The sequence below is a fragment of the Perognathus longimembris genome, chromosome 28 (assembly GCF_023159225.1).
Source record: "Perognathus longimembris pacificus isolate PPM17 chromosome 28, ASM2315922v1, whole genome shotgun sequence".
Taxonomy (NCBI): Eukaryota; Metazoa; Chordata; class Mammalia; order Rodentia; family Heteromyidae; genus Perognathus; species Perognathus longimembris.
The window spans coordinates 105032792-105153873 of NC_063188.1; the positions used below are offsets into that span (position 1 = coordinate 105032792).

Sequence of the window (121082 nt, forward strand, 5' to 3'; positions counted from 1 at the left end):
GTTTGTTTTTCGGTAACATAGCCAAAAGCCCACTGGAAACACAAAGAGGTATTTTATGAAATGGTTGGTTGCATGTAGCTTCTGTGTCAGAACTCTGGTTGATAGAACAGACCAGGTGTGCACAGAATGCTTTAAAAGAATTATCTTGAAGTAGTTGTACAAAGGAGTTGCCATCCAACAAAGCGGTTTATGAATACAATGTGTCATGATCAATGCAGAATGCTCTTGACAGGCTGAAAGCAGGAGTCGTATGCACCCCTCTTCTCTGGATATATTTGATTATCTCCAACCACAAAGACATTAGTGGCTTTTGTAAGTTAGCAACATTTAACTGTGAAAGTCTGCTTTAGTAATTGTTTGTTTCACATGATGGCTGGTTGTCCAGGTAACAAATGGACACAGTCACTTTCTGAAAGGATAAACATCTGTGAAAATTTATCATTAGTTCAGAGAGCTTTGCAAATCTATCTCTTTTCTCCTATCACATAAAGGCATATTTTTCAGGTAGCTATTATTATGAAATAAACTACCACCTATTTTTGTTTACTTAGCATTTTGTAGATTAGGAAGCCAGGAAGGGCAAGGTTGGGTGTTCAGGTTTTATCCATATGATATCAGTCAGGATAACTGGGAATGGTGGATTCATTTCTAAGATGATTCCTGTACAAGGTGTCATTTGTTTGCATACTGTGTCTTTCAGGGCCTTTCCTTCAAGCGACAAGGTCTTCCAGTATGGAGATCTCAGGGGCCTCATTCTTCTAACAGGGCAGGAAGTAGACACTGTCTGGCTATTTTCGAGCCACATTCAGAAATGACAGTGTCACTTCCATCATACCACATTGGTCAATGTAGCCATAAGCTCTGCCTACACTCAAGAGAGAGAAGTAAACTTCACTGTTGATGGCGTGTCAAGGTCACATAACAGAACAACATTTGTGAGATGGGAGATATTGTTCAGGCTATCATAGGAAAACAGAATCTTCAAAGGCTGATAAGCAGTGATCAGGAAAAACAACACACAGGTAATTGATAGATTAACAATCTCCCCTAGACTTAAGGGGACTGTTGCTAAAGAGTTCCCAGAAAATGTCAGAGGCAGAAGAGCAGAATAGGCATAAGCCAGGTCAAAGAGAAGGAAAGAAAGTTCCAGAGTCACACAGCAAATCAACAAGCAGGAACACATATTGAAAAACATGGGGCTGGGGATATGGCCTAGTGGCAAGAGTGCCTGCCTCGGATACACGAGGCCCTGGGTTCGATTCCCCAGCACCACATATTACAGAAAACGGCCAGAAGCGGCGCTGTGGCTCAAGTGGCAGAGTGCTAGCCTTGAGCGAGAAGAAGCCAGGGACAGTGCTCAGGCCCTGAGTCCAAGGCCCAGGACTGGCCAAAAAAAAAAAAAACAAAAAACCTAAAAGATGTTTGCATGATGAGATATGTGTGTGTGTGCGCGTGCGTGTGTATGTGTGTGTGTGTGTATGTGTGTATCCTGTACAAGTATGTTAAAGGTGAGGCCAGTTCAAAGCTGTCACAGAAATTTCTACTGAGGCTAGCAAAACAGTTACCGAGCCAGGTACTGGCGGTTTATTCTGGCAATCCTAGCTACTCAGGAGGTTGAGATCTAAGAATTGTGGTTCAAAGCCAGCCTGGGCAGGAAAGTCCATGAGATTAACCACTCCCAAACCGGAAGTAGATCTGTGGCTCAAAGTGGTAGAATGCTAGCCTTAAGCACGTAAGCTCAGGGATACTGCCCAGGACCTGAGTTCAAGCCCCAATGACTGACAAAACAAAATGAGACCAAAAAAATTACTGAAGGTTTGAGGTAATTGTCATTCCATTTGACTACAACTTAATGGATTGATCAGTGGCAAGCCTGAAGGCAGGAAGAATGGTGTATTGAGAGACATTAGGAATCTGATTCACAGGCTTTTGAAGTGAGAATGAAAAGGAAGCCCCTTATTTTGTAGTGAGTATAGAGCATTTAGAAGGGCTACATTCGAAGTACCAGGTTGACTGTTCATACTTCTGTTTTGCTCGGAGCCAGCTGCAAAAGTAATTATCACAGGAAGAAGCAGCAGTATTTATTATTCTATGGCACTTTTAATATCTACTTTTTAATACTTTTTAATATCTACTTTTAATATTACTGAATAAAAAAATCAAAAGAGTAATTTGGGGATAAATGACCATTAGAAATTTAAAATGAAATGAGTCATATTTCTTCATCTATCATTAAAGGTTTATTGAAATAAAGCCACACCCTCTTACTTAAGTGCTGTCTATGGATGCTTTCTTGTTAAAACTGGAGCTATATCCATGGAAAACCTAAATAGCTAGCAAAGTAGCAAGTATTTACTCTCTGCAAGACATGGGGGTGTTCACGTCTGTAATCCTAGTTACTCAGGAGCCTAAGATCTAAACACTGAGGTTTGAAGCCAGCTTGGGTCAAAAAAAAAACCCCGTGAGACTCTTATCTCAAACTAACCAGCAAAAAAAGCCAAAAGTGGGGCTGGGAATATGGCCTAGTGGCAAGAACACTTGTCTTGTATACATAAAACCCTGGGTTCAATTCCCCAGCACCACATATATAGAAAATGGCCAGAAGTGGCGCTGTGGCTCAAGTGGTAGAGTGCTAGCCTTGAGCAAAAAGAAGCCAGGGACAGTGCTCAGGCCCTGAGTCCAAGCCCCTGGACTGGCAAAAAAAAAAAAAAAAGAAAAAGCCAGACGTGGAGCTGGGGCTCAAGTGGTAAAGTGCCCACTTTGAGTGGAAAATGTCAAGGGACAAGGCCCTGAGTTCAAGCCCTAGTACTAACATAAAAAGAAGGGGGAAGAGTATTTATTATTTGATCCTTCAGAGACACTGTTGGCCTGCTTTGCTTTAAAGGCACACTTTTCTTTCCTTTCTTTAGACAAAATGCCTTCTAGTGTTTGTAAAGCAGGAACTATAGCTATGGCTGCCACTCTGATTACTAGTTCTAACAATGAATCAGATAGCCTCATTCTCTGGGAGGAAATACTCCAATATCTTCTCACTGTCTTATATGGCAACAAAATGCGAGCTCTTCACCGGTTTTCTCTCCACGGAGTGTGCCTTGGCTTCAGACAGGAACAAGGATGGCCTGGCTCTTGGCTCCCACTCCTTGGCCCATTCTGACTGGGAAGCAGCAGGGAACTTGTTTGTTTTTTTCATGTAAGAAACCATTGTGTAGCGCCTAGGCTTGGGGAGGCTCCTTTAATTCTCACTGCAACCCTAGGAGGTTGGGATTCTTTTCATCACCATCTTCATTTCACCAGCTAGGACTAAGGAGACACCCAGAGCCCGAGTCACCTGCCCAAAGTCTCTCTCGCCAAGTGGTGTTTCGAATCCTCGCAGCCAGGATCCAGGGGGATGAGTGATCAAATTCCCGCACAGGGCAGGTCACTAATGCAGTAGCAATGTGGACCGCGGCGCCAATCAGCACCGGCCGGGAGAACAGCGCGCCCCCAAGCGGCCGGGGCGCGCATCACTTCCGCGCGGTCAGGCCAGAGGTGCAAAGACCCAAAGGCGGCAGAGCCGGTGCAGGAGAGGCCGAGGGCCCAGCAAGAGAATCCACGCGGCTGTGAGGGTAAATAAAGGGGGGTGTCGCTCCCGCCCAATCCCCTCTGCACCCCTAGAGACTCCTGCCTCTCAGGGGCCTCCGTAGTGAAGCGCTGAGTCACGGTGAGAAGCCCGCACCTTCTTACCCCTCCCTTCCCGGCGCCGCGTGCGGCTCCCTGCGTCCCAGCCGCGGCCGAGGCTCTTGAGAGTGTGGGGACGGGGTGCGGTGGGGGTGCCGGGGAGCTGTTTGCACGATCGTGTCTTCCCCAGCCTGCTCGAGACTCCTCGGGGAGATGAGCAGGGTGGTTTGATTACTACTGAGTGTTTGGTGAACGTGCTCCATGGCTGGTTTTCTTTCTGCCAAGCACTGAGAGCTGCACCTTCTCCGTGGTTCCTAGGCAGAGAATTTAATTGTGGGGAGTCGAGAAGGACTCCGAGCTGGGGCATCAAACGCCTTTCCAGTTGCTTGCCTGTGGATGATGCCAGGCCTGGACTGTTTTGCATTGATTAAGCCTGTTTTCCGTGCCTTCCATCTCAATGCCAATAGCTAGTTGTTGATGATCTGCCAGAGAGAGGGCATTTGGGGATCAGACTTGAGTGACTGCAGGGTTTTGCTGGGTGTGGCCCATCTGATTCACAGCAGTGACATTTTCCTAGCACTCTCTGCACCCCTTGAGGGAGGAACTTATTCCATCCTGCAGATGGGAAAACGGAGGCACAAAGAATCCCAGGTCTAGCAGCTGGTATGTGGTAAAGCTGTTATACAAACATAGGGTATCTGGCTCCAGAATCTGCTTCTTGCTAGTGCACTTTTCTTGGGGTTAGGAGGAATCTTGGAAGGATTGGTTCTATTCTATTTGATAAAGCGAATTAGGGTGTTAGGAGTACTGTCTGCAGACACCCTAAATGGATAAGAGGTTGATTAGATCTGCTCTGTGATAGTATATTGGTTAAAACTTAGATCCTTTCAAAGATGAATCATTTTTTGAATAATAAACAACATAGCGTGTTGTTCCCGAAACATGGAGTGTGTTGTCAAGGGCAGTTTGTGCAAAGCTTAGCAGCCTTGTGCTTTATTTTATTTTATTTTGTCAGTTGTGGGGCTTGAACTCAGGACCTGGATGCTATCCCTCAGCTCTTTTGCTCAAGGTTAGCGCTCTGCCACTTTGAGTCACGGCTCCACTTCCAGTTTTCTGGTGTTTTATTGGAGATAAGAGTCTCACAGACTTTCCTGCCCAGGCTGGTTTCGAACCACAATCCTCAGATCTCAGCCCCCTGTGTAGCTAGGATTACAGGTGTGAGCCACCAGTGCCCAGCAGAGCCTTGTGCTTTTAAAAGGCTTCATGACACGATTCAAAGATTTCTTACCTTAAACACTGATCCTGAACTTCAGAGATGGATGGATCGTGGAATTCCATGGTCCTTGAAGACTCTGTTGAATGCCAACATGTCACAACCTCTAGATTTTTCTCTCTGCTCCCACAGTACCCACAGCCCATAACTCTCCCCTCCCATCTGTCACTCTACCTCATGGATAGCACTGGCAGATTCTGTGGTGTGGGGGAGATTAAAAGAAGTCATTGAGGTATAGAAGTTAATGTGCTTGTTAAGAGACTCTTAGTAAGTATCCAAGTGGATAAGGTCACTGTAGGTTTAGATGAGATAATTCTTAGTAATTACTGAGGTTCTTCTGGGCACCTAGTGAGTATTTAGGAACAGTCACTACCATTACTGTTGTTCTAAATCACCTAATCCGGGCCCTCTACATAGTAAGTGCTCACTAAACTACAGGTGTTACTCTTGTAGGTAAGTCTAATGTGGATCTCTTTATTTTGTAGTGCTTGGATATTTTTTTCCCCTTATGGCTTCTTTTGCCCTCCATCTTCTACAGCTCAACAGCAGAACCTTCTCGACTGTGGCATGGGGTCCTCCAAGAAGGTCACGCTGTCAGTGCTCAGTCGGGAACAGTCAGAAGGGGTTGGAGCACGGGTTCGCAGAAGCATTGGCCGACCCGAGGTATGCTGGTTGGGTGACTGTTCCCTTCCTTCCCCATCCAAGTGAACGGAGGGTGTGAAGTGTGATTTGGAGATGAAAAGGCCCAAAGGGTCATGAGCTTCCCTGTGTGGTACAAACTCTTAAGCTTCAAAATCAAGGGCTGGGGATATAGCCTAGTGGCAAGAGTGCCTGCCTCGGATACACGAGGTCCTAGGTTCGATTCCCCAGCACCACATATACAGAAAACGGCCAGAAGCGGTGCTGTGGCTCAAGTGGCAGAGTGCTAGCCTTGAGCGGGAAGAAGCCAGGGACAGTGCTCAGGCCCTGAGTCCAAGGCCCAGGACTGGCCAAAAAAAAAAAAAAAAATCAAGACCTTCCCTCCACATGGATAACCCTTAAATGATTGTTTGATTGAAACTTTGTTCTCCAACTACCATCTCTGCCCCATTGTATTCCCAGCTTCAGACTTGGTTACCTACCACCTAGAAGTGAGGCCATGGGGATTTGTCTTTCTGTGCTTGTCTTAGTTCACTGAGCACAATGTTGACTGGCCATTGAGACAGGAAAACTGTCAGCGCAATTCTATCAGTTCCATGAAGCTGCCCTCAATCTGTGCCTTTGCCACTTTTCTCTCAACATTAACTTCCTGAGTACTCATATTAAAAATTTTGTTTTGATTTTTTTATTAATGATTTGAATTTCAACTTATAGAAATAGTAACCATTTGACTTTGAACTGTGATCCTCAGATCTCAGCCTCCTGTGTAGCTAGGATTACAGGCATGAGCCACCAGGTCCCAGGCTTGAAAATTATATTTTTATAAATAAAAGCAATAACAATTTATACAATAAGATAGTTTCCATCACTAATGAAGAAAATTGATAGAATTAGAGCAAGAGTTTACTATGTCAAAGAAATGAATTGGGATGAAGGTACACTGTACTTCTTTAGGATTGTGTATTTACAAAGCACCACGCATCCGATTTTCCTTCTAAAATAGCTTTACTGGGCCCTTAAGTATCATTGAAATTTCTTTTTGGAGGTTATGAGAATTTTTGAAAAATTGAAACTATTTTCTCCCTATTAGAGTTTGCAATCTCCTCATTGAAAGATCTCCATCTGTAGTTTAGCTTCTGAAAGGAAAAAGGTTAACTAATGATGGGATTGGTCCTTCAGGAACTCTGGATATCTTGATGAGTATTTCAGAGAAGGAAGTGAGGGGCATGTCTGTCATTGAAGACCCACAAGGAAGGTCATTGTCATAGTCAACATTGTGCTTCACAGTTCTCATAGGCTTTCCTGAGTTCAGTTAAATTCATCACATTGAAGTTAGCTGGGTTACATGGAAACTTTATCACAACCAAAGTGGCTTGTATCTGCAAGCTCTCTGCTTCACTCACAAAAGTTTTGAGAACCAAAATAATACAGTGTGCCAAAGGAAACATGTTGAATGAGTTTATTCAGTGTCTTTCAAGGCGGCAGATGGAGGTGGTGTCATATTTTACCAAACTCCATTTTCAATTAGAGCAATGGAAATAATTCTGAGACCCTAAAGACACCTGGCAGCAGGCCATTCTTGTATGTTGAGGGTAGCTAATTCTTTTTTTTTTTTTTTTGGCCAGTCCTGGGCCTTGGACTCAGGGCCTGAGCACCATCCCTGGCTTCTTCCCGCTCAAGGCTAGCACTCTGCCACTTGAGTCACAGCGCCCCTTCTGGCCGTTTTCCATATATGTGGTGCTGGAGAATGGAACCGAGAGCTTCATGTGTTGGAGGCAAGCACTCTTGCCACTAGGCCATATTCCCAGCCCAGCTAATTCCTTAATGAGTCTATGGGTCAGGAGCACATCTGAAAAGGATTTTTTAAAAATTTATTCCCCTGTGAACCTCTTTGATCAAACCTACCAATTCATTAGTAAAATAATTGCTTAATGCATAAAGTAAATTGCATAAGCTTGCCAAAGAAAACATTTATACTTCAATAGTGTAAAAAATTGTAAAACAATTTTTTTTTTTTTGGCCAGTCCTGGGCCTTGGACTCAGGGCCTGAGCACTGTCCCTGGCTTCTTCCCGCTCAAGGCTAGCACTCTGCCACTTGAGCCACAGCGCCACTTCTGGCCGTTTTCTGTATATGTGGTGCTGGGGAATCGAACCTAGGGCCTCGTGTATCCGAGGCAGGCACTCTTGCCACTAGGCTATATCCCTAGCCCTGTAAAACAATTTTGTTGCCTAGTAATTTTCCAGTTACCAACAAGATGTAGGGGCAGTTTTTTTTTTTTTTTTTTTTTTTTTTTTTTTTTTTTTGTTTTTTTTTTTTTGCCAGTCCTGGGCTTGAACTCAAGGCCTGAGCACTGCCCCTGGCTTCTTTTTGCTCAAGGCTAGCACTCTACCTCTTGAGCCACAGCGCCACTTCTGGCCATTTTCTATATATGTGGTGCTGGGGAATCGAACCCAGGGCCTCATGTATGGGAGGCAAGCACTCTTGCCACTAGGCCATATTCCCAGCCCAGGGGGGGGGGGGGGGGCAGTTTTAATAATGCCCTAATTTCAAGAACATGAGGCGTATGAACAGTATCTCACAACTGCTAGATGATATGAAATAGTTTTGTTTTCTATTGGTTTCAGAGTCACCACATTTATTGTAGTTGATTTGTAGTTTTTAAAAGCATTAAAATTCAATCTGGACATGGTAGTTATAGTTACACAACAATGTGAATGTACTTAATGTCAGCAAACTATATACTTAAGTGATTTAAATGCTCAATTTTATTGCATTTATATTTTACAATTAAAGGAATCCAGGAAAAAATAGAGTAGGAACAATTCTTTCCTTTTCTTTTTTTCTTTTTTTTTTTTTTTGTTGGTTGTGGGGCTTGGACTCGGGACCTGGGTGCTGTCCCTGAGCAACTTTGTGCTCCAGGCTAGCACTCTACCACTTGAACCACAGCACCACTTCTGGCACCATTATTTTTTTAATCCATATATACAGCATCCTTGAATTCTATCCCAGTCCCAGATAAGAGTTCCTGTTTGAGAATCTATATTTAAGAAATCCCCCAAATTTGTTCATTTGGATCTCTTGTGTCCTAGGTATGTTTTCCCCCTAAGGAAATAGCAACTGATGTGAGTAATTTCTAAGCTCACCAGCCTGGTTTAATAACAACTTACTCATGACAACAACTAATATGTTTCCGTATAATGGTACATTCTAGGTCATTAGTATTGCATAGAATAAGAAATTTTGTATCCTGATTATTTTATTCAACATAGTAGCATAAGGACTTCTCATGTCATTACAAATTATGCACTCACATCATTTTAACAGCTATGCAATATTCCATTGTAGAACCCTAATGTTATTCTCTTACTCATAACCCTTGATTCCTTGACTAATCTTGGTCTTCACTAATTTAGTCTCTGTATATGGTGCTCCCTGATACGAAAGTCTCAGTTAAGATATTGAGTGAAGGTAGAGAGGCTGAGTTATAGCTCAAGAACATTCAAGGCGATGTATAGATCTCAATCTGGGATCCATCCTGCTAATTTCCTTCTACTTTCTCCTTGCTACCTTCAGGCCCCAGTAAATCGACAGGCCAAAGAAGCCTAGTCTGGAACTGTTGGAATCTTAAGGGCCTCTCTCTTCTTCTGCTGCCATATTGTGATGTAGGCTGGCCTACTAGGATGGTACCACAGGCATGATTACCCCCTGTGTTAGTTATGATTCAGTTCAACTATGTGTAATAGAGAGCATCATCCAAAACCAGTGGATACTATACATAAATGTATGTTTCTCTTTGTGTGAAGCCCCATTAGGCAGTCAAGTGGGAACTTGAAGGCTTCCCTCTTATGAGAGACCTGAGCTCATTTTATTTGAGGTCCAAGACAGCAAGTTAGAATAGTAGTAACCATTTTCCTTCTGGCACAGAAAGGAAGAAGAAGAGAAAAGTAAAAAGACAAACACCAGCTAGCCATCCTCCTTTTATAAGGTATTTCTTTTTTTTTTTTTTGGCCAATCCTGGGCCTTGGACTCAGGGCCTGAGCACTGTCCCTGGCTTCCTTTTGCTCAAGGCTAGCACTCTGCCACTTGAGCCACAGCGCCACTTCTGGCCATTTTCTGTATATGTGGTGCTGGGGAATCGAACCCAGGGCCTCATGTATACGAGGCAAGCTCTCTTGCCACTAGGCCATATCCCCAGCCCCTAGAAGGTATTTCTTTAAACGTCCCACCCTGTAATTTCCCCATTGTAGAAATTCACTCATATGACTCCACCTAGCTGCATGAAAGGCTAAGGAATCTAACAACAGTGCCAGTCTGTAGGGTATCTTCTATGTACACTGGATTACTCTAAGTTCAATAGACCATCATTTGAAAAGTTGAGTGTTAGTTTTGTCTTTAAGGAACTGCTATTCCTGTCAGGTACTTCCATTGTGTCCTGACTTAAATGAAATGCCAAGATCTATTGGGATGCCACAGAGCTTACTGATAGGGGCTACAGGGTCATTTACTTTCATGTATAGTGAGAGAAGACAGAGATGTTAGAGACAGATGTTCTATCTCTAGCTATCTATGGGGTAAAAGAGATTTTAAATACATCATTACATCAAAGTTTTTTCAGTATTTTTGAGGGTATTCCATCTGTAGTAACACCTTCCCTGACCCTACCCTATTCTATGTGAAAGATTGTTTTCCTCCAGAGCATTTATGATCACATTGCAGTAACTGATTTTTTCAGCTTCTTCCCACTTGTTATCCCTAGTCTCATTATGATACAGATTGATTTTGTTCATACCTGACTATGTCTTAGATGATTATAAATCATTTGTCCACTCTGCACTTCTCATAAAAGATCAACTTTCTGAAATAGTCAATCTGTGTATGTGTGTGTATGTCTGTGTGTGTGTGTATGTATGTGCATGCGTGTGTGTTATAAGGGGTTCTCCTTGAAAGCAATTCTTTTTGGTGTTTGTCTTGAAGCTTGAACTCAGGGCCCCTGGGTGCTGTCCCTGAGCTTTTGAGCTCAAGTATAGCCACCACAAAGATTCACTCCTGACTCTTTGGTGGTTAATTGGACATAAGAATCTCACAGATGTTTTTGCCCAGGTTGGCTTTGAATCATAAGCCTTAGATCTCAGCCTCCTGAGAAGCTAGGATTACAGATGTGAGCTACTGGTGCCCAGTCTGAGAGCAATTTTTATTGCAAAAGATTTCTTATTGGCTATGGAGCCCTCAGTGACTTTTCCTAGCTCTGGTTATGTAGGTAGCCACTGGTAACAGGACTTTCAAAAAGGCATGTCTGATTTGTTGAATTTTATTATTTCAGTTAAAAAACCTGGATCCATTTTTACTGTTTGATGAATTTAAAGGTGGGAGACCAGGTGGATTTCCTGATCACCCACATCGAGGTTTTGAAACAGTAAGTATAATGATTTCATTGTGAAAGTGTTTGTTCTAACACTTGCTTCTTACTTCTAATAGGAAATGCAGTTTTGAAAGCTTTGACTAATTAACATTAGTTTATAAATTTCTAACTAAAACCTGTCTGCTGTCTATTTTATATGAAATTTGCTCAAATTAAAATTTAACTGTTTTCCATATTCCTTATACTTATACCCTTGGAAACACTCTAATTTGAGCAATTAAAAGAGCAAGACCTGGCTTTAAAAAATAATTTATGATGAAGCTAATTTATCAGAGAGAAAAGAAATTAAAGTATGATTAAATAATTTCATACAGTTTGTATGCAAGAATGTTTAGAAATAGTTAACCCTACATACAATGATATGAACCCCCTAAAACATGCTTAAGAATTTGAAATGTATATATGCCAAGTTCTAATACATTATAAAATTAAGGGGCCAAAATATAGCATAACCTAAAAATTGGGATTTTAAGTACATACTTATGTATTTACAAGTTTAATCACAAAATTGGGAGATTCTGTTGGGCACTGATTTTTCTTTTCAGTAGACAGAGGATTACAAAGGCGTAATGTAATATTGTGACACTTCCAATAGTTTCTACTTTTCACATCTGGATTCTGGGAAAGCTCACTGACAGTTACTTCCTGATACAAATTGAGCCATTTGCTCCATAAGAACAGCTTTGTATTCTTAGTAAACAAACCAGGACTTGTTAAAGGTTGAGAGTGTTTGTAAAGCCAATTTGAGAATGAGTAAGTATTTACTCAAAGTTTGAAAGGTGCCAGCATTGGTGTAGGATGAGATTTTATATGGCAGGGTGTTGTTTTGTGTTGGGGACTATTGATGAAAGGCAGAAGGAACTAGAGAAGTATGAGGCCTGTCCCATCATGTAGTTTAGTTAAAGAGATGAAAGATACACAGGAAAGGAGTTAATTACCACAATGTAAAGGCAGACTGAACCAAGAAGTTTCTAGAAACAGGTCATCTTTCTTCTTCATTTAGCTATTTCCCTTCCAGTCCTCTTGCCTGCTTATAATTGGAGATACTGTGTCTTACAGCACTACGGGAGAAATGCTTCTCATAAGTGTACCTTCTGTGGATTTATACTCAGTTCTTACCCTCTTCCCAGAACACTTCTTTCCATAGCTCCAGTTGCTATCTTACTTATCCTTTAAGATAGCATTATCTCCATCCACTTTTCCAAACAATCGCCAGAGGATACTTTTGTTTCTTCATTTGGTTCCCCTAATGTTATATTTTTATTCAATCTCATATGCTTAGTACCTTTGTGTTGACCTTGATCATCTGTCTCGCATTAGACTTCAGAATTGCCTCAACATCCCCCCTCACTGCACTCAAGAAGACTGTAAATTGCTTCATCTAAGATCATCCCACTCTTCTCCATGCTCTCCATGTGTGGCTACCAAGCTGGCTGGAAGTAATTGGATAATAGAAATTTTTTCTTGTTAAGGTCAATGAGGATATTAAATAAAAGGAATGTTGATACATCCTGCTTTCACTTCTGTTTTGGAAAGTGCTGTCTAGGGGGAGTCTTTTATAAAGTTTTGGGGTCTCAACTTTAAATAACCCTGTGAAGTTCAGTTGCAGAATTTTGATATCTGACCATTTCTTTTATTTCTTTGTTTATTTTTCTGTCTGGCATGGGGCTTGAACTCTGGGCCTAAGTGCCATCCCTTAGCTTCTTTTGCTCAAGGCTAGCATTCTACCACTTGAGCCACAACGTCACTTCCAGCTATTTCTGTGATTAGTTGGACATAAGAGTCTCATTAACTTTCCTGCCCAGGCTGGCTTCGAACCACAATCCTCAAATCTCAGCCTCCTGAGGAGCTAGAATTATAGGTATCAGCCACCAGCACCCAGCTGGCCATTTCTTTTTGATGAGGAATTTTCCAGAAAACTGTTGCTGTAATTACAGTTGGTCCTCATTATGTATGGAATCTGTGTTCAGGAATTTACTTGCTCAGAAAATTTATTGGCATTCCTCAAATCAATGTTGGTGGAGCTTGTGTGGTAACTCATGGACATGAACAGAGTGATGAAAGTTTTGAATTGCCCAATATACATGTTCTCAGCAGAAGCTGAATGAAGTGAGGCTCTGCTTTCTTGCTTCAGTTATTATAATGTAAGCAAGTGTCATTTTCACAGTCTTAGTGCCGTGTTTCATACATGAATGTGTTTTTTTGGGGGTGTTAATTTCACTATTGTAAATGGCTCCCAAGCATAGTACAGCAGTTCTACTTAGTATTGATTGCTTAGTCCCAAAGGGGTGTTAATGTGCCTTTTCTCACAGAGAAAATATGTATGTTAGCCTTCAGGGGTGGATTGTACTGCTGCTGGTTAAGAGTTCAGTGGTATTTAATTAATAGTATATTGTTTTCTTTTTTTTAATCTTTAAGTAGTTGTACAAAGGGGTTTAAATTCAGTATGTCACTTTATAAGTACAATGCACATGGATCAATATCACCCCTTACATCATTTTCCCATATTATAAGATGTCTTTAAACAGAAAACAGAGTTATATATTGGCAGATTGACAAAACTATGATGACCAGAGGCTTCAAGGAGCCAAATCTTAAATTTCCTCTAGAATCAATGGTTCACTATTTGGTAATTTAGTCATCATAGCAATTTTATAGATGACAAATGCCTCAAGTTACAAGAAATAACAGTTTTCGCCAGGAGTACATGTAAGCCAAGACTCAATTCTCTCTCCTTTTTTCAGTTCTTTTTTAATATACACTTTAAAACTCTTCAATTTAGAACCAAGCCCACTTGTAAATTTTCAACGTGTTGACTAGTATCAAGAGCAAAATTAGTAGGACCATGCTAGTTTACTATCCAGGAATAGCTATTATGCTTAATGTCTTTTCTTCTAGCACTTTTTCTGGTACCATGCTATATGTATTTTGCACCTTTTTAAACCTAATTATTATATGGTTAGCATTTCTCCAATGTTGTTCAAATAGCTAATTTTTAATGGTGTTATTAAAGCATTTGCTGTGGTGATTGTATCAATTGACATCACAATGATGTATACAGGTACCCGCTTTCCTTCAACATCATCAGTATTTATGTGACATTAAATCATTGCCCTTTACAAGTGAAAAATAAAACTATTATAGTTTTAGTTTATTTCTCTTATATGATCAAGGGTGTGTGTGTGTGTGTGTGTGTGTGTGTGTGTGTGTGTGTGTGTGCACCTGTCAACATCACTGTGAAATTACAGCATGGAGATTTTCCAGGTTTTAGCACCAACATCCCTATATCCCTGGGAATCCCTGAGTCCTGACCAGCCAAAATGGCTTACCAAAGAACTCTTAGTGTTAAACCATCCTGTCTGTGTCACAGGGACAACTCATGATGGTCTTGTCCAGTATGTTCTTAGTTAATTTGAGAAGGAAGCTTTCAAGTTTTCTCTACAAGCCTCAGCAGGTCGTTTAATTTTCGTCAGCAGAACAAAAATGATGTTGTTTCTAAGGGTGTGCCAGTCAGAAAAGCCACACTCACAATTACTGGTTGGCAGCCAGCAACATTTGCAGGCACTGCCTGAACAATATCCTGGACAGGAAGGGAATGGCCCTAGTGATTCACACCTCAAATGTTTGATCCAATTCAGACCTCCCATCTCCTACCCAGCCTGTTGTTTCTAGCTTCCTGTGCACCAAGGCTAGGGCACAGCTGAAACAAATAGTTTGATTAAATTCAGCGCCTATTTTTTTTCTTTTCCTTTTAAAAAATACTTTCATTATCTTTCAGTAGTTGTACAAAAGGGTTTCAATTCAACATGTCAGCTTGTGAGTACAATGCATCTTGATCAAGGTCACCCCTTCCATCATTCACTCCCATTTCTCCCAACCCCACCCGTCCCCTCAATTTACCTCATTCCATTTTCACATATATGCATTGAATATTATGACTGGATTTTCCCACCCTTCCTCTGCATCCCTCTACCCCCTTCCTTTGACCTCTCCCTTCCCTCCCCCAACCCCTCAAGTTCCCAGCTTCCTGGTATTCATTTTGTTAGACTGTAAAAATTAATTGCTCACCATTGGAATTCCTCCTACATATATCATACATTTGTTAATAAGTTTGTGTACATATTCATATGACCTTGTATATGTTTATATATATTTATTTACAAATTAGTTCAAACTTCTATGTATGAGAGAAAATAGGTGCCCTTTGTCTCTCTGGGACTTAAAAACCTCTCTGAACATAGTTTTCTCAGGTCTGTATATTTCTTTGCAAATGAGATAATATCATTCTTCCCAATACATGAGTGAAATTCCAATGTATGTATGTACAGATATATGTTATATGTATATATACATTAGATAAATTATATACACACACATATACTCAGCACATTTTCTTGATCCATTTGTCTATAGAAGGACATCTGGGCTATCTCCATAACTTGACTATGATGAATATCAACATTCATTCTTTTCAAGGCAGGTTCTCATGACATGTCCTAAACTGGATCCCAACTCCCCAGCGTCCTGAGTGCTAGAATTACCAGCAAGTATGACAGGCACGTGCCACTGTGCCTATCTTAATACCTATTTTTGGACAGAACACAGGGATGCTAACACCCTACATAGTGCTGTAGCACCTCCCCATCACCCCCAAACAAAATCAAAACCTGGTCTATGTCAAGGAATAGGTTACATGAGGAGAAATACAAGTTGGATTGAAATATTCTTTGAAATTAGTGCAAATTAAATGTCAACAATTTTTACCATCTATCTTAGCCACACTGTATTACAATTACAACCAATGATTCATGGTTAGAGACTATACTCCTTGAGTTCTTAGGTAGGACAGTCTGGAGAGAGGGAGATATAATGAAGAACAGAAGGCATATTATTTCATGCTATTTTATGTTATTTTGAGTGAAACAGAAGCTGTTTCAGGGATATCTAGTCAAAAGACTTAAAACAAAAGGCCTAATGATGGCTGAACACTATTCTATTACACACACACACACACACACACACACGCACACATCACATTTATTTTATCTGTTCTGTATAATGAAGCTATTGTAGATAGTGTTGTACCAAACTTGGAAGTTAAGGTATCTTTTCAGTATACCAATTTCATTTCCTTATATTGTGACTTGATCATTATACAATGTGTATGTCTTAAGTAGCCCATTGGACTCTGCAAGAACATGTAGTTATTATGTGTCAATTAAGAATAAAGCGAAAGAAAGCATGAAAGGCCTGACTATGTAGGAGTAAGCTTGAAGAACCTTTTTATATAATAATAAATAGTTTGTGAGGAACTTTTATATGCCTACATTACCTCCAAGCCTTACAACAACATTGAAAAATTAGGAATCGTTTTCTCCATTTTACTTGGGGGAAAACTAAGGGTCACAGAAATGACAATTTGTCACGTTCATAAAGCAGGAGTTGACAGGTCCATCTTATCTGTAGCCACGAGTTTTCTTTCTCTACTTGTAATCATTTCTCGATATAGTCACACATTCACATGAGTAACAGGGTTTTATTATTTTGGAAAGAGTATGCTCAAGTTGCACAGATCGCAAAACTATGAGCACCTCATATTCCTTCTGCTCAGTTGCTGTGGGTCTTGATGCTCTTGTGGGGTCAGGGATCCTAATTTTCCTACCCATAAGTGCTAAGCAGTGCTTCCTCTTATGTATAGTGAGGAAGTGGATGGGGCTGGTTGTACCTGGATATTTAAAGATAATCTGTGTGTGTGTGTGTGTGTGTGTGTGTGTGTGTGTGTGTGTGTGTGACTGCTGGGGCGTGAGCTCAGGGACTTGGCATAGCCCCTTTGCTCTTTTTGCTCAAGTTTGGCATTCTATACTTAAACAATGACTCCATTTTCAGCTTTTTGTTGGTGATTAGAGTTAATTGGCTAAGAGTTTACTGGACTCCCTCTGCCTGGGCTGGTTTTGAACAGTGATCCTCAAATCTCAGCCTCCGAAGTAGCTAAGATTACAGGTGAGAGCCACTAATGCCCATTTTATGACAATCCGTTTACTTCTTAAAGCCACAAGGTAGTCATTCATGACCTCATAACGTGAATCATAATTATAATACATCCATATAAAGGTATCATCTATCAATTCAAGGATTAAATTAAATGAAATTTTAACAAAATGTCTAAACAAAATGGAAATGAACCCACATCCCTCATACCTATTCCTCTGGAAGAGCTAAGTGATCCCTAAACCTCCTGCAGACCGTGTGCACAAAAAAGACAATTCAGATGTGTCCCTTGACAACTTTTAAGTGGAGCGTGAAATGAGCAGAATAACTTCCCTGTAAGCTACAAGGTAGCTGATCTCTTGATGATTAGATCACAAACTACTCCACTGGCACTCCATAAGCACAGATACTGTGCAAATTCTATAAAAAGTTTACTTACCAGTAGATCTAGTCACATGACATATGCCTGGTTTGATGAGGCCTGATTACAGAAAAAACTGAGCATACAACCTTTGGGTCAGCAGAGGGCTCTCTTAAGCAACAATCATTCTACCGACCTACTTTCTTCACTGAGTGTGGACAACAGTACTGTTCCAAAAGGTTGAATTCAGATCTGGGAAATACCAGCCATTGGAAGGTACACAGGTGTTTGTAATTCAGCCTGTCTGAGTATTCAGGCCCATGAATACAATTGTCACTGAACCTGTGTGTGTATGCCAGAAATTTTGATCATAATGAAAGGGAACTGCATAAATTTCAGAGACTTTTGGAAATTGGAACAACATGAAAATATGAAAGGAAAGTAAGTCCATTGTTCTTTTTATTGTAGGTAGATGTTATTATATAGAACTCTTCAGTATTTATACCAAAGAAGGACCTCCATGAGCACCTCATTTGAGGAGCCTGTAGCTTGAGGTCTCCTCAGTGGACCTATTTCTTTCACTCAGAAATTATGAGGTCTCTTTCGAGCTTTGTATAAAGCAACGCTAGAGTCTTTATTTGTGTAAGAGAGCCAATCCATCCAACGCTATAGACATTGGCCAACTCTTTTGGTTGTCTGTGTGAAACCCTTGTAACCCCTGTCAGATTTCTCTCTGAGACAACCTTTGTGCTCCGTGTGGCGTCAACATTTGTGAGGCAACATTTGTGAAGGTAAAAAGGGTTTTTTGTTGGTTGGTTTATTTTTGCGGGCCCTGGGCCTTGAAATCAGGGCCTGGACGCTCTCCCTGAGCCTCTGTGCTCAAAGCTAGCACTCTACCACTTGAGCCACAGTGTCACTTCTTCTTTTTTTTTTGGCCAGTCCTAGGCCTTTGAACTCAGGGCCTGAGCACTGTCCCTGGCTTCTTTTTGCTCAAGGCTAGCACTCTGCCACTTGAGCCACAGTGCCACTTCTGGCCATTTCCTATATATGTGGTGCTGGAGATTTGAACCCAGGGCTTCATGTATACAAGGCAAGCACTTTTGCCACTAGGCCATATTCCCAGCTTCTTCTTCTTCTTCTTCTTCTTCTTCTTCTTCTTCTTCTTCTTCTTCTTCTTCTTCTTCTTCTTCTTCTTCTTCTTCTTCTCTCTCTCCTCCTCCTCCTCCTCCTCCTCCTCCTCCTCCTCCTCCTCCTCCTCCTCCTCCTCCTCCTCCTCCTCCTCCTCCTCCTCCTCCTCCTCCTCCTCCTCCTCCTCCTCCTCCTCCTCCTCCTCCTCCTCCTCCTCCTCCTCCTCCTCCTCCTTCCCCTTCCCCTTCCCCTTCCCCTTCCCCTTCTCCTTCTTTTGTAAGTAGTTTATTTGAGATAAGTTTCATGGACTTTTCCTGCCTGGCATGACTTTGAACTGTGATCCTCAGATCTCAGCCTCCTGAGTAGCTAGGATTAGAGGTGTGAACCATTGGCACCTGGCTGCAAATAGTTTTATCCTCAGAGACAGAAAATGTTGATTTAGGTCCTTGCTCTGCTACTATTAAGAATGTGGTTTTAATCATACCAAACTATAATGTTGCTATCAGTAATAGAATCCCATATGCTCAAGATCAGATGCTTTGTAAATGCTGACAGGTTACGCAAATAGAAGGTGTATTTTGTTCATTCATTCATTCATTCATTCAACAAATCTTCAGTGCCACTTGTGTGCTGGTCACCTGAGCTAGAAATCGCATGCCTTCAGAACTTGTATATGATCTTAGATAAGATAGTAAATAAATGAGCAATAAAATACTTGTATGATTTAGTGTGCTATGTTGAAAAAGCTAGAAAGAAGAAACCACAGTAGGAAGATGGAAAATAATGCATTTGGACGTGCCCATTGACTGAAAACCTGACCGGTGTACCTTTGTTGTTGTTGTTGTTGTTGTTTTAAGCTACCTTATGGTACTTGTGAAGGTGCGTATGTGGGGTTAGGATCGAATGATTTAATTTAGTGGAGTGATTTTCAGGTTTCGGAGTGGTTTCTCAAGTCATTAAAATGTTTTGGTAAAATAGCGGGTCCTTGAGGACCCGTTACAGCTTCCATTATGCAATATGTTCCTTTCTGGCATTGCTCATCATCTATGACCTCAACTCATGTTTCTGTTTTGTTTTCCTATTTTTTTCTACTCTGCTACCAATAGGAAAACAAGGTCACCATTTTAGGAAATTAAAGGAAAGGAAAACACAGTTCCCCCTATAAGAGAAATGTTTTTCTTTAAAGAATAAATCTTATTACCAAGCATTGCATGAGGTCTTCCATACTCTTCTCTCTGAAGACCTAGATTGAAAGAAAACACCACACTATATTTTCTCTTGTGTTGTTATTTTTCAAAAGTAATTTATAGTTCCTTGAGGTACACCCATCCTAAACTTCACATAGCAAATGACACTTTTCTTTCATCACTGCTGTGAATTTATGTCTTTTTCCCTCCAAACAAAAGTACACATGGAAATATGAACTGACAAGCAAAAATATTTGGTAAAGACTGATAGAAAGGGCAAGAAGGAAGCAGAACCAAGAAGCACATTGAAGTGTCTTGAGAAAACACCTGGTTCTGATTACAAATTTCTTAATTAGATACACAAAACTCTTGAGTTTAAACATAACACTCACAATTCATCAACCACCCATGGCAATTCTCCAGGTGTTTGAGATTATGCAATGTCCTAAAAAATCATCTGGATTGTGTCAGCGCTCAGAAGTACTTACTGCTTTGGGTGTTGTTTTTCTTAAAGCTCTTGTACAGACATTAATTCATACGTAAGCTCTCAGTCTAGCACTTATAGCCCTTAGTAAAAATATGAATAAAATAAACGATTATAATAAATGTCAGTGGTTCCCTTCAGTACTGAGACTTCTGCTTTGATTAGTAAAAGGTAGGAATTATATACTCAGTACAACTTCATTGACCAGACTTCTCGAATTCAGATTTTGTATTGTTTAGGATGGGAGAAATGATGTTTACTTTTCTATTACTAGGGGAAAAAAGGAGGTCCACACTGGGAAAATAGAGGAAAGGGAGGTTGTTCTCTTGATCTGTGAGAACAGTTTGAAATTTCTCTCTAAACATCAGATTTGAAAGAAAACTTTCACTTGGTTTCCACTTAATTTTTTTATTTAAATGAGGCATGCTTGCCACTTGGTATTTCTTAAGTTGCCTGATGTATTTTTGATGACTAGTAACTTGAAAGTCCTTAGACTTGGATAACTGAAAATATTCAGGGATGGAAATGCATATAATTTGGAATGGACTCCTTTGAAAACCCAAAGGGGAACTTCAGTCCAGACAGAATGGAAATTGCTTTCCTTTCATAATTATTTTAATTAAAAATGCATGTGTAGCAAGAACAGGAAAGCAATTCTAGAAACTGCTCATTAGACTGTGGCTTTTAAAAAAAATTGGAAACTTTCTATTGCCCCTTTAAAATTTTAAGCTTTGTATTGGATCCTACGTGCTTTATTTCTGTTCTGACCATGACTACCTTCAATGAAATTACTTATTTCTTACTATCTTTCTCATGATATTATAAGCTTTATGAAGAAAATTACTATCTCTGTCTTCTCCACTTTTTTTTAATTTGTAATCACCCAATGTGGTACTTAGGACATTGTAGAACCATGATAAATTTGTTGAGCAAATTTATAAGATGATGTTGTTGATGCAACTCTTTTCTAATTATTTTAAATTATTATAATAGGGTTTATACCTTTGAATTGATTGTCCTATGTTTATTTTCCCCAAACACTAATGCATAGAAAAAATGATTTAAAAGTCACATTGCCATTTAATTAGTTATAAAATTGTAGTATGGAGGTCAGATCTGGCCAGCGCCATCATTGGCCACATGGTGAGTTGTACTGTCTGGCATCTTGTCTTGATGGGTGTGCCTAAATTCCTAGAGGACACTTGACCTATAGGTTACTGAACCTGTCAGTCAAGTGCTTGGGACTGGGAGCTTCCTATGATCAGCCCTCTGATCTGATCCTATGTAGGATCAAGCCAGCTCAGGCACCATTATGCCAGGCCACGTGTCTCTATCTTCGAGTCTTGTGTCCTGTCTCCTGTCTCATCTCTGGTCACCATGGTGTCCTAAGTCAGCTCTCCATACTGGCTGCCTGCAGACTGCCAATACTCTAATAAAGACTCCAAGATTCGATCCTTCAAAATGTGGCTTCTCAGATAATTTACTATATAACAAGATGACGTTTTGAATTTTCACATAAAAACTAGCCTTACTCCCCCATCCTCAATACTAGGGGTTGAATTCAGGACCTTGTGCTTGCTAAACAAGCACTCTACCATCTGAGTCACTTCACTAGCCTTTTTGTGTTGTTTTTGAGATAAGTGTTGCTTTAATCCTGGGCTAGCCTGAACTACAGTCTTTGTATTTGTGCTTTTCTGTGTTGCTGGGATAACAGGCACACGCTGCTGCATCTGACTATTAGTTGAAATGGAGTCTCACAATATCTTCTTGCTCAGATTGGCCTTTAACCAAGATTCTCTAATCTCTGCCTCCCGAGTAGCCTGAATTAGAGGCTTGGGTCACCATACTTGGCTAATTCTATTTTTTATACTTCAGGATAAAGCAAAAGCAGGTTACAATCTGCTGTGGACATATTTGAAGGATTCTTCTATAGAAGAGAAAATGATTATAGGTGCAAAATAGTGTCTAATATAGATGCTAAAAACTTCTTTTACATCCGGAACATACTTTTTTTCCTTTCTTTTTTAATTAAAAATATTATTGTAGAGGTGATAAACAGAGGAGTTACTGTTACATAAATCAGGTAATTAGCACACCCAATTTCCCTCTATCTGTTTCCCCCCCAAGTTGTATAGCTCATTTCCAACATCGTATCTAGTGAATAAGGACTGCTAATTGGTTCATCCTTTGTCCCACCGTTTTTGTCTTCCCCTTCCCAAATCAGATAAACTTACATACAAGACAAAGGGTACAGAAATCTTACTCTTTTCATGGTTTAGAGAGTTGTGATTTAGGGAATTTGAAGAAGTTGTTAGTTTAGGAAGCCAATAAAAAATCATTGTATATTCTTTTTAAATAATTACTGATTTAAACTGACTTTGAACCTTGATCCTCAGATCTCAGACTCCTGAGTAGCTAGGACTACAGCCATGAGCCTCCAGCACCCAGCTACAGTGGGGTTTTGATTTACATTTCTCTGAGATTAGTGAAGTTGAGCATTTATAACTGTAACCATTGGTCATTTGTTTGCCTTTTTTTGGAAAAATGTCTATTTTTGTCTTCTATTTAAAAAAAATTTTTTTTGAGGAAGCAGGAGAGCTTTATTTTTCTACAAGTTTGGAAGTGTTCACAACAAATTTAGGTGCTGTTGGAGGAATGGAGAAGTAAGAGTTTAGGTTGAGGGTAGGAAATTGATGGCAGTTGTTCCTGAAGCGGAGGGGCTATGAGATACAGGTAGAGGATTGGCCTAGGTCAGGAATCAAAACACCTGTGAATAGAAAACTGGAGGAAGGGTGCAGATGCAGTTATTCTTTGGAAGTGACTGACAGGAAGTTGAGGGATTGCTACCAATGCATTCTCTGAATCATTTGTTAAGTCTACACAGGCTCAAGAGCTGTGTGGAGGTGGGTGCTTAGGATTTGTGTAGCAATGTTCCATTTGGACACCAGAAAACTGGAATTAGACCTTACAAATGATACCTGTGGAGATGCAGTCAAAGCTCTGTCCCAGGTGAGTATGGCAAAAGCAAATCACTGGACTGATTTCAACTTGGTTGGGAATCTACGTTTGTGAATGGAGGTTTAGTAAGGCTATTGGCATGGAATTGGTTGTACAAATATGCTATGGAGTCAGAAAAGCGCTGGAACCCATGTTTTCTTGGAACTTGTATTTTCCTGAGACTCTTTTCTTCTCCTTCTCACAACTTGAAATGAGAAAAAAATATTGTCACAAACCATGATAAGGGGTAATACTCAAATTCTAAGAAATATATGCAAATCAATGGCTTAAAAACCCTACATAGTCTGAGTGTATGGACAAAGGGCCAACTTTTTCTTCTGTTTGTTTTTTAAAGGTATCCTACCTTCTGGAAGGGGGGAGTATGGCCCACGAAGACTTCTGTGGGCACGTTGGTAAAATGAACCCAGGAGACCTACAGGTATGGCTATGGACAGCAAAACGCTGATGAGTTAGTAGTGTGTGTGTGTGTGTGTGTGTGTGTGTGTGTGTGTGTGTCCATCCATTTCTAGTGCATTCACCCTTTTCCCCCTTTCTGTATTCTTTCTTTGACTTCTCCCTTTCTATGGAGGTTTCTACTCAGCCTAGAAAATGGTTCAGGCTACTTGTGCTCCTCGTTCTTGCTTTCCATGACATTTCAATCATTTCTTAGCTCCCACCTATTTTTTCCTATGTTTCTTATATTTCTTTTTTTAAAATTTTTGTTGTCAAACTGATGTACAGAGAGGTTACAGTTTCATACGTTAGGCATTGGATACATTTCTTGTACTGTGTGTTACCTCCTCCCTCATTCCCCCCTCTCCCCTCCCCCTTTCCCTTTCCCCCTGTTTCTTATATTTCTTAAAACAATGCTCACAAATGACTGTTGTACCTCCCTTTTTCTCCTATTTTTTTCCTCCTACTCACTGAAATCATAGCTAGTCTCTCAGTACCCTTCCTTTCCTTCTTTTTTGGTCCTGGTCCTGGGGCTTGAACTCAAGTCCTGGGCACTGACTCTGGTGCTGTCCCACCTTGGTGCTTTACCACTTGGGTCACAGCTCCATTTCTGGCTTTTTGTGGTTATATGGAGATAAGAGTCTCATAGATACCTTGTCCAGGCTTGCTTTGAACCTCCATCTTCAACTCTCAGCCTGCTGAGTAGCTAGGATTACCGGCATGAGACACCGGTGCTCAACTCGCACTCCTTCTCTAAACCTTTCCTGAAACTGTCCAGGTAATGACCATTTTTGATGTCCCAACTGGCAAATTCAATGACTTTCAGTCACTGAATTTCTAGCCCTCTCAGCTACATTTATGCCAAATAGGTATGTATTATCTTGCACCCAGGAGACTAAAGCAAGGGGATCTTGGATTAGAGGCCAACTGGCTACATAACCAAACCTTGTTTCAAACAACAGCAAAAAAATTTATTCACATTTGATTAGGACAATGATGGTTTAATATTGTTTAGTTTATTTTGCATTTTATATGTGATGTTTTTCAGATAACTATTATTTTCATATCATTTTAAAAATGAGAAGATAGTGATTTAAGGATGTGAAAAAATAAAAAGATGCTCATGACTTTTAAAGTAGTAAATGGTTAGGATGAAAAGAAAACCCCACTATCACCCCCAAATAGAAGGTATAGGTCATTTTAAGGCAAGTATTTACAAACTGTATTGTATCTACAAGGTTAACCAGACATTGAAAACATAGACTGATGAACTGTTAAATAAAACAAAAAAAATGCTTAAAAATATTAGGACATGTTTGAGGAACATAAGACAGCAAACAGGCTTAGTCAACCTTATCAAATGAAATGAGCCATCTATTTATGGGAATATGGCCTACTGGCAAGAGTGCTTGCCTCGTATACAAGAAGCCCTGGGTTGGATTCCCCAGCACCATGTATACAGAAAACGGCCAGAAGTGGCACTGTGGCTCAGGTGGTAGAGTGCTAGCCTTGAGCAAAAAGAAGCCAGGGACAGTGCTCAGGCCCTGAGTCCAAGGCCCAGGACTGGCAAAAAAAAAAAAAAAAAAAAAAAAGGAAATCTCTAAAAAATGTACTAGTTTTCTTTCAGGTTCTTGACTCAGCTTCTTTTTCACATGCTGCTGCCTCCTTTGTATGGCTCCTTTTCCTCTTCTTGTAGTCACTTCTTTGTCCGACTCTCAACCTTAAGCTCATAACCTCATGCACGGTGACTTGAGTCCCTCCAGTGCTCTCACAGTGCCAAGCACATGGAATGCCAATGATTACTTTGTGCCATTATTTCATTCGTGAGTTTTCTCTCCACAAAGGCAGGCTAGAACATAATGTGGATAGCTTGCCTCCTAGCCCCTTTGGCCACTTCTGAGTTCACATGGTGACAGGGTCCATGTGTGGACCTAATAATACCCGTTACCAGATCTGCTTCTCTCCCTGAGGATGGCCCTTCTCCAGACCAAGTCCTAAGCTCTTGGATGTGCCAGAGATTTAACATCTCTATGCGAACTTTCCCAATTGGAATCAAAATGCATTCTAATCTGTGCGATCATTCCCCAATCTATCTCCATGGTTCCCCATGGGATTGAACCTCAGGTGACCACAGATGTTAGCTACTCATTAAGCTTCTTTGGCATTCTTTCTTGCCTAGCTCATTTTTCCCACTCCCTTACTTTTACTTTCCCAATCACATTCCCAACAAAGTACCTGCAACTAGGTCTTTGTTTCAGGATCTTCTGTGGGAGAACTCAAGCTAAGACAAGTGGGAAATGTATCTATCATGTCCAACCCTTCATCCCCAGATTCTGAGCTTAGTATCTGGAGCAAGCCCCTAATATGCTCTTAATTAAAAAAAAAAAGATAAACACTTGAAAACTCTGTTCAACAATGAAGGCAGCAACTATGTCTCTCAGCTGAGAGGTCTCCATGACTAGAATTAAGCAACAAGAGGCCTAACTCATTCATCTACAGTGTGGTGGGTGTTGAAAGCTTCTGCATGTGTATTTAGATCCACACATGGATGTTCCCGCTGTTGGGCATCCTGGATGCTATTGGCTCACTGCTACATCCATCCCAGGGAACTGCTTCCTTGGTCAGAAACTAATTTTCCTGAAGTTGTGGTTCAGGGGTGGCCTGTGTTTAATGTCTTGCTGATCTCAAGATATAAAGACTCAGCCACCTTGCTGCAACTCTGGAAAATCCTAGAAGTTCATCCCAATTCTAAATCTCCCTGTTGGATTGACTTAAGCCTATGTTATAACTACATTACTGGTTAGCTTCTCTCTTTCTCGGTTCTTCTTTATTTCACTTCAATAATATCTCCAAAGAGCACACTCCAATATACTGTGTACTTGTACCTCTCCATCTTGGAGCTCCATCTAAGACAGGAATATCACAGAGAAGAGTTTTGTAGTTGTACAAATATCGGGTGTGATGCATTGATTCCAAATGAAGAAGTACTTGGAAAACTGGGAAGGGCCCTAGTAATTGTCAGTAATATTTGCTCTTTCTCACAATGTCCAACAGCAGCACACACCCAGAAGATGCCTTATTTAGTGATGGTGTTGTAACTGTTCCACCTCCAGGCTTGTTAGGGGCGAGGTTACATTGTTCTTCATGTTGGTTTGGTGTTTTTAGTGGATGACTGCAGGCCGGGGCATTCTACATGCAGAAATGCCTTGTTCAGAGGAGCCAGCCCATGGCTTACAACTGTGGGTTAATTTGAGAAGATCAGAGAAGATGGTGGAGCCCCAATACCAGGAATTAAAGAGTGAAGAAATCCCTAAGCCTAGTAAGGATGGTGTAACGATTGCTGTCATTTCTGGAGAAGCTCTGGGGGTAAAGGTAAGCCATGTTCTTGTGAGTCTGTGAATTGTGAATTGGGCAAGGACATAAAGCTGGTCCCATTTGTACAGTTAGTTCTTACTGAATTTACACAGAGAAAGAGCAACCTAAGGGAACCTAGAGTTGGTTTGCTACACAGGCTAGGAAAATTATAAGAAATCATACTGCTATAAAGAATCTGGTTGAAAGCAGTTTTCAGGGCATGTCTTAGTATGCATAAAGATTTGCCGTTATTTTTTTAACGTATAGTTCACTTTTTTTGCTTACTTACTATTGCAAAAATCACTACCTTTAAATAAGCAAACACAAGACAAAGATGAATCCTGTTCCACAAAGATTTCTGCTCCACCCAGTAAGGAAAAAAGACTATTACATTAAAGAAAAGTACCTTTTAAAAATTAATTGGATCACTGGATGTTGGTAGGTCATGCCTGCAATCCTACCTACTTAGAAGCTGAGAATAGGAGGATCCTATTTGGAGGCTAGTGCATGCAGGAAAGTTTATGAGATCCCCTCTCGAGCCATGGCAGTGATAGTGGTACACATAGCTACTTTGCTGTTTTCCTAGTGGGCTGCTAGCCTTTGAAATGACTTTAAATACTGACATGTAAGTTTTTCTTTTTAATGCACACCCATAAGGATAATGAGCACTCAAAGGACACACTGCATGGTTAACAGATTGGTTACGAATACTGGGTGGAATTGAGCAGTTTTTCTTTACCATGCATAGGTGTGTGTATGTGTGATTTTTCTTTGTTTGTAGTATACACAGAAATAAGGAAAATATCGGTTTGCTCCTTCTTAAACATGTTTGATTGTAGTCTGCCCCTCAGCTGTGATTTTCAGTTGGAAAGGACCTTGCTTTGTGTTTGTGTGACCTGTATTATCTTGTCAAGCTTTGAACATTCTCTTTTCAGCTGTTTGTGAAGTTTCCTCCCCTTCAGCCTGTAGAATAGAGTTTTAAGATCCTATGAGATCTTTTGGTGTAAGACCAAAGGACATTATTGTCTATACCATCAGGCAAAGAGGTGTAAGAGACACTGAATCAATGCAGATGGAAGCTGCCCATTCTGCCTTATCTGATACTTTTTCATTACATTCCCAGGACCTAGAGACATTCCCAGGGCTCTAGAGACATGCTTGCAGGGCACAGGATACAAAGATAGGTGGTGGAAGACTAGAAAATCTCCTGCCTATTCAATCAAAGCACAGACTTTGTCCAGTTGTATAGATTGAAATTGTCTATAAGATTTCATTTAGAAAAAAATTGCCCTGACTACAGCTGAAAAAAAGAGAAATCAGACCTGTGATTCAATAGAAAAGCAAAGCCAGCTATATCACAAATCCTTTAGAGTTTACAACTGCTTCCCATTTCTAGAAAACACGAGGCATTTTTAAAGCTAAAGCCAGTCCCAGTGATAGGCACAGGGCATTTTAAGGCACTTCCAAGCAGCAACAATATATGCTACTGCTGTTGCAATGCATCCAAGAATTAGAGGTAATGTTCTAACTTTGTAAAAATAATGTCCTGGTAGCTGATGACCTCTATTATTTCATTTTTGTCCAGTAAGATCTCTGAAGGAAACAATCAGCCTTTACATTTTTATTACTATCAATTAATTGTACAAGGGCTTTTCCTTTTGGTGTGTCCATATATGCACACAGTGTACCTTGATTAGACTCACCATCTCCATCACTTGTCCTCATTCTCCTCTTCTCAAACCAATCTCAACAAACTTCATTTTAATATAGCAGTCTTGGAATCTTGAGCTGCATTCATTTGAATTTCTCTGGCCAGCAATGATGAACTTTATGGACTCTGATGTTAGAATCCCTAGTAGGGAGTAGTTGTGTGGTCTTGAGCAAATCAATTAACATCTCTATGCCTCAATTTCTTTAATCATAGAAATAAGATGTGCACATGGATTGTTTGTTTTTTTTATATATTAAGCTCCCAGAGTAGCACTGGAAACACTGTAAGTACTGCATAGATCCTAGCTGTTATTATTTTAAAATATAATTTTGTTATTATTATTAAGATGTTATACAGAGAGGTTACTATTTCATAATGTTATTATTATTTTGATTATTTGTGTTTACTTGGGCAGAACTTGGGCTGAACTTTTTGTTGGTTATGCATGCTAAAGGGATTTGTGATCAGGTAGGATAAGGAGCCTGCTCTGAGAGAGCAAGGGGACCAGTGTGAAGGAGTCACTGAAGAGGTGAACTCTAATGACCTTTTCTTTGTGGGTTTGACAAGAGACACAATTTTGTGCATCTGAAGCCTGAATATCTTCCCACCAAGAAATAACTCGATCCTAAAAGGTCTAGATATACTGGAGATGTTTTAAAATCGGGATGATCATTTTAAGTTACATTATAAAGTGTAGGCTAGGGACCACTCTTTGTAATTAGGCATGATTTCCAAGACAAAGAAGTGTACCTATCCTGAAGAAGTTCATCTGGGCTTCTATGAAAGATGTTACAAGTGGCTTTTGACAAATCTTACTTAATATTGTTAGACTTCAGTTCCTTCTTCCACGAAAAGAGTGAGGGGTTTTGGTATAAGATGCTTTAGGCTTTACAAGGAACACTTAAAAAAAATGTATTTCCAAAGATGGATGTATCCCTTTTTTCCAGCTTGTCTGTGTCTAAGCATTTTATTTAGCCCTTGGAAAGCCTTAAGCAACATTATTCTAGGACAACATAGTATAAAAGTGAAGGCAGAAGAGGAGAAAAGAAAAATGGGATAGTTCAAATAGCTGCTGTCTTTTTGAGAAGGTCACAATCAAATGTTTATTTCATGAGAGTATGCAATTCTCCAAACCCCATTCCATCCTTATCAACCAGCCAATCAGCTATATTTATTGCCAGGTTTCTGGAACACAATTCCTTTCCCCTCCCCAAAAAATTATGCCTCTACTTGCCTCCCACTGCTCTAAATTCTATTATGTCAGAAGCAAATGTTGAGGAGGCTTCAGCCCCATTGGGGTCAGAGAAAGGCAATATGGAGCCAGATGGCCTGAGTTCAAGGCCAGCTCTACTACTGACTCATACTGGAGAGCTCACTTTCACTAACCAGGCTTCAGTTTTCGAGTCTGCAAAGTGGAGATGACTCTAGAGGCCTCACTCAAGTTCGAGTCTTTGGGCAGATTACAGTGATTAATATATGTAAACTACTTACAACAATGCTTGGCTCAGTGTAAGCTCTTAATAGTGGGTGCTATTTTTTTTTCCTTTGCAAAGCTTTAGACAGTGTTTGTGTGACCTACAAACATAGCATAAAGAATCTCCTTTTTGTGAGATCTAAAATGCACTGGGATATGACAAATTATACAGGATTCTAGATACACGCAGTGAGACCAAAAGGGGATAATCTTAGGAGAGAAACACAAAGGTGCAATGCCTAAGTGCTTCTTCATATTTATATGAATTAGTATACATACTGAAACAAACTCCAAGATATGGAAACAAAAGGCTTTTACTTTTTGGTGATTCTGTCTTCTTTACCTTATGTATGGTCTATTTGCATGTATATCTTCAGGAGGGTGGGGAAGGACACAGAGCTCAAGGGAAAAAGGGTGAAAAGCGCAGTAGTGGAGCTCACTGGACACTGATGAAAGTGAACTATACAACTCGTGGGTGGAGACGGGAGGGAGGGACTGGGAGAGAGGGAGGGAACAGAAGACACTGCGAAAGGAAATATATTCATTACCTGACTCATGTAATTGTAATCCTATTTGCATCACCTCTATAATAATAATAAAGTAAATTAATTTCAAAAAAGAATCTTCCTTTTGTTGAGTAAACTAGGTCTTCATATATTAAATAATGAATGACTACATTTTTAAAAATTCAGTTTCCAAAGGAGTTTGCTACACATTTCATGTAATTTACTCAGATAATTTTTGCACTCTACCTAGATCTCCATATTGTGGGAAACATGACTTGTGGGATTTCATCCTGTGCACTTTAAATGGAGCTCTTGCTCTCTCTCCTGCCTTCCTCAGCTTGCTGCTCTTCCCTTGATGATGTGCTTAGATTGTTCTCTCTTTCCCAAGCTCAGAAACAACAGTTTTCCAAGATAGAATTAAAAAAAAAAACTATGACAAGGAAATACTTAGATGGAAGGACAGAGAATGATGAAGGGGTGACTGCTTTGTATACATTATAAAATGGACATATTGGGGCTGGGAATGTGGCTTAGTGGTAGAGTGCTTGCCTAGCATGCATGAAGTCCTGGGTTCGATTCCTTAGTACTACATAAACAGAAAAAGCCAGAAGTGGTGCTGTGGCTCAAGCGCTGGCCTTGAGCAAAAAGAAGCCAGGGACAGTGCTCAGGCCCCGAGTTCAAGCCCCAGGATTGGCAAAAATAAAATAAAATGAACACATTAATTTGTTCTCCCATTTGAAGATTTAAAAATTATACCTTAAAAACAGTGGCTTAAACTAGGTGCTGGTGGCTCACGCCTGTATTCTTAGCTACTCAGGTGGCTGAGATCTGAGGATCAAGGTTCAGAGATAGCCCAGGCAGGAAAGTCTATGAGACACTCATTTTTTCCCCTGGTCTTGGAGCTTGAACTCAAGGCCTGGGTGCTGTCCCTGAGCCTCTTTGTGCTCAAGGCTAGTGCTCTACCACTTGAGCCTCAGCACCACTTCTGGCCTTTTCTGAGTAATTTATTAGAGATAAGATTGCTACAGACTTCCTTGCTGGGGCTGGCTTTGAACCACAATCCTCAGATCTCAGCCTCATAAGTAGCTAAGATTACAGGCATGAACCACCAACTCCCAGCCCAAGAGACTTTTAACTTCCAGTTAACCACCAGAAAACTGGAACTAGAACTGTGGCTCAAAGTGGTAGAGTGCTAGTCATGAGTGAAAAAGCTCAGGGACAGGCCCCCGGCCTTGAGTTCAAGCCCTATGACTGACAAAAACAAAACAAAACAAAGCCAGTGGCATACGCTCCATTTTCTTGCCATTTAAGTAGTCCTACAAGTTCTTGGGCGAGCTAAAAAGTATGACAAGTATTCTTCTAATGGCAGAAGCTGATTGGGGCAGTTGGCTTCTGACAAAGAGTCAAGAGACAGGCTGCAGCTGTCCCAGAGAACAAACAAAAGCACAATAAAGATTGCTCAGGAAGCAATCCTCCCTTCCAAATGCCTCTCTGTTCCTTTATTTTATTTATAAATCAGAGCATTCCATGATAGATTAGTAAATCTATGGCTAGAGATCTGTAGATATTTAACAAGCATTCCTTTTAAATCTGAAAGATTGAAATGTTTCCATATTTAAGTTCAACTAGACAAGGAAAAAATCCAACTAAATATTATAATAAAAATAAACAGAAACAAATGAGGAACCTAAAATTAGTATATGAAGATCAGCAACATAACCAAACAGAGAAAACATTTGTTTTTAGAGATTCGAAGTATAGTTCTCTGGCTATATATTTTTCAGTGAGTTATAGTGTAAAGACAAGAAATGGCACAACTTTAGACTTCACTATTATTTGATTGTTAGTGTGGGTTTTATAATTTGTTGATAATGTTGTATATGTTATGAAATAAAGGAAAGAAAAAATGTCTTCTTTTAAGCATCAAGATTTTCACTGTAAGAAAAATAGATATAAATATAACAGAAGTCAAAGTTAAGCACTAAGTAAGTATTAAAATAAATGTCCATTATCTATTTAAGGCAGTTTCTGGAACCCTAATGTCACTTGATAATTTTGTGAATCTAAAACAACTTAGTTTTGTTTAGAGACAGAGTCTCAATAGGTAGCCTAGGCTGGTCTCAAACTCAGCCGTTCTGCCTCTGTTTCTAAATGATTCTGATTGTGTGCATGGAGAAAAGGAAAGAAAGAAAATAGAAAGCAGATCATATCTCACAGTGGCCGGTACTCTTAGTGAAACTGCAAACAATCTGTGGACGATGATGGAGGACTGTATAGAGTTTTAAAAGGATAAAAGGAAGGAAATGTGTACAAGTGTACTTTTATGTCTCTTAACATCCATTGTGTTCACTTGATACATTCATACAGTGAGACCAAGGGAGGATATTCTTAGGAGAGGATCACAGGAACTCAATAGCTATGTGCAAATGACCGTATAAAATGATGCTTACCAAAATGAACTCTAAGAAAGACTAATGAGGTTTTTTGTTATTTTGCTTTTTTGTTGTAGTTTTTTCCTCCTTTGTTGCTCTTTTTGATTTCTGTGCCCTTTGTCTTGTATGTAAGTTTATCTGTTTGGGGGAAGTTAAGGGGGAGCCCAGTAATGGTGGGACAAAGGGTGAACAAATGCAACAGTGATACTCACTAGACACTATGTTGAAAATGAACTGTGCACCTTGTGGGGATTTGACACTGTTCAAAGAGAAATAGTACAAGAAATGTATCCAATGCCTAATGTATGAAACGGTAACCTCTCTGTACATCACGTTGACAATAAAATAAATAAATAAATAAATGAAAATATGACAGCAAAAAAGAGAAATGTCCTTATTACCTGACTTATGTAACAGTAGCCCTTCTGTATATCACCTTTACAATAAAAATCGATAAATAAATAAGGAAATAGTGAAAAATATTCAAATGAAGGAAAATTCAAAACCAAGTTTGTTGATACCTACATTTTTCCTATGGCTCACATGTATATGATATGATATGATAACATATATATCCCTGTATCCCTCTCTCGGGGTTTCTAATTTAGGAATTGAGGCTCAGACGGGGATAGCCCCCAGCATACTGTGTGCAGTCTTCATTTGCATGGAGTACCTGCCATAGGATCTTTCCCAAATAGGCCAGATACTCACAATGAATGATCAGCATCATTCCCTGGACCAGTCCAAACTCTGGCTTGGATGCTGTGTTCAGGGTAGGTACAATGAAGCTATTTTTAGCCAATGAAAAGACACCAAAGAATGCACCCAAGCACTTCAAAGCATTTGCTACAGTTGGCACTTCATTTGCAGTTAGGAATGTTCAAATAAACAGTGGTAACGATCAATTCAGCTGTACAAAAGGTTGCTTTTGTTCAGGGCAGCTGACTCACCCCCAAAATACCATTCTTGGTGAGCACAAAGGGTGCCAGATGTTTTTATTCCTTCAAGATGTCTTTACTGACCTGATCACCTAGGAAGTACATTCCATTAGTATCAGCAAGTCCTCTTCTGCCAGTAAATGAAGAATGGGAAGGTACGTTTTTTAAGACAGAAGGGTACATTCTGTACCGTTCATATTTCCTTGGCCTTAGTGATAAAGATTACACATTTACAGGGAAATTTGGACTAAGAACATAATGAAAACCACGAGAAATAACCTAAGATGTGGCCTTCAGTAAAGGCAAGTGGAACTTGCCATTGAAATTATTCATGTCTTTCAAGGCTTGTATTTTTAGGATATAATTAGTCTTTCCTTAAAAAAAAAAAACCACAACTTTTTTTCTAACTACAACAAAAAACAAAGAACAGTTTCAAAGTCCTTTCGTTACACTCTTACATGTTGCACTAAAAAGCTGAAGTGGATATTCATGAGACTGAGACATGGAGAATCATGGTTTGAAGCCAGCCTGATCTCCAGTTAACCAGCAAAATACTGGATTGAAGGTATGGATCAAATGATAGAGCACTACAAGCAAAACTGCTGAGCCAGGACCATGAAGTTCAAGACCCAGTGCTGGTACACACATACTCAAAGGAAAAAAAAAACCGAATTATATGTCAGTATTTTAAATTTTTTCTCAGTGTATATAAAGCTAAGTTAATAGTTACAAATATAGTATTTTATTTTGACCAGAGACAAAATCCTTGGGCAAATAAAGCTTTTGAATAGTTTCACTAAAACTGATACTAACTCTAATAAATAAATTTCAGTGTCAGATATAATTCTGATTGTCTGAGGCATAAGAAGTTTATAGTGTGTAAAATTTTACCTTAACAATTCTACTTTTTAAGAAAAAATGCTGATGGCAAGCTATAGATACTCCAATATAGAGGGGATTGATCCAATTATAATACATGTACACATGAAATACAATGGCAAAACTTCCTTACATAATTAATATATATTAAAGAAATGAATGAATAAGAGGAAAGTAAAACTGGTATTGGTAGGAGCTGGTACCTGATAAGAGTGCAAGGGAAAACCAAGGGTGAATGAAACCCCCTTTGTACAACTAATGCGTGCTAATAAAATGCAAAAAGAAAAAAAAACTAAGAAAAAGAAAAGCAGGCCCAAGGTGCACATAGAGAAATGACTTGAGAGAAGATGGGAAGTGTAGACAGTACAAGGGGTGGGTGGATAAAGGTGATTTTACCCTGAAGTAGAGATGATTTTGAGGTGGAGTCTCCTCCCTCAAACTCCCAAGTGGTGGGATTCCAAGTGTGCTTTGCCACACCCAGTAGAAAAATTATTTTAGTCTTTATTTTTTCATCTGTATATAATATACAGTCCTTGAGTTGTTTGTATATAATGTGCTTAGCATCACAGAGATATGTAATAAATAGTGCTTCTTTTGCCTCTTATTTGGTTCTCTTCCTACTTCCACGTTCTCTTTTTTTTCATTTCTTTATTGTCAAAGTGAAGTACAGAGGGGTTACAGTTTCATATGTAAGGCAGTGAGTACATTTCTTATCCAACTTGTTACCTCCTCCCTCACTTCCCCCCCTTCCCCATTTCCCTCTCCCCCTCATGAGTTGTACAGTTGGTTTACACCATATGGTTTTGTAAGTATTGCTGTTGCATTGGTTTGTCTTTTTATCCTTTGTCTCTCGATTTTAGTATTTCCTTTCCCTTCCCTACTTCCAATACACATATATACAATATCCAGAGTACTAAAATCAATTGCAGTGATATCAGGGGTAAAAACATGGGAAAGAAATACAAAAGAAAAAGAGCATAATTTCACATAGCATGTTGAAAATAACAATGATGTTAGTTTGGTTTTGTTTTTGTTGAACTCAGGGCCTGAGCATTGTCCCTGGCTTCTTTTTGCTCAAGGCTAGCACTTTGCCACTTGAGCCACAGCGCCACTTCTGGCTTTTTCTATATGTATGTGGTGCTGAGGAATCGAACCCAGGGCTTCATGTATACAAGGCGAGCACTTTACCACTAGGCCATATTCCCAGCTCTGAAAATAACAATGATAAACCATTATTTCCATACATTGGAGTTCATTCTGCTAAGCATCATCTTATTTGTTTATATGGATGTAGCTTTTGACCTATTGTGATCTTATCATAAGAGTTTACCGACTTGCTTTATGGGCAGAAAATCTCTACATGTTTTTGGGAAGCAAAAATGCCTAGCATCTTTATGGGCTTAATGGAATACAAGATTGTAAGTCAGAGCTGCCTAAAAAAATATAATGAAAACAAGATGTAATATTTCCTAGTAATTTTTAAAAAGTAAACAGAAACAGAAATTTTAATAATATGTTCATTTTAGTTAGGAATTTTAAAAAGCTCCCCTTGATTTCTTTAAAGAAACACTGATCATTCAAAAGCCTATGTTTCAATCTCCATGTGCTTGCATATTTTCTATAGTTTCTTTTGCCATTGAGTTCTTGTTTTATTCTATTATTGTCTTATAGAATACAGGCAATTATTTGAATTTTATTATATTTGTTAAGATTTACTTTATGTTTTAAAATAAGATCTACTTTGGGTAAAGTTCTATGGGCTTCTAAGAAAAACATATGTCCTGCAGCGGTTGAGTGGAATATTCTGTTAAGTGCATTTGATTGGTAGTATCATTTAAATTTTTTGTTGACTTTTTTGTATGTTTAATTTCTGTTGTTGGCAATTAGAAATTGAAATGACCCACTGTTGCTGTGTTGTGGTATGTCTGAGGTCTTATATTCAGTAGTATTTGTTTTATGAAATCGGGTGTGCCAACATTCAGGGTGTTTGTGTATAGTAGTTATCTCCTAATTTTGGTTTGAATTCTCCTTTTTTTGTAGATGACTGCAGTTATTACTTCTTGCTTTCAGGCACCATTTTCTCTGAGTATCTCCAATCATCTTCCACTTTTTTTTTGGCCAGTGACATGTGTTTCTTGTTGGCAAAAAATAATGAGGTGTTTGGGTTTTTTTTATGTAACCTGCCATTCTGGGTCTTTATAAAAAGTATCTTGAAGGGCTGGGAATGTGGTGTAATGGTAGAGTGCTGGCTTAGCATGCACGAAGCCTTGGGTTCAGTTCCTCAGCACCACATACACAGAAAAAGCTGGAAGTGGCGCTGTGGCTCAAGTGGTAGAGTGCTAGCCTTGAGCAAAAGGAAGCCAGGGACAGTGCTCAGGCCCTGAGTTCAAGGCCCAGGACTGGCAAAAAAAATTATCTTTAAATAGTTATACAAAGGAGGTGCCATTAACAAAGCAGTTTATGAATCTAATGTATCTTGATCAGTGTCACCCCTTCAACATTCTCATCCCTCTTTGATCCACCCCTTCTCTTTCTTCCTTAATTTTGTGATATATACAATGAATTCTTGACTGCATTCTCCCCCATTCTGTCTTTTAATGGAGCATTGAGACCATTAACATTCAGAATTGTTATTGAAAGATACATAGTAATTTCTATCATGTTGTTTCTGCAATGTTGATTCTTTATTTTTCCTATGGGGGTTGGTCGTGGGGCTTGAATTCAGGGCCTTGGCTCTGTCTCTGAGCTTTGTCACTCAAGGCTACTGCTCTACCACTTTGAGCCACATCTCCCCTTCTGTTTTTCTGTTGGTTAATTGGAGATAAGTGTCTCGCAGACTTTCCTGCCTGGGCTGGCTTCAAACCGTGATCCTCAGGTCACAGCCTCCAGAGTAGCTAGAATTATAGGTGTGAACCACCAGTGCCCGGCCTGTAATTTTGATTCTTTCCAAATTGTCATTTATCTACCCTTTTAGTGAGATTTATTCTTCACCATAGTCTTGTGGCTGTGCTAATCTTTCTGTTCTGGATAGCTTTATCTTCTTAAAGGATTCCTTTAATGTATCTTTAAAGTATTGGCCTGTACTCACAAATTCCATTAGTTTATTATTATCATGGAAGGTTTTTATTTCTTCAGTTATGAAGGATAACTTTTTTGGACACAATAATCAAGGTTGGCAAGCAATTTTGTTTCAGGGCTCAGTATATCATTGCATGCCCCCTAGACTTTTAGAGTTTCTATAGACAAATCTGATGTTATTCTAATGGATTTGCCTTTATCTCTGACTCTTTGACATTTCCAATATTCTATCTTTCTGTACTCTAAATTGTTTAATTATAACATGATATGGGGAGGTTCTTTTTTTTTGCCAGTCCTGGGTCTTGAACTCAGGGCCTGAGCACTGTCCCTGGCTTCTTTTTGCTCAAGGCTAGCACTCTGCCACTTGAGCCACAGCGCCACTTCTGGCCGTTTTCTGTATATGTGGTGCTGAGGAATCCAACCCAGGGCTTCATGTATACTGTACCACTAGGCCATATTCCCAGCCCCAGGGAGTTTCTTTTCTGATCCTAAAAGCATTCTAAAACTGTCTGGTAGGCCTAAGTTCATCTCTTTCCTAAGATTTGGGATATTTACTGCTATTATTTTATTGAATATATTTTTGTATGGCTTTAGCTTGTATATTTTCTTCTTCTGCTATGCCCATGATTAATGAATTTGGTGTCTTAATCGTGACTTAGCCATTTAAAATTTTTTTTTATTGTTAAGGTTATGTACAGAGGGGTTACAGTTACATAAGGTAGTGGGTACATTTCTTGTCAAACTTGTTACCTCCTCTCACCTTCTCTCTTCCCCAATCCCCCCCGCCCCCAGTTGTACAGTTAGTTTACAATTTATTGTCTTGTATCACTGTTGCATTGGCTTGCTTTTTGTTCTTTGCCTCACTGTTTTGATGTTCCCCTCCTGTTTGTCCTTTTTTTAAAAAAAAAAGTATTGTCTGAATGTTCTAAATCATCTATCTTGTCTTCCAGATTCTGTCTTCTACTTGTTTCAGTCTGTTGTGAGACAGTCTACCTAGGTTTTTATTTGCCTTCTTAAATTTTTATTTCCAAAATTTTAACTTGAGTTTTAAAAATTCTCTCCTTACTGAATTTCTTGTTCATATCTTGAATTATGTTTTACATTACATTCAGTTGTTTATTTGTATCCTGTTTTAGTTCATTTGCATAGATTTTACTGTCATCTTTGATTTAATTGATCAGTCTTATAACCATCCTTTTGGATTCTTCTTCTGGAATTTCATTAACTTCCCTATTACTGAGGTCCATTACTGTGGAACTGGTAACTTCTGGAGGAGTCATTTTCCCCCTCTTTCTGGTCTTTGTGCATTGAGGTTTGTAATTGACTGGAGGTTTTAATCACCCATATTCTTTGAATTTAAATAGTCACAGTGTGCAGGAAGGACTAAGGTGCTCAGTTCTGAGGTATAATTTCCCACCAATGATCTAGAGGTATCAAAGATGTATACAATATACTCCTTTTTAAAAGTATAGTTCTGTCTCATTGCTACTGAAACACTAGTGCCTTCCTCAAAGTGTAGCGGTTTAACTCCAAGTTCTTCGTACCCTCTTTCTCAATGATTGGTGTGTTGCACTAAGCTTCCATTTTCTGGGTCTTAGGATTTGAGTGATTTTCTTATGGTAGCAAGAACGTAGAATGCCTGGTCCCTATTAGATGCTTCTCAAAGCCAGTAGAATCTATTGTTCTATTTTCTTCTGGCTCCTCCACTTTTAAGTCAGAATGTCAGCACTCATTCAGATCTAAGAGAACCACTATCCACTCCCACTGTGAAATCAGACCAGGTACAAAGATTTTCCCATGCTATATAGCTCATTACTGAAAGAGACATGGGACTTGACTCATAAATACTCAAGAGTCCTGAATTTTGCCTCATTTTCTGAGAGCATTACACTGTCTTTATCATACCATCCAGCCCTTTTACATAAATTTAGTATGTTTATCTCTCTTCAGTTTTGGAATGCTTTAATTCATTTTTATGGAGTGAATCCCATAAATGGATATAGTTCTCTCTACATCAGAAGAGTACATTAGGAACATGTTTGTATAAACACACACACCCTATTTGTGTCAAAATGTCCTACAAATGATTACATATAAGAAACCTTGTATCATAATTCAATTCCCCTGTATCATAAAATGGAAGGCTCGTGTCTATATACCATATCAGGCCTCACAGTTACATGAGATCTTATCTTTGCTAAATATTTTCTCATGTGAGATCTTGATGCACTTTTATTGCAAGAACTGGTAAAAAAATATCCTAGTAAGTCTCAGATGTGGTTAAAAGGTTAAAAATGTTGCAAAACCCTGCAAGGAGTATAATAGCATCAGTTATTATGCTTGCTGACTCAGTCTTGGAACACACTGCCCATGAATTTATGGAAAGGCGAGGAAGGCTACTGGTTGGCCATAGTTAGGGGCCATTGCGGCTCTCATACTAGTACCATTAGAGGAATCAGAATGGATTATTTAAGCAAGAGATGGATATTTTCTTTCATGGGCTCTAATTTCGCAAGAAATTAGAGCAACTGTTAACTTTGGGCAAGGATCCTGATCCAAAGGCAGAAATCAAAGTCCAGTTACACAATGAACATGTTTCTGGTTAAATTTCATGACTGTGAGTCTTGTTAGCATCTTTCTTCTTTTCTTCCTTTTCCCTTTGCTCTTATGAATGAAAGGTGAGAAGCGAAGGGAACATTGTTACTATTGATTAAAACGATGCTTGAAAAATGATATTTTACTATAAAGACTAGACTGTAGGATAATTTGGCTATGTCCAAAAAAATTTGGCTAGCTAAGCCTGCTCAAGTCTGTCCACAATTCCTTATGGTTTATTCAAGTTAAAAATGTTTTCTGCAAACAGTACAAGAAATGTATCCAATGCCTAATGTATGAAACTGTAACCTCTCTGTAATTCAGTTTGATTATATATATATATATATATATATACATATACATATATATATGTTTTCTGGCCCTCCAACTCCCACCCTACACAGGGGCATTGGCATTCTGCCCAAGACTTCCTTGTTTTCTCTTTATGTAGCACTTCATGTATATGTCAATGTGTGATTACAACATTTACGTCCTTCCCCCAGTACTTTTGGCACTAAGGATGGAAACTAATCTCTCCCACCCCTTATCAGAATTGTCTAAAGTAATTAAGAATTCAAAAATCAGAGTGCTTTGGATTGGGGACAGAAAATATTTTGTTGAGGAGGATAAACCTATTGTAAACAGTGAGAGTTGGAAGTTTGCTTCAAATAAGGTGGCAAAACTTTTATGTTTCGTCAATTTGTAAAATCTTTAATACAAAGTGGACAGTATGGTTGTCCATTCGGGAATGGTGAAATCTAGCAGTGAATTTCTCATTTTCATGGTGTTTGTATTTTTCCCCAAGGCAAAGGCCATCAGGCCCTAAGAGGAGAACGTAGTGGAAGGAAATTGAGGAGAATGGCCAGCCATATGACATACATCAAGAGTAGATATTCTCCTATTAGTGGGGGCTTCTGAACGAGTTGGACATTTGGATTTCCCACTGAAGTTTTTGTAACTAATAGAGAAATACCTGAAATACTCCCAACTATGTATGGAAACGTTTTGTCAGTAAGGAAGATTATAGTTTGTCAATTAGTCTGTGTGTGTGTGTGTGTGTGTGTGTGTGTGTGTGTGTGTGTGTGAGCGTGTGTGTGCTTGCTGGTCCTGAGGCTTGAACTCAGGGTCTGGGCACTGGCCATGACTTGAACCACAGCTTCACTTCCAGCTTTTGGTGGTTGAGTGGAGATAAGAGTGTCACAGATTTTCCTGCCTGGGCTGGATTTGAACTGTGATCCTCAGCTCTCAGCCTCCTGAGTAGGATTATAGGTGAGCCAGCAATGCCCAGCTCTAATTAATGTCATTTAAATGCAGAAATTAATAAATGAACAAAAAAGTTAAGTAGCTTAATGAAATACAAGTAGTCTAACTGATATATATGAAGATACTTAAAATAGTGCCTGATACATACTAAGCCCTTAATATATCTAGCTATTATTCTCATATTAGTAATAGTTAATATTGCTTGTTATAGTAATAAATCACCCAAATGAAGAGTCAAACTTAAAGATTAATGACTATAATTTATGATTTTTCTATTAACATTTAAAAAATAAGATAATCAATATTTTGGTAAGATGGATTTTTTAATAGATACCATGTGGTTTACCTAGAACCAGTTTAAATAAAAGCATGTCACTTAGTATAAGATCAAATTAGCCAAGCTCCAGCGCCTAAATGGTTCAGGCTGACATCTGAGGATTGTGGATCAAACTAGGCCTGTTAGGAAGGCCCAAGAGAGTCTCATATCTAATTAACCACCAGAAAAGGCTGAAAGAAGTGGCGCTGTGGCTCAAGTGGTAGAGCACTAGAGTTCAGGGACAGTGCCCAGGCCTAGAGTTCAAGCCCCACAACCAAGCAAAAAAAAAAAAAAAAAAACCCCAAAACAAACAAAAAATCAGAAAAGGCTGAAAATGGAGCTGAGTTCAAGCCCCAAGACTGGCATCAAAAACGTGATCAAACATGATTTGTCAAAAAATAAATACTTTAGGGCTGGGAATATGGCCTAGTGGCAAGAGTGCTTGCCTCCTATACATGAAGCCCTGGGTTCAATTCCCCAGCACCACATGTATAGAAACGGCCAGAAGTGGTGCTGTGGCTCAAGTGGCAGAGTGCTAACCTTGAGCAAACAGAAGCCACGGACAGTGCTCAGGCCCTGAGTTCAAGCCCCAGGACTGGCAAAAAATAAATAAATAAATACTTTAGATACTGATTGTTGAAATATTAGCATTTGCCCTCTGGGAGGTAGTGGCGTTAAACTTTTCATGTCAGGTTAATTTTTTTTCTTTTTTCCCCATACTTTTCAAAAGGTTTTAGGTGGTTTTTTTCCTTCTTACTTTTTTCTTACCAGCAATTAATTCTTCCCTTCTATGTTTAAGACAAGGAGATTAAGTGAAAAGAAAAAGATAGAAGGAGTTGCAAAATTGCCCTGTGGTGTAACAAAATAATAAAGACTAGGAGAAGCGATGTCTAGCACCAGACATTTTCAGCAAGACTGTTATTCAGCCAAATGATTATGCTCACAAATGTCCTCTTGGCTAAATTGTCTAGACCTTTAGACCCATCATTTCATAAGGAAATGATTAGAAATGTGGTCAGAGATTTACATGCAATAATTGTCATCACGTTAGCAAGGATGCAATCCCCATGAAACCCATAAAACATAATGTCTGACTTTGGAAGGATGGCCGGACAGAAGGTCAGGGCTAGAAACAGGTAGAAATTGGTTCTTTGTTTTTAGGATATTGGGGATGACAATCCTGGTACGGTTATTTAGAGTAATTTGCTTAAGCAATACATTATACTATGATTGAAAATGAGTGCATTTCCTAAAAGCTCACTAAATCATAGTTTATGAAATCATTCCTTCCGCACTCCTAAATATGAAAGTATGTTTTACACTGCGACACACAACACTAAATCACTGCCACTTGTTTTCAGGGAAGACTGAGCTTGGAGGTAAAAGCTGAAGTATGCAGGAGTAGATGGGGAGCAGTGAGCGGTGACAAAATGAAAGCTAATCTCTTTCACACACTTGTGCATACTGGTACACAAGTCTCTTTTCTCGAAAAGATGTTATGTAAGCCATATGGCTTCCATATGGAAGTACTTTTATCTCCTAATTAAGATTACATTTATGAATAAAAGCAGAGGAAGGAAGCCAGCTTGACAAGGGTATCATACCAAAAGCCAGGGTACATGGGAAGGCTTTGAAGGACATACTATGAAGGTAGTTGGGGTTTGGAAGGAAGTGCTTTTATAGACCATACTTTGTCTTAGTTATTTTGTAGTCATTATTGGAATAGTGTCTGGCACTCATTAAGATTTGACATGTCTTGTGAAACCGTAGCTTCTATTGTTGATGATCCTCTTGTATCCCCTTCCTGTGGTTGTACCTGCACTATCTCTATCTTATCTGAGTACATTGGAAACTGTATATACTGGTATTAGAACTAAGAAAGTGAAAGGGAATACTAAAAGCGAGAGACACAGGATAAAAAGACAAACGACTACAAAAGCAATACTTGCAAAACTGTTTGGTGTAAACCAACTGAACAACTCATGGCGGGAGAGGGGAAGGGGGAGGGGGGAGGGGGTATGAGGGAGGAGGTAACAAACAGTACAAGAAATGTATCCAATGCCTAAAGTATGAAACTGTAACTGCTCTGTACATCACTTTGACAATAAATAAGAAAAAGAAAGATTTGACATGTTTATAGGAGAAGAGAGACAACATTCCCCTCCATTTGGCAGCACCCCTGGGAAAATTTACCCTTAACCTCTTAGGAAGAGTTACATTACTTAAGTTCTAGAAGCTTCTTTGTGTGGTACTTGAACCATAAGATTTAAGCCACTGAGGTTTTGAAATGTAGGTTACTCTCTTTAAAGGAGAGTTCCACAAATGTTTCTAACAGGATGGTGAAATGGGAATGAGTACCTTCGGATCTTAGTACTTTTGTAAGAATTATTAATCAGGATCAAAACAGAGCAAAGGAAAATGAAAACAATTTCATGGGTGGAATTTAGATATATTAATTCTGTCTGTGATGAATTATATTTCTGAAGGAATGTTTTATTTTGCTTTATCATGGACAATTTGTTGTAATCCTGTGGATTACAATAGCTAACTTTTAATCAGAACAGATAATTTGGTTAAGTTCTGATTACAATTTGAGTATCAATCAATAGTTTAATATCATATATAGCAACCAACAAAACAGAACTCAGGGGAAAATATGCCTAGTGGTGATTTTCCTTTTGCTAGGAAATCAGCAATGTGTGATAGAAAAACTAAATTTAGGTTTGCTCAAAGTGCATCTGAGTTTTGTCATCCTTGACTTAAATGAATGTAATTTACATTTGCCACTTAATCATAGTTGGCATGGAAGATCAAAATGAGTAGAAACAAGGCCTAGATGCTTTTCAAAAAATAATCAGTGTAGATGTATACTTTGACTTACACACACTCATGAGAACAGCTTCCAGTTGAGTTTTATCTCCTTATAGAATAATTGAAGTGCAGTAGTATTTGTTGAGAGCTGGCTATCCAAGACATATTATGTTGAAAGCCTTTGAAACACAAAAAGATCACTCATATCAGAATTCTTTGATACCAGACTTGTCAAAACACATCTTAACATAAATTAAGATTTTCTCAGTCCTGTTTATACTGTAAGGATGTATTTGTCACTTTCTAAGTCTCTCATTAGTTTCTGTTAGAGTTTTTCAAATGAATTTGTAAAATGTGTACAGAATTATCTTGTGTTTGCATGTGTGTGGGTATGTATAAATGCATGTGCATCCTGGTAATTGTATTCTTAGAGGGGAAGAGTATCATTTTTGGGGTAACATCAATTAAGTTAACAAGCTAAAGACAGGAAGAGCAGTAGAAAAGGAGGAGAGCAAGATTGGTGACTGGAATTGAGGACAAGAATAGAAAAAAATTCAGTCAGTGACTCCCTGCTAACTCCCACAGCTCCAGGTGCCCACTCTTTCTCCAGTCATACTCTCCCTTCTCTCTAGTTCTGGTCTGAAAAACCAGGAGAGAATTTAAAAAATTACAATTGGAGATGAACACATTGATTTTATGAGTCAGAACTTCAAACCAACAATAGACAAAAATCCCAACAAGTCTCCCCACAAGATTCTCAGATGTATGAACTAAAAACCCAGAAGAAGGAAGATAAGTTCCAGCCAGTCACTGGAAAGAGCATTAGGGAGATCACATAGCCTTGGTTTCCAGTTCAAGATTATTTTGATGTTCATATTCTGAGAGAATGCCAATACAAAGGAAGCAGAGCACTTTCTTGTGATTAATGTCTTTGCTATAGGCGGAGCTACTGAATGTGCCCCAGAGGTAAGAGGTTGGGAAAGATGTAAGCCAAACAGGAATCATTTGTCTGAAAGAGCTCAATATTTCCCAAACAGAAAAGTCATCTGATACTAGGTGCAGCTTACCCTTGATCTTTTTTAGAGGTAACTTTAGAAGTTTTCATCAGATGCAACCAGTCTTTTTCCAGATGGTGCTATAAACATGCCTAATGATCCTAGAGAATCAGATCCTGTGTCCCTCATATGCTGCCCTTGGTTCATGTGTGCCTCAAACCCTTGAGATTGTGAGTCTTTGGCTCAGGTTACATTTGATGGGACAGGTTCTTCTGGTTTCATTTATGTATGCACAGGGGGATTTGTTTTTCTAGTCTTTGAAGCTGGATGAATGTAGCTTGACATTCTATGCCAGGTAAAACAATCTACCAGACCATCTTAGTACCAAAATCTTCCACAGGAGACATTCATAGGAAAGGAAAAGTTCCTTTGAGAGTCAACATTATTTACAATTCTAATTTAACATACAGGTACACACTTGGACCATACCAGGTTTATTCTGAAGACAGATATTTTGCTCCATATATGTGAAGATGTTGATTAATATCTTGTACAAATAGTCACTATATGTATGATTTGATGCAAGATTTTCCATGATGAAACATAATTCAGTAAAAAGTGGAACTTGTCACTGGGTGCCAGTGACTCACACCTGTAATCCTAACTACTTAGGAGGCTAAGATATGAGGGTAGTGGTTCAAAGCCAGCCTGAGCAGGAAAAGTCCATGAAACTTTTATCTCCAATTAATCACAAAAAGCTGGAAGTGGTGCTGTGGCTCAAGTGGTAGAGCGCTAGCCTTGAGCAAAGAAGCTCAGGGACAGTGCCCAGGCCCTGAGTTCAAGCTCTAGGGCTGGGGAGAGGGGGGAGGGAAGAAACTCCTACTCTGTAGGAGTTTGGGTTGGCTCTATGACAAAAAGAGGTAGAAATGTCTGTGGTGTTTATGTAATAATTCTCTGCAAACTTATGTCCTTATCAAGTTAATAAGCAACCCTTGTTTCTGGAGTCTCGGTTTTTGTCTATTCGTGTTTCTAATGTAAGCTTTTTACTAAAATATGGTATAAAGATAGAAAAGTGACACAAATCGAGTGTACCTCTCAGAGTTTTCACCAAGTGTATACACACATGAAACCAGCAGCCTGGCCAAGCAACGGAATGTTACCTGATCCCCTAAAACAACCTTTATAATTAATCCCCTCTTCCCAAGGTAACCACTTTTCTGACTTCTGATACCATAGCTCAGTTTTTGTCTTGCTCTGAATTCTGTAAAAATAGAGTCTGCCTTTATTGCTCAGCATAATGGTTACAGGATTTCTGAGTTGTTAATATAATTGAGTTTATTCAGTTTCCTTGCCATATACTATTGCTCTGTATATGGACATTACAATTCATTTGTCCTTTCTACTGTTAAAGACATTTTGGAAATTTCCAGTTCATGGCTATTATCCACAAGTTCTACTACACAAATTCGTGTACATGTCTTTAGGCAAACATTCTGTTGGGTATATACTTAACAGTTGAATTATGGGTCAAAGGTTATGCATATATTCATCTGCAGTACATGCCACCAAAGAGTTTTTCTAAGTATTTGCACCAAGTTAGAGTCTCACCAGCAGTGTATGAAAATTCCAGCTATTCTATAATCTTGCCAAGCCCAATGTTCCATGCTTCCATTTTCATATTCATTTTTTGTGTATTTCTTTTTTATTTTTTTTTTATTTTTATTTTTTTGGCCAGTCCTGGGCCTTGGACTCCGGGCCTGAGCACTGTCCCTGGCTTCTTCCCGCTCAAGGCTAGCACTCTGCCACTTGAGCCACAGCGCCGCTTCTGGCCGTTTTCTGTATATGTGGTGCTGGGGAATCGAACCTAGGGCCTCGTGTATCCGAGGCAGGCACTCTTGCCACTAGGCTATATCCCCAGCCCTTTCTTTTTTATTTTTAAATACTTTATTATCTTGAAGTATTTGTACAAAGGAGTTGCCATTCCACAACCGGTTTATGAATACAATGCATCTTGATCAGTGTCACCTCTGTCAACATTCTCATCCACCCCTCCCCTCCCCACCCCTTTCCCTCACTCTTCTTAATTTTGTAGGACAGACACTGGATTCTTGTCTGAGAGCCACTGGGGCTTTGTGATAAACAATGAGACATAGAGTTTATAGCAACAGTGTTAATCCCTTGGATTTTGATCAGGATGACATTATATTGAATTACAAGCTCTGCTTTAACTGTTGATGGAAACAAAGCCACTGTTTACAATGGAAAATCCTGCAAAGGCTGTCTTTGTTATATTTGGACTTGGGCTTTTGCAAGCCAGCAATGACAGTCCACGTTGGTTTTTTTGTGTTGTGTTTTTTTTTTCCAGGAAGGTCAAGTGAGAAATAAATATATACAGGCCACTTTTTTTGAATTTCAAATTGAAAATGGTCTTTATGAGTCCTGGGGGAAGAAATATACATTTGGATATAAGATAACTGACAATGGAAAGTATAAGAATCACCTATGTGGGGCTGGGGATATAGCCTAGTGGCAAGAGTGCCTGCCTCGGATACACGAGGCCCTAGGTTCGATTCCCCAGCACCACATATGCAGAAAACGGCCAGAAGCGGCGCTGTGGCTCAAGTGGCAGAGTGCTAGCCTTGAGCGGGAAGAAGCCAGGGACAGTGCTCAGGCCCTGAGTCCAAGGCCCAGGACTGGCCAAAAAAAAAAAAAAGAATCACCTATGTGTCAAGTTGAAGCAGCTATTGGCCAATAAAATATTAACCTTGGGCCCATCTGAAGAAATCACTATAGGCAGCTCATGCTCAACTTTAAATTGGCTTATCAACCATTTTGTAAAGCTAGGAGGCACTTCAAAAATCCAAGACCCAGAGCCAGGAGCTTCAAATATCCAGACCCAGGGCTATTACAGAAGCGCCCAGCTGAAGTGAAGAACCTTGTCCTAGCTGGGTGCCAGTGGCTTAGTGGCTCACATTTATAGTCCTAGCTACTCAAGAGGCTGAGATCTGAGGACTGTGGTTCAAAGCCAACCCTGGCATTTTCAGTTAGTCACCAAAAAGCTGGAAGTAGAGCTGTAGCTCAGGGACAGCACCTAGGCCCTGAGTTCAAGCCACAGTACCAGCACCAAAAATCCAAACACAAACAAAAAAGCCCAAAATTTAAAAACAAAAAAAATCAATACTGTTCTTACAAAAATGCTGATAGTTTTCTTTTTTCTGTTTTTAGTCTAAGGTTTACACTCGCACACCAACCTTGTATTTGGACTTCAAATTGGACCAAGGAGCAAAACATTCCCAACCCATTCCTAAAGGTATGACAAGTTCTGGAATGTAGTAATTATGTAAAAGTGGGGAAAGATGAAAACAAATCAACAAAAATACCAGAAACAATAAGGGACTACTTTCTTGGCAATGTAATTTTTTTCCACAAACTTCAGCACAAATTTCTAGTAACTTTATGTTTGAATGTATTTAAATTTGTAAATACAACTGAGGTCTGCCAAGAAAATTAGAAATTCATAGAACCTACAGCCTGACTTTGGAGCTATATCTTTATTTACTGGTGCAAACACTAAGATCCAAAAGATCACACACTGCCTCAAGGCCACCCCCCAAAAAAACCTACCTGATGAGGTAGAATGAGTAAATTGCCCATTGTCTTCTTATTTTCTGGCTCGGTTAATTCATATTTTTCTTACTTTAGAAAAGTATGTACTTGACTGAGATACAACTGGGCAGAAAAGTCTGTGGGACTCTTATCTCCAATTAAACAGCAAAAAGGCCAGAAGTAGAGCTGTGGTTCCAGTGGTCGAGGACCATCTGTGAGCAAAACAGCTCAGGGACAGCGCCCAAGCTCTGAGTTTAAGTCCCACTATCAGTACAAAAATGAAAAGGAAATGAGTGTGATATGGCTGAAGTAATAGGCTATTGCATAGCAAGCACTAGCCCCAGTTTCAGTCCCAGTACTATAAATTAAATTAAAAGGAAAAACAGGCAGTTGTACTTTCTATCAACAATTTATCAAAGAACTGTTTTTCTGTAGCCCCACTAACAGGAAGTGTATGGTCAGGTTGACTTGGCCACATTCCCAACCCCCATCAAATATTTTTTGAAATGTGAGAACCACTGGCTGGGTCCTGGACATCATTTGTTTATAATATTAATGGTTTTGTTTTTTATGGTAAAGGGACTTGACACTGATATCTGGGCATTGTTTGTCTTTTGGCATACACTTTACAGTCTAACTAATTCAATGTTCACTGGGTTATATCATTATCAGATTAACTACAAATAGAAGATTATATACCAGATTAAGCTACAAATAGAAGCATACATGGCTACTATCCTACCTGTGATACCAAAAAAATGCCTGTGTCCTAGGGGAAATCTAGTTAGGGGAGCCTGGAAACATTCTTCATGAATCAGAATAGGTTTTATCTGAATTCTTTCCTATAAATAGTATTAGAATCGATTTTTAGCATCTCCTTCTTTCTGGAGGGCTAGGCACATTTCCGTTGGGTTGTATGAATCTTGCAGAAAGCAGATGTTTTATGCAGTTGTGATTTGGAAGTTAGTTGATACCAGGAATTGAGCTGGACAGTGCATCATTTACAAAGAATCCAATTTGTCGAGTTTCTGACAGTACTAGATTCCTTTCACATTGCCCAACACGTTTTTCATATTAGCTCTTGGCTAAAATAAGAGTCTAATTTGTTGAGGGTTTTTTTGGCAGTGAATCTTGCCATCTATTGCAAGGCAATCTGATTTTTACTGATGTAAATTGATGTACAGATCACACTGTTATCATTCATTGTGAAGGACATACATCTGTAATTCTAAGAAATTTGCATCCCTTTTCAAGAAACTTAGGCTTTTTGGTTCCTGTGTCCCCTTTTTCTTCTGACTGTACATCAAACTTTACATCAAACCTGTAATCCTAGATACTTGGGAGGCTGAGATCTGAGAACAGTGGTTTGAAGACAGTCTGGGCAGAAAAGTTGGTGAGACATTTAACTCCAATAAACCACCCAAAAAAAGTGGCACTATGGTTCAAGTGGTAGAGTGGTAGCCTTGAGCAAAAGAAGTTCAGGGACAGTGCCCAGGCTGAGTTCAAGCGCAAAAAAATGGAGAACTGTTATAACATGGAAAAAAATGATTCTGTGAACCTTTGGTTTCTCTTTCCTTATCAGTTTTCCTCATATGGAGACCAATAACAAAATTTCCTCAGAGAATATATAATCTACCCCTCTTTGTTAGGCAGAATAATGGTCCCTAAAAGATTTCTATGTCTTAATCCCTGGTTTCTACCAATATGCTACATGGTAGAAGGGACTTTGTGGAGAGAGCAGTGATTTGGATCATGAATGTCCTCCAAAGGTCTTTGTCCTAACAAATTGGTCACCAGCTTGTGGTGATATTGGGAGCTGATTGAAAACCTAGGAGGTAGAGGTCCAGCCTTACAGGTGATAGCAGGGCTTTGGCTCTTTGTTTTCTTCTGTCATTTTGCTTTCCAGCTACCACGAAGTCAGCAACTTCCTCTGCCATGGGCTCCCCTCATGACGTGGTGCCTCACCATAATGCCAAAGGCAACATGGCAAATTGACCATGAACTAATGCTTTGAAAACTCTAGGGCTGGGGATATGGCCTAGTGGTAGAGTGCTTGTCTTGTATACATGAAACCCTAGGTTCAATTCCCCAGCAGCACATACATAGAAAATGGCCAGAAGTGGCGCTGTGGTTCAAGTGGTAGAGTGCTAGCCTTGAGCGGGAAGAAGCCAGGGACAGTGCTCAGGCCCTGAGTCCAAGGCCCAGGACTGGCCAAAAAAAAGAAAAGAAAAGAAAAGAAAACTGTAAGCAAAAATAACGTTTCCCGTTTGTCACTTGACTCTCTCAAGTATTGTGTTATAGTGGCAGAAAACAAACACCTGGGTAATTGAGGTGGCATAGTATCATGAGTATGCATGAGAAAGGAGTCATAGCGGGACGTATGACAATAGATGCAGAGCAATTGACTGTGGTTTATTGTCACAGTAATAGGAAACTAATATATTCTCGATATATTTTGCTTCAAATGTATTTTGAATATGCATTTAATTTTGCAGCAAAATGAAAGGAACCATATCTTCCTCATTTGTCTTTCAAAGTAGATTTTTTAATATTGTACAGTAGCTACTTATTCAATCATCTTAGGATATATTTAAATAAATCTTGTGCTAGTTTGCTGTTTGGCTACATAACAAATTAACCCCAAACCCTAAGACAAGATGTATTCTTTCAGAATGTCTTACAACCTATCTGTGTCCTCTAGCACAGGTATAATTACAAAGTTGCAGCCAAAGTTGTCAGTCAATGTCACAGTCATCCTAACCCATATCTGACAAGGACGCTCACTGAGATGGGAGAAAATGTGTAAGACCCAATTGAGCAAAGTATCCGCCAGGGTCAGGAGTTCCAATTTGCACTGGGAGATCAGGGAGGGATTGGAGGATTTTACAAGAGCACTATGTTTCTTAAATCAAGTGTCCTTGTTTTTAGTAAATCCGTATAGAAAATAATTTCAGGGTAAGAGGCATCCTGTTTGCAAGTTACTCTTAAAATATTTCAGTAAGAAGAGTCACATATTTGTAGCAGAAAATGATAAATGTAATACTTCAAGGGAATCTGGATGAATAGTGTATAGTAATTTTCTATAGGCTTTTTCCAAGTTTCTCCTTATATCAGGATTTTTTTCAAAGTAAAAATTGAAAAATAGCTGGCATCTGGGGGCTCACCTATAATCCTAGCTACTTCAGGAGGCTGAGATCTGAGGATCACAGTTAGAAGCCAGCTCAGGCAGGACAGTTTTTGAGACTCTTTAACCACCAAAAAGCCAGAAGTGAGCTATGGCTCAAGTGGTAGAGTACAAGAAGCCGAGCTAAGGGACAGTGCTCAGACCCTGAGGTCAAGCCCCAAGACTGGCAAAAATTTTTTAAAAAGAAAAATAAGTTGATATAATGAGAAGGGAAAAAAAGACTTGAGAAGCCATACGTTAGGAACATAGCTATTCTGAATGTCAAGACCCCAAGCAGGCAGTTAGGAACCTGGCTTGCTTTGAGATCTGGAAACCAATGTAATCCAGAATTTTGAAAGAGGTACATTCTTTTCTTAACCTGATTGCCCTTTCTCCTATCCTCCTCCAAGCTGAATATAATATATCTTGTGTGTCACCAGGTCATGTTTTTCTATTACTTTCTGCCCATACACATGTATAAAGGATAGATGAAAAATTCATTGGAACAATGCACTCTAAAATTGAGATAGGAGGAAAGCTTTTTGGATTAGGCCAAGGAATGTAGGCTGAAGAAAGCTTTCCCTAGGGATATTTGAAAGCATTAGGAACCTCCTAGAGAATGAGTGCAAATGCCACAGAAAATGATTTACAGTATTTAAAAGAAGCATTGTGTACTTTTTATTTTTATAGGAATCTGACATCTATGTGTTACTTAACTGTCCTAGGGGAGAGAGCAAAAAAAAAAAAATAATGATCTTCTTCCCAACTCTTATATTTGCTATTGCCCAAGGGAAGGGGAGAGCTTCTGAGATGCAAAGAAACAGTAGCTTGACAATCATATGTGTAGAAGAATAGGAAAATGTCGAGTGTGTGACCTCTGACAGAGCAATAAAAAATTGCAGAGTAACATTGGTTTATGGTGTAGGACATGTAAGTGAGATGAGAAAAGCCCTTGGCTGACATAGTCCTACTTTTAACAGAACTGCTTGTTCTTAAACCCATAGTAAACATTCATACAAGTTGGCATTTTTGATAGCCTTAAGAGACAAAGCCTAATGGAATTTAAACAAGGCTCACAGGGGCAAGTGCACATGAAAATCATGCCAAAAGAAAGATTTAAAGGGGAATTTGACATTACTTCTAACATTGTGCTTTTCTATCAGGAACATAAATTGTGTTATAACTGGAAGACATACTCCATATCTTAATAAAATACTTAAGCAAGGAATGAAAATAAATCAGTGCACTTAAGAAACTAACTTGGTTGTACCTTTAAGCAGACATTTGGGCCTTTGGGATACTGTAAAAATATTTTAAAAAGAAAGAAAGCAGACTTAAGAATATCTCCATATCTTCTCAATTTATGCAGGAAGCAAAGAAGGTACAGGAGAAATGAGATTGGAACATTTATCATGATATAAAGTAAAAGCTCATCCAAACAACTGAGAGCTTTGAGGTTTGGTCAGGTGTAGAAATAATTTTTAATAGCTTGAATCTATGAAAATAGGATTTGTTATATGAAGTACAACACATCCTTACAATTGAATGCTATACAGTCTTTCATAAGGAGGAATTACTGCTCCATAGGAAACACAGAAAACTGAATTTATTCTGTTTTACACAAATATTGTATAGTCCATAAATGCCAAATTGCTAACAATATGTATATCAGTGTAAATAGAAGACTGCTGAAATATTTTCCGTTTTGATGTGCCATGCTTTTGTATATCCTTAATATCAAGTGCAACTTTTTATAATCAGAAAATAGTAAAACCATTTGCACTTTGAAAAAGATTTAGGAGAGGCTGGGATTATGGCCCAGTGGCCGTACAAAGTATACTATCAAAATTGGCCTAGAAAGATAGGGTTTTAACTTAGTGATTATAGTGAATAATGGATTTGGAAAAGAGAATAGAATATAGTTCAGATTAGTAGAATCTTTGTTGTCTATGTATTCTGTGGGTCAAAAGCAAATAGGGACTGGGGATATGGCCTAGTGGCAAGAGTGCTTGCCTCGTATACATGAAGCCCTGGGTTCAATTCCCCAGCACCACATATACAGAAAATGGCCAGAAGTGGCGCTGTAGCTCAAGTGGCAGAGTGCTAGCCTTGAGCAAAAAGAAGCCAGGGGCAGTACTCAGGCCCTGAGTCCAAGGCCCAGAACTGGCAAAAAAAAAAAAAAAATTTTAGGAGAATATTTGTGTCTGTGTTGTGTATCAGAGGGAGAAAGAGAGAATGAGAGTGTGTATGTGTGTTTGGGAGGTTGTTTGTGTCTATGTGTCAGAAAGGGAGAGAGAGACAAAGACAGGAAGATAATATGTAAGTATATATTGTAATAACTCATAGAACTAGAACATTAAATGTGTATATAATGGGAAATAAAAGACTTAATCTCTAAATATTCCTTTTGCATTTGTTACACATAAATGTGTGTGTGTGTGTGTGTGTGTGTGTGTGTGTGTGTGTGTGTTCATTTTGGCATGGCAAACACTGACCTTTTAATATTGCTTTTCACTTTCCAGGGTGGACAAGCTTCATTTATACCATATCAGGAGATGTGTATATTGGTAAGTTAATGGCATGTCATTTTGGGTTCAATTGCAGTTTAAATTACCAAAGAATAAAAGATATATTAAAAAACATTTTATATAATTAAATACTATGCCTCTAGCCCTCACTTCCTTTTTATTTGTTTTTGTTTTGTATTCTGGTACCAGTAGTGGAGCTTGAACTCAAAGCCTTGTGTATTTACTTGGCCTTTTCCATTCAAGACTGGTTCTCTATCACTTGAGCCACATTTCTACTAATCAGCCCTCTCAACACCCAGGTCAGGGTGCCTTTCAGCTTTGAGGATGTTCAGTGAGGAAGGCAGGAAGAAAGGACACAGAGAAAATTTCAGGCTTGCTGGTGTGTGTTGATGTAACAAAGAGGCCAGCAACTCTGTACTGATTAAAGGATAGAGCTTCAGTGTGTTCCAGTTAGAGAAGGAATCTACCACCTATGAAGTGGGGTGGATAACCTCTGCTCAAGGTGAGAAGGCTGGCAGAACTAGCTCTTTAAATCATATATTCTCCCAAATAATTGGAGATTATTTTAATTAGTATTTATTTAAACAATTATACACATTAGCAATAATTTCCTGAGACATTTCTTTTCAATTTGACAGTATTTTGAACTTACACCTGATATAGTACAAACGGACTTGATTCTTCTTGCACAGACTAACATTTCAACTATAGGTCAAAAGCAGCAAGTATTTATTTTAACATTCAAGAAAGAAGGATTGGAGCTGGGAATATGGCCTAGTGGCAAGAGTGCTTGCCTCCTACACATGAAGCTCTCGGTTTGATTCCCCAGCACCACATATATGGAAAATGGCCAGAAGGGGCGCTGTGGCTCAGGTGGCTTGAGCAAAAGGAAGCCAGGGACAGTGCTCAGGCCCTGAGTCCAAGGCCCAGGACTGGCAAAAAAAAAAAGAAAGAAAGAAAGAAAGAAGGATTTAACATTCAAGAAGTAGCAGTAGGGTTTTAAATCCCCATGAACACAACATTAAAATGTTAACTATCTGGGAGAGAGAAAGTATCGCTTGTTTTTTATGATCTCCTGAAAATCCTGAGACTAACATAGTACTTTATAAAAACGGGGAAATGTACATAAATAGCACTACTGATTTATGATTTTAACAGCAATAAAATAATCTGCATAAATGGAAAGTAATGAAAAAGCACAAGACTTCTAAGGGGGTAAGGATTTCAGAAATGTTTATGTAGAATTAGAAAATGGTGGGGGGAGTAGCAAACAGCATAAAGGGACAGATAATGGATATTTTCATCTCTGTGGACCATGCAGTATCAATTGCCATCACTTGCATTTCCTATATATCCCCAAAGAAGCCACAAACAAACACAAACAAGTAGGGTAGCTGTTCCAATAAAACATTTTGTGAATTTGATGTATTTTTCATGTTTCATTAAATACTGTTGTAAATTTTTTCAACCATTTAAAAAAAGTAAAGACCATTCTAATTCTGAGCTTTCTACAAAAATCTCACAACCGATTTTGACCTTAGTGACATTTAGTAAAGGATGAAGGAGAAAAAGTATAATAAGTCCTCACCATCCAAACCTGTATCACGTTATTATCTAACAGACCTTTAGTCCCAGAAGTTAACAAGTGGAAAGCTGGACAATTATTACTATAAGGGTGACCTATATATCCACTTAACAAAAATCAAACTGCCATGATTTATTTAAATGTTTTTTTCACAGAAAATGCAGTAAGTATGTAATGTGAACACTGACACATGAAATAAAACCCAAGGGTCAAGAAAACAAATGAATTAGACAATACTGTAGCTTCAGCACTCTATCGCTTCCTGATTTCATTTGTAGCATGAATCACATAGTTAAGTAGATTGGAAAAACTGAGGGCAAAATTCAGATTTACAGACAAACCAGCAAGCTTCTGCTGTCCAACAATGTGATTCAAAACTGAACTCGCTGCTACAAAAATATTAATAAAACTTTAAAGCTGAGCACATGTCCATTTACTCAAGGCATTTCATGTAGAAGCATAAGAATAGATTAACAAGTGAGCTCCACTGTCTGTGGAGGTGAAGGTTTAGCTGGGCCTCATTTGACCAGAGTAAAAGCAGAACTGCCAGCTACTGGCCAGATGACCACACAATCACAGCAATTTCTTTTTCTTTTTCTTTTTTTTTCATTCATGAGGGAAGAACTCTGGGTCTCGGTGCTGTGTCTGACTCCACCTCAAAGCTAGTGCCCTATGACTGGAGCCACAGCGCCACTTCTGGTTTTCTAGTGGTTAATTGGAGATAAGAATTTCAGTCTTTCCTGCTCGAGTCTTTCCTCAATCCTCAGATCTCAGCCTCCTGAGTAGCTAGGATTACAGGCATGAGCCACTGTCACCTAGCTAATCACAGTGATTTCTTCATTCACTAAATCTCAGGAAATGCAAAACACAATAGAGGATTGCTTCTGGTATCTCATGCTGCAGAATCACACTGGGATATCACAGTTCTTTCCCAGAACTCTGGAACAGGATAAATGACTTAAATAAATGCTTGTGATCAAGAACCACCTTGATTTAAAACCAAGAATCTGCCTCTGAATTTCAGTAATAAAGAGTTTGGCCTGCAATTTCCCTTGATTATTCCAAGAAATTTAAAGGACCTGTGTTGGATTTTTATCAGATGACACCCTAGGAGGTGAGAGGACATTTTGAATACAGATGCCTACCACTTGTTTTTCTTGAAGTGAGACTGGATTTTGAGTCATCTGTGCTCACTGGCCTCGTCCTCCCTTGTGACCATGGCTGTAAGTGCAAAAAACATCTGGCAGGATTGCTGCCTGTAGCCTTGGAGGAAAGTTAAATCTGCTCAAAGCAACCTGGACCATGGAGCAAATTCAGCTCAGAAAACTGGTCTCTTAGGATGCTACTTTAACTAATAAGCAACAAGCCAAATGACCTCATTTGAATTTTATCTCCTTCCTTTCCAACCCACCCACTAATAGGGATGTTGATGAGAATAAGGAAAGGGCAAGAACCAATTCCCAGAGAAAAAGAAATGACAAGACAGGATTGACCTTATACAATGTAGAGAAAGAATTCAGAAAACACTTGCTGATTTTACTATGACATTTTAATTTTGACTGGCGCTGATAAACAAGTAATTGTTTTTTAAAAGTGTCCAGCACCTCTGATCTGTTAAAAGCAGATGCTATATAATTAGCATGTTGGACTAGAATAAATAGACTGAAAATTTGGTTGAAAAAAAATTTCTGGAGAGGATGAATAAAATGGAATTCTAAGAGAGGTCATTGAAAATATTGATACAGGAAGTAAGTAAAATGGCCATCTGTAAGTTAATTATAGACAAGTGGAGCTTTGAATGATAGACAATGCTAGTCGGTAACTGCCTACAAGGATATTCGAATACTTTCAAGTTCAAGGTAACTGTAGTAGGGCTACGTAATGATCTTGTAAGAACACCATGAAGAAAAGGAGTTAACAGGGCAGAAATGAGTAAATTCAACATTTTCTTATTGAAAAATAACACTCATTTGAGATTCACTTCAAGATTTTTTTTCACTCCAAGATTTTTGTACACTTTCTTTTTTTCAACAATGGAGAACCTAATAAGCTGATGGTTCAATGAGAGAAGCTACTCATAACAATCTTGTACAGAGGCAGAAAGTTCTTTGACTATCTTTCACCTGGAGTGTGTGCAGCATATGTTAAAAAAGTAAAAAGAGCCGAAGCTAGTGGCTCACACAGGTCTCTCAATTCTGAGGATCGCAGTTCAAGCCCAGACCAGGCAGGAAAGTCCATGAGACTCTTATCTCCAGTTAACCAGCAAAAGCCTGGAGTGGAGCTGTGGCTCAAGTGGTGCCTGGAGTGAAATATCAAAGGGATAGCACTCAGGCCCAAAGTTCAAACCCCAATACTGGCACAAAAAAATTAAATGCAAAGAAAAACAGTATGATCAAGAAGTTAATATATACTACAGATACTAATACTTAATCCAGTTCCTGATGTTAAGAAAATCACACTGCATATCAGTGCAAAGAGCAAAAGAATATAGCTTGTCAGTTTGAATGCCAGTCCTCCTAAAGGACCAATGCCAGTATATGGTTGGCGCTTAAAATTGCATTTAACAATCTGAAACTACTACTGATGATGATTGAAATGGACACTAACTGGCTTGTAATGGCAGTAACACGTTATTCATTCTTAGTTTGCATTCGACTTTATATTTCCTATTCTGAGTTTGACACAGTCATTGGATCTTTTAGTTAAGATGAAGAAACACGTATAGGTTTTCCAAAAGCCCTTTTTATTTCCTTCCTACTTACCAAACACATGGAATTGACTGACACTCTTCATTCTGTGGTAAATACCTGGGTGATGCCTCAACACCCAGAATGGTCAGCTCCTCCCATCAGCTGAGCTGTAGCAGATTTAGAGGCAGTTGTGTTTCTTTTCCATCTGTTTGTACCAGTTGTACCAATACTTGCAATTCTGTAATTTAATTGGATATTACGTAATTTATTAAAAATGTAGAAAAAATATTATTTTTAGAACAATTAAGCAGGGCTGGGGATATGGCCTAGTGGCAAGAGTGCTTGCCTCATATACATGAAGTCCTGGGTTCCATTCCTCAGCACCACATACATAGAAAAGGCCAGAAGTGGCGCTGTGTCTCAAGTGGTAGAGTGCTAGCCTTGAGCAAAAAGAAGCCAGGGACAGTGTTCAGGCCCTGAGTTCAAGCCCCAGGACTGACAAAAACAAAAACAAAACGAATTACGTGAAATGTTTCATGAAGTGAATTGCTACAGAAATGCCTTCAATTAGTTAATGAGTGACATGATAGTAAGGTTAGTGAAAACAATCTAGAAGGATATTTAGGTGGAACATTATAGGTAAACTTTAAAAAGAAAGACAATGCTTTTTTTCAATCCAGCTAGCCAATCTATCTTAACTATAAAATTCTCAAACAAAAGAACATTTATACTTCAACATCTATCTTTTGCAATTAGCAGTCTTGTATCAGATAAAAGCACTTCCACTACATACATAAAATTGAAAATGTCAACTATATCATGAAACTACCATGCAACAGAATAATTGGGACAGTGGCTCTTATAAAGAGAATGAAAGAAAAAGATGCAGAAAGGTCAAACCGTAGTTAAACACACTGAAGGTAGACCATTAACTTAAAAACAGGTTTTTAAATATTTTCAGGAAGTGGAGCTATGACATAAGTGCTAGAGTGCCAGCTTTGAGTGAACAAACTAAGAGACAGTGCCCAGGCCCCAAGTTCAAGCTCCAATAGTAGCACATGTGCACATACAAACACACACCATTTTGGGGAAGAATGATGAAAAAGGTGCTATTGATCAAGATGCATTGTTCTTATAAACTGAAATTTCCAATGATAATCCCTTCATACAATTAAATTAAAAATAAAGTATTTTGACCTTTTATAACTTCTTAGGCAAAAATTGCAATTACATTGTCTTTAGTTCAATTTTCCTTAGTTGCATTATTAGATTTCACATTCCTTGGCAAAGATTCCCAATGGAAACTATTTATTATCTGATTTGGCTCTACTTAGCATAGAAAGTAGTTAGGCACAGTAGGATATATTTTCTTCAAGACTTATTTTAGGTACAGGAGAAAACCAGATGGGTGAAATATCATAGGAATGACCTGGAATTGGAGATGGAGTCAGGCTTAGCTTTCGGTGACCGTGTTTTAAAAGATTTCCTATAGTGGGTGTAGCTCAAGTAGTAGAGAACTTGCCTAGCAAGCAAAGGCTCTGAATTCAGTCCCTAAGACCTCACAAAAAGAAAATTAATATTCTACTACAGAAGGTGAAGGTACACTTGAAATTAAGAACCTAAAAATCTGACTCTAGTTTCTACAAAGAAAGTATATCTATGCTTGCACATTTGAAATTTGGCTCCTTCATGATCCCTGTCAGATGAGCAGAGAGATCAACCAGAAGCTACCTTCTATATAAAGTTAGAATTAGAACTCCTAGGACAAGCTGACTTCTTTGTTTATAAATTAAGATATTTTCGCAGACCAATGAACATTGTAGTCAAGAAAGAAACTCTGATGGTGATGCAGAGAAATGCCAATTCATTATTATTACTATCATCATCATCATCATCATCATCATCATAATCACTATTATTATTGTTTGGGGTGTGAACCAATAGTGGGGCTTGCTCTCAGTTGGCTTTTTCCCTCAAGGCTGGCATTCTATCACTTGGCCCATACCTTTACTTCCAGCTATTTGCTGGTTAATTGAAGATATATTTCATGAACTTTTCTACCTGGGCTGGCTTTGAACTACTATCCTCAGATCTCAGTCTCCTGAGTAGCTAGGATTACAGGCATGAGCCACCAATGCCTGGCTCAGTTCAGTATTGTTTTTTGAGTGCTATCGTTTGTCACTGCATTAAAACAGTATCATGACGTCCAGGTGCATGAAACCTGCTGCCTTATATGTACGCAGTTTGGTTACCATTTTGTCTGTGAGCTTTAGGACAGAAGAGCTGACATCAGATCTATCCTGAAGACACTCTCCCATAACATGTAGGATATGTATTCCTTGTCCTATAACTGTTGTTCAGTAGCTATCCAACTTATTTCCCAATTGAATTATTCTCTGGTTTATTTTTTTGGTCTCATAAAACCTCAGATTATTTGTATGCAAGGAATTTGTTTTACATGTTTTGTGTTTTCCCTAGCATTAGGAAGTTTTAGATGCTCAGTAAACACTTCTTGGTGTGAATCATTGATGTCATTTTATACTTTTCGATGTATATTTCTTTGTTTCTAGTTTTGTTTTGCTTTGTTTTTGGATGGTGCTGGGGTTTGGATTCAGGGCCTTGTACTTGGAATGGATGCACTCTACCACTTGAGCCATTTAGCCCCTAAATATACTTTCTTATGGATATGTAATATCGAAGGCTTTGCATATCAATTGAATGAGTTGAACATGACATGAAAAGTTTACGTGAAAGCACGATGCAGGATTTACCTCCTCGTTCTTCCCTACACTGCATAGCAACACGTTTCATTAATGGTAGCAAGTAGAATCAACAAGAGATTTGAGATTCTGAAGTTTGTTATTTCTGAAGTTGAACCCAGTATTATGAGTCTAAGCAGTTGGCTGAAGGTTTGGTCCTAGGAAAAATCTATAGCAATAAGTGTTGAAGTTTAGTGGTTCATATTTTTGCAGGGCCTGATGATGCACAACAAAAAATAGAACCTCATCACACAGCAGTTCTTGGAGAAGGTGACAATGTCCAGGTGGAGAACAAGGTAAATATTAAAAACATTCTATTTTCCTCAATTATGTATTCTGTCTGCTTCTGAGAACATGTTTAATGGTGATACAGAGTTAGAAAATTTGTCTGTCTTCTTTGGGGAATGAATTATACTACAGATTTTCTGACTCCATTCAATAGTTTTTCCTATTTCTATTTGTTTCTTTTAATGTTCTGTCTATATCGAGTTCATTCCTTATATTTAGGAATCACATGGTTTAGTCCAACAAATTTGTATCTGGAAGCAATGTAAAACTGATTTATTTTGCTTTTAGCAAAAGTAATAATAGGCACATACTGTAAATGTATATACAGATATAGATATAGATATGCACACATGCATACTCACCTAGAGCCCTTTCAAAACAATCCCCATTTTGAACTGAGATGAGTATTTCATGTTTTTTCAAGTTCTTTTTTATGCACTTCTGCTCTTAAAGTAAAATTTCTAATATTTAAGGAATCTTGACAGGTATTTTTAAAAAATAAGTTTCCAGTTTCTTTTATGTCTTTCATTCTGTGGAACAGTTCACTCAACATCGTTACAGTCTATTAAGCCATCTGAGTACTTTGTGTCACTGTTGAGGAGAATTGAGGAGATAGGGCTGGGAATATGGCCTAGAGGCAAAAGAGCTTGCCTCGTATACATGAAGCCCTGGGTTCGATTCCCCAGCACCACATATATAGAAAAAGCCGGAAGTGGCCCTGTGCCTCAAAAGGTAGAGTGCTAGCCTTGAGCACAAAGAAGCCAGGGACAGTGCTCAGGCCCTGAATCCAAGCCGGAGGAGGAGGAGGGGGAGGGGGAGGGGGAGGGGGAGGGGGAGGAGGGGGGAGGAGGAGGGGGGGAGGAGGAGGAGGGGGGAGGAGGAGGAGGAGGGGAGGAGGAGGGGGGGAGGAGGAGGGGGGAGGAAGAGGGGGGGAAGAGGAGGAGGAGGAGGAGGAGGAGGAGGAGGAGGAGGAGGAGGAGGAGGAGGAGGAGGGAGAATTGAGGAGATAATTGTGCAAAAGATAGATTTTGGAAAGTAGAGATGAGAACTATTTCAGTATTCAAGTGACTGATGGAGAGACAGGCTGACCTAGCTCTCTGACCACAGAATTATAGCATATAGTGGGATTTTAGGAGTTATTGTACCTTAGCTCACTTTTCTGGCAGTTCACCTCCACTACCTTAATTATCTGCAGCACCTCCATGAATTATAAAGGAAAAGGAAAGAAGACATTCCATGAACACCAGAAAAATGCATATCTCAGGATCTCTGCCCTCTAATATGAAGTTGAACTATATGAACTCACCACTTCTGCCCTATAGAAATCGCAGTTTCACATATTTCAACCCAGTACAGAAAGGAGGCATGGGAGCTATACACAGGCCAGAACCTACAGACAGCAGATTTGTTTATAATATTATGTGGTTTGGCTTGACAACCTCCATTCTTTTTTTTTTTCAAATTTTTATTATCAAACTGATGTACAGAAAGGTTACAGTTTCATACGTTAGGCACTGGATACATTTCTTGTACAGTTTGTTACCTTGTCCCTCATACCCCGCTCCCTCCTCCCCCTTTCCCTTCCCCCCCCCCCACGGAGGTATTCAGTTCACTTACACCAAACAGTTTTGCAAGTATTGCTTTTGTAGTTGTTTGTCTTTTATTACCCTGTGTCTTTCAAATTTGGTATTCCCTTTCAATTTCCTACTTCCAATACCAGTATACACGGTTTCCAATATACTCAGATAAGATTACAGAGATAGTGTAGGTACAACCACAGGAAGGTGATACAAGAACATCATCAATAATAGAAGCTACAGATACACATAAAACGTTGAAAGGAGTTACAACTGTTTCCATAACATGGAGTTCATTTCACTTAGCATCATCTTATGTGTTCATAAGGGTATAGCTATTGGGCCTTGTGATGCTCTGCTATGACTTGCCTAAACCTGTACTAATTATTCCCAATAAGGGACAACCTCCATTCTTGGTAGACATTACCTAGCACATTGCAAATAATAAGGATGTGGAAGGTAAATCAAAACACCAGAAAGAAAGTGATGAGGGGAACCATAAGGACAGGGGACAGCCAGACAAACGACTCCAAAAGCAATACTTGCAAAACCGTTTGGTGTAAATGAACTGAACCAACTCATGGGGGGAGAGGGAAAGGGGGAGGGGGAGGGGGGAATGAGGGAGGAGGTAACAAACAGTACAAGAAATGTATCCAAGGCCTACCGTATGAAACTGTAACCTCTCTGTACATCAGTTTGACAATAAAATTTTTTTTAAAAAAGAAAAGTATACAGACTGATGTCAGCAATTCCTTGACAAACGGTACATTCTGTGGAAGGGACTAAAAAGATCTTGTGAAAAATGCTATTTAAAAGACAGGTGCCACTGGCTCACGCCTGTAATCCTAGATATTCATGAGCCTGAGATCTAAGGATCACGGTTCGAAGAAGTAGGTCTCTGTTACTGTGTAATGAGACTTTTTTCCCCCTATCAAATCAGGCATTGACTTAGCACCACGCAAGATCTCATGTGTGAAATTGGTCTTTCATTCTGTATGTCTTTGTGTGATTTTCATCATTGGACACTATGGGCAAGGTACCCATAGATGAGGATTTTCAAGATAACAGCAGCTGAGACTTTAAGCCATATTGGCAGTCTACTGAATATCCAGAGAGAGGATCAGATTTTAACAAAGAGCCAGTAGGAAAGAAAAAAAGATACAATAGAGATCTGGTTTAGATTAAAGTAAGTGAGAACATTCAAAAGTGAAATTTGTGCAAAACTCATCAAACAAAGCTTGGAGCATCCTCCAGATTTCTGTAGTGAGAGAGAACCTGACTTCTTAACTCCCACGAGTATTATAGTTTCTTATTTTAGACCAAATGCATGTGTCCTTTTATCATTCTGTCCAAGTAATAGTTGGAAATTCATCATATTATTTGAGTAATATAAAAAGAGTAAAGGTTTTTATATTTAGCACTTTATCATTTCAAAATGTGTAAACTGTAGAGTATGCTTATCTCTTCCAAAAGACTCATCTTTGGATTAAGAAACACATTCTAAGCAGTCAGCACCCACATGATAGAAGCTTTCTTTGCTTCTCTTTGAACCTTTCTCCTCTGCTTCTTGAACTTTAAACTCCAAGTATATCTTCTTTCCCCTAGCCCCCCCCGAAAAAAACCCTCTTGAAATACTATTAAGTAACATCCTTTATCACATCAACTTATAAATGATGCCTCTCATTTCACACTAAAATTTCAAGGCTCTAAAACCCATAGGGAATAAATACTTTGTAGTGACTATTTAAATCTATTAAATTTATAGCCACTTAAACATCACATTTAGAAAGGCACAACTTCCCATAGAGAACTTTCCCTGGCTTCTTTCCCTAATAGTAGTGGATTGATTGCTGTTGCTTGCAATTATGGTCAAAGTTCCTAAACCCTGCTGGGCATTCAGTAAGAAATCTGGCAAGCTCCAACTTTACCTAGTGGCATAATACAATATATTTTGTATTATGATTAATATCTTTTCCAGCTTTAGGAAAAAGCAATTCCTTAATTGTATGGAAAAACTTCAGTGACACTACTAAATAGGACAATTTCAGAAAAAAATGTGCCATAGGTGCTGTTTTCACAGCGTTCTATTTAGTCCAGCATTTCAGAGCCATATATGAAACTATAATGTCAAGAGTCAAAGACCAATTGCGAAACTCTTGGGGGAGAGAGACAGGGGGAGGGGGAGGGGGGAAATGAGGGAGGAGGTAACAAGTTGAACAAGAAATGTACCCACTGCCTTACATATGAATATGTAACCCCTCCATACCACACTTTGACAATTAAAGAAAAAAGTTTAATTTTGAAAAAGTCATAAAATTTGGGGGGGTTGTATAAGTAATATTTCCTTCAAAATATATTGTTAGTGAGAAACCATAATTCCTATAGTAATCCAGTCCAGTTACATAATTTGTCAGAAAGATTTTAACATTTCAAGAAAATCTTAATTTGAATTTTCCTTCCTTAATTAGGGAATGTTAACATTTTGGTACACTGGACTTATTTCTGAGTTCTAGTTACTTCTATACATCCTAAGGAGTATTCTACCCAAAGTATTTTTGGAATTTGTACTCAAAATTAAAAATATCATCCATTATACTGGCATGTCAAGTACAAATTGTTTGGCATTTGTTGATTGTTTCTTTATTTCTTTACTAAACTTAGGATCCAGAGAGATGCCACTTCGTTTTAATTGCTGGGGAGCCATTAAGAGAACCAGTTGTCCAACATGGTAAGCTCAGAATGATCCTGATTTTTTTCAGTGATTTTGTTCTTGAGATGAGCGTATGTATTTGGCACCACTGGGGAAAATGGCTGGATTTTTGACCTGTCTCTCCATCAGCAAATTTAAGGATATCATTTCATTTTTTGCTACTGTAAGACAAAATATATAATGTGGTGATTTATTTTTACATTCCTCTCTTTCCATTAGTGAATACTGTGGTGTGGCTATTGAGGAAAGAAAACATTTACCCATTGTAGTTGAAAATGATGCAAAGCATTGGCTTGTGAGAGTTAGTCAGACATATTTAAAGATGGTAAGAGGTATATAGAAGGACAGTGTTTCCTAGAAAACCAGTATTGAATGTGTAAGTATGAAAATAATGTACAGAGAGTGGTGGATGTGAGAAATGAAAGTGGGAGGTGAGTCTTCCTAGTGTATTAGCTTTATAAGGGGAATTGTGTACTCTGGATTGGTCTTTGACTGTGTTGTCTTTGGCTAACTGGTTGACTGTTTTTGACAGAAACTCACTGTACTGTTCTTTAGTTTGTTCAATTAAGAAAATAAATATTCTAGCCAGATAAGATAGGAGTCTATTTTTGTTATCTTTAAGTAGTAGTACAAATGAGTTAACATTCATCATGTCAGCTTGAGTACAATGTGTCTTGATCAGTATCAATCCTTTCCTCATTTTCTTCCATCTCTACCAACCTTAGCTATCCTCTCATTTTACCTGGTTCTATTTTTAGATATGTACATTGAATAACGTGTATTCACCAACTCTTCCTCTCTTCATTCATCTACCCCTCTACCCTTGACCTCACTCCCTCTCGACATCTCAAGTTCTAGCTTTCCAGTATTATTTTGTTAGATTGTAAGTTTCTTGTTCAAAGCAATTTCATCATTAGAATTCTCCACTCTCTTAAAAATATAAATACTTCTTTAAGTACCTATTTTGTTAAACAATGATCTTGGAACTATGAGGGAAATGTAGGGGTTTTGTATTAGGTTATAAGGTATGTTTTTCCTCTTTTTCTTTCTTTTTTTTGTGATGCTGGGGATCAAACCCAGGGTCAGGAACTCTTCCACGGAGCTATATTTGCAGCCTGTTATAGTGGATTTCAACTTGAAAAAAAAATGTCTTTGTACTCTATTGGGGACTGGAATATGTCTATTAAGGACAGTCAATATGTTGATTTTTTTTTCTTTCCAAAATGTAACAATGGTTTCAATAGCTTAACTGGCTTATTGGTGCAATAACATAATATATGATTCTGAATAATTTATGAAGAAAAGGGTTTTGACTGAAGTTTTTGAAGGCTGGAAATTCTTAACAGTGTGCCACCAGTAAAGGCCTTGTGCCGCTTCAACTCACTGCAGAAAGTGGAAAGACAAATGGAATGCATGCAGAATACAAGAGGTAGACTTGCTTTATAACAATTCGCTGTGCTCGTAACACACAATTTACAGTTTCTGTTTGTTGATATGTAACTCATGTAAGGGGACAGTTTGCACTGTTCTAAATCCCTAAAAAGTAAAATGAGATCCAACCCTACATAGAACTATGAACTTGGTATGATTAAAACAAATTAATGTAATATGGTTTTAAAGTATCATAGCCATTTTCTGCTTTAATATGATAGGAGCATTAAAACTTAACTTTGTTGCTGTTGTTGTTGTTGGTCATGAGGCTTGAACTCAGAGCCTTGGCACTGTCCTTGAGCTTTTTTGCTCAAGGCTAGCCTTCTACCACTTTGGACCACAGCTCCACTTCTGGTTTTCTGGTGATTAATTGGAGGTAAAAGTCTCATGGGCTTTCCTACCCAGGCTGGCTGTGAACTGCAATCCTAAGACATCAGCCTCCTGAGTAGCTAGGATAACTAGTAGATAGCTAGTAGGATAACTAGTAGGATAGCTAGTAGATAGGCGTGAGACGCTAGTGCCCAGCTAGAATAACTTTCTTTGACCTTCTTTCTTTTTTTTTTTTTTGGCCAGTCCTGGGCCTTGGACTCAGGGCCTGAGCACTGTTCCTGGCTTCTTTTTGCTTAAGGCTAGCACTCTACCACTTGAGCCACAGCGCCACTTCTGGCCGTTTTCTGTATATGTGGTGCTGGGGAATGGAACCCAGGGCCTCATGTATATGAAGCAGGCACTCTTGCCACTAGGCCATATCCCCAGCCCTCTTACCTTCTTAAAAATCTTGTTCTGTGTATGTTGTATTGTTTTTGTTTTTATTTTGTTTTGTTTTAGAGAGAGAAATAAGGTGATGCACACACTACGGCAGGAAAAAAAAAACCCTAAAAAAGTTTAAATTTAAGCCATTAATTTTTTTTCTCTAAGAAGTTTTGAATAAAGGTGTTGTCATTACCTGCAGTGAATGGCTGCGATGTGAGTGCTTTGTTTATCCCAAGTTCAGTCTTTATGGAAATCTAGGATCAAACACAATCTTAACCAAGAAACTCAAACTGCAGTCCTGTAGAACTGAATAGTGAGAAAGAGAAATTTACTGTACTCAGATGCCTGGATTTCATTTCAAATTAGAAGCTTACAGAAATATGTATCAACCAGTAATCCTGTAATCCTGTAATCCTAGCTACTCAGGAGGCTGAGATCTGATGATCGTGGTTCAAAGCCAGCCTGGGCAAGAAACATCTGTGAGACTCTTATCTCCAATTAACCACCAGGAAACTAGAAGTGGCACTGTGGCTCAAGTGGTAGAGCACTAGCCTTGAGCTGAAGAGCTCAGGGACAGCACCCAGGCCTAGAGTTCAAGCCCCACGACCAACAAAAATAAAATAAAATAAAGAAATATGTATCATTTCTAGTGATAAACAATGATGTTTTCACCCAGAACATTGTGAATGTCTCTTTCTGTCCTAGGTCCATTTGTGATGAACACCAATGAAGAAATTTCTGAGGCCATTCTTGATTTCAGAAATGCAAAAAATGGGTTTGAAAAAGCCAAAACCTGGAAATCAAAGATTGGAAACTAGTGAAGGGCACGAAAACAGAATCTGATGCTTCCTAAAATTTGGACAATTTGTGGTGTTCACCATTCAAAGCATTCCATTTCCAAAGCTCACTTAGCTGATGTTTCTAAAGAATTCCACAAGAAAGTGATATGATTTTTATAGCAATATATGTAGGGTATTTCCTGGCACATGCAAATAAACTATCATTGTGTCTTTCAAACTTAGTGTTTTTTGTTGTGACTGATGTTATTACGCCTCTGTTATTTGAAAAAAAAAGGCAATCATTTTTGGTATGTTTGCCTTTTGTATGTGTGTACATATGCCTTTGTTATGTTTGTGCATTTGTGAGTTTTTATGAAGCATATTTAATTGCTTCCTTTGTTGCTAGTAGCAGATCTATGAGCATTTGAGGTCCCTTCCCAAGTGCTCCCATTGCAATACAGCCATCAAGACAGTGAGCATGCTGGGGTTTCATGTTACAGGTTATCTGCTTTAAAATAACAGCAGCCCTGAGCTTTGGAGTCCGTTTTGAAAACCGCTCTGCTATTGGTGGAGATATAGCAGGATTGCAGCCAAAACTTCCCTGCATTTCCTGCCAAAATCTGTGTCAGACTTAAGACACATGCTTCTGCAAGCTTCCATGAAGGTTGTTAGCAAAAAAAAAAGTTTTAATCTAGAGTTGGGTTCCAACCTTCTGTAACTGCTAGCATTGGAGGCCGTACCACTTCTTTATAAAGCAGCTAGAACCTGGACATAAAAGGGAGATTTTTTTTTAATTTGCTGGGCCTGAATTGAATGTAGAGCCCTTTCTAACTTCAAATGGAAGACATATCCACCTCTTGATTATTTTGGAGCATGAGAGTATTTTTTTTGTCTCTCTCTCCCCACCTAAGATTGTACCAAAAAAAGTACCTTGTCTAATTGAAGTCATTTCATTGGATTTTGATCACAACTAATTTTTATGTGAAGTTTTGATTAAACTTTCCTTCTGGAGAATGCCTTTTGAAACATTTTTCCGTGGCTGACTCATTTCAACGGCTTAGTGCTCAGTGGATATTGAAGTGTTCAAAATGTACAGAAAATGGGCAGTGGTGAATATTTTCATGATGTCTTATGTGCACCTGGTACAAGGCTTCAGTAATCAACATGAACCAGTGAAGGTAGGTGAGCTTAGTTTATAATGTGGTAAACTGGCTTCTGTACAAGATTTTCTTTCTTTGCCCTCACTATTTTGGAAGCAGTATGAAAATGAAGAGCACTGTTAGTAGTGGATAGAGCACCATTAGCAATGAACAGGATATATATTGCATTTGTAGCTGACTGCTCTGTTTCCTAGGACTAATACGTTTCTTGCCATGAGTATTTTAAGATGTTGGAATTTCTTGGTGATTGCTTCTTGGATTCTTGGGTGGGTTGTAGTATAATGTGAGCATTCTGAAATCTCTTCAGATGGAAAGCTTTCAGTTGTATATGCTAATGACACATGGTTTCCTAATGAAGCACTGATTTTATTTTTTAAATCTATAAGTAGTTGTACAAAGGGGTTTCACTTTGAGATAACAATTTGAGTACAAGGTATCTTGATCAATGTCACCCCTTCTGACTTTTTTTATGACACAAATAATTTTATGGGCCATTTATTTTCAGGTAGTTCGTGAGCAGCAAAAGTTGGTCTATTTCTTTAGTAAATTGAAGATTTTAATGTTTTCTATCAGTTTTCTTTGCCAATCAAGGATTGCCATAATCTAGAAAAATGTTTTCTCAGAGGTTGTTTTGGCTTTTGGCTTTTTGAAATGTGTATGAAATTCAATAATAAATCTACAATCAGATCTTTGGTTCTAAGAGCAAACATCAAGGAAAGCTAACAAATTGAGAGGCATGCAAAAAAATTAAATGGGGTGTTACTAATGTGGGAATGGTATTTTACCCAATTTTAAGCATTTCAAAAGATGATACATTTTAAAACATTTTGTTTTTCATAGTGTTTCAAATATAATTATTTTGACAAGAGCGATGCTATATCATTACTGGTTTAGGAATGAACAGGCAATAAAATGTCACGAGTCTTTTTGTAGCTGTTGTTTTGCAACATGCATTTTCATCAGGGATCATGTTGCCCTCAACAGGGAAGAATTAGTTCCTGGTGGGAGTGGTGAACTTTTTGATATGTAAAGTGAAGACATGCATGCGGTCCATAAACAGATATACAACAAATCTGTATTGAAATTCTCTGTGAAAAATATCTAAAAGGCTTTGGCATGGAATAGTTACTTTGTTTGGTAGCCTTCACCTTACTATCTTTTCTAAATCGAAATACACATGAGAAACTCTGTTCCAAGACTGAATGTGGAAAGGAATCCTATTCTAAGCATATGTAACGGGAGTAAACCTTCTGGCTTGTGTAAAGCAGGTACAACTTTGCAGAATGCCCAGCTTGTTTGTGCTGGGCTCAGAGAGTTTTAAAATGTTTCCAATTTACTTGAAAACCATATGTTTATTTGGTAGTACAAGAGAGAACACATTATTGGAGATACATAATTTTTGAAAGTTGTTCAGCTCTTTTAAAGAGCGCAGACTCCATGACTCTCAAGCTGTCTTGGGAATAGCCAAGTTTGAAATGCTTTACACATTTATTTAACAGGGCAGTGGAGAAACGCAACTGCATTTCCATGTGACATGAATGTACTTTCATGCATGGAGATATGGCTGTGCATGCTTTCAAATACAACTGGCAATTTTTTTCTCTTAAATGTCAGAATTGCTTTTTAGAAAGTGAAGCACCCTATAATGAGCTTATAGCCAACCAATTCCTTGCTAAACTAAATTGTTTCTGATATGTAGGAAAGGATTGCTTATAGCTAAATAGAAGTAGATGTGACTGGGTGATGAGAGATAATGATGTGTATCATATGGTTCTAGTATTCCTTTAACAGAGAAAAATCGAAGAAACACAGTGTGTGTGTGTGTGTGTGTGTGTGTGTGTGTGTGTGTGTGCGTGTGTGTGTACGCCAGTACCAGGGCTTGAACTCAGGGCATAGACACTGCTTCTTAACTTTTTGCTCAAGGCTACCACAGGTCAGAGCTCCACTTCTGTCTTTTTGCTGGTTAATCAGAGGTCAAATTCTCACAGAGCCAGGCACCGGTGGCTCACACCTATAATCCTAGCTACTCAGGAGGCTGAGATCTGGGGATCGTGGTTCAAAGCCAGCCCAGGCAAGAAAGTCCATGAGATTCCTATCGCCAATAAACTACTCAGAAAAAGCCAGAAGTGACGCTATAGCTCAAGTGATAAGAGTATTAGCTTTTAGCATAGAGAGGCTCAGTGACAGAGCCCAGGCCCTGAGTTCAAGTCCCAGGACCGGCAAAGAAAAATAAACTCTCACAGACTTTCCCACCTGGCTTCAAGCTGCGATCCTGATATCTCAGCCTCCAGAGGAGCCAGGATTTCAGGCGTGAGCCACCAGTGCCAGACACTGGCACCTGGCAGCAATGCATTTCTTTTTGTCCTTTTTTTTTTCCTTTCCGCTAGTCCTGGGGCTTGAACTCAGGGCCTGAGCACTGTCCCTGAATTTCTTTTGCCCAGGGCTAACCGCCTGAGCCACAGCACCACTTCTAGCATTTGCTGTTTCTGTGGTACTGAGGAATGGAACTCAGGGCTTCATGCGTGCAAGCACTCTACCACTAAGCCACATTCCCAGCCTTGCAACAATGCATTGCGTAGCCTGCTCATGGCACACTCCTTTTCTCTATCCTATTTGAACTAACAAAGTCATATACAAAAATGCTATTGCCATCATTCCTACTCAAATGACCCAATGAGCTCTTATCCACTTTTCTATCAGGCATAGACATAAGGAATTTTTCCACTGATACTGTCATTTATAACCTTAGAGTTAAATGTATTGAATTCTATGCGTTGGCAGATATCTCTTCTACCCTACTTAGTTATAACTAATCACTGGTGAATGAAACATTTATACTACTATAAAATATTATGGTACCGAGGATAGAATAGAATCCCTCAATTTTCTATCTTGAGAATACTATTTCCTTTATAGAATAATTTTAATTTAGAAATCCTGATTTAGACCTATGGACAATCTTTCAGTATAGACCCATTACTAAGAAAATTTCTAGAATGAGAATAGGGTATTTATATCCATGGATGATTTTATGAACAATCTGAAGTAAGAGAATCTGAAGCTCTCAAGCATATTTATTAGCACACTAGATAAAGACGCTAAAGAAATAAGGTTAAAAATGACAGCATAATAGTTTCTGAGCAGTTTTCAGGTCTGAATTGTCATAGCACATGATATGAACAGAGTTTGAGAATTTATTGTAACTGGGGATGAGGGTTGAGATGAAATGAAATGAGGCAGAGATTATATATATATATATATATATATATATATATATATTGCAGATTGCTTTTATTTTTGTGAGAGTATTTTTCTATTTTACTAGTTTCTGAGTCTTAAAGTCCTTCCCAGCAGAGTAGGACATTATAAACCAAGGAGAGCCCTTATCATCAGTCCCCCCATCATGAAAGGCTTGGCTGTTTGAGATACTAATTTTTACAAAGAATAGCCTTTTTCTCTCATTAGAACTGTCCAGTATTTGGTAATTCAATCAAAATTTTTCCGTACAGGTTTTTTTTTTTTAAAGGTGGAGCATCTTTAATGGTAGCTGAGTGTTGTTATAGGAAAAATGAGTAAAAGCATCAGCAGTATTTAAGATAGAGCATTAAAATCTAAGTTTCTGGTGAATACTACTAATGGATAGAAGAGTTATTTTGTGACTGTAATGAACCCTACTCCATGTGATTTCAAGTTATGGATATCCAGACATAGCATATGAATGATATATAGGTTTTAATTACTTGCCAACTCCTCCTATGTACTGAACTAGAAAGATGCAGCAGGAAATAAGACACATAATTTCTAATCAATGTCACTAGACCACCCCCTACCTTATCTAGTCACAAAAGACTAGAAAGTGCAAACTTTTCTTTTACTCAGAAGATAGAAACCTGGACATGATGGTAAACCATATTAATAATGATCACATCAAAGTGTAGTCCCTCTTTAATGTTTCTGAGCATACTTTATCTCTAAAATGATGAAAATATGTCCAGTCTTACAGCAGCATTGGGGCATGAATTATATTGAGACAGCCTGGGCAGAGCCAGAGGAGACAAAGTTCATGGATTTCCATCACGTCTCCTTTAAGGAACTGAAGAGCCTAGACTTCGCTCTCATGCTTAAAATACAACCTCAAGAAGATAAGGAACAGCCATGACCAATCACTGAGATAAAGTGTGTTGAAGGAAAACAGGTTATTTCTGGTGTTCAGGTGGCTTCTTCTCCCTGGAAAAAAGGAAAACTCTCGATTCAGCTCAGTAAAAATTTGTAGAATGCACTCATATGTGCCAAGTATATGAGTGGAAATCGTGTGTGTGTGTGTGTGTGTGTGTGTGTGTGTGTGTGTGTGTGTGTGTGTGTGTGGTCCTGGAACTTGAACTAAGGGCCTGAGTGCTGTTCCTGATCTTTTGTGCTCAAGGCTAGCACTTGAGCCACAACTCTACTTCAAGCTTTTTGCTGGTTAATTGAAGATAACAGTCTCATGGACTTTCCTGCCCAGGCCGGCTTTGAACTGTGATCCTCAGATCTCAAACTTTGAGGAATGTTCTGTTGGACATTTGGAGGAATTTGAAGGGTGATTTTGTCTTTCATTTAGGATGATTTCCTAAAGCAACCAATCTCATCAAGCTGCTTAGCTAACAAATGTATCTTCGCCATTCAATCTTGAAAAAGTCACAAGCAGCTGGCATGAGATGAAAAAAAGGCTTAAAAATTCATTACAGGAAGATACTGGTGCAAAGACTGGACACACTGGCTCAAGCCTATATATTCTAGTACATTGGGAGGTGGAGATTGGGGCATCATGGTTCAAGGCCAGCTTGGGTATAAGAATTCTCCAGACTATCTCAGTCAATGTCTGGGAGCAGTAGGTATACACCTGTCATCCCAGTGACAAACAGAAGTACAAGCAAGAGAATCACAATCCAGGCTCTCCTAGGCATAAATAAAGTGCAACTCTATCTTTGAAATAGCCAATATAGAAAGGAACTGCAGCATTACCCGAAATGATATATTACCTGCTTAGCAAGCAGCAGCCCCACAATCCAAACCCCATTATGTACTCCTCAAAAATCATACAAATATTTTAAACCCAAAATGTATAACTCAAGGGAATTTAAAGAGTAGCACTGTTTCTTATTGTGCATTAGTCATCTGTTTCCTACTGAAGATTAGTAGACTTGTACAGAGCTCAGGCTCCAACCTGGTCTTTGGAATTAAAAATCAGTTTTTGCCATGTCCTAACTTAGGAGTTCTCATTTTAAGTTACTTGGGAGACATTTCGTTTTTTAAAAAACAAACCTTTCCTGTTGGCATAATTTTAAATAGATAGTTGGCACAGATTTTAGAGACTTGCTATCATCCTTCACCTAGCTTCTACTAAGGAAGTTAAAAAACAACAACAAAATCTCCTGACAACAAAGCTGCAGCCCACAACTTGAAATGAGACTGTGAAGATGAGAATCAAGGGTCAGTATTTTTGGAAGCTTCTTTCTAGGTAGATTCAAAGTGAAGCCAAGGTTGAGAGCCTCTGTTCTAAACTGTACAGAGTGTAGCCATCCAACCAGAAGTATGGCTATTGCCTTGCCTTCTAAGTTTCATCTCTGTACAGTGTACATTTACACAGTAATAAAGTGGAATTGCAAAGACTTTAAGCCTCATATTTTAGAAACTGACTTGTGGTAGCAAAGAAACCAGAAAATGAGTTGCTCTTTAGGAGTGAAATTGCTAATGGTCTTGCATTGATTACAAAAATAGGCTGCTGCTATAATGAAAAACAGATCTGACTATCTCTTTTATTTCCTCTTGCTAACTGTCTTTTGGTTATTTTAACTTTGATTAGCACTCAATCACATAGTAGAGAAGAATTACGAGCAAGTGATTTGGCAAAAGCTTAGCTGTCAAAACCACTGAAATCAATGATTTAGGAATGTTAGTGTCTATATTCATACTTGTTCATGCTTATTTTTGTATTGTCCATGTAAGTAATATAATGTTAATTGTATAAAAATCAATCAGTGCTGGAAGTCTATTGGAAACAATAAATAGCCGTTCTTGACTCTGTAAATGAATGTCCCAGATGAATTAGTTGTTAGGTTTTTATTTTGTTGAAGTGTTACCATTTCCATTTATAATTGTGAAATAACTGGGTATCATTTCTAAGTTATTCCAAATTAGATTTTAAATTATGAGGAAAAAGTATGCTTAAATAATTTTGAATACTTGGGTAAACACTGCAATTTTGCATGACAAAGCAAATCATGAATCATGTAATGACTTCAATTCAGTCTGGAGAAGTGATATTTTTCTCCTGAGTTTCCATGATTGGATAATTTAAAAATATTTTTGAGATAGAATTGAAACCTGTAAGAACTATGAGGTCATACATTGGCCTGTATTTATGGATTCTATTAGGTGAAATTTCACCACAATAAATAAAAGTCTTTTCATACACAGTACAATGTAATCTTTAAAGAGCTATTGGGTTGATTTGATCACTTTCCTGTGGAAGCAGTATAGTCACAGTATTTTAGTTTAAAAAAAAACATTCATTTTGAAGATTAAATTGGATATGAAGCTGTTTTGTTGTCCAACTAGAAGATGAAGAGAGACTATTGGCAGATGAGCCTAATGTGAAATAATTGAATTTCAGAGTTGCTCAGTAGCAATGTTTCTGTTTCATCCTTAGAGTTCTTAAATAAAGAAGCTGTGACAAGCCACAGAAATTCAGTGCCAATTCCAAAAACCCTATTAGTGTTCCCCAAGTGTCTCCCCATCCTCCTCCCCATAATTTACCTTTCTTCATATATCACAGAAAAATTTAAAAAGAAACCACAGGTCTAAGAAAGTAAATTTTCAAAATGAGGGCTAGGAGTGCATTTCATAAGAGAAAATCATGTTTTAAAATTCAAAACATGCTTTCAAATTAAAAACTGACACAAAAGGTTAGATGTTAGGAGATTCAATTTTTCAATTGCTTTTTCTTCTTTTTCTGATGGTAGTCTCCAGGCCTTTATGGACTAGATTCTCAAATAAATAGTAGATATGAAAACAATTTTTCATTGGTCAAAAGATTAATATAATAAAAATCTGTATTACTTTCCTGTGGTTACTGTAACAAGTAAGCACAAATACGATGACTTAAAAAACAATGGAAAAGGGGCTGGGGATATAGCCTAGTGGCAAGAGTGCCTGCCTCGGATACACGAGGCCCTAGATTCGATTCCCCAGCACCACATATACAGAAAACGGCCAGAAGCGGCGCTGTGGCTCAAGTGGCAGAGTGCTAGCCTTGAGCGGGAAGAAGCCAGGGACAGTGCTCAGGCCCTGAGTCCAAGGCCCAGGACTGGCCAAAAAAAAACAATGGAAAAGATATTCTAAATTAAGATGTCAAATGCATAGAATCTTTCTCCATCTCTTACTTCTCCCAGCTTCTGGTGGCTCCAGAAAATTCCTGGTTTATGGCCACATCACTACAATCCCTGCCTGTCTTCACATGGCCTGTCCTCTGTATTTATTCCTTTTCCTCTTCTCTTATAAGGGCACTGGTTATTGTATTTAGGGTTCACATGGATAATACATCATCTCAAAACCCTTAATTTTGTTATATCTGCACATATCTTTTCCCCAAGAAAGGTAACACTCACTAGTTCCAAAGCATTAGGAGATGAACATATCATTTTTAAGTCCACATTCAATCTAGCATAATATTTCTTATGAGTGTATTGACAACCCAAGAGAAGAAGTAAATCTGTGATTCCATCATAAGTAGGCAAATTGTATATCAATGTACGAGATATCTTTTTTCCTAGGTATTGGCATACATTTGAATAATCTGTCTAATTTCTTTACAGATCTGCTTACATTTTTAAGTATCAGCAATGAAGGTTATGAAAGAATTAAGTAATTTTCTCTTAAACCGATGTTTTTGTTTTAAGCAATCACCTCTGTCAATGTTAGAACGATCTGAACAGCAGATTAGGGCTGCTTCCAGTTTGGAAGAACTCCTTCAGGTTACCCACTCTGAGGACTGGAAGCTGTGGCGATGCCGGCTGAAGCTTAAGAGTTTTAGCAATATGGACTCTCGCTCAGCATCCCATCGGTCCACCAGATTTGCATCATCTTACTATGACATTGAAACACTAAAAGGTAGGTGTGTGAGTGTGCAGCAAATTCTTCCTCTGGGACATAGTGATAGACACACCGACTTTCTCCAAAAGTTTGAGTTGGGCAGGCATAGGTCACAGTGAGAACCAAAGGGAATCTTTGATTTTATAGGTTTGGTATTAGGATAGAATCTTGATTTTTTACATACATACTACACAAATAAATATCTTCAACATGATTTTGAGATTTACAACCAGCACAAAAGGACATTTCAAAATATAGGAATAAATTCCACTCAAGAGATGTGAGAACAAAACAAACCCAGAAAGAGCATCCTTAGTTAAAAACAACAACAAAAACAAAAAAACAAGCTGGTTCATGCCTGTAACCCTAAATAGGAGTCAGAGATCTGAGGATCACAATTCAAAGCCAACCAGGCAGGAAAGTCCATATCTCTTATCTCCAATTAATCACCTAAAAACCCAGAGTGGAACTGTGGCTCAAAGTGGAAGAGCTAACATTGAGAAAAAAAAAAAAAACTCAGGGACAGCACCTAGGCCCTGAGTTCAAACCCCACGACCAACAAGAAACAAAACAAATTTTAAAAATCAAGTTTACATAATGGAAAATTATAATCTAGATATTCATTAACAAAGAGCATTCTAATACCATGCACATGTAGATTTTAAAAAGAGCAAGAATAGCTATCGCTATTTTACTTCTTCAAAATCTTGAGATTTTTCGTAAAAGTGAAAAGCAGAATGTGGAAGCCGAGTTTTCATAATGGGGACCAGTGTTACTAGGAACTCAATGGAGAAAATTCTCAACACAAAATAGACTCTGGACTAAAACATAACATCCAGTTGATACTCCGTATCTGCAGGCTTCTGCACCCAGGGATTTGACCAATGATGGATGGAAAATATTTGAAAAGCAATTGCATACATACTGAACATATGCAGACTTCTTTTCTTGTCATCATTCTCTAAACAATGATATTCTATTAGTCATGTGGAGAAGATTTAAAGTCCATGAGGGAGTGGCATGGGCTACATGTAATACTACCCTATTTTATATAGACAGCTCGGCCACCAAAGGATTTTGTTCTTTGAGGGGCGAGTACCTAGAGGCAATCTACAAATATAAAGGAACTTCCTATTGCCTTCTTGGAGGGGCCTCTGATGTCTCCTTGCTCTACTTCCAATGATTTCCAGACTGAGATGCAGACCAAGAAAACTACCGTATGTGCCAACTGTGCCTTCATGAATGAAAAAACTTGTATGGCCTTGAATAGGCACTTAACTTTTGATGACATGTCAAGAACAGCACAAGAAGCTATTGTGACACCATTGATCTAACATTGTAGATTTGAATAACATGATTGCCTATTACATGAGTATATCTATTAAATATTTAAAATTGACGAAATCAAACGTATTCTTTTCTTTCTACCCAGACTTGTCTTTCCCTTTCCATCTATTAATATATGATGCTGCACAGGACTTGGCTGGGGGAAGGCTATGTATAGATGAAGGCAACTTCCTCAGCAGTAGAGTGGACACACGTGTGAAGAAGACCATGCGTTCCCATGTAGTACTGTGTGTGTGAGTTGAGATGGTAAAAAATATGGCCAAGGGGTTGAACATCCAATGATTGCTTTGTGGCAAATAATTACATAGATTTTATGAAACAGGGAAATCACATCTCATTAGGAGATCAAAGGCCTGAACCAGATTATCTATCTGAAGGCCTGAGGTGAGCCTGGACATGCTTTGAGAAGACAAGAGTTATCACAAAACCCAGAGTAAGGGATGAGAGAACTGAATTCATGGCTCCGTGGTGAAGTGCTGCCAAGCAAATGGAAGCCCTGGAGGTCAAAGGTTATTATTGCCCCCCGAAAAAGCAATTTAAAAAAGTCAGTGAAGTTGACATTTTCTAAGGTGGAAACCACAAAAAATGATGGAATTTGCAGGCTCTACAGCAGTAAATAATCAAATCATTATGCTACAGCAACTATAATTTGTTATAAACTCTCCTTTGTGGATTTCAAGGTAATTCCCGGGCAATCATAAAAAAAATAGAGTTATAAAGCTTTTACTTAGTGGCCTTGCTCATAACTGCATGACATTTTGATTGAAAATGTCCCCAACTTTCAATACTTGGTTTTTAAAAAGAAAAAATGAGCAAGCAAATTCTAAGTAGAATTTTAAATAAGGAGTATTTTTATAGCTGATTACTTCTTTTCCCAAAGATTCATGATGAATATTAGTAAATTAAATAGTACTTATATTAATGCTTAATTGAGCAATTTATCTCTTCTGTTAGCCACTAAAAACTCTTTATATAAATACGCATAATGGGGAATTTTTAAAAATTTTCTCATTATAGAAGATTAGTATTATGAAAAATGTTTAGATAAATTAGGTAGTATATACATGGTGTTATTTTGTATATTCAGTAATTGAAGAAACAACATATGAAGAAAATTGGGGTAAAGAAATAGAAAAGGAAAAATCAGATAGGCAAGGTATTTTAGAGAATTATTTAGAGACTAGGGTCAGTCAGATCTCAGACAGCAATATCATATCAATATACTTCAACCAGAAATCCTATCTATTTCTTCTATTAAAATATGTGTTCATATGTGGGTATGTAAAATAATCCAGGAGAGACCAATTCAGATTTTTAAAGATTAAAAAAATGGTGAGATGTTTATTTATTGCATCATACCACTTTACCCTAAAATGGACTAACATAAGCAAACATTTTATAAATCCAGTGTCTGTGACTGTGAAATACAGATACTACTTTTCCCAGCTTCAGTGTCTCACTGGAAGCTAAAATCAAGAGGTGAGCCTAGGCTATGGAAATCTCAACAATTAATGAGGGTAGTTTGTGTTTCTAAGTTGTTTCAGTGGTTGTTTGAGGACTCAGCTTCTCACAGGATCTTGGAAAGAAGGTTCCTGTTGCTCATTGACTGTTGGATCAAGGCCTCATTATTTCAATCCAACATGGCTGCTTATGTCAAGAAAGCCTATGATCTCCAGAAAGAAGAGAGAGGGGTGGAGAGAAAGAGGAGGGTAACAGAATCCCATCTCTTTTGTATTCTCTTCATCCAAAATCAATCACTAAGTTCTATCTGCACAGAGAGGTGTGGAACTATAAAGAGCATGCTTCACTGAAGACTGAGGATCAGATTTGAAGCTGTCTACTGTAAGAGACTTTTTTTAACCATACTCCTAACATATGATAACGTCTGCAGTTCCATCCATGACAAGCTGAAAGAAAATCTTTGTTATCTCTATTAAAAAAAAAGGAAATCTTTCCAGCAGAATAGCCATGATGAAGCTATACAGCATCAAGAATCAAAGTGTCGGGCTGGGGATATATCCTAGTGGCAGGAGTGCCTGCCCCGGATACACGAGGCCCTAGGATCGATTCCCCAGCACCACATATACAGAAAATGGCCAGAAGCGGCGCTGTGGCTCAAGTGGCAGAGTGCTAGCCTTGAGCGGGAAGAAGCCAGGGACAGTGCTCAGGCCCTGAGTCCAAGGCCCAGGACTGGCCAAAAAAAAAAAAAAAAGAATCAAAGTGTCAATCTCTAAATTAATAAATAAACTGTGAGAAAAATCAAGCCCTTTTTTAGTTTACAATTAAGTATAGTATGACATTTTCTTTTTATTTCCTAGGAGTCATTTCCCTTTTTCCAGTGGCCATCAAGTTAGCTATGCATAGCCAGAACATTATTCTTGCCATTAAAATGAGTGGGCTTATTTCATTGTTTTATATAGAAATATTTGGAAGTATTGGACACTTCCAAATGCGAAAACACTGCTATGAGGAAAGATTGATTCCACTTCAGTGTCCATTCCTGTGCGTGCCATGTTTAAATCCCACAGTAAGTTCTTTAACAGCCATCAGAAACATATTTCTTGATGGTACTAAAATGTATTCACCCCTGACTCTAAGTAGAAAAAAATGCTATCCAGTTATGTCTCTTAAAATTTGCTTGAACAATACTATTTACATGTTATATATAAAATAATTCCATTGACTTATTTATTAGCTTCTTCACATGGAGCTAACATGGCTATTATATACAGAACATGGTGATCTTTCCCAAGGAAGGGAAAAACCTTCTATGACCATATGGTATATATAGAACAGAACACAGATTTGGGATTTAATTTTTTTTGTTAGTAGTAGGGCTTGAAATCAGGGCCTGGGCGCTGTCCCTGAGCTCTTCTGCTCAAGGCTAGCACTCTATCACATTGAGCCACAGCTCCACTTCTGGTTTTCTGGTGATTAGTCAGAGATAAGAGTCTTATACACTTTTCCTACCCTGGCTGGCTTTGAACTGCGATCATCAGATCTCAACTTCCCGAGTAGCTAGAATTACAGGTTTGAGCCACTGGCAACCAATTGGAGTTTATTTTTTTCTTTTCCTTTTTTTTTTTTTTTTTTTTGCAAACTTTTCTTAGAGGACTGATAAGAATAGCCATCTAGCAAAAGGAACACACAGCAAAAATGTGACCACATCTCTCTATATTCAGCACGTTGGCACATGCTGGTGTAGCAGGACCATTTTGTCTATTGTCCCAATGAGCTTCTTTTCTGCAGTTATAGATGAAGAATGGCAAAGAACACAGTGCAGCCCTAGAGAGACATGTGTGGAAGTTGCCAGTGAGCTGGGGAAGAGTACAAACAGGTTCTTCAAGCCCCCATGTGTAATTGTGTTCCGGTGTGGTGGCTGCTGCAATGAAGAGAGCCTCATGTGTATGAACACGAGCACCTCCTATGTTTCCAAACAGGTATGAGGACATCGCCATGATGGTTTTGGCAGCTACCACTGGCTTTGTTGCCAACCACTGTGCTAAATGCTTTACATGCATAATCTTATTGAATTCCTAAAAACTAAACAAGCTAAAAGAGGATTTGATCCTCCTTAACAGATGAGAAACCAGAAGCTCAGAGAAATAATTTACTTACACAAAGGTAGACAGGTAGCCAATGACTAAGCTGGGATCCTAACCTGCTGTATAGCACTCCAGAGTCTAAACTCTTACCAGCCACTATCCCTCTAATGCTAATAATGTCAAGAATTAGAAAACATACAGAAGTGACTAGAACAGGTTGATCAAAGAAATGAAAACAGTCATACTGTAATGTGCATCTGTTAGCTTCTGTGTCATCCACCTGAAATGTCTGGGAGTGTTTGGGATGGAAGAAGAGAGAAGGAAGGGTAAATTGCCTAGGACTATCACAGAGGGAGAGTGGTTCTTATCCTTAAACTGAAGAGTCCCGAGTGACAGTGGAGCCCAGGGCTGCTGGACTGGCTGCTGCCACCACCAGCCCTTAGCCTGGCACGGAATGGGAACAGGTCCTGGGAGAGAAGAGAGGCACCATTTATTCCAACCATGGAGGTTAGTGACCTGGGCACAGAGCCTAGTGGGGAAGGAAGGAGACAAGATGGTATCTGAAGAGGCAGAGAGAATCTCCAGCACAAAAGACCTTTGAAAAAGTTCTGTAGCATCCATGAAATAAATATTCTCCTCTTTCCATTAAAAAAAATCTCCTTTGCCTAGTATATATGATTTCTTTTCTATAGCTACCATATTCGTGTAAAGTTTATTAAAGTCTTAAGTATAGAACAGGAGGAACAAATTTAGGAAAATGTTATTTAAAAAAACACCTCAAACTACATACAAACTGGAACTCAAACTACATTCCTCTTGGTCCTCTATTGCAAATTCATTGCTTGACAATATTGTGTCACTTGCCTCTGATAAATTCTCCTCATGATCATGAGAAGAAGTACTACAAGAAATTATATATACGCCAACTTCATCCATGGTAGCCAATTTTCTTAATGTCAGTTTGTTTGGTTAATAGGTTCACTTATTCTTAATTTTGTTCTCCTTATCAAAAGTTTATTTTAAGCTGGGGCACTGGTGGCTCATTCCTGTAATCCTGCTACTCAGGAGGCTGAGATCTGAGGACTGTGGTTTAAAACCAGCCCAGGCAGGAAAGTCTGTGAGACTTTCCAATCTCCAAGTAATCAAAATTTAAAAAGGCAAAAATTGTGCTGTAGCTCAAATGGTAGAGTGCTAGGCTCTAGCAAAAGAAGCTTAGGGACAGCTTCCAGGTCCAGAGTTCAAGGCCCACGATCAGAAAAGAAAAAAAATCTTTTAACTTCGGGGTTTATATTCCTTTTCTTTTTGGGGGAGAGGTTGGGTGGGCCTTGTACCAAGGATCCTTGTGATCTCACTCAGCTCTTTTGTTCAGGGCTGGTGCTCTGCCACTTGAGCCATGCCTCCATTCCAGCCCTTTTGATAATTAATTGGAGATAGATTCTCACAAACTTTTCTGCCCCGGCTGGTTGACTGAATTGGTGATTTTCAGAGGTCAGCCTACTGAGTAGCAAGGATTTGGGGCATGAGGCACCAGCAGCCAGCTCGTGTTTTCTTTTGCGAATACCTTTTAGATAATTTTGGATCTTGTGAAGACTCTGGCCTCTAATATTTGACAATCAGAAATAAATAACATAAATATGACCAAGCATCAACTGTTAGTAAAACAAAGCCTGCATAATGTAAGATGGTTAACTTGATGATTGTGTTACTCTCTGGAGAAAGCTGAAGAATTGTGCAAGATGAAGTTTAGGCAAAGCAAACACTAAAATTACTCTTACTTATTCTCATGGAAGTTCCATTACATGGTGAAAGGTCAGAATAAACACAATCTTAATGTATTGTTTCCACTTAATAGATAGTTGAGTACTTTGTTTTGACTGCAGTACTCAACAACTGGTTCGTATTAAAGATTGTGCTCAAGTATAAATGTAGAGCAGATTTTTCCCCCAAATATGCATATGTGAACATTTTAATAGAGAATTTCAAAACACTCATCTCCAAGTTATGGATCACGTGGTGAACTACTTATTCAAAGAATGAATAAATGAATACTCTATATAGTAAACATTATGTGGGATGGGGATTGAAAGGACAAGTCATTAAAATCAAGTTCAAAATCCTCTGCACATCATACAACACTAGATAAATACATAATCTCTTTGTTTATCTCTTTCTTCATGTGGGGAATGAAATGATAATTTTTTGAAAAATCTCACCATATACTATTTTAATGGGGGTAAATAAATGATTAATAAAGTGTGGTCAGGCATGGAAGGCTCACACCTGTATTCAGGAGGCTAAGGTCTGAGGATCATTGTTTGAGGCTAGTTGAAGCTGAAAAGACTTCCATTAACTAGCAAAAAGCTGGAAGTGGAGATGCATAGCTCAAAGTGGTACAGTGCCAGCTTTGAGCAAAAGGACAAATGAGAGCTCAAAGCCCTGAGTTCAAGTCTAGTACTAGTACACCCCCACACACACACCTATGCACACGCAGTAGTCATAAAGTGCCTGTTGTAACAGGCTGAGGATATAGGAACACAGAATGACATAAGTTTTCATTTGGAGCTGATCTTAGGTCAGCTACTCAATGCTGTGAAAAAAAATAAAACACTGTAAAACTGTGGCTTCAAAGAACAACAAATCAGTGTCATTCAAGTATATGAGATTCAGTTAGTTTAAGAGGCATGGCTGTGCTTGGCTTAAGGGTGTAGTGTGAGTCTGGATCTTTTCCCTGTGTCTCTCATTCATTGGACCAGCAATCCTCTTAGATTATATTCTTCTTATGGTTATAGATAAGCAAGAGAAAAATAAGTTTTACAAAGCATACAAGTTCCAGTTCATACTTATGTCATGTCTACTAATATTCTGCTGGCCCAAACTAGTGACATGGCTGTATTCAAAGTCAAGAGATGGGAAATTATAATGGAAGGGATAAGTAAATGGTTTGTATAATAATCAAATCCATCAAGTTCTCACAAAACCTCCATAGTTTATTTAGTTCCTACAATTTTTACTCATATTTAAAGTAAGAGCAGAGGCCAATGTCATTTCACATAGATATAAAACGAAAAGTTTATGACATTTGAAAAATCATGAGCTGGGCGCCAATGTCTCATGCCTATAATCCTAGCTACTCAGGAGACTGAGATCTGAGGATCATGGTTCAAAGCCACCCCAGGTAAGAAATTCCCTGTGAGACTCTTATCTCCCATTGACCACTCAAAAGCCAGAAATGGAGATGTGTCTCAAAGTGGTAGAGCACTAGCTTTGAGCAAGAGAGGTCAGGGACAGCACCCAGACCCACCACCACCTCCACCACCAACAACAACAGCAAAAAAAAAAAAAAGAAAGAAAGAAAAGAGGAAAAAAGAAAACAGAAAAAGCATGAGATACTTCATAAAGTTGAATAAACTGATTCCTAGCTCCTCATTCCATCATCCTTCATCACTAAAAGTTTCATTCTTATTGGACAACATTGCTAAGGTCACTACCATAAATAAGAAAGGCAAAAATGCAGACTGTGGAACATTTTTAGAAAAGAATAAAGTAAAATACGATTATGGTTATCTTTCTCTATTATAGCTCTTTGAGGTATCAGTGCCTTTGACATCAGTACCTGAATTAGTGCCTGTGAAAGTTGCTAACCATACAGGTTGTAAGTGCTTGCCAACGGCCCCTCCCCATCCATACTCAATTATCAGACGATCCATCCACGCTCCAGAAGAAGATCGGTAAGCATTTCATGTACTAGATTATTCTTGTTCTTGCCTTTTCCAAAGCTGTGTGTGGAAAAGACCTCATTAATTATAGTCATAATTTTTTTACTCATTCATTTTTTAGCTTCAATGTCAGATCTCCTGTTAGTAACAGTTTGGTAAGTAGATTTTTATTAGGTGTTTAATATATAAGAAAACCCAAAAGCTTGGTGGTTATAATTCACCAACTGTAGACACTTTGGTTCCTGTAAGTTCTCTGTTCTTAACATGCATAATCAAGTGCAGTTGTAAAACTGTACCAGCATCAAATTTGGCATGTGTCCCCTCATTCTAGAGCAACCATTAAATAAATTCATTTCAGGGTAAAATGAATTATATTTTTAAAAAAAGGATTCCTGGAATCATTGAAAATGGCATAACTATTAGTATACAAGTATCTCAATGTTCTATTTTAAATCAATATAAACTAACATGCACTGGTGGTTCAGGCCTACAATCCTAGCTACTCAGGGGCTAAGATCTGAAGACACATGTTCAAAGCCAGCCAGAGAAGAAAAGTTCAAGAGGCTCTTAGCTCTATAACCAGCTAAAAGCCAGAGTGGAAGCGTGGCTCAAGTAGTAGAGCACCAGCCCTAACTGGAGAATGCAAGGCTCTGAGCTCAAGCACCAGTACGGGGTAGGGTTTGAAAAATGAGTTAATTGACTTTAAAATTTTTATTGAGACTAAGTTTTGTGATTCTTGATATATAAGACAAAGTATCACAGTCTGATGTGCTCTGAAAACAAGGGTAAGGATCATTGATTTGAGGGAAAAAGATTTAATATAGGGGAACCATTAAGGGCAAATTGGAAAGACTGCATAGAAAGATTAAAATAGCTAAGTTAGACAACTTGGATTTGTAATCAAAGTATTATGTGGCAGGTGAAACACAGCTTGTGATTATATGCTAGTTAACATTGAGCCAAGAAAATACTTGTGTTTTCCTCAAGCAAAGATTAAGTGTATGGGAAAGGAACATATATCTGTCCTTGAGATCTTCCTCCTGCCCTAGCTAGCATTCTTATTTCCGTTCTAAAGAAAACAATCTCAGAAACAATTTTAGAACATTATTTATATTGGGTAAATAAACTGTTAACAGCTATAATTTGCCTAGTTTTAACAACTATCTTTTCTAGTTTTCTAAATTACAGTCTGGTTTCTGAAAGTCACCCAGTGGAATATTTATAATTACAGAATTGCTATCTAATAAGATACAGTTTACACATACGAGTTAAACTCTCATAACTATCATATCTTGTGGTGAGAGCATTTGAATGTGCTCTTAGCAATTTGGAAATACACAATGCATTTATTAACTGCAGTCACCATGTTATTCAACACAGTAGATAAAAAATGTTTGTTCCTCCTGTGTGACTGAAATGAAAAATAAACACATCAGAAATGTGACTGCTGATACACTTGGAGATTTATTTATGGTTATGATTAGTCTGGAAGACTATTTTAAATCTGGTCCTTTGGTTTCTTTTCCTAGATGCCCCCATTCCAAGAAACTCTGTCCTGTTGATATGCTATGGGATAGCACCAAATGTAAATGTGTTTTACAGGAGGAGAATCCACTTGCTGGAACAGAAGGTAATGATAGCAGTAATGAAATTACTATATATAGTATATATATATAATAGTAATACAGTATATATAATATATTTATATACATAGTATATCGTATAATATAAATAGCATATATATACTCATATATACTATATACTATAGTAGTATAGTATATAGTATAGTACATATAATAGTAATAATAGCAATAATGCTACCAATTAATGTTATTGAGTACTTATCTTGGCCAAACTATGTTATAATCTATTTTATTAATTTTGCCAGTCCTGGGGCTTGAACTCAGGGCCTGGGCACTGTCTAGCCTCTTTGTACTCAAGCTTAGCACTATACCACTTGAGCCACAGCACCACTTCCAGCTTTTTTGAGTAGTTTATTGGAGGTAAGAGTCTCATTGGGGACTTTTCTGCCAGGCCTGACTTTGAAAGACGATCCTCTGATTTCAGCCTCATGAGTAGCTAGGACTACAGGTGTGAGCCACTGGCGCCAGGCTGCTGTAATTTTTTATACATATTTAGTCTTCCCAACAATTTTTACAATTACAGTTGAGATGTACAATAATTTCCTCAAGGTACAGAGCTAACAGTAGTAGGAGCAGCCAGATTCTAGAGCCCTTTGCTGTGATATATAAGCCTACCAATGGCATGAATCTGCTTTAAAATCTCAAAGAAAAATCAAAAGTAATTAAGAATGTCCCAAAGCATTGCATTCAAAAACAGCTTTAAACTTTAATGAAAACTACCTCAGAACTAAACACTATTCAACCACAGTTTACTAACTCATTTGTATAAAAGTCTCACAGGAACATAAAGTAATTTTGGACTCAGTTTCTTTGAAATACATCATGTCAAAACATGCCAATAACTTGAAAAACTAAATGAGAAATACGGGAAATCTTTTCTGGAACTGGAGTAAAATAAAAACAAAAATAATGATTGGCTCAAGATGGATTGGGACAAAACCAGGCTAGCCTCCTTGCTCATAATCTACAATTATGTGATTCTTAGGGAAAAGGAAGGCATTTTCAAATTTATTTCCCAGGAGTCTGACATAGTTCCACTGAAAACAATTCCAAGAATCGTGTGATTTTAATCTTGCTTGTTTTAAGCTGTAATCAACAAACAAGAGCAATAGTGATTCAATATTAAGAAATCTATTTTAGAAACTGTAAATAATAGCCTAATTTCTATTGTTCTCTCAGCTTCCGTGTTAAGTGTTTTCATGAAATCCCAGTCCAGGGTTTGAGATAAACCTAAAGTTCATATATTTCAACTACCTAGGGCTGAGGATATGGCCTAGTAGCCAGAGAGCTTGGCTTGTATACATGAAGCCCTGGGTTCAATTCCCCAGCACCACATATACAGAAAGTGGTCAGAAGTGGCGCTGTGGCTCAAGCGGCAGAGTGCCAGCCTTGAGCAAAAAGAAGCCAGGGACAGTGCTCAGACCCTGAGTTCAAGGCCCAGGACTGGCAAAAAACAAAAAAACAAAACAAAACAACTACCTAAGTAGACATGGGCAATCTTCTACTCCCTTCTCTCTGAGTATTCAGATACCTTCTACCAGAATTAAAATCAAAATCAAGGCAGCAGGGAGGGCTGCTATATTAAACTTAAATCTTCCTCTCTCCAGAACCATTTTCCAATGGAATATAATGAGTCACGTGTATAGAACTTATATTTTATAGCATAAGATGAAATTAATTTTAACATATTTTATTTATTCCATTAGAAAAGAGTGTCATTTCAACGTGCAACCAATACAAAATATATTAATAAGATACCCTACTTTCCTTGTGCTAAGCCTTTTGAGTCTAATTTGTACTTTATATTTTAGCACATCTCAATTCATATTGTCCATTTCATGCTCAATATCCACATAAGGCCCAGAGTTATCTCAGTGGACAGTCCAGCTCCTGAACATCAATTCATTGGTTCAGTTCTCATCCTGTAGGGCCTTGTAAGACTGATTCTAAATCCTTCCACATGTGATTCATTTTAAAATAGGATTAGAAAGTTATTGGGGGTGGGCGGCGCTGGGAATATGGCCGAGTGGTAAAATGCTTGCCTCACATACGTGAAGCCTTGGGTTTGATTCCTCAGCACCACATGTATAGAAAAAGCCAGTGGTAACTCTATGCTCAAGTGGTAGAGTGCTAGCTTTGAGAAAAAAGAAGCCAAGGACAGTGCTCAGGCTCTGAGTCCAAGTCCCAGGACTGGCCAAAAAATAAAAAGAAAGTTACTGTGGGAAGCAATAGCCATAGAGTTTAAATTCTGTTCTAGTTGATGTTTCCAGGGCACACAGGTTCTGAGACAGAAGAATTTCGTGTAAGGGCAATGCATTAAAGGGTGAGAAGAGAGGCAGTACAGCCTGATGCAGTTGCTATCAGCCCATTCTATGGGGAGTGCAAGCTGGGCCCTCTCTTGGGGTGCATTTTGAATAACCACGGGAAGGTGCTGGGCCTACAAACTAGTGGGGACTTCCTTAACAAGGGACTTAACATTAGCTGAGGAGGGAGTTACTGGGTAGGAACTCATTCCATACCCATCTATATCATGGTGGAAAGACTGACTAGTGGCTAAGGCGAGAAATGGTCTGACCAGGAGAATAGGAGTACTTAGAGATGGAGATGAGAGAACTTAGCGAGAGAGAGAGAGAGAGAGAGAGAGAGAGAGAGAGAGAGAGAGAGAGAGAGAGAGAGAGAGAGAGAGAGAGAACCACCTTAGACCCTTAACAAAATCAAACTAGCACAGTATGGAAGAAGATGAGCTGATCCAGGCCAGAAAGGAAGCAGGGGACCTTTGGGAAAGTTATGGTTATTCTGGAAATGAGATATACAAATAATCTAGATCGCAGTCCCTTCTAATTTTCACCGCCTGTAATTTCCTAGTATGCCCAAGTTCACATTCATTTCTCCAGTAGTCCTACCACATTGATGACATATACTGAGCTTTCTGTTCACTAAACATCTTTCCCACAAATGTGGCTGTTAAGTCATTGCTTTTTCCACAGTGACTTTTCTTCCCCCCAATGAGCGCATTTGAATTGGTGAAATACGAGTCCAATTTCTTTTTCTATTGTTACAGTCAGGTCATTATTCAAAGCTGTTAAAATAAACAAGTAAAACGAAAAGAAACAATTGAAGAAGTCTCTATTTTTGTAGTGTAGAGTATTTAGGACATTCTTTCCTTTCTCAAGAGAGTCATAATTTCAAGAATGTATTCCAAAAAATGTCATCCACTTATTGTTAAGATTATACATGGAACAAGGTTGAAGACAGAACACATTGATAACACACAGCCAGTATGTCTGAGCTCAGTCTTCCCTTCGCCTGTAAGAGAGATAAGGGCTGCCTCTCAGCTACAGTTTGCTGAAGTTCAACACTTTGGGGATTGTGTTTTGCTCAGCCACCCAGTGGAGGTAGTCCTGTATGAAATGCTCTGAGTGGATCTCTCCTGACACCTAGTGGTCCATATGAATTGTTAAGCATTTCTTTATCTTTTAACAAAACAATCTTGGTTTGCCCCAAAGACAGCTACTTCACTGCCTTATGGTATACACCGCTCACCTTTTTCCTCTTCACATAATCAGAATGGAGTTTCCAGGATGTCTATTCCATATAGTTTCTAAAACACTCACCAATTAAAGAGCAGTGAAAACTATGAGATTGCATGATGGGAGATTACCATTTGAGTCAAAAATGAGAGGAAGAGGAGAGGGTGAGGAAGAAGAAGAAGAGAGAGAGGGAGAGTGGGAACAAAGAAGAGAAAGAAGGGAAAGGAAAGACAGAAAGAGAGAGAGAGACTTAGCAGTTGTTATGGTGAGAAAATTCACTTTTATCATGAGAGGGAACTTTCATGACATTGGGAGCAGTGGAGTAATATAAGTAGGTTTGAGTTTGAGTAGATTTGAGGGCTAAAACTTGTGGTGAGATGTGTGAGAGGCCATCTTCGTGAGAAACACAAGGTACTGAACAAAAGCTTGGCAATTGCAGTGGTGATGGTAAAAGTAAGCTGTGGGGGGTGGGGGGAGGGAGGGTACCAGCCAGAGGCAGGAGTTCCAATGGCGAGGGTTCAGGAAGGTGAATAAGGTTGAACTCCTTTATGTACATGTGTGAAAAACAAACAGTTCAACCTGTTGGGATTATTTTAAGAAGGATCTGGTAAAGGAGAGAGATGAAGGAGCTGAGTTTGATTGAGATACATCGTACATGTACATATTTGTGGTAATATTGCCATGAATGCCCCTTGTATAACTAATATGTGCTAATAAAGCACCTTTAAAAGACTGAAAGAAGCCAGGCACTGGTGGCTCACACCTGTAATCCTAGTTACTCAGGAGGCTGAGAACTGGGGAACCTGGCTGAAGCCAACCTGGGTAGAAAAGTCCCCATGAGATTCTTATCTCCAATTAGCCACTCAAAAACCAGAAGTGGCACTGTGGCTCAAAGTGGTAGAACACTAGCCTTGAGCAAAAGAGTTCAGGGACAGTTCCCAGGCCCAGAGTTCAAGCCCAACTACAGACCAAAAGCAAAACAAAAACAAAAAAAAATCCCTCAAAAACCAAATGAAAGAGCAAGCTCAGGGTTTCAGGACTGACTAGTGTGTTCAAACTTAACAATTTCTTGCATCCAGAATGATGGTTCCGGTCCCTAAAGGAGGCAAACTGGGAAAGAAGCATATCTAGGGGAAGAAACCCATACCTTTTCCCATCAAAATGTCAAAAAATGCCAAGGGACTAGGCTCATATTCTTCCAGAGTTTCTATCTTTTCTTTTTTTTATTTTTGCAATGGATTTCAATTCACTAATTAGGATTGGACACAAAATACCAATTATCCAATTGTTTGGTACATTTTCTAGAAAGATCCATGGGCTAAACATGTCAAAAACATCCCAAAGCATCTTCAGCAGAATGTATCTTTCAGTAAATAACTATGGAATCACAGTTCATTGCCTCTGTTTTGTCTTTCGTATCATTGTATTCATCTGAGTTGTAGATGTGCTCTACCATTGCTATTATCATTCTGGGAGTTCTGAAGTGTATTGCTGCAACGCAAATATTTCCATTCTGCTCTCCTTTTAATCTCCTAAAAAACTGGTAGCAGTTCACGCATAACTCACAGACACCATATCTGTTATTACAAATGCTTAGTTGTCACCTACGTAATTATCTCTAAAATACCTTAGAGACATTCAGCAAATGGTATCTTTCTCACAAATTAAAAACAAAAACATGAAGTTTGTGTTTGCGCTGGAAAATCAGAGATGAATCTCTTTAATCTTGTGACTAAATTAAAGGCAAAATCCTACAGGAAAGGAAATTGGGTGAATCCAAGTTATATGAGGATAATGTAGAATCTACAAAGTATGGATATTCATATGACCCAAGCTACAGCTCTTGGACCAATATTGTTCTGTTTCTGTTTAGACTACTCTCATCCCCAAGATCCGGCTCTCTGTGGGCCATACATGAAGTTGGATGAGGAGCGTTGTGAGTGTGTGTGTAAAACACCATGTCCCAGAGATCTTATCCAGCACCCAGAAAACTGCAGTTGCTTGGAATGCAAAGAAAGTCTCGAGAGTTGCTGCCAGAAGCACAAGATTTTCCATCCAGATACCTGCAGGTCAATGGCTTTTTCACTTTTGCCTTAACTTCATTTATCAATGATAATGATAAATGAAGTTAATGGCGATGCCATGTTGATTTGATAAGGATCTCTTCTGAAGCTATTTTTTTCCCTCAGTGTCCACATCCCTTTCCGAGAGAAAAACACAAGTTTCATAGCTAAGGAATAAACAAAAGTGTGTAGAGTTATGACTAATTGAGAAGTGAAGAAAATCCTGCTTGCTAGTATGAGTTGATAGTTCTTAACCAACAAGGAAATTGATGAAATTTAAACAACTATTGAGGGGAGGGGAGAGAAAGAGATATCAGCAGACTCAGTTTCTTTTTCTTTGATGAAGGGGATGCCACTAGATTTACATAAGCAAGATTTTTTTTCATGTTTCACTCGGATGTTACTGTTTGGGCTTTAATCAGTGTTTTAAATCTATATGGAATAACTGCTTAAGATTTGATATTGACATTTTAAATGACCTTTGAAAACACAAGCAAAGCAGAACAGGGTTATTCCTTTGAATTCAGTTCTTGATGCTAAATTCTCATCTTCACTTTCTTTTGGGACAGCTGTTAGGACTGGTGCCCTTTTCACACTAGAACATGTGCAAATGGAAAACCAGCCTGTACAAAGCATTGTCACTTTCCAAAGGACAAAAGGGCTTCCCAGGGGTTCCACAGACAACAGAATCCTTGACTCACCTTTGTTCCAAATTCCCTATACCTGTCATTTTTAAACAGTAGGAGGCTTGGCCAAGTTGCTGTCATTGTTTTTCCCCTTCAGGTGTTTGGGGGGCGGGTGGGAATCCATTTTATATTGTATCACAGTGAATCAAACCAACCGCACATTCAACACCAGCTGAGTATTCCCTGGTTTATTGACAGATGACCTGTAGCTGAAGATGTCTTTGCATAGCAAGGAGTGGAGAGGAAGGCACCTGTAGAACCCATAGTTTTTGATGCTAAGAAATGTTTGCTTGTCATTGAATGACACATGCCATAGGATTGACTATTCAGAACGGATAGGGAACAGTGCAGTCTCTGAGTCTGCTGCTAAGTGCAACTCTTATGAATTAATCTGATTTTTGCTTATGCAGACACTTTTTGTATGATCAACAATGACTTCTAACCTCTGTTGAGCTTGTAGCTTTTGAATTTCAGTAAACTACTGTCTGATGTCTTATATTTAAGTGTATTTAAAGGAAATAAATATCAATATTCAAACCATGGCATTTTGTTTTATCTGATCTATACAAATAAACACACAATTTATTACACAGTTTCATAAATAATTCTCATTTCTTTTTTAATGTTGTTATTTTAATTTTTGTTCTTTTTTGGTGGGGGGGGCAGTCCTGGGGCTTGGCTTGAACTCAGGGCCTGAGCACTGTCCCAGCTTCTTTTGCTCAAGGCTAGCACTCTACCACTTGAGCCACAGGGCCACTTCCAGTCTTTTTTGTTTATGTGGTACTAAAGAATCAAACCCAGGGCTTCAGGCATGCCAGGCAAGCACTCTACCACTAAGCCACATTCCCAGCCCCTCTTCTCATGTGTCTTGCTCACTATCTTGGGACTCTATGATGGAATTTGTGCTGATCAAATTTTTGTTTTCTTTTACTTTATATTTATTTACTTTGATGTGGAACTTGGAGCTTACAACTTGTTAGGTAGGTGCTCTACTACTCTATATTTTGTTTGTGTATTTTGTTTGTTTGTTTGTTTGTTTGTTTGCTAGTCCTGGGCTTTGGACTCAGACCTTGAGCACTGTCCCTGGCTTCTTTTTGCTCAAGGCTAGCACTCTGCTACTTGAGCCACAGCGCCCCTTCTGGCCCTTTTCTATATATGTGGTGCTGGGGAATCGAACCCAGGGCTTCGTGTATATGAGGCAAGCACTCTTGCCACTAGGCCATATTCCCAGCCCCTACCACTCTATATTTTATGTTAAGGAAAATATGCTTCATTTTCTTTGGTTTGTTTGTTTTGATGATAGTTGAGCTTGAACTCAGAGTCTGGAGGCAATCATGTCTTTTCTTCCAATTTTTTTGCTGGTGATTTGGAGATGAGAGTCACACAGATTTTTCTGTCTGGGCTGGCTCCACACTATGATTCTCAAATCAGCAATGTGAGTAGCTAGGAGTATAGGTATGAACCACCAGCTCCCAGCTAAGGAAAATATTTTAAAGAGAAAAATGAATTAAAAAATATGGATATTCAGGAAAAGGCATAATCAGAAAAAGTAGATATCAGAAACCACCCTAATAATGAGTGTCTTGAGACAGCATTGACTTATTATTTATCCTAATTTGAAAGGTTAACCGGAACTATGTAATGAGATTATCCCAGTGGTTACATTATGTTGAGTACTCACATTTAGCTGGTGTCACCAAGATGAAGTCTCATTTTTCAAGTCCTCTCTCCATGGGGCTTTTCATCATTTAACATTTTACTTTTCACAGTAATGCCATTGGCTTTCAAGAGGAATGGTTCCAATAGGACCAAGACCCAATCCATAAACACCTATCAAACCTTCGTAGTCTCTCATTCATTGAGGTCCCAGTGGCCTAGCAAATTCACACAGTCACATCCCAGAGTCAATGTGGAAGGCAATTAGACAGGGAAGATGATTGGCAAGTTGTTTGCTGAAAGCCACCAATGTAAATCTCTCTCACAATGCTCCTTCCTGTCCCCAGCCACACAGAGTTCCCTTAGTCTCTATTATTTGACAGGAGCTGAACCCGGTTTTATTCATTCCCACTACCATATATGGAGTCTAGGATCTATGGGGCTTTGGTCCTGATCATCACTTTGCATTTTGGTTCTCTTTCTCCTTGGTTCTTTTTTTTATATTAATTACCGCACAAATTTTTATGTTGTTTCTCTTATTTTCTATTTGAAGTAGAATGAGAAGTGTGAGGACTTATGAAATATCAATTGAAAATATCTTATTGGCTGGAAATCAGGCTCAGTTAACATCAAGCCCATTTTCTTCTTTTAAAGTTTACTGTAAAGGTGATGAACAGAGGGGTTATAGTTACATAGGTAAGGCAATGAGTACATTTGTCAAACATTGTTACCCTCTCTCTTGTTTTTCTCCCACTTTCCCTCGCTCTTTTTTTATTTTTGCCAGTTCTGGGGCTTGAACTCAGGGCCTGAGCACTGTCTCTAGCTTCTTTTTGCTCAGGACTAGCACCTACCACTTGAGCCACAGCGCCACTTCCAGCTTTTTCTGTATATGTGGTGCTGAGGAATGGAACCCAAGGCTTCATGTATACATGGTGAGCACTTTACAACTAGGCCATATTCCCAGCCCTTTCCCTCCCTCTGGACTCCCCACTCCAAGCTGTAAAGTTCATTTCCAACGTAGTGTCTTGTGAGTATCCCTGTTGCATTGGTTCACCCTTTGTACTTTATCTCATCATTTTGTTATTCCTTTTCCCTTCCCCAAATTGGGTAAATGTGTATACAAGACACAAGGTTCCAAAATCAAAGAAAGTGACAACAGGGAATAAACCAAAGGGGGAAAACCAAAAGAAAAAAGGAATAACTTCACGTAGCACATTAAAAACAAAAAAAAAAAAACCCTCTTGTTTCCATATCTTGGAGTTCCTTTTGATTAGCATCATCTTATAAGGTCATATGTACATAGCTACTGAGCTATTGTGATTCTCTGCTAGGACTATCCTAGTCATAAACAAATTATTAAGAATGAGGGAAACTATGGAGCCTATGTTTCTTTGTGTCTGGAAGAAATGTGAAATGAAAAATAGCAATTGCTGTGAAAGTTAAAGCAAACTGGTAGAGGATCCTCCCCAAAGAAAATGGACTTGATGTCATTCTTTCTGAAATGCTGTTCTTCTTGCCACATTTCTTCCTTGTGTAAATGATTCTGAAGGACTGCAACACATGGACAGGTCCTTTGTCTTTATGGTCTCAAAAATGAGTCTAGGGGGCTGGGGATATGGCCTAGTGGCAAGAGTGCCTGCCTCGTATACATGAGGCCCCGGGTTCGATTCCCCAGCACCACATATACAGAAAATGGCCAGAAGTGGCGCTGTGGCTTAAGTGGTAGCCTTGAGCAAAAAGAAGCCAGGGACAGTGCTCAGGCCCTGAGTCCAAGCCCCAGGACTGGCCAAAAAAAAAAAAGTCTAGGGACCAAGAAGGAGAAGTAAAACAGCAAAGACCTGTTGAAGACAAAAGATAAGCAGAGCACCTATTAGACAGGAGGGGTTCCCAGAGAAAGCATTACCTAAGTGTCTGTGCTTGGGTTATATTAGGTTAATTAAGGTTAGTTAAGTTGGTTAGGAGAGAGCTATATAACTCTAAGATCACTGGACAGTCCACAGGCTGTATCAGGGTCCAGATACAGTCAGAGGCTCTACGCATCCTACACTAGTTCTCCTTGCATCATTTAGCCTCACTGACTGGATGATCTTTCTGTTCCTGTATAGCTCTCCAGGGCCCAATCAGCCCACTGCTCCTATGCATGCCTTCCAGGGGCAATGAGCTATGACGTGATGTGCAGAGGCTGGCACACACAACTGCTCAAGGCCATCGTGAGGGATGCAGAACCTCTCTATGGGTGTGGGCGTGGGGTCTTTATCCCGAGTGCCCAACCAAGTTCTTTTTCTGTTGTCATAATCATGCAGCAATGGTTGACCGTCACCCATGGGTCTCTGTAGGCTTTTGTAATGACCTTGCTCCCAAGAGCTTTGTAGGTAGTCTTCACTTACTCTTCTAGCTAAATACAGAAGTACTATATTCCCCCAAACTTCTAGTATTTTCATTATATTTCCATGATAATATTTACCACTTCCTTTTTTGTTGTTGTTCTTGTTGGTTGTGGGGCTTGAACTCTGGGCCTGGGTGCTGTCTCTGAGCTCTTCCACTCAAGGCTAGCTCCCTACCACTTGAGCCACAGCACCACTTCTGGTTTTCTAGTGATTAATTGGAGATAAGGGTCTCACGGACTTTCTTACCCGGGCTGGCTTTAAACTGTGATGCCCAGATCTCAGCCTCCTGAGTGGCTAGGATTACAGGCCTGAGCAACCAGTGCCTGGCACTACTTCCTTTTTTTTTTGCCAGTCCTGGGCCTTGAACTTGGAGCCTGAGCACTGTCCCTGGCTTCCTTTTGCTCAAAGCTAGCACTTTACCACTTGAGCCACAGCGCCACTTCTGGCTGTTTTCTATATATGTGGTGCTGGGGAATCAAACCCAGGGCTTCATATATGCAAGGCAAGCACTCTTTGCCACTAGGCCATATTCCCAGCCCCACTACTTCCTTTTATCATAGACAGTTACATGTGCCTCAGTTTCATCTTGGTTTGGGGGTGTGGTTGATTGCCAGATTTTTTTTCTTCACTGTGCTTTTCAAATAGACAGTAGAATCTAAATACATATTGGTTACATTCTTATTCCAAAATTATCAAAGGGATCTTATTTACATATGCATTTTCAAAGAACTGAATTTCCAGGGAAGATGATACACTTAATTCACATCTTTTCTGTTTAGGTCATTTAATATCATGAACGGCACTGATTACCTTTATATCATTTTAAATGTAATCAGAAATCAGTGTATGTAAGTATTTTATGTAATTTTAGTGCCTTTTAAGAAAATACTCTAAAGACATACTTTGAGGCCACACATACAGGCACTCCACTATTACTAGAATTATCTCTTAATCCTGCTACAACATTTGATTACTAGAAATTAGTCTTACTATTCTTTAAGATTTAACTATGAATGGAATCATGTACCCATATGAGATCAAATGTTCACGCATTTGATGGGCAGACTCCCAATTTCTTTACTTTTTTAATACTTAGGGCTGAAGTTAGAATGAGAGCAGAAAAATAGCTTGGCTAGGCAATTGGGAAAATGGTCCCTTCCTGTAGAGTTCCTACCTCCATCACCATGGCTTAGCTCAGCAGAGCATGGCAACCACTGAGCATACAACATGGTCCATTGCCCCTGAAAGACTTGAAGAGTGAAGTGACTGGACCCCAGAGGTATATGCTAGAATAGGCACTCAGTCAGAGGGGGTAAAGGACACAGTGTAGGCTGTGTGGAGCCTCTGATTGAGTCTAGGGGCTGATTTGGCCCACTGGCTTTCCTATGATCTGGACAGTCACTTAGCTCTCCTAGAACACCTTATTAATCCCTGCACAATGTCCCCTAGGCGGTACTCTCCCTTGTTACCCCTCTTGTATAGCAGGAGCTCTGCTTATCTTTTTCTTCCATAAATCTTTGCTGTTGCACTTCTTCCTTTGTGTCCATGGACTTGTTCTTTGAGACCATAGGGACAGTGCATCTGATTTAGGTGTTGCAGTCTTTCAATATCAAGAGCACGAATGTTTAATGCCACAGTGCTATCAAAATACAAATAAATAATCCTCGGAGTCTTGAGGAGGGCATCAAAAAAAAAAAGCTGAATTCTTCAGGGATACATAGGCATGCTTCAGGTTTAAAAGGAGTAACACTAATGGTGGCAGTGATGGTGCTCAGAAAGGAGTTTATTCACGAAAGTGCATGGCAGAGGTGGAGAATTTCCAGTACTAATGTGAAAGATTCCAGATCTTTCCAGATTCCATGGCTTCCTGGCCAAGCACCACCACAGCTACTTGAACCAATTTGAATGGGAGTAGAGATTTCAAGTCAGCTCTTAGATTTTTCTCAGTTCAGAACTCCAGATAAAATTCAAGCTGGGCGGTCAAATATGAATTTCAGAAGAATATTGTTTTTAAGGAACTGAATGTTGTTTGTGAGGGAAGTCCTTAATATTGGGGGCATAGTAAGGTAAAAAGAATTGTTTATCTGAAATTCGAGCCTCATATTTTATTTGTTTTGATTTGCTTTTACTTTGTGTTTGTTTATTTTTAATTTGTTTCATCTGACAACATTGCCAGAGTGGTAAGAACCAGTAGCGTTCTGCTGAGGAACGAATCATGTCAGCAAAACGCCACTCAGACCCTGGCTTCCTCTTGGCTTCCGTAGCCTCCGCATCCCAGATCTCTCCAATCAGAAGCCAGCTGGGCGTGAACAGGCTTCCCGAAAAGAGACGCCGTAACTAGGAAACCACGCCGCGCATGCTCCTGGCCTTCCACAGGCTTTCGGGAGACCAGCGCTAGCGGTCGCTGAAGCTACCTCTCGCGCTAAAGGGTGGGGTTGACTGAGCGTCGCTCTTGCACGTGATCCAAATTCCTCTTTATAATTGGCTGTCTCCGGGGTGCGGCGTTCGGGCGCGGACGCCCGGGATTGGTACGTTAAAGCAGCGGGGTGGGACTCTGGCTACAGCCGCGGGAGGTCCGGACACGGGCGGCCATGGGGCTTGCCGGTAAGTGTTTCTTTGGCCTCTTGTCTCCGGCAGTCTCGGCCTCTTCGGGACCGGCTTGTGTGGTTTCAGTAGGACCTTGGAAGGCTTTGAGGGTGCGGAGATGGCTCGGCTTGAGGACCGGAAGTCGGGTTGGAACGTCTCGGTAGTGGAATGGGGCTGGAGCGGGTTCGTTGGCTGAAGTTAGTGAAAGCGAGGGACTAGGGCCTCTGGGACCCCGGGCTTCCAACTCCTGGTTACTTTTCGACCGTTTTCCTCCTCCCCTTGGGCCTGGGCCAGACCTTGCCTGTCCCACATAGGGTCGCTGGCTGGCCGGGCTTTGCCCCTGGCCCTGGCCCCAAGCGCTCTCCAGCTACTTCAGACCCCGCGTAGGTGTGACGGGCTGGAGCCGCTGTCCCGCTTCCGCCCTGGGATTCCCTGGGAGCCTCTACTACTGCCGTAACTGCTTGGAACTCTTTGGCCGTGGTCGAGAATTTTAAGACAGACTCCCCCCCCCCCCGGACTTGACCACGTTAAGTGGCAGGGTGGAGTTCTAGTCAACTTGGCTGCTTTCCCGTTGGTAAAGTGCACAAGAGATTGACTAGATGTCTTAAGCCTACCTTCAGTTTTAAAGTGTAAACTTATGTAATTCTGCTGTGTATTTGAGTTGTTAGCAATAATAATAGGATGGTAGGCAGACTTGTCACAACAGTAGAGGTGAGTGACAAAGTTTTCAATATTTATATTTGGTTTATTCCTTCCCACTTTTTTTTTATCTTTTAAAGCTAAATAAAAACTGGTCACTGGAGGCTTATGTCTGTATTCTTAGCTACTCAGGAGTCTGAGAACTGAGTATTGCAGCTCAAAGCCAGGTGGGGCAGGAAAGTCTGGGAGATTCCTTTCTGTGAGACTACTATCTCAGCAGATTAACTGCCAAAAAAGATGAAGGGAAGCTGTGGTTGAAGTGGTAGAGCACTAGCCTTGAGCAAGAAAGCTAAAGGAGAGTGTCTAGGTCCTGAGTTCAAGCTCTTGGGAATGTATGTGCAAAAACTCAGTAAGACAATGTTAAACAACTTATAAATGCAAATTTTGGGAATCTCAATATTCTGTGCATTCCATTTAATTAGCATTTATGGTGTATTTTGAGTATACCTAAAATGTAGATGAATTTGTTAGATTTGATATTGAATATTCTGCACACAGTTAATTTGTAGTTTCTGAATTTTTCAGGAGAAATTGGAAACTAAGCACTTAAGGATGGCTTCTAATCATATAGTTAACTTTGTCCAAAAGTCCCTTTAGTGAAAAGTCTGAATGTGGAATGAGGATTTCACATTGTTAGGATGTTATAGGACCCATGAGATAATCATTTCTCACTTTAGATGTAGGAAATTGCCCCAAGTCTTGCCTGTCTTGAGTTTAGCCCTTATTTTCCAACTCTTTGTGGAAAGGAGGAGCATTCCTGGAGAAAAGACAAGTAGAAGAAAGGTTAAGACAAAAGTGAAGGGACCAGATTGAATGTCACTGTCCTTGAATAAGGAAAGGGATATGAGCTCTATGTGACACTTGAAAAAGTTGTTCCCCAAGACAGATCTAACTTCAGATAGATGTAAACCACAAAGCTAATACTAGCAGAACCGTGTGTGTGTGTGTGTGTGTGTGTTGATCACAGCCAATAATTATATTTGAGCCATGACTCTAGTCTGGCCTTTTGCTGGTTAATTGGAAATAGACTGTCAGACTTTTCTATCCTGACTTTGAGCAATAATCCTCTGATCTCATCCTCCTCAATAGCTAGTATTACTTGTGTGAGCCACCAACACCCCAGTTAAAAGAAACTTATTAGATTAATTGAATCAGTGGTTAACCCCAGAGCAGGAATCAACAAACTTTCTGTAAAGGGCCAGATGGAAAATATTTTATTCTCTGTAGATCATGTGTTCTCTGTGGAAGCCACTGTAGCACAAAAGTGGGCATTCACACAAATGAATGAATGGGCAAGCCTGTGCTTCTAAAGTATGTTATAAAACTAGGTGGTGGACCAGTATAATTAGTTTCAAATTCTAGCCTGTTTTAATTATCCTTAGCTGTATGATAAACTTCTCCCTAACACAATATAAAATAGGTATAAAATAGTAGCCACTGTATTGTTTTTTCGTTATTCTGGACTCTTCTAGGCATAGGTATTTGTGCTATTTTTGCTAGTGGTCACTGGGGAGGCTGCATTTAGTTAATAGTTTGATTAGAGACTGGATTCAGGAAAGAATATGGGGATGGCTGGGCTTCTGACTCTCCATGTTATGTGAATGATCTACCTTTTACAATGTCTTTCCCTTCTAGCACATTAGCTAGACTTAAGTGATAGTTTAGGGTAGCCCAAGGCCAAAGGTTTGAATATCATTTCTACTTTATTCTTTGGGTTATTCCAGGTCCCAATGTAAAGGGGAACACCACCTGTGGCAGTCCACACCTCTAATCCCAGAACTCAGAATACAGACACAGGAGGGTGCTGAGTTTAATGCCAACCTGTGCTGCATAGCTAGACTTTGTCTTAGAAAAAGTAAAGGGGAAAAATTTTAAATGCAAGGGCCAGGAGTGGTCACCAACAAAACAGACAGCTATCTCTAACTTCTTTAAGTATATATTACAGAAAAATGTTAACATATACTGTCTGATGTATAGTTGATATTTTATAAAATGATAATAGTATAGGGGAAGTATGCACATATATACTGTAGTGTATCCTTAAAACTTACGTGTAGCAGCACTTTTAGAATTAAATTAAGCCATTGTAGAATCTAGTTTTGTTGTATGGTATGTGATAAATGTCAAACAAGTGAATTCATTATGTTCTTGTTTTCTTTGTTTATTTTTTTGGTCAGTCGTGTGGCTTGAACTCTGGGCCTGGGCACTGTCCCTGAGTTCTTCAGCTCAAGGCTAGCCCTCTACCACTTGAGCCACAGAGGCACTTCCAACAAGTAAATTCATTATATGCTTGTTTTTTATTTCTAGGAGAAAAGCTAACAAATTATTTTTTTCTTTGTATGTGTGCTGCTACTGGGGCTTGAACTCGGGGCCTCAAGCTCTTACTTGACTTGACTTTTACACTCAAGGCTGGTGCTCTTACCATTTGAGCCACACCATACCTCCACTTACAGATGTGCTGGTTAACTGGAGATAAGTCTCATGGGTTTGTCTGTCTGGGTTGGCTTCAAACCGGGATCCTCAGGTTTCAGCCTTCTGAGTAGCTAGGGTTATGGCTGTGAGCCACTAGTGCCTGACTAAAACTTTTTTAAGTTGCAGCCTGGCTATAACTATTTTTAAGTGGCAAAGCAAAGAGTTCAATAGAAAGAAAGTGAGGGAAATTACACCCTTATGGCAAATGGTGGGCTCAAGCTAGACAGCTCACAAGAAAACCTGTGGTTAATCATTTGTTTTCTAGGATTTGGAGTGTGGTCATGGTGATGACAGAGAGGTTTTCTTAGGGAAAGGAGAGATCATGACTTGGCAGAGTTTTGGGAAGGGATCTGCGCATGTACGAGGTTGCTATCCCATGCTTTTCAGTATATGTATGAGATGGAGTGCATATGCATACAGTCCAGAAGGAGTTTGTTGGGCAGGATCCGGAATGCAGAATGTGCTGTTTCTCTGAGCTAAGATGTTGTTTTTCTGTCTTTCAGGTAACAGAGGACACATTTCTTAATTGGCTCGCTCTAAGAACTGATGCCTAAACCATCTCAGCATGGCCTTAACAGGAAGAGGCGGACAGGACCTGCCTCACTCAGCCACTCTCTCCCCAGTTAGCCCTGGAAGCCTTTCCTCCCATACAACCTGTACCCATAGTATATGCATGGTGTCTGACTTTTTCTACCCAAATATGGGAGGTGTGGAAAGCCACATTTACCAGCTCTCTCAGTGCCTGATTGAAAGAGGGCACAAGGTCATAATTGTCACCCATGCTTATGGAAATCGCAAAGGCATCCGTTACCTCACTAATGGCCTCAAAGTTTATTACTTGCCTCTGAAAGTCATGTACAACCAATCTACAGCCACGACCCTCTTTCACAGCCTGCCATTGCTCAGGTACATATTTGTTCGGGAGAGAGTTACAATAATCCATTCCCATAGTTCTTTTTCTGCCATGGCCCATGATGCTCTCTTCCACGCCAAGACAATGGGGCTACAGACAGTCTTCACGGATCATTCCCTTTTTGGATTTGCTGATGTCAGCTCGGTGCTTACAAACAAGCTTCTAACTGTGTCTCTTTGTGACACAAACCACATCATTTGTGTCTCTTACACTAGTAAGGAAAATACTGTACTAAGAGCAGCACTGAATCCTGAAATAGTGTCCGTCATTCCTAATGCTGTAGATCCTACTGACTTCACTCCAGACCCGTTTAGGAGGCATAAGAGTTTAATAACTATTGTTGTTGTGAGCAGACTTGTTTACAGAAAAGGTAATGAAACAATAGCTATATTTGCATTTCAGACTCTTATTTTCCTTGTAGAAAGCTGTTGAATACTTGCATACAATGACTTTGTTTAATGATTTTATAATTGCTTCTGCCTTAATTATAGCAAAGAAAGGTCAAATTTCTCCTATTTCCAAGAAGAAGAATTTTTAGAATGATGATGAATGCTACCCCTACAGCCTTTGATGTTTTGATAGTTATTAAAAAAGCAAAAGAAATTCCTTGATGCTCTTTAGTTGATAAGAACTGTTGGAAAATTAAAACAGCCTGGCATGTGTGATAAGAAGTAAAGGACATAGCTCACCGCATGGCCTTTTCTTGCTGATTGCAAAACTAATGTGTTTTCATTGGAATTGTTTTAAAACCCAAGAAAAGTACAAAGCTGAAAAAGAAAAGCAGCTGGTGATGAAAGTTTTGATTTTTATAACTTCTGCATATATATATATAATATGTGTATATTATATATAATCAAAATCAGTGGAATTTTTGTGTGCACTATTGTTTGAGAGCATGCTTGTTTCACTTAATTGTGTATAAGACATTAGTAATATATTGGCAGGTGAGTGGTGAAGAAAAGAGGAGTAGATGGCCCTGGTTAGAGCCTGATTGTCCCTTTGAGCGGTCAAAGACAAGTTACTCAGCTTTGCTGCATCTCAAATTTTTCATTTCCTTTAATTTAGGCATCACTGGGAACTTCCTAAAGGGTCAGTGATGGTTCCCATAAAGTATTTCACATAAGTTGTACTCAATAAGTACTTGTCATTAGCCCGGAGAATTGCTTTTAGTACCTCTACAGCACTAGTGAACACTATTAGAATGGTATACAATGCCAAAGAATTTGTGTTTAAGTCTTCCAGATGCTATCTGGAAAAACTTATTCACTAGTCAAATATGTCACTGAAAGTTGGACACGAGCCACATCATTTGCATCTCATACTCGTAAGGAAAATACTGCACTAAGAGAAGCACTGAGTTTTGAAATAGTGTCCATTGTTCCTAATGCTGAAGGTCCTACTGACTTTATTCTGTAGCCATTTAGGAGGCATAGTAGTATACTAACTGTTGTTTTTATTCGTTAAAAATTAATACATACTCTTGTTAAAGATTTGAACTTACTGTTCAAGTGTGGTTATTAACACACACTGAATTATATATAGTACCTTGGTGTAGCGCTTTGGGTGTCAAGTTCTGGTTTCACTGATTTTAGCTACATCATTTTATACAATTGCCATCACAAAGCTTAATGCTTTGTGCCTTTACGTTTCTCTTATGTGAAAGGAAAACCTAAAGGGGTCAACAATATGCTGGGTTTTGTAAAAATCCAGCTTTTGTACAAACTCGTATTCTCAGTTGATGTGACTTTTTAAGATTCATTTTTCAGTTCAGTGACAAGTAAAACTGGCATTTAAGGCTTCTGAACAAATGCGACCAACTTGTGATTGTGAAGCTCAGTGGTATGCCATCAAGGCCTTTCTCAGTGTATAGTTCATCTTTGGAAAGTCTTGATTGGCCCAACAGTTCATTTAAGTGAAGGTTGATGGTTGATGAGAAAACTTAGATTGTACTGTATTTGCCAGGGTGAAAGCAATGGTACACTTCTTTAACTAAAAGAGATGAATGGACTGTTTTTCGTTTTTTCTGATTCCCTCTTGGGATATTGGTGATGTGTTTGTTGTAGCTTAGAAATTTTGCCTAAACTATTTTTTAGTAAAATAAGGTAGATTACTTTTGGTCTGCTGCTAGCAGTGGGGCTTGAACTCAAGGCCTAGGCACTCTCCCCTTTTTTCATTCAAGGATGATGCTCTACTTGAACCACTTTCCTCTCTGGATTAGCTTGAAGCCATGATTATTAAATCCTAGCCTTCTGAGTAGCTAGGATTACAAGCATGAGTTGTCTGTGCCTGGTTTTGCTTACTTTTATTTTATGAGATAAGAATATGCTTGCATTGATCAAGTATTAACATACACAGCTCATACAAATGCTAAACCTGTTTAGTTTACTCGTGTGATGCTTTGACTAGCTGAGCTAATAAGCACCAGTGGAATAAAGGTATGGCCTTTTCTTGTTCTCAGTTCAATAACAAATACCTACTGAATCGTCTCCAAATGCCAGCACCCTACAAAAAGTAACAGTCTTGCTCAAAAGCAAGTAGTTATATTAATAGTCCATTAACCAGCAGATTAATTTCATCAGGCAGTGTTCATTGGATCAGGTATCAAAGACCCATTGGAGTGGGCTAAGAGAGAATAAACCAAATTATCCTAGTTGAGTTTTCCTGGTTAGCTTCTGAGTCCTTCCTCAGTCAGGGTGTCCTGGTGGTTTTTTTTGTGTGTGTATGTGTGTACAGGCACATCTCACTTCTTGGTTCTCGTGGTGATGACGATATTGTATTCTGAGGTTAATAGAACTTATGCATGGTACAGCACCTCACTTGGCCCTCTCAGTAACTATAGGATACATGTCATCTGCATGTGAAAAAGAAAAATCTCAAGAGTAACTCACCCAGGCTATAAAGTAAAAGATTACAAATGGGAGTTCAGTTTTTCTTGAATCTCCTGTTCTACTATCCCTGTCTGGGCCTCTGTTATTCTAGGGTTGGTCAGAATATTGATAAAAGAATTGTGACTTATGTGTGTATACATTTTTAAATTAAGCTTAGTTCTCTAAACTGGTATCAGAAAGATTTAAAAGCAAATTGAGTCAGAATTTTCCATGTCTATTTTGTGTGAGTATTGTGATTGAAAGTCAGTCTCCTTACAGGAACCAAAAAAAAAGTTTTATAGTGAGGAATTTAAAAACCCTTTATTACTATAATATTATTATGAAGCAGTGGCAGTATTAATCAGTTTTATTTCTTGTGGTTGTCAGGATTAAATGACGTACATTTCAAATACATTGCTAGCCCAGTAAGTATTCAGTAAATGGTAGCTATTATCAGCAGTTAGAATATTGGCTTTTTTTAATTTGAAGAATGGATTCAGCATTGTATTGAAAAGGTGGGAAAGAAGGCTAGGACCATAGCTCAAGTGGTAGTGCATCTGCCTAGCAAGCTCAAGGCCCTGAGTTCAAACCAGTTCTACCTTCCAGCCCACCTGCAAAGGAGGGAACAAGAAGGGGGAAAAGAAGAAAAAGAAATAAATGCAAAGAATTGTAAGCCACCATCCAGTTTATCTAGAAGTTGAATTGCTGTGTAATAATTTACAAAAGCTTCACGTGAATTTATTTCTAGCATAAGCAATCATTTTGAAATTGCCAGCAGAGTTTAAGTGATGAATCCTACTATGAATTAATTGATGAAAATGACCTTATATGTATCATTTTTCCACCGTCTGTTTTAGAAAGAATCGATCTACCAATTTGGGGAAAGAGTGATGTAAGAAATGCAGTTTACTTGTGTGTATACATTTTTAAATTAATAGTCTTAGTTTTGGCTGAATTATTTTAAGTTTCCTTTTGAATGTATGATTTATAATGTTGATGAACTAAATTCTAAGTGTAAATATTGTTGCTTTGGATAGTCACTTTTTTCAAATTGGAAGGACATGGTTTATCTTATTTCTTTATATTGCTTGAGGTTGCCTTTACAAGTTATAAGAAAATCATTCTATTTTTTTTAAAGGAATCAACATTCATCTTTCTATCCTAGGGATGCTGACAGTTGTGTTCCTGCTACTCTCACTTATTCCCATTCAAGGGAAATGGGCTAACACTGGTTTGAATAAACTATTAAGTTATGCTAATACAGTAGTGTTCGTTGCAAAATTTTCTGTAGAAACTGTATTTTGGATAAAGTAGAGGCAGCCGTTAGACTTTGTTGCTTAGCCCTCTCCTATGGCAGGAAATAGAATCATAGACTAATAGAATTTTATAGAAAAGAAAAAATTTGGACTTCAGGTACATAGGTCTCTGCATTAAGTAGATCCAGTAGACTTTACCATGGTCAGAGTGTTCACTGGTTAATAAAACTGAACAAAACAGATCTTAGGACAGCACCTAGCTTTGTAGTCAGCTGTGTGCTCTGGAGAAAACCAGTGAAACTGTAGGCATCTTTAGATGTCTCTTCTGAAAATAGGTGATGTGTACAAGTGAATAACTTAAAAAGTAGTATGTTGAAAGAGAATTGTTTGGGAATGTGGAAGATAACAATGCACCTCAAGTTTGTGTCTTCAAAAATTGTAATTCGGGGGCTAGGAATATGGCCTAGTGGTAGAGTGCTTGCCTTGCATACATGAAGCCCTGGGTTCAATTCCTCAGCACCACATACAAAGAAAAAGCCAGAGGTGGCGCTGTGGCTCAAGTGGTAGAGTGCTAGTCTTGAGCAAAAAGAAGCCAGGGACAGTGCTCAGGCCTTGAGTTCAAGCCCCAGGACTGGAAAAAAATTGTAATTCAAAGCCCATGGTTATCTCAGCACTTTGGAGGCTAAGGCAGAAGGATCATAGGTTGAGGACAGCTTGATTCTATCTGAAAAACAAAAGCTTACAGCTGTTAGAGGTCACTGGCATTTTGTAGAAGACCCTACCATTCCAGTAAAGGTTTTAAGAGAGATGATTTGTCTGGTTAAAAGAGGGCATTGCGGACACTTTTTTTTAAACAAGTGAATGTGTTGTTGCTAATTCTGATCATTTTTTAAAGTTTAAATATTAACGTTACTAACATTCAGCTTTATGTTTGTAGGGACCGATTTGCTTAGTGGCATAATACCTGAACTCTGTCAGAAATATCCAGATTTAAATTTCATAATTGGAGGAGAGGGACCAAAGAGAATCATTTTGGAAGAAGTACGGGAAAGATACCAGCTACATGACAGGTATCAGTGGCTTACATGCTATGGGGTGAAACGATATCATTTGTCTATAGTTAGCTTTGACTTTATGCTTTGCCTTAGATAGGTTGTTTCTCCCACATGTAAGAGAGATGAAAATACAATGCAGATGAGAACCCTTAAAAGAATTCACATGTTTTCCATTATCCCAGTATTTATTTGACTTTGGGGAGCATGTATAGGAGGAACTTTGAAAGGGACTAAACAGCCTACCCACTTTGATTAGAACAGTTTGCAAACTTCATGCCATATAGAGTTGTGGTGTAAATAACATGGCACAGATCTATAAATTACTGTACGCTACATGTGTGGACAGGTCATTTCTTCAGTAATTTAGATAACAATTGAAGGTGTGAAGTGTCAGTTTCAAAAGGCCCATTTTCCTGTTCAGAAATGATACTTTAACATTGATCATGAAAGAATATTAATATTTTCATTAACTGAAAATTAGTTTTGGAGTAGGTGAAATCTGCCATATGTAACAAAAGTTAGACCTATGCGGCCAGGCACCACTGGCTCATGCCTGTAATCCTAGTCCCTCAGAAGGCTGAGATCTGAGGATCCCTTATCGAAGCCAGCTCAGGCAGGAAAATTCCTGAGACTTATCTCCAGTTAAGCAGCAGAAAGCCAGGAATGGAACTAAGGCTCAAGTGCTAGAGCACCAGCCTTGAGCAGAAAGCTAAGTGTTAGTACCCAGGCCCTGGGTTCAAGCCCCAGTACCAGTACATATACACATAAAATAAAGAAATAGTTGTGTATGTTCTAATTATTTTCTATTAGTGTCTGATGCTAATCTTTTGAGGTGAAATATGTTGGGGCACCAGTATAAGCTAAGGATAATATAAATAGGAAATTTGATTTAGAAATTAAATTTCTTTTGTTAGAATGATTTTTCACACCTGTCTTTGCCTCTCATTTGAACAAACCAGGGTACGTCTTTTGGGAGCTTTAGAACACAAGGATGTTAGAAATGTCCTAGTTCAAGGACACATTTTTCTTAATACCTCCCTTACTGAAGCATTCTGCATGGCGATCGTGGAAGCAGCCAGTTGTGGTTTACAGGTAAAAAGGGCTTACATTGTTGCGATTCTGTATTTGAACTTTGAAATGAAATCATGAGACCCACAGTAATGTAATTTTTGAACTTGGTCTCATTGATTTTCTTAAGGTATGATTATGGTGGATCATGTGCTCTTTGTTTTTTCTTTTGAAGGTTGTAAGTACCAAGGTTGGTGGAATTCCTGAAGTGCTCCCAGAAAACCTTATTATTTTATGTGAGCCTTCAGTCAAATCTTTGTGTGAAGGGTTGGAAAAAGCTATTTTCCAGCTGAAGTCAGGCACATTGCTATCTCCAGAAAAGATCCATAACATAGTGAAGACGTTCTACACCTGGAGGAATGTCGCAGAGAGAACAGAAAAAGTATGTGACATGCTAAGGAAAGATTGTATCTCAACTCCTATTTGAGTTTTTGTGCATGCATTTGCTTTCTCTTCTCTTGAAGTTGGCTATTTCTTGTTATTTGTATCCACCCAGTACTGAGAGATTTTAAACTCAGTGCATTATGCTTGCCAGACAGGTGCTCTACCACTTGAGCCATACTCCTATCCCTTTTTGCTCTAGCTGTTTTTCAGGAAGGATCTTGTACTTCTTTTGTTCATGTTAGTCTGGGACCATGATCCTGCCTACCTATGTATTTTTTATACCTGGGATTGTAGGCATAAGCCACCAGGCCTGGCAGCCTTTCAATGTTTCGTTAAGTTTATAAATTCTCTTTCAAATGAAAAGAAATAAATTACACATTACTTTTGGTACATATATTGGGCTAATGTTTCTAGTCCGATTACTGTACTTGACATCTTAAATTAGTAATACAGTCTACTCCCCTCATTAAACTGGGTATAAGGAAGTGACAGGATTGCCATTAAAATCTTCTCTTAAATTTTGTTGAGGCTGTGTATAATTTTGGAGTATATAGATACAGTAATAAATATGTGGAAGCTGGGCACTGGGGGCTCGTGCGTGAAATCCTAGCTACTCAGGAGGCTGAGCTCTGAGGATCATGGGTTTGAGGCCAGCCCAGACAGGATAAGAATCTGTGATCCTCGGCTTTGAGCTAGGATTACAGGTGTGGTCACTGGTGCCGGGCTGAAGCAAATAATTTTTGACTACAGTGTCCCTGACTTTTGAGAAATCATCTGGTGTGTCTCCCCATATGCAGTAAGTAGTTCCATTTTTCCCTTGAAAGTTAGAGAGTAGCCCTGATGACCTGTGGGGATGCAAGTGAGAGTCAGCTGGGTATGCTCTTCAGCCTCTGTCAACTCCATCTTCCTGTCTTCATGTATCTCCAGTCACTCTCTAGATTCTAATGTGACACTTGGGGAATAGAGGTCGAAATTGGCTTATGAGTGACAGAAATCTTTGGCTGGACAGTTCTTTTGGTGATAGCACCCTGGATTCCAAACCTGGCTGACGAACACATCCCTTAGTTGTGACTTGACCTTCTTGATGAACAGCATGTAAACCTTAGGAGTCAGAGCTGCTGTAGGTAAGAAAGACAGGAGAACAGAATTGTGGTGACAGTCACCATACATTAAAAGAGCTAGGCAGGGTTTGTTTGTTTTTTAATAGCCATTTATTTTCTCTTAGTTATGTTTTAAAATGTCAAATTTTTTTCTAATCGATATTGTGGCAATTTATAGTATATATTTTGGAAACAGTAATTCATCATTGGTAACGAATCATCATAGTAGTCAATTATTTTTTGTCTCTCAAGATGCACAGGTTGGTTTGGAGTTGGTCTTAACTGTAGGACATTTTGGTCCTTTTCAACTCCTTTTAGTTTAATATGTTACTTAGAAAACAGATGACAAACTTAAAATGGAGTTCATGCTGTAAGCATAATTCATTAGGCTCCACATGATTTTCAACATTCTGATTCACAATGTTTGTATCTTAAACAAGTCAGGGCAGAAGAACTAGATGAAAAGATCTGGTACCTTTCAGAGGTCACTGACCTACAGAATTTGCAGTGCATGTTGGAACTTCCTTGAATTCAGAAGGAGATAGTTTATAGACCATGAGACTCAGCACAAGTAATCTTCAAATGCAACTAAAAGAAAACATCAGGGGCCTGGGAATGTGGCTTAGTGGTAGAGTGCTTGCCTAGCATGCATGAAGCCCTGGGTTCAATTCCTCAGCACCACATATATAGAAAAAGCTGGAGTGGCACTGTGGCTCAAGTGGCAGAGTGCTAGCCTTGAGCAAAAAGAAGCCAGGGACAGTGCTCAGGCCCTGAGTTCAAGCCCCAGGACTGGCAAAAAAAACCCAAAGTAAAACAACAGCAACAACAAAACCCAGCAATACTGGCCCATTGGATGTGTTGTAAACAAGTCGGATTAAAGACCTTGTTTTTCTAGTATTTCAGAGTGTTGTGCTCAGCAGGTCATCATCTACTGCCAATTTTCAGCAGTAAACTTGATTTTGTTGACCAACATTGGACTTCTATTGCCATGTTTGGGAATCGCCCCTTTTGTGTGTAATCTGTGCAGTGTTTCTGTATAGTGTGTGGATCTCTGCTCAGCAGCATCTCCCCAGAAGCCAGCTAGATTGTAGCCATCTTATTGTGCTTGACTGTGCTGTTGACAGGTTGTTGGGGTTTTTTGCTCATTCAAGCCTCTTGGAAAGGCCAGTTCTACTCAAACACTGCTGAAGGTAACTACTGAATGACTATTGCCCCTGCAATGGTGATCGGACAAGCCAGTCAGACTTCCCAGGACTTTGGTATCCTAGTACTTGGCTGAAATAGATGGAAATCTAAAGGGAGAACTGTAGCTTATATATACACTGAGTCTAGCCCCGTTTTTTGCCCAGAATAAGGTACTTGTGATAAGCACTGAACCGAATGGCAGTAATTAGCACGATTAAGTTCAATAAGGGTATCAATGACAACAGCAAACACGAGTGAGTTCTGTCTGTCTGTATTGCTCAAACACTTGTGGACATTTGTCACAGGAGTGTGATGGCTCAGAGCACTCATTTGTGGCCTTCTCTCCTCCAGGTATATGAGAGGGTGGCAAGAGAAGCCGTGTTATCCATGAACAAGCGACTGGACAGGCTCATTTCTCACTGCGGTCCAGTAACAGGATACATTTTTGCATTGCTGGCTGTATTCAACTATCTCTTCCTCATTTTCCTGAGATGGATGACTCCAGATTCTATCATTGACGTTGCCATGGATGCCACTGGGCCAGGGGGGGCGTGGACTCAACAGCGTCCTCTCAGTAAAGAAGGGAATGAAAGGGAGAAGAAGGTGTCTAAAACCAGGTAGAAGACAGCCTGGTTGGTGTAAAACCCTAGGGATTTGTAATACTTCTATTTAAGAGGGTTGAAAATAACCTGGGTTTTTTGGTTTGTTATCAGTTTTACACTTAAGTTTGTCAGTTATGCTACCTCTATATCATTCAATGTTTTATTTTGAGGAAAGAAAACCATATGCAATTCCTGAGTGTCAACACTCCTTGCACTTCCTTGGAATTTAGGAGAAAATAGTTAAGCCACTCAGGTATGAAAAATTTCAGATTACTGAAATCCTCTAGCAGAGATGTTTTAACCTATTTTGGGAGCTTTGGGTGCTGAAGGGCCAAATGTTTCTGGGCATTTTTTTGGCCAGTTTTTTAATGTTCTACCATTAATTATAGACATTTACCAGATGTTTACAAGTTTTCTTTAGGAGTGGTACAACAATTATGTGAACTACTTTAAGTCATGTTCATGTACATTAACTCGACATTTTGATCCTGCTCCTAAACGTTGGGGCCACACAGAAAGTATTACATCCATTTGGTAGGTCTCTTAGTAAGGTGGTGTGTTGCTAGTGTGTGTTAAGCACCTGCTTTGTGTAATATGTTGTACTAGGTCGTTCTTCCCATGAAGGACCAGGGATGCATTTGTTCGTTATTATTCAAATGGCTTCCTTCATTGTAGTCACAATTGACACGAACTGGTAACATATCCAACATGCCAAAAATGTTCATGCTTGCAAGGCCAGGAGTACTTCTTTGATCCTGTTGTATCCTTTCTCCTAGGTAGAGCTTTTGTCTTTAGTGGTGTTTTTGAAGAGACTTTTGTTTTGTAAATTTTAGGGACCGATATCACTGTTGATAGTGCAGAACCCCCCTGCACATGTTTCAGTGCATAATTTAGGCCTTTTTAACTGCCTTCGTGTTTTCTGAACAGAATGTATGAGGTGTGCCATCTCAAAACCAGCTGCTACCCTGTCCTTTTGATATCAGCCACTACCCTCCACTGTGGCCTAGCTGATGTCTGCTAAGTATTGTCAATGTGCAGACAAAAAGGTATTACTCTAGAATGCTTCATTTATAGTGAACTGAGTGTGAAAACGTTAGGAACACGGTCTCTGTGGGTGGATTTTGTTACGGTGTTCCCCAGAGCCATGGGTTTTCAAACCCCAGGTTATCTACATGGTGTGTATTATTAACCTTTTCAACTCTAGAATAATTTTTGTGAGCAGAAGACTGTGAAGGCACCGTGGCACCCATGGGTGCACTGATTGATTCTGTCAGTATTGTGATTCTCTACAAGAGTTTTTTAAACAGCAGCATTCACAACGCTTTGAACTTTTTCAAAAGAATATGAACCCTGGTTGCCACTGATAGGAAAGAGAAATATTTTTGTTTTGTTTATATGAAAACACAAATGCAGTAGTGCAGTTTTTTAAGTCTAGATGTTAGGGTTTCTTTTGTGGCAGAAAAATGGACTGATAACAAACCACTCAGTCCCACTAGAATTTTATGCATTGAGACTAACATGCAAATAATGACATAAACAGTGCCAATATTCATGGTAGGATGAAAAATACTTAACATTTGATTTTATTTATTCTACTCCGCAGTTTTAAAGGCCCACTATTTTTCTTCTCTCTTGTTAACATTTTCCAAGTTGTCGTTGAATTCTTTAATAGTGTCATTTATTTAAGGTGAAAATTAATTGTGTTTGCATGTAAGATATGTGACTTACACATTAAAATTATTTTTCTTAGAACAAATGGGAAGTTACTTTGTCTTACAGAGATATTTTTCAGGCTTCCTGGATATCTTACATGTAACTGTCAGTGTTGTACTGGTCAGTATGTGGAAACATACTGTTCTGTCCTGGTCCTTAACTGTTTATTTGAAAGTGAACTTAACATTGATGAGGAGTTTATTAAAAACTATATTGTATTTCTTTTGATGTTAAAAAAGAGTTGTACATATATAAAACTGGTTTGTTGAAACATGCTTCATATCCAGAAATAAAGATGAGAATGACATTTTGACAATTTTTGAGTCGGTCTTGTTCTGTGGACAGAATATTAGTTACTAGTGAGAGGGCATCCCCTCACCTGCTTCCTCATTTTCTTTTTCAATGTAATGTGTTGCTCGATCTCTTAGTAAAACAGAAAATATCCTTTAGATGGAAAGTTACTCTCTCACTTTTTATTCCTAGAATATATATTTTTGTAACTCAAGAAATAACCCAAGTTTCATTAGGTATTTGTTTCCTGATCCAAATTAGCCCTTGTTTGTTATTGCAGTAGAGTTGTCACGTAAGACAGATGAATACATTTGCACACGTGTGTATCTTAAATGATTATACTTTATACCTTGCTAGCTATTTTAAGAGAAATTTGAGCTATGATTTTATTTGCAAATGTCTAGCTTTCTCAGCCCCTTGGTTGCTAGTGGAACAAAGCAACCATCATTCCTAGGTTTTGATTTAGCTTACCCCCAGAATTTATTTTTGGTAAAAAGTCCATGACATAAGTCAGCATGTACTTTGCTTTGGCAATGGTTTGTTTTTAAGTCTCTTGTAGTTCTAGGATTGAAGCCATTGCCTTGCAGAGGCTAGGCACGCATTCTACCACTTTATACCCCAGTCCTGTTTTATTTGATAATTGAGATAGGATCTCACTAAATGCTTCAAATTCATAATCCTCCTGCCTCCATCTCCTGAATAACTGGGAATATGGGCATGTTCAGTGTGTGAGATACATTTAAAGGGCTCGATCTGTCCCTTCATTCCCAAAAGAACATTACTAAATGCCAAAAAATTATATAAAGGTATGTAGATTAAAGTCCTATGCAGAATTTGATTTATATTTTTATTCTAGTCAATCATTGTCTGTGGCTCAGTAGGTTTAACTGGGAGTCGGGGGGGTTCCCCCGCCCCCAGAACAGCTCTCAATATCTGGAGACATCTTTGGTTGTAAACAGTGGGTGAGCTCGGTATTGATATTGAATAGATACTGGTCAGGGTTGCTGCTAAGCAATGCTTTTGATTGTTCCCTACAACAAAGTTATCTGGCCTAAAATGTCAATAGTGCTGGATGCTGAGAAGCTCAGGTACTGTTGATTATTCTGTCTGTGAAATATACTATTAATCAGCTATACTGATACATCAGTAACCTTTCTCCTGTCCATCTCGGATATAATGCTCAGTTGTAAAGATTGTCTCTCACAAATATGATAGCCACCCATCTCCCATCTACAGCAACTTTTTTGGTATGTATAGCATAGAAAGGAGAGCCATATTTCAAAAGAAAACTAAAACCAAAGAACAATTGAATAGTATAAAGCAATATGTATCATTGGTGGACATGAGCTAATAGTCACCCTTACAGTATAATTGAAGAATGCCAATTAAAAAAAAGCCAAGGTAGTTGCAGTCACGTGTTTTTCCTAAACTGGTATTCTACTAGATACTCTAAGCCTGGTAAAGCAACTTTGCATGAGCACACACGCCTATAATCATAGCTACTTAGGAGGCTGAGATCTGAGTGTTGTGGTTCAAAGTTAGCCCTAGAAGACAAAACCTTACGACTAGTTAACCAGCAAAAAGCTGGGAGCAGAGGAGTGGCTCAAGTACCAAGCTTAGGCCGAGCAAGAATGGAGGCTTTGAGATCAAGATCCTGCTCAGGCACAAACAAAGGCAAGAAAGGAGAGAGAAAAGAAAGAAAAGAAGGAAAGGAAAGGAAACTCCATAGGTTAGTATCAGTCCCTTGTGAGGATAAACAGTTCTTCATGGTGCTTTAATACAGTGAAATGGACAAACTGTCTCATGGCTCAACACTATTTTCACTTGTCAGCCTTTTAAAAAATTGTCTTTAAAATAGTTGCACAAAGGGAATTCATTTCATCGTGTCAGTTGATGAGTAAAATGCATCTTGATCACTGTCACCTCTTCCATCATGCTCCCCTATTTCTCCCAACCCCACTCATCTACTTAACCTGTCCCATTTTCACATATATACATTGAGTATTATGACTGCATTCATCTATCCTTCCTCTCCATTTGTCTCCTCTTAACACCCTCCCTGACCAGCCAGCTTGTTCTGAGTGTGGGCTGGTCCTTGGGCCTGGGTGCTGTCACTGAGCTTCTTTTTGCTCAAGGCTAGTGCTCTACCACTGAGCTGCAGCTCTTCTGGCTTTTTCTGAGTAGTTTATTAGAGATAAGAGTCTCATGGACCTGCTCCAGCTGGCTTCAAACTTTGATTCTCAGATGTCATCCTCTTTTTATATTTATTTTATTTTTTGCCAGTCCTGGGGCTTGGACTCAGGACCTGAACACTATCCCTGGCTTCTCTTTGCTCAAGGCTAGCACTCTACCTGAGCCACAGTGCCACTTCTGGCTTTTTCTGTGTATGTGGTACTGAGGAATCAAACTCAGGGCTCCATGCATGCTAGGAAAGCACTCCACCACTAGGCCACATTCCCGGCCCGATCTCACCCTCTTGAGTAGCTATGATTACAAGTGGGAGCTACCAGTGACTGGCTTTCATCACCCTCCTTAATAGTGGCTAAACAGTTCTTCTGGACACATAGTCTTTCCAGTTTTCTTGAGTACTAGGAAAAGCTCCCATATTTTTGTATGAAATGCTAAGATTTGTTTAGTCTACACTAACAATTTTCCTTTGGCCTACATTTCATTAAGTTTTTCAAAGTTTAGGAAATTTAATATACCCAAGAATGAAAGGAGTGACATCTATTGGTGAGAAAGAGTAAAGATTTATTAATTTCACTTAGGTTGGCTCACCGCTGAGAGAATATTATCCATCTAGGGGAAGTATTGATTTATGGAATCTTGTTGTTTCATCCAGTTCATTATAACTCTGCCATCAAGGATAGCCCACATTTTCCAGAGAGCCACTATCTTTACTGATGCTTGAAAATGAAAGCCAATGATTGATTGGAAAGGATCGTAGCTGTGGGACCTTGTTATGGATGAAACTGTCACAGCAAGTCATCTAATACCTTTGGTGTCCTTCACACTTTCACTTGGAGAGACATCAAGTTGAACCATTTATTAGATGCTACCCAAAATAATACTTTGTTCTGCTAGTCCTGGGGCTTGAACTCAGGGCCTGGACACTGTTCCTTAGCTCCTTTTGCTCAAGGGTTGTACTCTACCACATGAGCCACAGCTCCACTTTTGGCTTTTTCTGTGATTAATTGGAGATCAAAGCCTAATGGACTTT

The 121082-nt window shown here is 39.0% G+C and overlaps 3 protein-coding genes and 1 long non-coding RNA gene across 10 annotated transcripts; 3 read left to right on the plus strand and 1 right to left on the minus strand.

Annotated features, from left to right (window-relative positions):
* Window positions 1–3463: 3463 nt before the first annotated feature.
* On the plus strand, window positions 3464–69857 carry Pir (pirin). 3 transcript variants are annotated; one of them, XM_048335797.1, is made up of 10 exons: window positions 3464–3605; window positions 5469–5593; window positions 10891–10983; window positions 23490–23573; window positions 26753–26959; window positions 49165–49249; window positions 55231–55275; window positions 62484–62566; window positions 66797–66863; window positions 69735–69857. In XM_048335797.1, exons 2-10 carry the CDS (start codon window positions 5498–5500, stop codon window positions 69845–69847), a joined length of 873 nt encoding a protein of 290 aa, XP_048191754.1. In that variant the 5' UTR covers window positions 3464–3605; window positions 5469–5497; the 3' UTR covers window positions 69848–69857. The 3 variants fall into 3 exon arrangements, with proteins under 3 accessions (XP_048191754.1, XP_048191755.1, XP_048191756.1); XM_048335798.1 differs by having other exon boundaries at window positions 3533–3700; XM_048335799.1 differs by lacking the exons at window positions 3464–3605; window positions 5469–5593; window positions 10891–10983 and adding an exon at window positions 16937–16947.
* On the minus strand, window positions 48350–48779 carry LOC125343394. Its single transcript, XR_007209328.1, has 2 exons — window positions 48660–48779; window positions 48350–48439 (listed from the first exon to the last, which is right to left on the minus strand). It is a non-coding gene; the product is annotated as an uncharacterized LOC125343394 (long non-coding RNA).
* Window positions 69858–70004: 147 nt separating the features above from the next.
* On the plus strand, window positions 70005–96160 carry Vegfd (vascular endothelial growth factor D). Its single transcript, XM_048335796.1, has 6 exons — window positions 70005–70986; window positions 78906–79116; window positions 83695–83885; window positions 87570–87718; window positions 89236–89336; window positions 94753–96160. The coding sequence occupies exons 1-6, from the start codon at window positions 70897–70899 to the stop codon at window positions 94974–94976; spliced, it is 966 nt and encodes a 321-aa protein (XP_048191753.1). The 5' UTR covers window positions 70005–70896; the 3' UTR covers window positions 94977–96160.
* Window positions 96161–102237: 6077 nt separating this feature from the next.
* Window positions 102238–116895, plus strand: Piga (phosphatidylinositol glycan anchor biosynthesis class A). 5 transcript variants are annotated; one of them, XM_048335792.1, is made up of 6 exons: window positions 102238–102275; window positions 105932–106711; window positions 111402–111534; window positions 112479–112611; window positions 112763–112969; window positions 115608–116895. In XM_048335792.1, exons 2-6 carry the CDS (start codon window positions 105994–105996, stop codon window positions 115875–115877), a joined length of 1461 nt encoding a protein of 486 aa, XP_048191749.1. In that variant the 5' UTR covers window positions 102238–102275; window positions 105932–105993; the 3' UTR covers window positions 115878–116895. The 5 variants fall into 5 exon arrangements, with proteins under 5 accessions (XP_048191749.1, XP_048191751.1, XP_048191748.1 ...); XM_048335794.1 differs by lacking the exon at window positions 102238–102275 and adding an exon at window positions 102292–102454; XM_048335791.1 differs by lacking the exon at window positions 102238–102275 and adding an exon at window positions 103303–105229.
* Window positions 116896–121082: the final 4187 nt, after the last annotated feature.

Bases quoted from the DNA above. Each gene is read 5' to 3' on its own strand.
- Pir (XM_048335797.1), top strand. From the start codon at position 5,498: ATGGGGTCCTCCAAGAAGGTCACGCTGTCAGTGCTCAGTCGGGAACAG. The intron at 49,250-55,230 runs GTATGACAAGTT...TTCACTTTCCAG, and splicing joins TTCCCAACCCATTCCTAAAG to GGTGGACAAGCTTCATTTAT. The intron at 55,276-62,483 runs GTAAGTTAATGG...ATATTTTTGCAG, and splicing joins ATCAGGAGATGTGTATATTG to GGCCTGATGATGCACAACAA.
- Vegfd (XM_048335796.1), top strand. From the start codon at position 70,897: ATGTACAGAAAATGGGCAGTGGTGAATATTTTCATGATGTCTTATGTG. The intron at 70,987-78,905 runs GTAGGTGAGCTT...TTTTGTTTTAAG, and splicing joins ATCAACATGAACCAGTGAAG to CAATCACCTCTGTCAATGTT. The intron at 79,117-83,694 runs GTAGGTGTGTGA...TCTTTTCTGCAG, and splicing joins TGACATTGAAACACTAAAAG to TTATAGATGAAGAATGGCAA.
- Piga (XM_048335792.1), top strand. From the start codon at position 105,994: ATGGCCTTAACAGGAAGAGGCGGACAGGACCTGCCTCACTCAGCCACT. The intron at 111,535-112,478 runs GTATCAGTGGCT...TGAACAAACCAG, and splicing joins AGATACCAGCTACATGACAG to GGTACGTCTTTTGGGAGCTT. The intron at 112,612-112,762 runs GTAAAAAGGGCT...TTTCTTTTGAAG, and splicing joins CAGCCAGTTGTGGTTTACAG to GTTGTAAGTACCAAGGTTGG.